This window comes from Sporobolomyces koalae, assembly GCF_050403365.1.
Source record: "Sporobolomyces koalae JCM15063 DNA, S_koalae_JCM15063T_v1_ctg42, whole genome shotgun sequence".
Classification (NCBI taxonomy): Eukaryota; Fungi; Basidiomycota; class Microbotryomycetes; order Sporidiobolales; family Sporidiobolaceae; genus Sporobolomyces; species Sporobolomyces koalae.
The window spans coordinates 1-122,174 of NW_027481729.1; the positions used below are offsets into that span (position 1 = coordinate 1).

At 54.3% G+C, this 122,174-nt stretch overlaps 36 protein-coding genes across 36 annotated transcripts; 19 read left to right on the plus strand and 17 right to left on the minus strand.

The window, feature by feature from the left end:
• Window positions 1-636: 636 nt before the first annotated feature.
• JCM15063_002631 (uncharacterized protein) lies at window positions 637-3,381 on the plus strand (the record flags this gene model as incomplete). Its single annotated transcript, XM_076680630.1, has 10 exons — window positions 637-758; window positions 856-920; window positions 987-1,680; window positions 1,756-1,784; window positions 1,870-1,993; window positions 2,063-2,146; window positions 2,213-2,321; window positions 2,381-2,917; window positions 2,977-3,120; window positions 3,190-3,381. The coding sequence occupies 10 exons, from the start codon at window positions 637-639 to the stop codon at window positions 3,379-3,381; spliced, it is 2,100 nt and encodes a 699-aa protein (XP_076532206.1).
• An 87-nt stretch (window positions 3,382-3,468) lies between these two features.
• JCM15063_002632 (synaptobrevin family protein) lies at window positions 3,469-9,132 on the minus strand (the record flags this gene model as incomplete). The annotated part of the gene is made up of 8 exons (XM_076680631.1): window positions 3,469-4,250; window positions 5,007-5,308; window positions 5,383-6,053; window positions 6,125-6,204; window positions 8,075-8,568; window positions 8,632-8,741; window positions 8,967-9,004; window positions 9,096-9,132. The coding sequence occupies 8 exons, from the start codon at window positions 9,130-9,132 to the stop codon at window positions 3,469-3,471; spliced, it is 2,514 nt and encodes an 837-aa protein (XP_076532207.1).
• Window positions 9,133-9,359: 227 nt separating this feature from the next.
• Window positions 9,360-11,889, minus strand: FOL1 (trifunctional dihydropteroate synthetase/dihydrohydroxymethylpterin pyrophosphokinase/dihydroneopterin aldolase FOL1; the record flags this gene model as incomplete). The annotated part of the gene is made up of 4 exons (XM_076680632.1): window positions 9,360-10,383; window positions 10,446-10,681; window positions 10,742-11,179; window positions 11,242-11,889. The coding sequence occupies 4 exons, from the start codon at window positions 11,887-11,889 to the stop codon at window positions 9,360-9,362; spliced, it is 2,346 nt and encodes a 781-aa protein (XP_076532208.1).
• Window positions 11,890-12,151: 262 nt separating this feature from the next.
• Window positions 12,152-13,679, plus strand: CWC25 (U2-type spliceosomal complex subunit CWC25; the record flags this gene model as incomplete). The annotated part of the gene is made up of 4 exons (XM_076680633.1): window positions 12,152-12,182; window positions 12,267-12,295; window positions 12,361-12,621; window positions 12,690-13,679. 4 exons carry the CDS (start codon window positions 12,152-12,154, stop codon window positions 13,677-13,679), a joined length of 1,311 nt encoding a protein of 436 aa, XP_076532209.1.
• A 276-nt stretch (window positions 13,680-13,955) lies between these two features.
• On the minus strand, window positions 13,956-14,505 carry LTO1 (ribosome biosynthesis protein LTO1; the record flags this gene model as incomplete). The annotated part of the gene is made up of 2 exons (XM_076680634.1): window positions 13,956-14,211; window positions 14,279-14,505. The coding sequence occupies 2 exons, from the start codon at window positions 14,503-14,505 to the stop codon at window positions 13,956-13,958; spliced, it is 483 nt and encodes a 160-aa protein (XP_076532210.1).
• Window positions 14,506-17,129: 2,624 nt separating this feature from the next.
• On the plus strand, window positions 17,130-19,286 carry JCM15063_002636 (uncharacterized protein; the record flags this gene model as incomplete). Its single annotated transcript, XM_076680635.1, has 2 exons — window positions 17,130-17,423; window positions 17,478-19,286. The coding sequence occupies 2 exons, from the start codon at window positions 17,130-17,132 to the stop codon at window positions 19,284-19,286; spliced, it is 2,103 nt and encodes a 700-aa protein (XP_076532211.1).
• A 130-nt stretch (window positions 19,287-19,416) lies between these two features.
• On the minus strand, window positions 19,417-24,343 carry JCM15063_002637 (uncharacterized protein; the record flags this gene model as incomplete). The annotated part of the gene is made up of 11 exons (XM_076680636.1): window positions 19,417-19,496; window positions 19,557-19,692; window positions 19,757-19,876; window positions 19,947-20,188; window positions 20,248-20,343; window positions 20,401-20,493; window positions 20,571-20,677; window positions 20,751-21,289; window positions 21,351-21,864; window positions 23,477-23,931; window positions 24,008-24,343. 11 exons carry the CDS (start codon window positions 24,341-24,343, stop codon window positions 19,417-19,419), a joined length of 2,718 nt encoding a protein of 905 aa, XP_076532212.1.
• Window positions 24,344-24,903: 560 nt separating this feature from the next.
• On the plus strand, window positions 24,904-29,620 carry RPB2 (DNA-directed RNA polymerase II core subunit RPB2; the record flags this gene model as incomplete). The annotated part of the gene is made up of 13 exons (XM_076680637.1): window positions 24,904-25,049; window positions 25,123-25,401; window positions 25,493-25,643; window positions 25,711-25,998; window positions 26,068-26,259; window positions 26,424-26,741; window positions 26,813-27,784; window positions 27,867-28,301; window positions 28,370-29,052; window positions 29,125-29,211; window positions 29,282-29,355; window positions 29,423-29,452; window positions 29,520-29,620. The coding sequence occupies 13 exons, from the start codon at window positions 24,904-24,906 to the stop codon at window positions 29,618-29,620; spliced, it is 3,756 nt and encodes a 1,251-aa protein (XP_076532213.1).
• A 480-nt stretch (window positions 29,621-30,100) lies between these two features.
• On the plus strand, window positions 30,101-33,471 carry JCM15063_002639 (uncharacterized protein; the record flags this gene model as incomplete). Its single annotated transcript, XM_076680638.1, has 12 exons — window positions 30,101-30,144; window positions 30,386-30,446; window positions 30,578-30,805; window positions 30,874-31,293; window positions 31,362-31,637; window positions 31,705-31,865; window positions 31,939-32,479; window positions 32,555-32,617; window positions 32,682-32,840; window positions 32,907-32,992; window positions 33,056-33,324; window positions 33,398-33,471. The coding sequence occupies 12 exons, from the start codon at window positions 30,101-30,103 to the stop codon at window positions 33,469-33,471; spliced, it is 2,382 nt and encodes a 793-aa protein (XP_076532214.1).
• Window positions 33,472-35,485: 2,014 nt separating this feature from the next.
• JCM15063_002640 (uncharacterized protein) lies at window positions 35,486-38,028 on the plus strand (the record flags this gene model as incomplete). Its single annotated transcript, XM_076680639.1, has 6 exons — window positions 35,486-35,570; window positions 35,639-36,840; window positions 36,925-37,004; window positions 37,062-37,167; window positions 37,225-37,536; window positions 37,600-38,028. The coding sequence occupies 6 exons, from the start codon at window positions 35,486-35,488 to the stop codon at window positions 38,026-38,028; spliced, it is 2,214 nt and encodes a 737-aa protein (XP_076532215.1).
• A 194-nt stretch (window positions 38,029-38,222) lies between these two features.
• Window positions 38,223-40,019, minus strand: JCM15063_002641 (uncharacterized protein; the record flags this gene model as incomplete). Its single annotated transcript, XM_076680640.1, has 4 exons — window positions 38,223-38,842; window positions 38,900-39,205; window positions 39,276-39,804; window positions 39,876-40,019. The coding sequence occupies 4 exons, from the start codon at window positions 40,017-40,019 to the stop codon at window positions 38,223-38,225; spliced, it is 1,599 nt and encodes a 532-aa protein (XP_076532216.1).
• Window positions 40,020-40,545: 526 nt separating this feature from the next.
• On the plus strand, window positions 40,546-44,974 carry JCM15063_002642 (hybrid sensor histidine kinase/response regulator; the record flags this gene model as incomplete). The annotated part of the gene is made up of 11 exons (XM_076680641.1): window positions 40,546-41,099; window positions 41,164-41,201; window positions 41,279-41,656; window positions 41,728-42,473; window positions 42,539-42,703; window positions 42,759-42,932; window positions 42,992-43,378; window positions 43,445-43,680; window positions 43,757-44,492; window positions 44,561-44,668; window positions 44,738-44,974. 11 exons carry the CDS (start codon window positions 40,546-40,548, stop codon window positions 44,972-44,974), a joined length of 3,759 nt encoding a protein of 1,252 aa, XP_076532217.1.
• A 153-nt stretch (window positions 44,975-45,127) lies between these two features.
• Window positions 45,128-47,333, minus strand: JCM15063_002643 (uncharacterized protein; the record flags this gene model as incomplete). Its single annotated transcript, XM_076680642.1, has 12 exons — window positions 45,128-45,405; window positions 45,480-45,543; window positions 45,600-45,706; window positions 45,770-45,890; window positions 45,958-46,025; window positions 46,090-46,167; window positions 46,227-46,302; window positions 46,359-46,624; window positions 46,686-46,716; window positions 46,797-46,902; window positions 46,967-47,087; window positions 47,153-47,333. 12 exons carry the CDS (start codon window positions 47,331-47,333, stop codon window positions 45,128-45,130), a joined length of 1,497 nt encoding a protein of 498 aa, XP_076532218.1.
• Window positions 47,334-47,884: 551 nt separating this feature from the next.
• Window positions 47,885-49,504, plus strand: JCM15063_002644 (uncharacterized protein; the record flags this gene model as incomplete). Its single annotated transcript, XM_076680643.1, has 9 exons — window positions 47,885-48,051; window positions 48,117-48,172; window positions 48,234-48,366; window positions 48,424-48,601; window positions 48,659-48,700; window positions 48,780-48,895; window positions 48,958-49,027; window positions 49,099-49,200; window positions 49,265-49,504. 9 exons carry the CDS (start codon window positions 47,885-47,887, stop codon window positions 49,502-49,504), a joined length of 1,104 nt encoding a protein of 367 aa, XP_076532219.1.
• A 47-nt stretch (window positions 49,505-49,551) lies between these two features.
• On the minus strand, window positions 49,552-50,685 carry JCM15063_002645 (uncharacterized protein; the record flags this gene model as incomplete). The annotated part of the gene is made up of 1 exon (XM_076680644.1): window positions 49,552-50,685. One exon carries the CDS (start codon window positions 50,683-50,685, stop codon window positions 49,552-49,554), a length of 1,134 nt encoding a protein of 377 aa, XP_076532220.1.
• Window positions 50,686-51,251: 566 nt separating this feature from the next.
• Window positions 51,252-52,077, plus strand: JCM15063_002646 (nuclear transport factor 2 family protein; the record flags this gene model as incomplete). Its single annotated transcript, XM_076680645.1, has 6 exons — window positions 51,252-51,342; window positions 51,403-51,477; window positions 51,570-51,676; window positions 51,748-51,852; window positions 51,933-51,941; window positions 52,018-52,077. The coding sequence occupies 6 exons, from the start codon at window positions 51,252-51,254 to the stop codon at window positions 52,075-52,077; spliced, it is 447 nt and encodes a 148-aa protein (XP_076532221.1).
• Window positions 52,078-52,364: 287 nt separating this feature from the next.
• On the plus strand, window positions 52,365-54,476 carry JCM15063_002647 (uncharacterized protein; the record flags this gene model as incomplete). The annotated part of the gene is made up of 3 exons (XM_076680646.1): window positions 52,365-52,747; window positions 52,829-53,437; window positions 53,549-54,476. The coding sequence occupies 3 exons, from the start codon at window positions 52,365-52,367 to the stop codon at window positions 54,474-54,476; spliced, it is 1,920 nt and encodes a 639-aa protein (XP_076532222.1).
• Window positions 54,477-54,703: 227 nt separating this feature from the next.
• Window positions 54,704-56,917, minus strand: JCM15063_002648 (uncharacterized protein; the record flags this gene model as incomplete). The annotated part of the gene is made up of 5 exons (XM_076680647.1): window positions 54,704-55,033; window positions 55,093-56,467; window positions 56,530-56,546; window positions 56,612-56,655; window positions 56,719-56,917. 5 exons carry the CDS (start codon window positions 56,915-56,917, stop codon window positions 54,704-54,706), a joined length of 1,965 nt encoding a protein of 654 aa, XP_076532223.1.
• A 587-nt stretch (window positions 56,918-57,504) lies between these two features.
• On the minus strand, window positions 57,505-59,556 carry DEG1 (pseudouridine synthase DEG1; the record flags this gene model as incomplete). The annotated part of the gene is made up of 3 exons (XM_076680648.1): window positions 57,505-58,296; window positions 58,361-59,210; window positions 59,300-59,556. 3 exons carry the CDS (start codon window positions 59,554-59,556, stop codon window positions 57,505-57,507), a joined length of 1,899 nt encoding a protein of 632 aa, XP_076532224.1.
• A 1,185-nt stretch (window positions 59,557-60,741) lies between these two features.
• On the plus strand, window positions 60,742-61,254 carry JCM15063_002650 (uncharacterized protein; the record flags this gene model as incomplete). Its single annotated transcript, XM_076680649.1, has 4 exons — window positions 60,742-60,780; window positions 60,861-60,954; window positions 61,022-61,157; window positions 61,230-61,254. 4 exons carry the CDS (start codon window positions 60,742-60,744, stop codon window positions 61,252-61,254), a joined length of 294 nt encoding a protein of 97 aa, XP_076532225.1.
• Window positions 61,255-61,654: 400 nt separating this feature from the next.
• JCM15063_002651 (uncharacterized protein) lies at window positions 61,655-63,596 on the plus strand (the record flags this gene model as incomplete). The annotated part of the gene is made up of 9 exons (XM_076680650.1): window positions 61,655-61,731; window positions 61,791-61,885; window positions 61,949-62,029; window positions 62,097-62,201; window positions 62,255-62,310; window positions 62,372-63,072; window positions 63,134-63,184; window positions 63,247-63,308; window positions 63,376-63,596. The coding sequence occupies 9 exons, from the start codon at window positions 61,655-61,657 to the stop codon at window positions 63,594-63,596; spliced, it is 1,449 nt and encodes a 482-aa protein (XP_076532226.1).
• Window positions 63,597-63,733: 137 nt separating this feature from the next.
• On the minus strand, window positions 63,734-67,984 carry RAT1 (ssRNA exonuclease RAT1; the record flags this gene model as incomplete). Its single annotated transcript, XM_076680651.1, has 12 exons — window positions 63,734-63,984; window positions 64,059-64,611; window positions 64,691-64,994; window positions 65,078-65,281; window positions 65,346-65,426; window positions 65,494-66,265; window positions 66,339-66,728; window positions 66,804-67,074; window positions 67,143-67,511; window positions 67,608-67,709; window positions 67,776-67,878; window positions 67,962-67,984. 12 exons carry the CDS (start codon window positions 67,982-67,984, stop codon window positions 63,734-63,736), a joined length of 3,423 nt encoding a protein of 1,140 aa, XP_076532227.1.
• A 2,308-nt stretch (window positions 67,985-70,292) lies between these two features.
• On the plus strand, window positions 70,293-70,989 carry JCM15063_002653 (uncharacterized protein; the record flags this gene model as incomplete). Its single annotated transcript, XM_076680652.1, has 3 exons — window positions 70,293-70,463; window positions 70,530-70,670; window positions 70,735-70,989. The coding sequence occupies 3 exons, from the start codon at window positions 70,293-70,295 to the stop codon at window positions 70,987-70,989; spliced, it is 567 nt and encodes a 188-aa protein (XP_076532228.1).
• Window positions 70,990-71,434: 445 nt separating this feature from the next.
• ESF2 (RNA-binding ATPase activator ESF2) lies at window positions 71,435-72,585 on the plus strand (the record flags this gene model as incomplete). The annotated part of the gene is made up of 3 exons (XM_076680653.1): window positions 71,435-71,834; window positions 71,906-72,127; window positions 72,206-72,585. 3 exons carry the CDS (start codon window positions 71,435-71,437, stop codon window positions 72,583-72,585), a joined length of 1,002 nt encoding a protein of 333 aa, XP_076532229.1.
• Window positions 72,586-72,773: 188 nt separating this feature from the next.
• Window positions 72,774-75,381, plus strand: JCM15063_002655 (FGGY-family carbohydrate kinase; the record flags this gene model as incomplete). Its single annotated transcript, XM_076680654.1, has 11 exons — window positions 72,774-72,811; window positions 72,895-73,022; window positions 73,104-73,368; window positions 73,429-73,483; window positions 73,561-73,770; window positions 73,841-73,995; window positions 74,067-74,251; window positions 74,330-74,548; window positions 74,617-74,806; window positions 74,891-75,113; window positions 75,229-75,381. 11 exons carry the CDS (start codon window positions 72,774-72,776, stop codon window positions 75,379-75,381), a joined length of 1,821 nt encoding a protein of 606 aa, XP_076532230.1.
• Window positions 75,382-77,907: 2,526 nt separating this feature from the next.
• JCM15063_002656 (uncharacterized protein) lies at window positions 77,908-78,874 on the minus strand (the record flags this gene model as incomplete). The annotated part of the gene is made up of 4 exons (XM_076680655.1): window positions 77,908-77,971; window positions 78,045-78,209; window positions 78,272-78,321; window positions 78,395-78,874. 4 exons carry the CDS (start codon window positions 78,872-78,874, stop codon window positions 77,908-77,910), a joined length of 759 nt encoding a protein of 252 aa, XP_076532231.1.
• A 431-nt stretch (window positions 78,875-79,305) lies between these two features.
• SEC8 (exocyst subunit SEC8) lies at window positions 79,306-86,652 on the plus strand (the record flags this gene model as incomplete). Its single annotated transcript, XM_076680656.1, has 21 exons — window positions 79,306-79,829; window positions 79,895-79,975; window positions 80,037-80,280; window positions 80,414-80,473; window positions 80,550-80,635; window positions 80,726-80,927; window positions 81,251-82,476; window positions 82,563-82,731; window positions 82,800-82,902; window positions 82,958-83,796; window positions 83,860-83,952; window positions 84,020-84,139; window positions 84,202-84,693; window positions 84,752-84,890; window positions 84,954-85,102; window positions 85,177-85,323; window positions 85,389-85,618; window positions 85,684-85,917; window positions 86,014-86,224; window positions 86,320-86,526; window positions 86,611-86,652. The coding sequence occupies 21 exons, from the start codon at window positions 79,306-79,308 to the stop codon at window positions 86,650-86,652; spliced, it is 5,598 nt and encodes a 1,865-aa protein (XP_076532232.1).
• A 491-nt stretch (window positions 86,653-87,143) lies between these two features.
• JCM15063_002658 (uncharacterized protein) lies at window positions 87,144-88,604 on the minus strand (the record flags this gene model as incomplete). The annotated part of the gene is made up of 6 exons (XM_076680657.1): window positions 87,144-87,537; window positions 87,616-87,740; window positions 87,806-87,877; window positions 87,950-88,070; window positions 88,126-88,295; window positions 88,359-88,604. The coding sequence occupies 6 exons, from the start codon at window positions 88,602-88,604 to the stop codon at window positions 87,144-87,146; spliced, it is 1,128 nt and encodes a 375-aa protein (XP_076532233.1).
• Window positions 88,605-89,911: 1,307 nt separating this feature from the next.
• JCM15063_002659 (uncharacterized protein) lies at window positions 89,912-93,986 on the plus strand (the record flags this gene model as incomplete). Its single annotated transcript, XM_076680658.1, has 13 exons — window positions 89,912-90,010; window positions 90,130-90,210; window positions 90,276-90,402; window positions 90,468-90,574; window positions 90,649-91,147; window positions 91,213-91,980; window positions 92,056-92,225; window positions 92,951-92,987; window positions 93,050-93,421; window positions 93,490-93,553; window positions 93,635-93,693; window positions 93,758-93,849; window positions 93,918-93,986. 13 exons carry the CDS (start codon window positions 89,912-89,914, stop codon window positions 93,984-93,986), a joined length of 2,544 nt encoding a protein of 847 aa, XP_076532234.1.
• Window positions 93,987-94,130: 144 nt separating this feature from the next.
• Window positions 94,131-95,282, minus strand: JCM15063_002660 (uncharacterized protein; the record flags this gene model as incomplete). Its single annotated transcript, XM_076680659.1, has 3 exons — window positions 94,131-94,413; window positions 94,495-94,982; window positions 95,082-95,282. 3 exons carry the CDS (start codon window positions 95,280-95,282, stop codon window positions 94,131-94,133), a joined length of 972 nt encoding a protein of 323 aa, XP_076532235.1.
• A 294-nt stretch (window positions 95,283-95,576) lies between these two features.
• JCM15063_002661 (uncharacterized protein) lies at window positions 95,577-96,446 on the minus strand (the record flags this gene model as incomplete). Its single annotated transcript, XM_076680660.1, has 2 exons — window positions 95,577-96,290; window positions 96,375-96,446. 2 exons carry the CDS (start codon window positions 96,444-96,446, stop codon window positions 95,577-95,579), a joined length of 786 nt encoding a protein of 261 aa, XP_076532236.1.
• Window positions 96,447-97,180: 734 nt separating this feature from the next.
• CDC14 (phosphoprotein phosphatase CDC14) lies at window positions 97,181-100,181 on the plus strand (the record flags this gene model as incomplete). Its single annotated transcript, XM_076680661.1, has 7 exons — window positions 97,181-97,440; window positions 97,727-97,853; window positions 97,927-97,986; window positions 98,053-98,440; window positions 98,497-98,580; window positions 98,653-98,748; window positions 98,818-100,181. The coding sequence occupies 7 exons, from the start codon at window positions 97,181-97,183 to the stop codon at window positions 100,179-100,181; spliced, it is 2,379 nt and encodes a 792-aa protein (XP_076532237.1).
• A 387-nt stretch (window positions 100,182-100,568) lies between these two features.
• JCM15063_002663 (uncharacterized protein) lies at window positions 100,569-102,647 on the minus strand (the record flags this gene model as incomplete). Its single annotated transcript, XM_076680662.1, has 7 exons — window positions 100,569-101,891; window positions 101,971-102,043; window positions 102,110-102,173; window positions 102,246-102,259; window positions 102,332-102,388; window positions 102,465-102,497; window positions 102,571-102,647. 7 exons carry the CDS (start codon window positions 102,645-102,647, stop codon window positions 100,569-100,571), a joined length of 1,641 nt encoding a protein of 546 aa, XP_076532238.1.
• Window positions 102,648-102,809: 162 nt separating this feature from the next.
• On the minus strand, window positions 102,810-105,920 carry IPI1 (Ipi1p; the record flags this gene model as incomplete). Its single annotated transcript, XM_076680663.1, has 7 exons — window positions 102,810-103,079; window positions 103,172-103,234; window positions 103,322-103,471; window positions 103,542-104,705; window positions 104,779-105,380; window positions 105,447-105,519; window positions 105,873-105,920. 7 exons carry the CDS (start codon window positions 105,918-105,920, stop codon window positions 102,810-102,812), a joined length of 2,370 nt encoding a protein of 789 aa, XP_076532239.1.
• Window positions 105,921-106,569: 649 nt separating this feature from the next.
• Window positions 106,570-112,068, plus strand: RRP5 (Rrp5p; the record flags this gene model as incomplete). The annotated part of the gene is made up of 13 exons (XM_076680664.1): window positions 106,570-106,908; window positions 106,979-107,119; window positions 107,183-107,611; window positions 107,665-107,889; window positions 107,953-108,378; window positions 108,450-108,641; window positions 108,715-108,861; window positions 108,929-109,134; window positions 109,201-110,710; window positions 110,773-111,324; window positions 111,400-111,553; window positions 111,637-111,843; window positions 111,932-112,068. 13 exons carry the CDS (start codon window positions 106,570-106,572, stop codon window positions 112,066-112,068), a joined length of 4,665 nt encoding a protein of 1,554 aa, XP_076532240.1.
• A 449-nt stretch (window positions 112,069-112,517) lies between these two features.
• On the minus strand, window positions 112,518-118,013 carry JCM15063_002666 (uncharacterized protein; the record flags this gene model as incomplete). The annotated part of the gene is made up of 10 exons (XM_076680665.1): window positions 112,518-112,707; window positions 112,778-112,843; window positions 112,915-113,010; window positions 113,080-113,390; window positions 113,458-115,029; window positions 115,146-116,488; window positions 116,562-116,773; window positions 116,845-116,953; window positions 117,026-117,217; window positions 117,302-118,013. 10 exons carry the CDS (start codon window positions 118,011-118,013, stop codon window positions 112,518-112,520), a joined length of 4,803 nt encoding a protein of 1,600 aa, XP_076532241.1.
• Window positions 118,014-122,174: the final 4,161 nt, after the last annotated feature.

The following is a 122,174-nucleotide window of genomic DNA, read 5'->3' on the forward strand; positions in this document are numbered from 1 at the left end:
AAAAAGAAACCGCGAAATCGACCGCGCGGGCAAAAAAATGCACTCGCCGGGAATTGAACCCGGGGCCAGGCAAGACTGAATGGCAATGCCCGATTTTACCACTAAACCACAAGTGCTTCATATGAGAGCGTTTTACATTTTGCAGCCATAATCTAAATCATTTTCAATCAGAGCCCTTCGGAAAATTGTTCCTGTCAACCGCAGCTAGCAACAAGCAGCGAAGCCGCGGTACATTTGCCCAAATAAGCTCGGTTCGGCAGAATATGATCCGCGCTGAGCGGACCTGTTTGAGGGGCGCGGACTGCCTCAGACCACCTCGTTCGAGGTCGATGCTAGCTAGCTGCAGTTTTTGCCACGCCTGAGCTTACACTGGCAAGATGGCCATTGAAGCAGCCAAGACGCGTGCCGCGCGCAGTACTGCATTCGAGCTGTCATAATAATGAGAAGCACAGCCGCGTTAGGTTAACCTTACCTCGCGCGTGTCTTGCGCTACCAGGCCTTCCGACTACACTCAGTCAACGCGACTCGCCAGTCGAAAGCGATCTGGCCAACTGACCTCCGGCAGACACGATCGCCCAGCCTTGAAACTCACGTACCTCCAGTCAAAGGGCGCGCCAACACAGCCGATACGCATTCATGCGACGATTCTGGCTCTCGCTTCTAGCGGCTGCTGCAGTTGCGACAGCTGCAGCGCCGATCGAGCTAGCTGGAGAGGGACTAGATGAGTCTTCTTGGGGGATGACGAGCAAGGGTATCTGGTTCGTCCGATTTCCGTCCTTGAGCCAGAAGCCGTAATCTGCTATGGGTGGTAGTGGTAGCATGACACAACAGCTCACATGATTGCTGGCGCTTCAGGTTGGTTGAGCATTACTCGCCTTACTGCTCACATTGCAGAGCTTTCGCACCCAAGTGGAAAGAATGTGAGCGTTTTGACGAGCGTTCCGTCGTATTGAGCTCATGACACCCAAATCGTCGCTGCATAACAGTGGTCGAGATGTACTCCCTAGCTGCTCCGCTCCACGATTTCAATTTCGCTCAGGTCGACTGTGCCTCGAACGGCGATCTCTGTCACCAGCACGAGGTCAAATACTATCCATCGATCTTTCTCTACGAGGACGGGAAGTTCAAGGAGGAGTTTGTCGACAAAAGGAGTGTCGACGAGCTGGCACAGTACGTAGAGAGGAACTGGAGGGCGGAGCCGCAGACAGATTCGGCCAAGGAGGTTTCGGAAGACCCGCAAGTCGAATCGGACTCGCCAAGCAAGAGCAGACTCAGACCTGCGAAAGGAGCCGAGAAGGTCAGATTGCCTGGGCTGCACATCGTTGATACCGGAGAAAGCGAAGAAGATAGGCCTGGCAGCCTAAACGAAGTGCCTACAGAAAACACCTTGCTGCAAGAGACGCCGAACGCAGCGGCACCGGCCAAATTCGGAGCGATCTCGCCACAAGAAGCATCGTCCCGCCACCCTTCATCCTCATCAGGGCTACCACTTCCATCCCCGATGCTTCTCACGCAACAGCCCGAGTTCAAGCGGTCAGCAGGAGAAGACGAGTCGATTTCTGTCTGGGACAAGAGTCGAGGCATCCCCGATGGAACAGTCAAGCAACTCACGCCCGAGGACGCTGATCGTTTAATGGATTCCGATGCGGGACCAAGTTTCGTCAAGTTTTTTGCCCCCTGGTATGTCTCGTTCAACGTTCTCGAATAGCTCGTCATATCCAGCCATGGACTCATAATTCGATTTGCCTTGCCTAGGTGTGGACACTGCCAGAAACTCGCTCCCCGTAAGATCGCCACTGCCTTAGCAACGCTCTCTGGCACTAGTTGGACACTGACCGGCTCCATCTTGGCAAATACGTATTTAACCAGATTGGAAATCGCTCGCAACCTCACTCGAATCGAAAGTCCATGTCTACGAGATGGACTGTGATGTTCCAGAGAATAAAGGAGTATGTCGCAAAGCCCGAGTACAAGCATATCCTACCTTGATGTTGTACGTAGCCCAATCGTCTCGTTCAGGAAGCCATGAACACCACTCACGCTTTGATGGCAACATGTGCAGCTACAATCGTGGAGCTGCAGTCGAGTACCACGGCAAGCGGGAAAAGACAGCTATGCACGACTGGGCGCTCAAGACTATCGCTTCGCAAGTCTGCAATGGCGCCTCTCTTGCTGGTTTTAGCTGAGCTAATAATTTCCTAAACACACGCAGTACGACGATCAAGCCTATCCATAGTCCGTTCCAGCTTGAGAATGCTGTCAAGGAAGATGCCGTCATTGTCCTGCTGCTTTTCCGCGAAGGTAGTGACCAAGAAGATCTTGTGAGCAGAGTCAGCGGTCATATCATCTTCTCCTCACTAACGCCGGAATTCGATGCCAGGCACTCGCTCGAGAAGCGGCCAAATCGCAGATGGGCTCGACACCATTCTATGCCTCGAGTTCCCACGAGCTCGCTTCTCTCCTATCTTTCGACAATGCGTCCCCTCCCACGTTCTTCGTCTTCAAGTCTTCGTCGGTTACCCCCGACGCAAGCTTTGCACTCCCCTCCAAGCCGCTCACGAAGCGTATGCGGGCCGAGAAGACGCGGAATTGGCTGCGAGGAGCGAAACTGCCTATCGTGTCGGAACTGGACGGTAGCAACTACGGCACTCTCTTTCCTGAAGATAGCTATCCTTCAGCGCCTCTGGTCGTACTCGGCTTCTTGTCGAAGAAAGGGCTGCAAGGAAGCTTCGACGCGACTTTAGCGCAGTTCCAGGCTCTGTCGAAAGGGTGGAATGCGCTTGGACAGCGCGCTGCCTCCAGGCAGGTTGTTTGGGCATGGGTAGATGGAGATCGATGGGCACCATGGTCGAGGAGCAGCTATGACGTCAAGATGGGAGCTTTTGACGGCCCGGTGCTACTCGTGTCTGATCCCTATGTGAGCGTCTCCATGTTCACCTCCCTGGCTCTGCTTCCCGCTGAATGTCGATGATTCAGGAACGGGTTTACTGGAAGAATGACCTGGCTGGCGCGCCCTTACGGTTGACCGACTCTTCTGTTTATGACCTGATCAGAGAAGGGATCCAGACTGGTTCGCTTCCCGGAGTTTCCTCGGACGGATTCATCGCGAGGAGATCCAAGGTAAGCTTGCGCGAACGGCTCAGCACCAGTAGCACCGTGGCTAGGCCTAATATTCCATTACTGCTACAGGCCCTTGTCAGGTCGACTGCGGCGCTCTTCTCGACCGCTCTCGCGCATCCGTTCATTACGTTCTTTCTCGTACTAACGAGCTGGATCGGCCTCGCCTTACTGCTGCAGAAAGTGTTCGCGAGCACTCCCGATGCAGCCGGATCTAGCGGGATCACCGGCTTCAAGTCAAACGATTTTGCCAAGAAAGACTAGGCTTATCTGTCGTAATGGAGCTTTTCCAACGTTGTACCTACTCTCGATTGAGCTGTCTTCCAGGCTTGTCGGCAGTTATTTTCACAGTTACACGATGTGTCGTGTTAAATCCTCGTAATGACTGTCTAGCACCTCCCTTGGGATGCCGAGAGCCAAGTTCTCCAAGAATGCCTGATCCCGCTTCTTCAACCCTCTGAGATCGCCTTCGTATGCCGAAGACAGCGATTCGAACGAGAGGTCTTCGGTCGCAGACGAGCGTCCTGACGTCCTCGATGTGCGACGCTGCGCCAATATGGTCGAGGAAAGACCTGTGTCGTCCACCAGCGGCAGTGTAATTTGCGATTGTCGTGCTTTTGTCGGACTCGCGTCACTTCCCGTCGGGGAAACACATCCGAAATGGCTCTGCTGCATCAGGGGAGATTCTCCAAAAGATTTTTCGAATTGATCGAAAACCCCTGTCGAGGACGAGCTAGAATGATCCGAAATTTTGCGTTGCTTCCGTTTGTTTGTGGAGACTTCCCGATCCTTCCGTTTGCTCGGAGAGACTTCAAGATCGGATGCAATGGTTGAAGGTTCCATGTGGGCGACTGTGAGCGTTGGTGAGCCTGGCGGGCTCAGCTGTACGGCCACAGCCTCCGTCACGCAGCGCGTTTGTCGAAGCGTGTCTGCCATGATCGAGTTCTCCACTTCGAGCTTGGCGATAGCTTCTTTTGAGATTTGCAGTTCTGCGAGGGCCTCCTGCGCTTGCGTCTGCCAAGCCAACAGACCAGCAGCAAGACCGCCGGCCGCACTTTGCTCTTCGCCTTGCGCAAAGCCGAGATGCTGCTCATCTCCCAGATTAGCCGCTTGTCCGGTTCCGAGCGAGTGTTCTGATAAAGATCGTTCTCACTTGTGTGCCATCTACCGCAGGGTAGCGGTACTCCCTCAGCGCTGCCTCAAAGGCATCTCTTTGACGCCTTACGTCTGATAATGTTTGTCGAGTCTCGCACAGCGCCTCGAACAATGCATCGCGTTCGAGCTCAGCCTTCTGAAGCTCAGCCTTCACGTCCGTATATCTGTGCCGGTAACGTCAGCCTCTTGACGAAGGCATCTATTGCAAGGTAAGACTTACTTGAAATATATCTCGAGCTTCTCCATTCTACGAATCTCGGACGGCTCGGGACCCAATGTACTTGACGAGGTGATCTCGCTCCCTTCTTCCTCTGCTGTCGTAGATTCGAAAGCACTGCTTGTGCGGTATGTCTCCAGTCGATCTGTATTTTGTGTCCGACCAGGTGTGGTCGGAAACCACGTCTCGGGCGATACGTCCGCCTGTCGAGCACGTCGACTCGCGCTAAGAAACGGCCGAATACTTGCGTGGCTCGGAGAGGTCTCGCCAGTAGTTTTTCCGAGACGATGTCCACTCTTTGCCCTGATCTGTCCTTGTGCAAGTGCACGATCTCCGAGAGGCTTGCTCTCGGCAGCGCGAATACTGTTGGGATGTTCGAGGGAAGGAACAGGCCGCGCATTCGCTGCGAATGATCTTGCCTTCATTTGCTCGCTTTGCTGCCCGCAATCAAGGTAGGAATCGTCGGTCGAGGTCCTGGAGCGTACACGAGACGGGAGAACCAAGCGACGAGGACTACTCAGGCGACCTAACGCGGCAGGTCGAGTTTGGGCAAGCCGAGTCATGTCGCCTGATGCGTTGTCAATGGGGCCGACCGAAGGGGGCGCAACGTGCTTCGCAAGCGGCGATGGCGATTCCCGACTCAATGCATGCCGCTTGGGACTGCGATGGATCTGTTCGGCCACGCGCTCTGCGTCGTCTGGATCGGCATCACTGATGACGGGATTCGAGCCAGGCTGATGTAGCAATGGCTGCAGCGAGACCGATCGTGGTGGTAGGACTATCGGGAACAGGGAAGGGCAGTCGCTTTCAGGATGAACGCTGACCGATACTCAGAGTCATTCACGAGTCAGTCCGCACTCTATTGCAACCGAAGCTGGCCGAATGCAACTCACCTGTGATCGAGAAAGACATCGTTTACCCTCGTGCTCCGCAGTACCTCGACATTCGGGATCCCCACTCCAATGCCCTTGAGGGCTGGCGTATCAGGCTTTTCAAGGGGGTCCCGCTCAGAAGTTGCTTCCTTGTAGCCGTCGAAGCCGCTCGAATCCGAAGCCTTTGAAGCATTCGACATCCCCAATATTTGCTTCATACGGTTGTAAGCGTCTTCTACCTCGACGATACTCCATTTTCTCGAAGATTGTGGCGTTATAAGCTTCGCAGACGACGGCGAATCTGCTTCGCAGGTAGTGCGAGCGAAGGTGGAAAAAGTACGGGAGATCACTGGAGAGACCGTGGATGTTTCGGAGTAGCCTTCATCGCCGACGAGCGAAGGCGGCGTTCCAGCCAGCCTTCGCTCGTTCTCCATTTTGGCGATTTCTCGCTCCATTCGTGCAATTGCGAGACTGTCGCCGTGGATGACTGATGGGTCTGCGACGGGTTCACTAGAGTTGTTGCCTATCATCGCTTGCAGAGGGGCTTCTTCGAAATCGACAGCGCGCTCGTGAGAGATCTCTGTCAATGGCCAATAGTCGAGATACGTCGAAAGTCGGAAAGGATGCTCAGCACCAGGCGAATTTGTTGAAAGAGTGGGTGAAGCATGTTCGGGTGTGAAGGTGAGGCGCGACTGGCGTGTGCAACCGGGGTCAGCTACATCTTCGGCTCGTACCGTCGGAGTGGCGACAGGCTCCTACTTACGGGTGTTCTGAGCGCCACCAGTTCGGCGAGCCTCGCTGCATAGCCACCAGCGCGTGTCGCCTCTTCGACCAGCCCGCCGCCTAAACCGAATGTAGAGGTTTGAATTTGGGTCACTTCTTGCGAATCGGACGCACTCCGCAGTGTCGACCTTCCGCTGTTGCTTCGGCACATGCATAGACCGTGGTGGTCGATGAACATACTGCCGTGCGAAACCTTGCATACCGGATTCTCTAGATCGCTCGAGATCGAGCGTGAACGAGGGAATTCGTGCTCGTCCTCCGTACGGTCTGGCGTAACATCAGCCAAAGCCGAACCAGGGATCGGAAGATCTGGTGAAACCGAATGCCTCCGCCGAAAGGGTTGATCTTGGCCGCCAGCGAGGAGATTCGGAAGGTCTTCCGGAACACGCATCAAAGATGGATGGGTTGATTTATTCGAGCTCACGAAACGGGAAGAGCTCTTCGGATCGGACAATTGTCCGAGACAGGCCGCAGCGGAACGACTTCGCACTAGGAGGCCGGCCGGACTTTCGACGAAGGCAAGCGGGGCGGTGGGGAGGAATTCCGAATTGCGAAGAGCCTTCGACATCCGGTTCCCGCGGATTTGGGGAGACCGGAGGCTGGACAATGGCGGAGCCTCCTTTGGTCGAGTGAAGTCGGAAGAGATCCGATTGAAGACAGGGAGCGGCTGCGACATGGGCGAAATATTCTCAGAAGTCTGCGGACGTCGTAGCGATAACGCGAGAGTCGACATTCGAGACTTGGAGCCAGCGGGACTTCCGCGCGGAGGTGAGGTCGACGTGGCGTTTGCGAGAAGGGTGTCAACAGAGAGATGCGCTTGCAACGCCGGAAGAGGCGGGTGATACGCCTCATCCTGGCTGATGAGTGCACCTATTGCTGGCATGCTGACGCTTTTGACCATGCCGCCCTGTCCCCTTCGACCACTTTTCCATCCTCTCGCCACGTTCTCCCGACCTTGAGTCATAGACCCGGTAGTTGCTGTCTCTGCGCTTCCATCCGGCACATGCGCACGTTCGATCGGTTCTGTGGCTCTGTCCCAACGAAGCGCAATCTTCTTCCCGCCAGATGCGAACGCCTGTATTCTGTCCCGAAGCGCCCTGATCGACGGCAGTCGACGACGACGTTTGACGAGCTCTGGCGCACTATCCATGTAGTCGAGCGAGTGGCGGCGAGCAGAAGCAGCTGGCGAATGGCTACCTGGCATGGTCGGTGAAGCGGACCGGGCGCCGGGATTGGAGACTGATCGGCTCGGAAGCGGCTTGATTCGACGCCGTAGCGAGTGCTGCGTCATTCGAGGGCCCCACAGATCGCACGTTCAGAGAGAGCGCTGCACCAGCTGCAGGGCGAGCGATTCAAATCAATCAACAACGCGGCGCGTCTCGGACAAGTATGAGGGAAAGGTGCTTACACACCGTCGCTAGTCGCAGGTCGTACCCTTTCAGGGCTACGACGTGCGCGAGACGCGCTTTGATCCGGATGAGAATGAGCGTGAAGTTGAACTGCGGCGCAAGGTTGAATGATCGGGATTCGGCGCGGCCTTGCGGATGAGCGCTCACAGCTGCGCGACTTGCGGCAGAGGAAGACGGATGACGATGACGCTACTGTTGGTTCTGCTGTCTGTTGAAGGTGGGAGTCTGGTACGCCCGTAACTTCGGATTGACGCTCGACATTTGCGCCAACTTTGCGCATCAATGCATGCATGTGCGGGATTCATATTCCACGGTATCGGCAATGGATTTGAGCTTTGCGACTAGAGCAGGCGCAAGTCGCTCGAAGGGTATAAAGACTATTTCACAGTGGTTATCGACGACAGAGGCACACAACAACTAGCCGCGAGAATCGCGCAAGCGACAATTACCCTGTTAGAGCGCTCGAACGACATCTGAGCCTTGACCACAGCATCCCGAGACGGAAGTGATGTGAGACTTACAGAAGCGGTAATACACGAACACAAAGAAGAGGAGACCGGCGATGCCGACTGGAGCCCATTTTCTGATCAAAGCGTCCGTATTGATCTTCTTCGCCGCCTTTCTGTACTTGAGACTCTCATCCCGGAGACTCGAGCTCATCGTGCTCATCCGATCGAGGCTGTCTCCTCTCCACAGAAGGTCTTCCATGTTCTTCGTCATGATGCGCGTCACATCCTGCAGATCCTCGTTCAGCTGCTCGAGCCCGCTCGCGACTCCGGTTCCCTTTCCCGACGCTTCAGCTCCCCGCGGATCGAGGTACAGCCGCTTAGTGCGTTGTATAAACGTGTCAAACTTGACGAAGGCGTATGGTCGCAATCCAGCCTTGAGCGACATCTCGGGAGGATAGGAGCGCGTGAATTCGTTCGAAAGTTCCGAAAGATATGAAAAGGCGAGCTTGCGGGGATACGACCGATCAGCGATCGTCAAGTAAACGATCGAATCCGAGATCAAGTAGCTGACAAGAGGCGAGAAGCGATCAGTCGCGATACAGCGGGGTCTCGCAGGAAGATGAACTCACTGTAGGGTACACGCGCCGCTCTCGATCGAGCAGCGCGGCTCCGACTGCGGTGTCAGGCGTCGAAAAATAAGCTTGGCTTGCTGTTTGTATTCGGGCAGTTTGCTCTGGTCCTGCGAAGATTCAAAGACGACGAATAGTAGGTCAGCATTGTCCTGGGCGAGCTTCGGCGATATGATATCATTTGGCACGGAGACCGATAGCCTTGTCGCCTTGCTTCATCAGCCAAGGATGGCCGCAGGGCCTATAAGAGCGCAATCTTCACCAGCAAAATAGCCATATCTTGACGATTGTTTGCGTCTCTTCAGAACACATAGGTTTACCGGGATGCAACTCACTTGTTCGTCGTCATCATTCGAGGCTGCAAGAGGGAGACCTGTAGTGGAGAGAGCATTTCAGAGATGAGCCGATGATTCGTGGCGCGTCCCGTCGAAACGGGAGTCCAGGGGCCGACTGTCCGGCCTTACCATCGGTAGCGCGCGCGATGATTGTACTCCGTACCATGGTCGCAGCGGTGTTGAGGGTTGCGAAGGAGACGTGGACGAGGAACGGGACTTGCCCGGAAACCGCGAATATTGCGCGCGCTGCGCGCCGCGGCCTTAGCCGCCTTACACAATGCGCGACCCGGGCTCTGGTGACACCTCACTCGGCACAGACACAGACGAGTTCCGACAGTGGATATTCGGTAATATTACCAATTTTCGAGCTATCTAGACCAAACCTGCGCTTGCTCAACAAGCTCCCGACTCTTTCTCCGTGCACTGCTCTTGCGCCGGCGTCCGATAGATTGCATCCGCTACGCTAATCGCTTGCCGGATATCTTCGGTGTCGTGCACCCGAGCGATCTCACATCTCCCGCTTGCAATGCTGGCCGTCACTCCCGCTGCAGTTGCGTAGACTCTGCTGGTTGCATCGAGTGTCGGGCCCAGGAACTTCTTCCTCGACAATCCGACGAGCACCGGAAACTCACGTAGAAGGGTCGATTCGGAGAAGAGTTGGTCGAGGTGCCGTAGGAGTGTAAAGTTCTGCTGTGCTGCTTTGGCGAAACCGATGCCCGGGTCGAGGATGATGTTCCAACGCGAGATTCCGGCTTGCAGGGCACGCAGAACCATGGCTTCCATCTCCTGTCGCACCCCTGCCACGACCCCAGCAGTACCGTAGTCTGTTAATTGGGTCATCGTCTGTGAGTCGCCTCTCGAGTGCATCAAGACAACGGGTACGCCGAGATCTTTCATCGTTTGCAGCATCCCGTCTTCTCGCCCGCCGTGCACGTCGTTGATCAACGTCGCTCCCGCTTCAATCGCTGCGCGCGCGACGACCGGTCTGAACGTGTCGACGGATATCGGCTCCTGCCGCCTGTGCTTTGCCCGCAGCGTTTCAATGAGCGGGATCACACGAGAGAGTTCCTCCTCGGGCGTGACATCGGCAGCTCCAGGCCGTGTGGACATGCCTCCGATGTCGAGGATGTCGGCGCCGCGAGACAGGTGCGACAGGCAGGACGAGGCTGCGACAGGCAGAGTAGCGTTCGCGCCTCCGTCCGAGAACGAATCGGGTGTCGTATTCACGATGGACATGAGGAGGGTGCGATCGGCAGAAGCAGCACAGGGAACCGCAGATGGGCGAGTGTAGGGAAACACCGCCCGAGGCGAGAGAGGTAGAACCCGATGCACAGTTGAGCGAGTCGTGCGCAGCAGAGAAGCGAGGTGAGAGGAGAGAGTGTGTGACGTCGACGGATGTCGATGAGTCGGAGCAATGCTAAAACGTGCCGAGCATGTCAGCCTCGACTAGTCTCGTAGCTGGTCACAGTGTGCACGCACTCAACCAGTGGCCTCAGCACGAATTCTCTTTCCTGAATCGATTGGTGCGGAATCTTGAGCCATCTGTCGCTTTCGCCTTGACTCGCGTGCGACTCGAAAGTCGAGTCATTGTACAAGAGTAGGTCGAGATCGATGATGCGAGGACCATTACGGAAAGTTGTGAAATCCCTTCCCAGGCTTGCCTCGACTTGTTTCAAGATCTCGAGAAGCGCGAGGGGCTCAAGTGATGTCTCTACCTGCACGCGAATACGTATCAGCCAGAGGTTCACGCGTGCAAGTAAGCGAGAGCGACTCGCCTTGATTGCTGCGTTGAGGAATCGATCCTGGTCTTCGTGGTACATGGCATCGCTCTCGTACAGAAAGCTGGTATCCACTACATTGACCTGGCCTCGACCAAGCTCATGCAGTCGCTGAAGGGCATCGGAGAAATTCTTGACTCGATTGCCAATGTTGGTCCCGATTCCGATAAAGGCGACGTGGGTCAACGCAGGCTTGGCGAGGGTCGAATGAGAGCGTGTGCGACTGCACGCGGGGTAGAAGTCTGAACGCGAGCGGGTCACTTGCACCGAGGGATGTTGGGCAAACATGAGTGCGACAGGTTTCGCGACTCGAACGGTCGCTCGCGGTACGTCCCAGGTGGGTGGCGATGCAGATGCGGGAGGAGGTGCCGTGATCATGCGAGCGAGTGCTGTCGTGATGAGTTCGATGGTGAGTGGTGCAGATGTTGACAGGTGCTAAACGGGGACGGCGCAAGCTCAGCAAGGGGGTACCGGGTCAGAGCGCAAGCGTCACTCACGTGCTCGAGCTGCTTGACCATACTTCTCCAGCCTGCCCATCCGGCGCGAGCACCGTTCGAGAGGCGCATGTTGTGCTCGTCGGCGAAGAATTCGAGATCGACTACGACTTGTTGCTCGTCGACGCGCTCGCACGGGTTGAGGCCGATGATGATGTACCGTCTCAGGCCTCGTACGAAGAAGATGTCTCGAGCGAGAGAGTCGCAGTCGTCGAGGAGGACGTGTTGCTCGAGCTGCGGGACCGCGCGCGGGCAGTGCGAGTAGTGGGTGCGGTCGCGATAGATCGAGACTCCGATAGAGTCTGCTGTGAGGAGTGCACGCGGTCGTCGCAGCTCAAGCTGCACGTTCGGGGCGTTCGCCTGGAAGAGGACGACCTTGGCGAGCTCCTCGGCGAGTACTTCGAGCGCAAGGGCGGGTGCGGTCTCGGGCCGAGCTCGTAGCGCTTCGACGTGAGCCTCGATCGCCTTGGTGACGGTGCCGTAGTTGAGCGAGTCTTGGAGCAAGTTGTCCTGTTGGGCTTCAGAATCGACGTCGGTTCGGATCTCGAGCGTGCAGACGAGGGGTTGTTCCTTGAACGAGCGCTGCCAGTGGTCGACGTCGAGAACTGAAGTACGTAGCTCGAGGTCAGTGACTGTGATCAGATCTCTCATGCAGCGATGTGTCGACTCGAGGCGATCGGATGGTGTCGACAAGTGATGATGTGACTCGTCCCGAGTGAAACTCACCCGACTGTCCTCCTTCTTACCACAGCGACTCTTGTGCTCGACAGCAAGCTCCAAGCTCCGAAACAAGAAACAACCGAACAGCGTCCGACGTATTCCTCGATCGTTGAACGGCCTCCGCTGCTCCACCTTGTCGCCGTCCGCTCCTTTCCCCCTTCACTCACGCAGGCCATAGCCTCAAACAGTCAACATGGGTGGTGGAGATCTCAACATGAAGAAGTGTGAGTCGTCAGGCCGCTCGCGGGCTCTCTTGCACATATCGAATTCCCTGCTAACTCTCGCGGGTCACCGTATCCTGAATGTAGCCTGGCACACGGGCACGTTTCACAATCAAGTGAGCTTGTCCATCAGCAAGAGAACCCAGTACATCGGGCTGACAGCATTGTCCCACTTTACCAGGAACGTGTTTGGAAGAAGGAGCAAGAAGCCCTCGCCGAACGCAAGAAGGTGCAGCAGTTGCAGAAAGAACTCGAACAGGAGCGTGCCGTGCAGGAACTACAGCGGCTTCAAGCCGAAGCAGGCGGCGGCAAACGCGAAGAGAGGGTCGAGTGGCTGTACGCTGCACCTGCCGAAGGCAACGGTCCGAACGCAGAGGAGCTCGAAGCCTACTTGCTCGGCAAGAAACGCGTCGACAAGCTGCTCAAAGGGAACGAAGAAAAGGTAAGCGATCATCAGGATCAGGCAGTACCTCTCATTAGAGCTGACATGACTCTTTATTCGCGAACCAGCTCATGGCCGACAGCAACACTGCGAACGCGCCTGGTGGCACTTTCACCGCGTCCACCACCGCCAACACGGCGAGAGACACTGCCGCCAAAATCCGCGAAGACCCGCTGCTCGCGATCAAACGTCAGGAACAGCTGCAGTACGAAAAGATGCTCAAAGACCCGAAGCGTTTGAAAGAGTTGCGCGCAGCGAAAGCAGGTCAGACATCGAGTAGCTCGAGGGACGGCGAAACCAAAGAGGAGCGAAGGGCACGGCGCGAAGCGAGGCGAGCAGACCGGGAAGATCGACACCGCGACCGCGACCGAGCGAAACACGGCTCGAGGCGGTCACGAGAAGACAGTTATGACCGAGATCGGCATCACCGAAGCAGCAGGAAGACGTCGCCCGATTACCGCTCGCGGTCGAGGTCGCGTTCACCGAGACGATCGGATGGAGGAAGCTACCGCACGAACGGCTCTGCATCACGATATGGTGATCGCGAGGCGTCCTCTCGCGACGAGACCCACAATTCACGATATCATGATCGTCTGTCGCATCGGGCCTCGCCACCGCCTCGACCAAACAACGGTTTCTCAGACCGTCGACGCTCTCCCCCGCCTCACGACGCTCGTCGATCCTCCAGCTTCAGCAACGACAGGAACAACGGCTATCGGAATTCGACTCGTGCTCCACCACCGCCACCGCCTGCGGGACCCACACGAGAAGAAGAGGAAGCTCGCCAAGCAGCTGTCGAAGCGCGTCTCGCGGCCATGCAATCTTCGGCGGCAAGCCTCTCGACCTCGCGGGCTGCACGGTTGACCGCGATGGAGGCGTTCGACGCAGCCGAGAAGGAGAAAGAGGACAAGATGCTGCGGGAGCGAGGCCGAGCTGGAGATGGCACGGGCCCTCGATTCATGCGCGATGTCGAGAAGGGCGTCTTCTCCGGACAGGGAGGAGTCGGCGAGAGGATCAAGCGTAGCGGCAAGGTAGGAATGGTCGGCGATAGGGAATAACGCTTCTGATTGACAGACTATGCAATCGAGCTATGCTCATTCCAGATCATTCCGTTCTTGCTTCCGCATCTACGCAGAGCCGGATTTCGGATTTGACATCGGTCACCTTGTGCGACGACGAATGGTGCTGAAGCCGAAGGGCTTGCCAGAATCGAAAGAAATAATAGGGCTTCAGTGGGTTGCTTGTTGAGAACAGTGTCATCGCGAGAGCTAACCTGGTGGTGGCGTGAGCCTTGTGGTCGAGGTAAAGCGCATCGAGCGCTGATAGAACTTGATCTAGAGGCTCATACCCATTTGCTTGAGATCGTTACCTTCGGCGCTCGACGAGGTCGTTCCCGAGCCAGAGCTAACCGCCATCCGCGATCGGACTCCGAGAGTCGCGCAGACTGTCTTGTACTTGGCTCTCAGTGTTGTCAGCTGCGCCGTGATGTCGAGTTGGTCGGAATCCGATGCAGATTCGAGCAGGGAGGAATCGTTCGAGGCGGGGAATGCTGCAGCGAGCGCAAGGATTTGATCCAGCGCTTGCATGGATCTGGCAGCGGATATACATCGTCAGCATATGAGCCCGCCGGCCTGGCCCAGGGTACAAGTGAGCTCACCTGGTTGAACCTTTCCCTTGTTTCGTGAGAATCACCTTCCACAGCCTCGCCATGCCCTCGTAGTAGCCAATCTCTTCCCACAGCTCCCAGCTCTTCTCCCTGCCGAGCTCCCGACCCTCAAAGAGCCCGTGCAGCTTGCCGTGAGGGAGCCCAGAGTCGTAGCCAGCTGCATAGAATTGCGACTCGAGGTCGAGAAGAGAGTCAAAGTCGCTCGTGTGATTGCTCATGTCGTAGCTTGCTGCGAGCTCCTGTATGCGTTCTGCGGGTTCACGAGGCGGGATGAGACGGAGCGAGCCTGTGCGCGGAAATTATGCGTTAATCATCTTGCGCGCCGGCGGCTGAGGTCTCATCTTTGACATTGCTTCACTCTGTTCCGTTGCTTCGACGGGTGCCCTCTCTACAAACCAGATGGTTCCGTTCAACCCTCGCAAGCGTGTTCTCGATGCATCTGAAATCTCCCACCCTGACTCGCGCGTGTCTGCGGTGATCGCTCCTTCAAGCAAACGGCACAACTCAGCTTACGATAGCTCAGAATTGCCAAGTTACGCGCCGAACGAGTGTGCGCGGCTCGTCACGAACGATGTCCTCCATGGCAAGCGAGGTCAGTTCTCCTGCGGTGCGGAGCGCGCATGGTTAGTCGACCGCCGACGCGTCCGGATCCAGCTCTGATCCTGCAGAATGACTGTGCGTTCGTGATCGGACGGTCCCGCGACAATGACTTCTGCATCGACGATCGTTCGGTCTCCGAGACGCACGCGAGGCTCTACTCGGTTGTGTGATCCCGCTGGGCTGCAGATCCTATGCAAATTGCTGATCGCGACATCCTGCTCAGCTCGTGATTGATACAGGCGAGACACTCGTCTGCCTCGAAGACGTCTCTTCGAACGGCACCTTGCACAACGACCGGATTCTCACAAAGACCTCGGTCATCCTCTGTGACGGAGACCGAATCGAGTACAGCTCCCGTGTCTCTATCTTAAAGGTCCCAGAGGCCCTCTAGCCAAGCTTTTGACCTTGTTGTGCTTGTGCGCACGTGTTCGCATCGTAGGATCGGCCGTCACCTCTTTCGATTCTTTCAGCGCCGAGGCAAGACCGCTCTCGCTGGATCGAAGACCGATGTTGTCCCAGGAAAAGTCTCGACCCAAGTCGGAAGCTACTTGGTGCTGTCGCAATCACTAGGCTCCGGCGCATTTGCAATCGTGTCCTTGGCCTTCCAGCTCAAGGTTAGCCGCCTGCGCACGTTGCGCGTTTCGGTCGAGCTAACACACGTAGTGGTCTCGACGCTATTACACAGTCGTTCACGCAAGTTGCATGCAAAAGGATACTCACGAACGCAGTCGAGAGTCAGCGGTTGGATTGCGTACGACGAGAAGTCGGAATCTTGAAGAGAGCCTCACACGTGCCCAGCTCAGATGTCTCTCCCAACCCGTGATTCATGCACTGACGCTTGAGCGCATGTGTGCAACCTCTCCCTGCAGCCAAACATCAACAAAGTCAAAGACGTTGTCTTTGAGGAAGATGCGATGCCAGCCGGTAGACATACTACCCTTGCCAAGGGAGCGATCACTGATCTTGTTCGTTCCCTGACCACAGCTATATCTTCCTCGAGTTGTGAGCTACAACAGCACATGGTTGGGAGCTGGCTGATGCCTCCAGGAGAACAGGCTGTCCGGCGGCGATCTCTTCTCCTACCTCGTCGCGCGGGGCCGGCTCGACGCTCCTCAAGGTGGGATCACCCGATGTCCGCCTATCTGACGAGAAATAATCGACTGACTTGCTGGCCCGGACCTTAGCGAAATGGATCAGCTTTCAAGTACTTCAAGCTTTGGTCTACCTGCATGAAGAGATGGGGATTGCTCACAGAGACGTCAAAGCAAGTTTCGTCTTCACCGAGACCCGCAATCGAAGGAGTCTGATCCCTCTTGCTGCTTCGTCCAGCTCGAGAACGTGATCGTTTCGAGCTCCCAGCCATTTCCAAAGATTCAACTGGCAGATTTCGGCCAAGCGACTCTTGCCGACCGTGACTTTCGTTCTCTCAGAGGTACCCTCAGCTACATGGCACCGGAACAACTGTTGCGCCGTTCTCGATACCAGGGTAGATCACTTCTGCAAGACTCGCGGCGTCCCCCTTGGCTGAGCAGCTTCTATGGACATTACAGGCTACGATGGCAAGCTTGCGGACGTCTGGTCTACGGTGCGCGCACTTTCCACCAGGGACAGACTTTCAACCGAAGCTGAGAGCGACTTGTGTGATGGATTCTTGCACCGTCATGGCGACAGGGCGTCTTGCTTTCGTTTCTTCTGACCGGGAGACACCCTTTCGAGCCGACCCAGCAGATGGCTCAACCTGGGAGTAACGATTTGTTCGGAATGTCTGTCGCTGGCGAAATGGAAGCGGACTCGCACGAGCACAGACTGTGTGTGGGAATCGTTGAGGGAGAAGTTGGATTGCCTCGCTTGAGCTTTGGAAGCTACGATATCGAAGGTACGAACCGCCTCGGAACGATGTATACAGTCGTCTTATTCACCTTGTTCGATTACAAACAGTGCGTACCCTCTTGAGCTGCATGATGAACCCGGACCCGACTACAAGGCTCACGGCGAGAAAAGCCATCCGTGTGCGCTGGTTCAGAGCTAGCGCATACGAATTGACCGAGTTGTACAAGCGGGTTGTCGGAGTCGACCCTGCGTTCTGATTGCAACGTGGAACCTGAATCGCTTTGCTTTGCGAGAGTTCGCACTTTTACGGTATTGGCATCTTAGATTCTTCGCGATCAGGCCGGCGAAATTGCGAAGGCCCCGCGACGCGCCGCCGAATTCTGTTCGAGCATTATCTCTCGAGGCACCCACCATGCATCGAGGTCCTCCACCCTCACCCGACAAGCTCTCGTTCACACCGACGCGATCGCTGCTCCAACCAAAGTTCGAGAGCTACAAGTTGGAGCTGCCGAGTGGTTCATCTCCCTCGAGATCTTACAAGCTCGATACGCCGTTCCAGACGCAGAGCTTGCCCAACAGTGTTCTGTTAGGACCCACACAAGCGCAGCATAGGGCCAAACACAATCACCTGTCTCTGGGCATAGAAGGGGAAATAGTTTGGATTGAAAGCAATGGCAGTGTCAAGGCAGCAAGGATTGATCCCAAGGTACGGAGGTCATTGCATACCCGACTATATCAGAGCTGATACGGGCTTGTACAGACTGCGCAACCTTCCTTCTTCGACGTTGTCACGCTCCCATCATGCTCGCCTGACTCGCATTTAGCCCCAGAGTACCCACGGGCGGTAGCTTTCACATCGTCTCTATGGCTCATCTCCGACGGCATGTATACGCTACATTTCGTCTCCGTTGAGCCAGCCATCTTGAAAGGCGTGATTAGGGCGAGTCTGTCGATCGGTTCATCCTCGACTCTCGCCCGGCGGCCTCTACACCTTCATCGCGCCGATCTGGTGGGTTCAGACAGCTCTGAAGTTGCCGCCTTGCTGAGCGTCACGACCAAGGATCCAAGGCCTGCAGAAGGTGCAGACCTGCAATACACGGACCAGCCAAAGTTAGGCGCTGCCAGCTCGAGACTAAGGATCTCGACGTCAACCAATTTCGAATATTTCACCATACACTTTCCAGCAGACCTGCAGGGTCGAAGCGAGTTCGAGCCCCGATGGACCGCTCAGGGGGCAGACCTGCCAGCTCTCGTTCAATTCGACTCAGCACGCGGGAGATACCTAGTCGCTTCGTCCTCGCCGCTTGCAACAAAGCAAACAACAAAACACGATACTCAATCTGCCGAGCCCATGGTGCTGCACAGTCCCAAGTCGATGGCAGATGGCGATCCTTCCGCTTCCTCCAGCTCCCCACTGGCGCCGAAACCTCCCCCATTCTCATGGTCACAAGACAAGGACTCTCTGACCGTCGCTTTCCCTATTCCCACTGCGACTCCGACTTCGTCGATTCGAATAACGTTTTCTCGCCTGTATCTCACTCTCCACATCGCTTCTCCCGCGGCTGCTTTATTGAATCAAATCGACACATTCACCCTCCCTCATGTTAGTCACAAGAAGTGGTGGGCCGAGATCGATCCCCACACTTCCGTGTGGACATTCGACCGAGAAGCTGAGGGCAGAGACTCGAACTTCGGAATTTTGACGCTGCACCTGGAAAAGCAACATGCTGGAACCAAGTGGACCGACGTATTCGCTACGACGCAGACCGCAGACAGGGCAAGCGAGCATGCCAAGATCGAAGAGCTGAACCCAGAGTGGGATTACGAAGAAGTGCCCGAAACGGTCGATCCTTCGGAGTTGGCCAAGATCTCGGAAGACATGGAGAAGTGGACAAGGGGAATCATGGAAGGCGGAACATCGCATTCGGCCGAGGGGCTGGGGCACGGTGTACCAACGAGCCTGATGGGCGATGAGATGGACGTCGAAGTTGACGCCGACACAGGGAGACCGATTGTACTGAGCTGGATCGAGCCAGCAGCGAACGGAGGATCCGCACACGAGACACCCAGAATCGTCACGCCGCACCCAACTCTGCCGTATTCGCTGCTCACCAGTTCGCTTCCTATCGCCTCGCCATCAAATTTCTCGCAGTCGATGACCATCAAGCACGACGTCGATGGACTTCTCTTCGAGCCTCCATCAGACAAATCCCCTGAGTCATACCAGTGGACCCACAGATCGACGTTCCCCGCGCTCGCCTTCGTGCTCGCGACGAAAAGAGATACGCGTTTTGCATATCATCACCGGGACGAGTTCGCTCTCGCCATCGATGCGCCGGCCATCCTGTCGACATCTTCGTCCGATTCAAAACCGCGGACTGGCAGCGGGAATATGTTTGTCTACTTTGCACCTGCCGACAAGCAGACGAAAGGCAAGCAGATGGTGCTGAAGGTGGGCGATGCCGGTAGTGGTGCAGTCATGGGTCTTGCTGGAGTCGAACTTGAGGGCCGGGAAGTCGCGATCGTCGCTCTGTGTGAGACAGAACTCGTCATACTGAGACTACAGTAGAGGAACCTTCATCGAGCTCGGAAGATATCAGAAAAAAAAAAGAAAAAACTGCTTTACGCGTAGAATGCATAGTTATGGCAAAAGACATCTGGAGAGCGACAGAGAGAATACAGAAGATAGGCATTTAAGCTCAAGTCGGCCGATTGAAGAAGAACTCGTTGTCTGGATCTGGCAGGTTGAACATGACACCACGGCACAGCTCCTTCCTGCCTGATCAATGTTACATCTTATCAGCTGTGCTGTCGACGTTGACTGTTGTGCGAAGCTTACAATAACACCGGAAGGTTTTGGGCATTTCTTCGCGAAGCTTGTCCGCACATTTCCGCCAGTCCTCGCGCTTTAGCCCATGGTCTTGCGGTCTCGGCTCGGACTCTGAGAAGTACGAGATGTTGATTTCCTCGCCTGGCTATTGATCCAATCACTTCCTGAGTGCTTCCCGGCGAGATGAAGCGCAAAGACAGGACACGTACCGGAATATCGCGCAGAGCTACGTAGACCCACAGGGGTCGCGTGATGTCCGCGTCATCGATGTAGATCGATCGAGGCACGACGTTGAAATCTTGACAGACATGATTCGCGAAGCGCGTCCACTGTAGAGCGCCCGATAATGAGCCTCCGGCCGACTCAATTCGAGGCGAGCAGAATATGGAGGGGCCTCACATTGCCGTAAGAGAAAGCGTCGACGCTGAATACTGCCGAGTAGCCATCATCCTCGGCAGTTTCCCCAAACGCTGTTGTTTGCGATCCGATCGACTCGGCTTTCATGCGCTGAAGCTTTCTAGCCGCAGACTTTTTCGCGCATGAGGTCGCCGTTGTCGTTTTATGAGCGCTCCGCAGGGCAGAAGCGACCTTGAGATGGCTCGGCTCGACCTTCTGTACGAGAGCCCTGTAATCCTCTCCAACTACGGTTGAAACAATCAGTCAGACGCGCGCTTGTGTCGAGCGCCCGCTGAAGACTGACCTGTCCAGGGATCGAGTGCATAGGTGTAGCAGCGCTGAGTCTTGCGATAGACGAGTTTATCGCGTTCGTCTGCTTCTTGGCTCAGGAGTAGCTCGCCTGAGGTAGATGCGCATGAGAACTTGTTCAAGTACCTGCGTGAGCATAACGACTCACCAGCATAGACTCCGAGAGGTTCGCCCTTTCTGATTGTCCGCTCTTGATACGTTCCAAGGAGCGAGTCATGAAAGGAGAGAGGGTTTCTGATGCCTGGAATCACACGCACAGACGAAGTCAGCGAAAAGGTCGCTACGAGTAGTATGTGATCGATGCGGCTGCCTTCTTACCCCAACCTTTATCTCCAGTATGAAAAATGTCGATCGATGTCGCCTTCTGACTGCCTATCACGCGATTGATGCAAGTCTCGCCGCAACCACACTGAGAGTTGCATTCGCTGTGTAGGACGATGTGTCAGCAACCGGATTTGAAAACCTATCTCGATAACAGGTCCCAGACCAGCGACTCACATAATGGGATCGTTGTGCGCAAAGAGCGAGTCATTGAGCAAACCTTCAGCGTTGTAGGCGAAGTCCGAGTGGTTCGAACGATCCGAACCACCTCGTCGAGTTCTTGATGCGGCGATCTGCCTCTTCCTGCATCCACAGCCTTCGCGATTCCGAGGATCTCCACAGTTCCCGATGCAGTCACAGCCGGGGGCTTGCTTGGGCACTATACCATCGGCATAAACAATTCGATTGGTGTAACAGATTTCGAAGAAAGGTGATGACCAGTCGGTGGCGAGTGCGTCTTCAGGTGGACAAACTCGGATCTTCGGTTGAAGTCGGGGTGGAAACTCTTTCGAGTTGGCATCGTAGATCATCTGCTCGAAGAGTAGCTTGTATCCATCCCGAAGCGGAGCTTCGCCCTCAGGGTGCGCTTTCTTCCACTGTCGCTCTCGTCGATAAACGCTCGTTTGGATAGTTTGGGGGAATTCGAGACTGATGTCGTAGCTAGGTCCCGCAATCTGTCTCTTATATGACGGCAGTTCTTTCTGTTGTCGCTTGAACTGTTATGGTGTAAGTCTTGCTATCGGAAAGTATCGATAGAGTTGCATTTTCTGCGCTTACAGTGTCTTCATCGACTGCAAGGTGTGTGGCCTTCACGAAGGGCGGCATGGCTTCTGCGGTCGTGGGCGCGTTCTTCGAAGTCGCAATCTCAAGCCTGGTGCTGGCTTCCCCTTCGACCAACGATGCCGTTTCAGGGGGCGGATCCCTCTTACGACGTCTTCTACGGCGTCTTGTCTTCTTTGGCCCAGCCTCTTCGCTGTCCTCAGTTGCCCGGCGCTTATTGGCAAGGCTGGTCTGACCGATAGCATCTGCGGGCGAATCAAGAGTTGCCGCATGGGAACCGTCGTTCATGTCTGGCGAGAGTGCCTCTGAAGCTGCCCGCTTGCGGGAGCCGTCGGTGGAACCACTCTGTAACGCCGCAGCAGCATGCGAAAGGGGAAAATCGGTAAATTGAAATGGGCGGCCTCGATTGGACTTGCGCGCTGTCGCCTTCAGGCGCGGTGGCTTCTCCGAATCGACATGGCTTTTGTTGGGAGCTTGGCTGAAATGGGTTGAATCGACTGGGGAGAGGAATCTGCCAAATGAAGTGCTTTTGATAGCTGTCTGCTTTGTCCGCTTGCCAGCTGCTAAGGGCTGTCCCCCTGACATCGGAGAGTGTTGTATGTAGGAAGTGCTTTTTCTAGCTGTCTGCTTTGTCCGCTTGCCAGCTGCTAAGGACTGTCCGGCTGGCATTTGAGAGTATTGTGTGTAGGAAGTTCTCTTTCTAGCTGTCTGCTTTGTCCGCTTGCCAGCTGCTAAGGGCTGTCCCGCTGGCATTTGAGAGTATTGTATGTAGCTGGAGGAAACAGAAGGTGGTGACGATTGCCGGTTTGCCGCCGGACTTGTGCCGTACTGGTCGCTCGGAGTCGAAGGAATAACGGCCGGAGAGAGTCGAGGGTTGCCAATAGCCTGATCTTCTTCCTGACTGTCCTGGACGATGTCGCGCTCGAGGTCGAGGTGGCGTTCGAGTATCGGCTTAAAGGCTTCCGGTAACATTCCGTGAGGCCGAAAGGTCGTCGTTCGCTGCTCCAGGTCTGCGCACAAAGCGCCAGACTCCTCCAGACTCATCGCGATAGAACTTTGCGACTCGTCTCTCTCTTCCTGATTAGCTCGGGAAGCTGGCGAGAGTATCTGCAAACAGCCGGCGTTTTCAAGGCGCGGCGATAGCAGAACGGTCGAACGCGCTGTAGAGATAAAAGTCGTTATTCACCGCGGACGCAGGTCAGACTGGCTCGACAAACTCACCTGAATGGCTGCGAGACCCTAGACTATCCCTCTCTTCGTTCGACTCCCCGTGTCTGCGCTTGTCTGCTTTGGGCTTCATTTCTCGCTTTTCCCGTCTTTTGGAGGAGAACCAGTCGGACGCTTGGAAGAAGACCAAGAGCCGAGCTTTTGCTCTAACGACCTGGAGCCGAAGCTCAGCCGCCTCTGTAACCTGTCCTCGGGACGACAACCCGAAAATCTCGTCCCATTTGTGCCGAACCTCTTCTCGGAGACTGCTTCGGAATCCAGCAATCTCCTCGTTCAACAAATCCACTTCATCCCGCCGGTTGAGATTTGTCCGGGTCTGAGCGGAGCTGCTATCTTGCTGCGCGTGTTGTGTTTCTTCCAGCCCTGTCTTCTGCTTTCGAACCAGACGACTTTTGTTCTCGGACACTTTCGTAGAGACTCCGTTGGTGGTGGGACCGTCTTGAAGCTGAGAGCAGCGAGAGTCGCTAGCCAAGAGGGGTCGTGTTGGTGAGGCATCGTTGGATACGGATGACCCTACATGGTGGTCGCCCGCAGGAGGAGGTGGTGACTCGATTTGCGGAGAAAGAAATTCTCTCGCGGAGAGAGCGGAAGTCGCGCGTGGTGCAGAAAAAGGGTCTGAAGGAGGGTCTCTCTGCCTCGCGGTGACGGGTGAAGCGATCGGTGAACGAGTTGTCCCGCGAGACGCTGGCGATCGAGTCGAGGTTGAATCTGGCGTCTGCGAGAGACGGTCAGAGGGCGCTTGTCGAGTACTGTTCTCTCTGATTGGAGATCTAGAACGAGTGCTGCGCGTTCCGTCTCGTAAAAATTGTCGCTTTTGCACCTGGGTACCCTCATGGTGCAGTTTGCTTTGTCGGAGTAGCTCTTCTGTGACCGCATCGTTATGCTGTTCCCCGGACGTGATGCCAACAGTATTCGTGACCTCTGAGGTGACAGTTCCGTCGTCTTTTCCGTTCGAACGACCGCCGAGGTTGAAAGGTTGCGACGCGGACGAAGCGGTTGCGGATGCCGGTGATCCGTTACGATCCGGTATTGTGCTTGGAGAAGCTGGATCAAGCTTGGTTCCGACTCTAGACGCCGCCTTGCTCGCCATATGCAGACGCTGCGAATCAGGCGGTCTTGCGCTTTGTTGGCCGACCGCGTGAGCTAATGCCCCTTCGAGATAGGCCTGACTAAGTCTCGCTATAGCTCTCGACCGTTCGAGAAGCTGCTGAGAGGTAGGGAATTGCGTTTCCCTCGATTGCGATTGCGACTGAGGTTGGTGCGAAGATTCTGGCTCAGAGCTGGACGAAAGGGTGATGTCGGGCTGGGAGTGGCGCTTTCCTGAACCGTGCGTCAATCCATGTCGAAACCGCTGTGTTTGGGAGGACTGCAAGTATATAACATTTCAGCGTGTATTGGCAACGTAGCGGAGGCCCGGACATGCTTACCGGATGAAGAGCCGGACGAGGTTGCTCTTCCTTGTGCGGAGGGTCTTCGTCGTCACTGCTGAGAATGATGCTCTCGATCTCCCTGCCTTTGCCCTTGTTTGCGGATGGGATGCGAGAGTCCGAGGTACCTGCGACGGGAGTGTGCGCTACTCTACGGTCTAATGAGTTTGAGCTTCCTCCTCCGAATGCGAGCAGGTTTGCGGGTAGGTTGCGTGCACCAGTCGAGGCTTGGGTCCGGGTGTCTGATGAAGTGGGGTTGATACCGTGCGAACGCAACGGTGGAGATGACCGATCCAGCTCATCCTCGCTCGAGAGTGTCAAGTCGAGGAAGTCCATCGCAATGTATGCATACGTGCTCCGCCACGGGGACCCAGATCGAGCTGAGGGTGAGGTCGATGAGAGAGAGAGAGAGAGAGATCGATTCCAACTGCGGCCTTAAGGCCAAACTACCCAACCAAAGCGGGCAGCCCCGCTGGACCACTATAGCCTTACGGCTATATACGACACATCTTACTCGATGAGAGTGTCCGAGGCAACAAGCAGCAATTGCGATAATCACTAATCGAATGTAATCGAATTTCGCGTTCGCTTACACGCTTGGCATCTACCCGCACCAGTCTCTCTGCTCTCACGGCCGAGCGAGAGGGTCCAGGTACTGCATCGGCTTCTCTCGACGCGCTTGAGGTCTCTCCTGCACCAGCACCCGCCCTCCGGTCCCGCGCAGAGAGCGAGTTGTCAGCAGATCGCCTTCGACCGGTTCCACCACCCGCACGCGTTCATAGTCGGTGCACGACCGTCCAAGCAGCCCTAGAGATCTTCGGCATCTTCCAACGCGTCCCGGACCGATCCGCACCTGCGTATCCGCCACCTGTTTCCGCTCGACAATCCGAACCCCGATGTCGTACGACCCAGCAGCGTACGCCTACAACGGGATGGAGGAGGAGGCACCGTACGGAGCTGCTGCTGGTGCAGGCGCAGCAGCTCCCGAGGACGAGTTCTACGAGGACGAGATGGACGAGAATGTGATCACGCAGGAAGACTGGTGCGCCGACTCGCTCGTCTCGATGACTTGCCTCTGGCGGAATGCAACTAACGTTCGATGGACATATCCTCAGCTGGGCTGTCATCGCGTCGTACTTTGCGACCAAAACCCTCGTGTCGCAACAGATCGACTCGTTCAACGAATTCGTCAACTCGACCATGCAGGAACTCGTCGACGAAGGAGGCGCCCTCATCTTGGATCAAAACATGCAACACTCGGGCAAAGCAGGCGACGTGACGAAGCGATACGAGCTGAATTTCGGTCAAATCTATCTGTCGAAGCCAACCATGACTGAAGCAGATGGAACGGTCGCGCCCATGTTCCCGAACGAGGCTCGCTTGCGGAATCTGACGTGAGCTCTTCCGCCGTGCTATTCTCAACTGCCATCGTGCTCCTCCCGCCGTGCCGAATCGATATTCTGACTAGTTCTGTGCCCTTTTTAGGTATTCGGCCCCTCTGTATATCGACATGAAGAAACGCGTCCTCGTGCAAGATTCTGAAGAACCAGATCCGGAAACAGGCGAGCTGTCGTGGGTGGAGGAGAAGGGCGTTGACGAGGATTCTGGCGAAGAGGAGAAAATCTACATTGGAAAAGTACGTTCTTTCTGAGCCCCTAATCGTCCCTCCCGCAAGCTGCTGATCCGGAGGCCGTGCATTACAGGTTCCGATCATGCTTCAGTCTCAGTTCTGCATCCTCGACAATCTATCTGAGAAGGACATGTTCGAGCTGAACGAGTGCCCATACGACAAGGGAGGTTACTTTGTCATTAACGGATCCGAAAAGGTCTTGATCGCGCAAGAGCGAATGGCGACCAATCGAGTCTACGTCTTTGCCAAATCTCAACCGTCGCCCGTGTCCTACCTGGCCGAAATCCGGAGTGCAGTTGAGAAGGGAGGCAAGACTATCTCTAGTATGCAGATCAAAATGATGCGACGGACAGAGCGTCAGGTCAGCCCGAGTTCCGGCTACTCGTGCCTGGAGGTTGTCTGGAGGCGCTAACGCATTCGCATTCTGCAGTCGGGCCAAACGATCAAGTCGACCATTCCTTACATTCGAGCCGACATCCCCATCGTGGTCGTGTTTCGAGCGCTGGACATCATCCCCGACCGCGACATTCTCGATCACATCTGCTACGACAAGAACGATTCGGAATTGTTCGAAATGATGAAGCCGTGTCTGGAGGACGCGTTCCCGATTCAGAACCGTGACGTGAGTATGCGTTCCCATCATTCGCCCTTCCAAAGTGATGGAAGGGCTTTGAATACAGAACTTATGCTGAACGCCACGAGCTCTCCCTTGCCATGGTCTTTCAATCACTCTCGCTCTTCACCTGTCTGCGATTCATCCCCATATCTGTCGATTCGGAATTTCAGGTCGCGCTGGACTTTATTGGTCGACGAGGAACGGTTACTGCCTTGTCTCGAGACCGACGTATCAACTACGCCTCGGAGATCCTTCAAAAGGAGATGTTGCCTCACGTCTCTATGGCTCAAGGTCAAAACACGAAGAAGGCCTTCTTCTTCGGATACATGGTGCACCGCCTGTTGCTCGCGGCGCTCGGACGGAGAGAGCTGGACGATCGAGATCACTTTGGTGCCAAGCGACTGGATCTCGCAGGACCCTTGCTAGCCGCTTTGTTCAGGATGCTCTTCAGGAAGTTGACGAAAGATGTCTATCGACATCTTCAAAAGGCGAGCTCCCTTTATCTGCAGTGCCTGTGATGCTGAAAGCAGATGCTGATCTACGCTATACACGCCTACAGTGCGTTGAGACTCAGAAACCGTTCAACATCAACTCGGCCGTCAAGTCGACAACGATCACAAACGGACTCAAGTACTCGCTCGCTACCGGAAATTGGGGAGATCAGAAGAAGGCAATGTCGGCGAAAGCGGGAGTGTCGCAGGTGCTCAATCGTTACACCTTCGCTTCGACGCTATCCCATCTTCGTCGTTGCAACACTCCGATCGGTCGAGACGGCAAAATCGCGAAACCGCGTCAACTGCACAACACGCATTGGGGAATGGTGTGTCCGGCCGAGACGCCCGAAGGACAGGCTTGCGGTCTCGTCAAGAACTTGGCGCTCATGGCGTACATTTCCGTTGGAGGTCCCTCGGCACCGATCGTCGAGTTCCTCGAGGAATGGGGTTTGGAGAACTTGGAGGAATACTCGTCGGACATGGCCAAGGCGACCAAGGTCTTTGTGAACGGAGTGTGGCAGGGAGTTCACCGAGACCCTGCAGAGCTGGTACAGACGATCAAGGCGCTTCGTCGCAAGGGAGACATCAAAGAGGAGGTGTCGATCGTGCGAGACGTCCGAGAACGGGAGTTGCGGTTGTTCACCGATGCAGGTCGCGTCTGCCGACCGCTCTTCGTTGTGGAGGACCAACGCCTGGCTCTGCGACGAGAACATGTCGAGGCGCTTCAGCGTGAGGACCCGATCGAGGACGATGATCCGCCGAAACTCAAGTGGTCGGATCTCGTCGAGAACGGTATCGTCGAGTATCTCGATGCAGAGGAGGAAGAGACCGTCATGATTTGCATGACTCCTGAAGACCTCGAAACGAGTCGACAGTTCGCCGAAACCGGTACCATTGCTCAAGAGTCGATCGCAGCCACGGCGACTGTCAAGGCTAGTGGCGGAGTCAACACTCACACATGGACTCATTGTGAGATCCACCCGAGTATGATCCTCGGTATCTGCGCTTCCATCATTCCGTTCCCAGATCACAACCAAGTAAGTCGCGTCCTTTTCCAGCTCTCACGCGTTCCGAGCGGGACTGACTGTCGTTCGCTTGCTGCCAACCATCGATTGCCAGTCTCCTCGAAACACGTACCAGTCGGCCATGGGTAAACAAGCCATGGGAGTGTACCTGACCAACTATCAAGTGCGCATGGACACGATGGCCAACATCCTCTTCTACCCTCAAAAACCCCTCGCGACCACGCGGTCGATGGAGTACTTGCACTTCCGAGAGCTGCCAGCCGGTCAGAATGCCGTCGTTGCCATTCTGTGTTACTCGGGCTACAACCAGGAAGATTCCGTCATCATGAACCAGTCGTCGATCGATCGAGGGCTGTTCCGCAGTCTGTACTACCGAAGTTACATGGACCAGGAGAAGAAGAGCGGGCAGATTCAACTCGAGGAGTTTGAGCGACCGACGCGGGAATCGACGCTGAGGTTGAAGCATGGCACGTACGAGAAGCTTGACGGAGACGGTCTCGTGGGACTCGGAGAGCGTGTGGCAGGCGAGGTACGTTCTTCCCCCTTCGTCGCGTTGCTCTCGGTATCTCATGTATTCGCCTCGACGTCGTCATGCAGGACATCATCATTGGAAAGACTGCTCCCATTCCAACAGACTCGGAAGAGCTAGGTCAGCGACTCAAGACGCACACGAAGCGAGATGTCTCGACGCCGCTCAAGTCAACTGAGAACGGTATCGTGGATCAAGTGCTCCTTACAACGAATTCGGAGGGACTCAAGTTTGTCAAGATCCGGGTGCGATCGACTCGAATTCCCGAAATCGGCGACAAGTTTGCCTCTCGTCACGGTCAGAAGGGAACGATTGGTATCACGTACCGACACGAGGACATGCCTTTCTCGGCCGAAGGTGTCACACCCGACATCATCATCAACCCGCACGCTATTCCTTCGCGAATGACGATCGGTCATTTGGTCGAGTGTCTGCTGTCCAAGGTGTCCACCATCACTGGTAACGAGGGAGACGCGACGCCGTTCTCGGAGGTCACGGTCGAAGCCATCTCGGACTTGCTCAAGAAGTACGGCTACCACTCTCGAGGACTCGAGGTCATGTACAATGGTCACACTGGTCGCAAGCTGCAAGCGCAAGTCTACCTCGGACCGACATACTACCAGCGCCTGAAGCACATGGTCGGAGACAAGATCCACGCCCGAGCACGCGGGCCGGTGCAGATCCTGACGCGTCAGCCCGTCGAAGGTCGTTCGCGAGACGGAGGCTTGCGTTTCGGAGAGATGGAGCGAGAGTGAGTTTTTTTCGTTTCGCGTTGCTTTGGTTTATCTGCAGACGCATTCGACTGACCATGCCCTCGATGCAGTTGTATGCTTGCGCACGGTATCGCCGGGTTCCTCAAAGAGCGGATGTTTGATGTCTCTGATGGATATCGAGTTCACGTTTGCGAGATGTACGTTTCCCTTGCGCGCCCCGCTTTGTCTCGAAACTAAGCTGACTCGCCGGTGTGCTCTCGTATGTAGTTGTGGTCTGACTGCGATCGCCAATCTCAAGAAGCAATCTTTCGAGTGTCGTGCGTGCCGCAACAAGACGGAGAGTGAGTCCAGTCTGCTTCGTCTACAAAGGAGGGCTTTGCACCTGACTGCCTCCGCCTCATCTCGCAGTTGTCCAAGTGCACATCCCATACGCAGCCAGTAAGATAGCCTGTCTCTTCTCTGAACGCCTTGCGAGATTGCTCACCATTTCTTCGCGTCGCCGCAGAACTGCTCTTCCAAGAGCTGCAAGCGATGAACATCGCGTGTCGATTCGGCTTCGAAGACCGCAACGTTGAGAACGTTGCTCGCCAGAACTCGGCCATGTAATACGAAAGCGAAAATAGGTCACTTTCAAGTTCTTCTTGAAGCTCAAAGTTGTTGCAACGTTGGTTCTCGTTGTTGCAGTGACTTTTATTCGTCAGGTTTGCCCGGCGTCTTTGCTCGGTCGGAAAAACCTAGATTTGGATCTGGCGCCCCAGCTTTCGGCATGGCTAGGGTCGAGGTCAAGAATAGTAACAACTTACGTGAACGAGCGTGCACTCGATCATCGCATGTGCAAGAGCATGCTGTGGGTGATTGAGAGCGACAGCACAAAATCCGAACGCGAGCCATTCTAGTCGGGATCGTGTTGTGGTCTGGGCAGCGAGTGTAGCGCGTCGAGCTTGGAGGCCTCGACGCGCGTAATTTGTAATGATTTCCTAAGCGAAAACTGGCGTCGGGGCGCTGCGCAAACTTGGCTCACAAATATCGTGGCGCGAGCCTCTCGCTTGGGTACCGACTGTTCAGACCGCCGATCCACCGCACAACATGTATCGTCAATCGGGAGATTCGGCGATTCCGCTGCAGAACTAGTAAGCTCACCTCTAATCCGGGGCGGGGTTCGAAGGGATCCCCGTTCGAACAACGCGTTCGCGTCGCCGACCGTTCAATCTCCGCCTCTCTCGTGTGCGCCGTACCGGACCGTGACTTTGTGTGTGCTACGAGTGCAGTACTGACACGCGTGTGCTCTGCTCATTTCCTCCCTCGCGCCTCGAAATCGCGTCGCGCCGTATCACCCGTTCCTCGCATTCCTGCTCGCCTCACTCCCCTCAGCAACCAGGTACCAGGCGGCCACCAGTACAACTCCGGCCCGATGGAGAAGGACTACGCTAGCGTGAGTCTCGAAGAACTCGCCTTGGGCTGTCCGATCGATCCGCGAGAGGAAATGTTCTTGGCTCGATCCTGCCGGCCAACGCATGCGGCACGCACCGCTAACGCAACGTTCTTCCCATGTGTATCTGACAGTCCCACAAACACCGCCAAGGCGGTCGAAAGAAGTGGCCCTGGGTTGTGGGCGCGCTCGTCCTGATTGCGGTCATCCTTGGCGCTGTCTTGGGAGGCGTGTTTGGCTCGCGAGCTGCAAACGACGACAAGAGCAAGAACGTCAGCGGCTCCAGCAACAACAACAACAATGGAGCCGCTTCAGCTGCGACTCGAACGAAAGGAAGCGGGAACGAGGCCGTGGTTCCGACCGTCAGTCCTCCTGAGACTATCGTAGCGCTTCCATGGTGGCTGATGTTTGTTGGCGTGCCCCTTCACAGGCGACTGATCAATATGGTAACCCGATGTACCCCACGACCACTGGTTCCGCCAAGATTGCCGCTCCTACCGTAGTCTCGAACGCGGCCCTGACTTGCGGATCCGACCCGGCCACGGGACTCTCGATGACCAACATCCGCGACCAGCACCCTCTGCTCGTTGCTCCTTCGTACAAGTGGGAGTGCCTGCCGAAACTGATCGCCGCCGACTCGTACATGTCCTACTGGAACGAAACCGTCTTCTCGAACGCCACTCGCTTCGCTGCCATGTCCCCGACGGTGTATGCGATTGACGGTGGTCTCTCTGGATCGGGTGTTCTCGACGTTGCTCGCGAGGTCCAGCTTCGCGTCAAGCACTGGGCCTACGCGTACCGCATGACGAACGACACCAAGTGGGTTGACCGCACTTGGCAAGAACTCCAAGTACGTCCCTTCGTCCGTCTATCGAGTTCAATTAAACTCTCGATGGCTGATGCATCACCATGTCGCAGGTCGCTTCTGGCAACACTTCGCAAACTTTCGGTCAAGACAACACGAACGGCGATGTCTGGAACGGACAGAACCACTTCCTCGATCTCGCCGAGTTCACGGAAGCGTTCGCGATCGCGTACGACTGGATGTACGATGCCTGGACTACCGAACAGCGACAAGCCATCATGTGGTCGATTCTGAACCTCGGATTGAGGTTCGGTGTCAACGTGTACACTGGCGCAAGCAGCGCGTCTGGATACTCCTGGTGGACCAAGGTTGACGGAAACTGGAACTGTGTAAAGAAATCCTTTCGAATCGCACGACCGCCCATGCGTGACATACTCACCCTGTCTTTGTCCGTAGGTATGCAACAAGGGTCTCACCATGGGAGCGCTCGCGATCGCGAACGAAGACCCTACAGACTACTCGAAGACCATTCTCGCCAACACTGTCCAGAACGCGCAGGCGCACTGCTCGTTTGCACCTTCGCCCGAAGGCACCTGGTCCGAGACCGCCAACTACTGGTGAGAATCAAAAGCTTGTCATATTTATCCTGCTCGGATATCCGATCTTGACGTGCGGTTTCCCCTTTGCCAGGTACTTTGGCACTTACTCCCACGCCGAGATGGCCGCGTCTCTGCTCTCTGCCACTGGATCGACCCAAGGTCTCCTCGACAGCAACCCGGGCTACAAACTTACGCCCGAGTACCACATGTATGTCACGGGTATGCAAGGGCTCTTCAACTACGGCGACTGTGGACCCAACAAGTACACCGCGACCGCGAACGGACTCATGTTCTACGGAAACCAGTACAACATTCCGGAATACACGCTCTTCCAGCGCGACCGAGGAGACGCTCCCGACCCCATGTCCATCCTCTACTACGACCCGCAGGTCTCCGGCCAGTTCTGGGACGGACTCGCCCTCGACCACCACTTTGACAACATCACGGATGGATGGTTCTCCGCTCGCAGTTCGTGGACCGACAACGACGGCTCCTACATTGCCATGAAAGCCGGCGCCCTCACCGGTCATCAGACTCACGGAGATCTCGACGCTGGTGACTTTGTGCTCGATGCCAACGGTCAGCGCTGGTTCGGAGAGCTCGGCAGCGGCGACTACCTTTCTGATGGCTACGTAAGCCCTTTGCTGCATACTATGGCGCTCACTTTGCGGTCCATGCTGATGGTGTTTTCCCCTCTCGATCATCAGTTCAGTAACGAGAACCAAGACTCCCTTCGATGGACATACTACCGTAAAGGAACTGAAGGCCAAGTGCGCATGCGTGTTCATGTCTCGCGCTCGGGTGCCTGATGACTGATGCTGTTTGCTCGATCAGAACACGCTCAACATCGGTGCCAACCAGAACGTTGCGGGTCAACCCACGACGACCTACGACTCCACTGGAGAGACTCAGAATGCCCTCGACTTTACTGTCTCGAACTCGTCGACCGCCTACATGACTGCAGACCTCAGCGAGATGTACAACTCGACGACCGTGAGCTGCCTACCTGTGTGTGCCTTTAGCTTCGCCCGGGAGAGCTGACATCTCTTGCCTGCCCAGTCTGCTCACCGAGGAATCCGCTTCCTCAACGGCCGTCGTCAAGTCTTACTCCGTGACGAGGTCACCGCCACTGCCGATGTTCAATGGTGAGATAATACGAGCTGAGTCGATATCGAGCGCCCTATCTGACGCTCCCGTTTGTAACATAGGCGAGCACACACGAACGCGACTGTTGCTGTCTCTTCTGACGGCAAGACGGCAACGCTCACTCTTGGTGGCGAAACCCTCCTCGCCGAGCTTCGTTCCCCCGCAGGCGCGACTTTCGGAACTGCTGCTGCCGAGCGTACTTCTTCTCTTCCTGCCCTCGCCAGCGGAAGTGTTGACCAACCCAACCCGGGTGTCACCGTCCTGACGATCGACGTCACCGCACCATCCTCTGGCGCGGTCATCGAGGTTCTCTTCAACCCCCAATGGCCTGGTGAGCAGATCTTGCGCTCTCCCAAAAACCGTTGTGCGATTGAGCAACTGACTGATACCTGTTTGTACCGCAGGATGGAGCGCAAACTCCTACGTCTCCCCGCCCGATGTCTCGATCGCGTCGTGGTCCCTCACCTCGCACGATTAAACACCCCGACATCATGCCATCTCCACTCTCAAATTTACGAACCCCTTCATGACCGATCCTGTCCTGTTCTCTCCTATATCTCATTTGTCGCCCCCTTCCTCCTTTTCATGACAGGGCATCTCTCTTCTCGTGCCTAATGGACATTTTCGCGTTTCGTTTCCTCAATGAACATTATGGACGCCGCTAGCGTCTGATTGACAAGCGAGTGACTCGGAACGATCTAGTCCGCCGAACGTGGGACTGACAGAATTGACGGTGGACCAAGACGAAGCGTGTCAAAGACTCGGTATGCATTTGGCTTCAGGGCACCTTCGATCAAGTTATCAAAGAGACATGAACAACACCATGACATTACGCGAAATGACTTCAAAGTCGATTGCTCGCTCTGGGATTTTAGAATTCGGTCCTTCAACGCACATCGCGGGGCTCGCGGATTCTGCCGACCTTGGTGACTGGTTGCCCCTGCCCCCTTGCTCGTATTGAATGGATGTCATACGTTTCGAGATCGCTGATCTATGGGCTGAAAACGCGAATTCCTGCTTCCTTCTATTGAAAAGGTATCGAGCTACGATTTTCTCTCGCCTCAGTCTCGTGACTTGAGTCCGAATCAAGTTTGGCACATTTTCAGGGTTTGCCTCTAGCTCGATATAGAGCTCACAAAGGTCCGGATTGCTCAACCTTGTGCTCCTTCCTATTATCTAGTTCTCTGTTTAAGCCAGCTGCACTATAGTCCAGTGAGTAATGAAAGTCGTGGTTGCTCGAGGAGGAAGAAGAGTTTTTCTCGAGCGCGCACGACGAGTTCTCTCTTGTCTAGAAACTTCTTCCAATCCGGCTCTCCATCTGTCACCGCCTATCGATGCATCTGAAGCTGGATGAGCACCGTTGTATACAAAGTCTGTGCCTGTTCGAAGCTATTGCAAGACGTTGTCTGATCAACGCCAGCGTCATGGTGGTCGTTGATTCTGGCGCTTGTATTGCGTGGTTGATCAGCTGTATTAGCTTCAAACCTCTGTAGGTCCTGGCTCTGGAGGGAGCTTCTTTGAGAGTCAGATTGTTGGAAGCTATCTTCATTTCGAAAACGGCTTACATGGAAGACGGAACGAAAAATAGACAAGGCGGCCGGGATCGGGGGTTCCTTCTCGGAGAGGGGGATTAGGTATGAGCTAGAGAAGAGGGACGAGTCGAAGCCGCGGGGATTTGGACGGGATAGGAGGTCATGACGAAAGAAGGTGTTGAAAAATGCTGAAAGCAAAGCACAGGCTTAGAAGCCATGTATGCAATTGCGATCCCTCTCTTTCCCAAGCCACCTGTAATATCGTACGAACAGCAGACTGGCATGGTGCTGACTGAGTCACCTTGCCTGATCACTACGACAGGACGTCGCTGAAATGGCCATGCGCTCGGGCCGCAAAAGTTGAACTACCTCCCAAAAAGGAGGCTTTTGACCCTGCCGTGATTCGAACACGGGTTTCCGCAGGATCGCAGAGAGGCTTATCGCCACAATGCGGTGCCCTAACCAACTAGACTACAGGATCGTTGTAGCCAAGTCATTTTTTGCGTAAATATACCTGAGTTACTGCTTATTTAGTAATTGTTGGTTTAGACATGCTGCCGAGCCGTTTTCTTCAGTTTGGCATCATCAATCGTGGATTACACAATCACATATTGCTAAAAGCAGTACAATTAATTTTCAAGGCGAGCTCCAGCGCAACTAGACTACAGGATCTGAGTTAATGCTCGAGCATTAATTTTTCTGCATATACTCACGTGTCATTGGCCGCGGCTGTCTCGCACTGCCGCCGAGGGACTGCGTGACTGTCGTAGATACGCGAACACTGTAGTTGCAGTCTTTGGGTCATTTTAATGAGTTTGTCCTGGTCCGCCGACAATCTCGTCAAGGTACCCCGCGTTTCGATTTTTTGACTTGGTCAATATTCGACAGATAAGAGCGACTTCAGCCGCGAGACGTCTTGCTGTACAAGTCAGGGCAGGCTTCCATTCTCGTTTCAGCCGTATGCCAGCCGAGCGCGTTACGGGTACTTCAGGCGGGAGAGGAAAGGACGCCAAACAAACGAGATCACGAGCAGGTTGCCTCACGTGTGAGTCAACTCATCATTCGCTCTGTGCGCTCCGCTACTAGCGCCGACATAACATCTCTCTCGCACAGGTCGACAGCGGCACAAAAAGTGTGACGAGACGCGACTGGCAGAAAACAATGGCGCGTGCAAGAGGTGTTTCTCTGGCTCGTGGGAGTGCACTTGGCCCCCTGCTCCGGGAGACCGTCCACTCAAGTCGTTCAAAGGCAGCAAGCATCGCGTGCGGACGGCAGACGGCAACAGCGCGACAGCATCGGTAGCCGGAAGTGGGGATGAAGATGATCAGGGTGTCGCAGAACAGTACCCACGAGGCGCGAATCGGACACGATCAATGCCCTCGAGTGATGCCTACGGATCCACACCAGTCGACTCGAGCGCGAGCCAGCCCCCCGTTCCGTATCCGGCACCCGCGCCCTATTCTCTCCCTTACCCGACTCCTAGTTCGTACTACTCCCAGCCCATCCCTACACTCCAGCCTTTGCCGCCGCCTGTTCCGCTCCCATCGCTCCCGAATCAGCCAAACACAGACCTCAACGACTTTTTCGCAAGTCTTGATGCCGAACTCGGATACTGGCAGACCTTGGGGCAGGAGACGCACGATAGTGGCGCGTCTGCCGAGTTTACCACGATGCCCATGCCGGGAGATCCTGATGCTGAATTACCCATGCAAGTCCCGCCAGCGTCCGCTCAAGCGTTTCCCCGACCACCTTCTCCAGCTCTTTCTGCGCCGCCTCCGCCGCCTCCGCCGCCTCCGCCAGATCCTCAACAGCATGTTCCCGAACCAGAAACAACCCAAATCCTGCAATCACAGCCAGCGCGAGAAGCGCCGCCAACCTCTCCGACAGCGCCCGTGGCCTCGGCTACGCATACGTCTCAGACTAGGGAAGAATCAGCGATGCGCGCGTCACACGAACCGGCTTCGAGTCCACCCGACGAGCCTGTCGTTGTCGATCCAATGTACAACAACTTCAACGAAGCCTTCTTCCGCTCTTTGCCGAAACCTGTACGGGACATTGTCGTCAAGCGATTATACGGCCTTGCAAACTCTCACGAGCTCAGTCGCAACGCCAGTATGGCAATGGTAATGTTGTACCGCCTACGGATGCAATCCTCGGCTGAAGAAAATGCAGAAGCTGTCGCTTCCTCGACGGATGCTCGAGCCCGATTACTGGCGCAATCGGATGTCTACTTTCAGCGAGCCATGGAGCATCTTCAAAAACCGATTCCATTCGAGGCAAAGCTTGTTGCGACTCTGGACATGCAGGCCTATCAGGTAGGCATCCTTTTTCCGCTTCTGGCGCTTGCCTGCTATCCGAGCTATAGTCTCCAGCAAGGATCTGACACAGTGATCTTCCAGTTTGATCAATTTGGTGCAGCCGCAGCCAACGCGATCCTGCTCCTAATGGAATACTTTATCCACGAGGCTCTTGGCGCTCAGTGAGTCTACTTGCCCGATCTCGAATGCTGCTGGAAGACTCACACGCCGCTTCACAGGCCTGCTCTCGACTTGTCGGCCCTTCGCAGTTCAGTCGACGTGCTGTATGCTGCATTCGCCTGGACCGATTGCATCCGCTGCATGTGCGATCCCAAGCGACGGACTGTATGTGTTGGATCTCCAAAAGTGACAGTCTGCCCACTCATGCTATGTCTCCATTAGATCTTTGCCCTCTCGAATCTGCCTGGAGATGCCTCCTCGTCATCACCCTCGACAGTCCTCGCAGATGTGAACCCTACAGAATCGCATTCAATCGAGACGCACCTCGGATTGCCTGTCGGTCTCCTGCTCTGTATCGCCGCGACTGCGAATCTCAGCGCCGAGATGGAAGCTCTCCCTGACGAGGTCGTCAAGTTCAAAGGAGAAGCGATCGAGAAGGCGATCAGGAATTGGCGTTCGGCACCGCAGGCCGCCGATAATAACGACAGTGCCGCGTACATAGAAAAGGTTGCAACTGCCGAGATGTGGAGATATGTGCGTACTCCTCCCCTTCGCGTACGAGTCGATACCGGTTTGCTAATGACCCCGAGAGACTAGGCTTGCATTCTGTTTCTCTATCAAACGGTGTTTCGACACGGAGCATTGTCCACCGTGGTCCGCACTGCACTCCAGCAGATTCTCCAGATCGGTGCAAGAGTTCTTGGCAACCACCCAATCCAGACGAGTTCGATCCGACTGCCCGAGGCTGCCAACGGGACTCGATCCGCGTCGGATCCATCGTACGAAGACTATTTCAACGCGTGCTCGACGCGAGCGGTCCCGTGGTTCTTGGCAGCGACAGTCGCTGTCCTGCCTGCCGATCGAGATCTCTGCAAGAAGGGGTTGAGCATCTGTGGAAAGCAGAAAGGCTACCAGGACAACCTGAACGCAGTCGAACGGATATGGGAAGTTGTCGATGCACAGGGGTGGGTCGTCGATTGGAGGGCTCTTTTGCAGAGCGAGAAGATATCTGTCGGATTCCTGTAGTTGGGCGGCATGTGTCGCTCGCGTCTTCACTGCTCCTGGCTCCCGATCCTCTTGAGAAGCATTGCAAGGCAGATGTCCTACATGACAAGCTACGACGCCAAGCGAGAGATTTCAACCTGGCTACCCACATAGCTGGAAAGGTGTAATTGTCAAAGCTTGAAGACACCAAACAGACCAATGATAGCAAAAGTCAATCAAGGGCTAGGTGTTGCAGTAATGTGCGAGCCGAGAGATGTAGAACGTCGGAGAGGGTCCTTGAATGGCTGGCGCAAATGATTGGACACGATTCGTTTAATCGGCGAAGTGGGTTCAGAGTCGAGAACGTGAACACGCGCAGGCAAGATGGAAACAACCGAAGGAGTTGGGGGAGTTGAAGGGAGATCGTCTACGGCTGAACCGTCATTGTCAGGAGAGACGTTCCAATGGGGCGATATATACTGTTTCGAGGATTCCTCGAGCGAAGTCGTCCGTCGGAGGCGTGACGAGCACGATTTTGACGTCAGAGGTGACAAGGTTGGCTTGAAGCGTTTTGTTGGCGGAGTGCAGGTCCCCTCCATGAGCAGGCCCGGATTGGCAGAGGCCCTTCCAGAAGGAACCAGTGGAGGAAGCGGCGGCAATAATGTATTGGAAGAGATCGAGCGCAGAGGCGGCCGTCCGCTCGCATCACGCTTCTTACTCGACGTCGCAGCGACGGCTGTTTTCGAGATGCTGAACGAGTCAAACAACGTGGATTGTCGTCCTACCCAGTCACGAGGTCGGATGCGCTTCCAAGTTGAGAGGACGAGGCTCGTAAACAGATCCGAATCGGACAATACTATCACAGAAGCGGTCAGATGGCTCCGAAACGGTCAATGCGCCGCCAAGGACATACCATTGTAGTCAAACACGTCTCGCCATTCTTGACCTTTAATCTCTTCTCGATTAACGAGAATCCTCAGTCCTCCCTTGGCTTTCACTGCTTTTGCAAATTCTTTGACCAGCTTTTTGAAACCAGGAATCTTCAGGCTCGTCCCCATTACGATGAGCAAATCTGGTCCTCCCCCGAGAGTGAGGTCGGATATAGAAAGTGAGCCAATCGAGAGCGCTGCTGGCGAGTTTTCTTCATAGAGCGTGATTGCGGGACGGAGGAACGATCGACTTGGCAGCGAGCGCTTGCGTTGAGCGGCTCGTAGAGCAGCTAGAATCGGTTCCGAGCAGATACAGTCAGCACGAATACAGGACTCGAGGTCAGGGTGTGCAGGACTGACCTCGATTCGAGCATTGCGGACATTCCGCGACCTCGCCACGCCGAAACACTTGCCCGACTCCTTCGGTTTGACCGATTTCCGCCTGGTCCGTCCATTCAGCTACATAGTCGCAAGCAGAGCATCTCACCCGAGAGATCGATCCGTGCAACTGTACGTAGTCACCCTCGAGTTTCGCTTTGCCTTTGCCCTTTGCGTTCTCCTGATCCCGCCCGCTGCACAATTTGACGCCCTCTAGCTCGACTGCTCGAAGCCCGGCCTTGCCTTCGAGCCCGTCAATGTTTTGTGTATACACCCGTCTGAGCTGCCCGCGATCTTTGAGAGTTTTCAGGAATCCGTGCGTCGCGGTAGGCGGATTTGCGGTGATCTCGTTGAGCGAGTCTTTAAAGTCTGACAGGAATTGAAGGTGTTGTGCGGTAGTCACTGGAGATGAGTAGACCGACGCAGTGAACATGGCGGGTCCTCTTAGCGTCGAGCTGGACGTTGACGCGGTCGGAGTGGCATACAATCCGGTCCCGGAAGAGCGAAAGTCCTGGAGGATCACTCGCGGCTGTCAATATCGCCGTGAACAGGCATCCTGACAAGAGACCATGCAGAACCTACGGGAATGCCCGCGTTGGTGGAAATGCCAGCACCGCAGCAGATCACAGCCTTTTTCGACTTGGCAATCCGCTCCGTGATCGACTCGAGAACTTGGCGAGGTTCGTTGAGATCTGCCAGCTGCTCTGTCAGTTCGACCAGCTGCATCTCGGCGTGTTGCGGGCGGGTTTGGCTCGTGCGCGAAGAGCAGTCGTCTCGTGCAAGAGCCAAGCCGTGCGAGTGCTCAGTGAATTCATGCAATTCGTAGAACGCGTGTCGACCTGCTCGCGTCCCGTCGCGACAATGAACTTGCCATGCGCATGACCTACAGCCTTTGTTACAAGCACAACGCGTAGACAGAAGACAGTTGGTGTCGTGTGGAAAATTTAGGGCACCGCTGTTCCGCGTGATCAAGTCCGCGGAATTACTTCCCCACCCCGCAGCATATTCAGGTTCCATATTGTCATCCCAGGTCGGCCTGGACCCCGGGAAATCAGTCTTTTTCTTGCAACTCATTCACCGTTCGTTGGTGGTCGCCGATCTCCAGATACTGCGATCCGCATCTCCGTAGTTACCGTACGGATACACAAGGCCTCTCGACAACTACAACTCCAGCTCGACGCACCGGCCCTGCACTCGACCTGCGGACTCTGGCTCGGTAGTACTCACAGCACCCGTGTCGCAGAGGCAACGGATGGAGGTATGGAGCGATACCTCGTCTGAAGGTGCTCAACAAGATGCGGCACAGGTGGGATCGAGCACTGGTCGGCTCCGGGAAGATGTCGGAGAGGAACCCTCGTTTGTCGAATGGCTCGAGATGTACAGCATCGGGAGAACTGGTAGTCCGGCACTGCCTCCAGCACCGCCTGCGGCCATCCAAGCGATTTTGGGGGACAGCACTCCTGCAAGTGCATCCACCAGCCGCAGCGACAAGTCATCTGGTCAAGTCTCGTTCAGCTTGACGCTCTCGCACGGGTCGGACCGGTCGTCGCTGGCTTCTTCGAACGACTCCGTCCCGTCCTCCGGGCCACTATGGAATCCTGCCGTCTCGGAGCAAACAGCTGCAGACCTACTCGAATATTTCCAAAAAAACCGTGTTTTCCCGGCACCTCCAGGACCTTGGGAGGAAGAGCGGTTACAGCTCGCAATGAAGTACGGCTTGGACAAACCGGTTCGACGGAAAGCAATCGACCGCATTTGCGCTATCGCCAAGAGGCATTTCAAGACGAAAATGGTGATCGTCAGCCTGTACGTCTTCCAGATTCGCTTTCACCTGCCACAACAACTTTTCCAGCTGAATGAGCCATTGCAGGACCCTCGATGACTATCAGCTCTTCGGCGCAGAGCGAGGCGAGTACTCGATCCGCGACGAACAACGTATCTACCGATATCTGACTACATTTCGATGGTCCAACTTGGCAAAGCAGGCATCTCTCCGGACGGCGAACCTCAATTAGACGATCCCCCGCGGCGCGTTCCCGTCGAACCGGCATTCTGCACGCACGCTATGGCGGCGAGCTATCGAGATCCGAAATCGGTGTTCATCGTCTCGAATGCCAATACGGACTGGCGTTTCAGGACGAATCCTAATTCGACAGGCATGGGTGGTGCAGTCTCATTCTATGCCGCAGCCACAGTGAACCTCCCAGTCGGGGAAGAAGCGCGCAAAACCGGACTTCCGAGCACGCTCGCGTCGGGTGCGCTTTGTCTGATGGACCCCGAACGGACTATGGGAGATCCGTCAGACTTCTCGGCCGAAGATCGGGTCGTCTTGACTGATTTGGCTGAAATGATTGCTCGAGAATGTAAGTCCCCTTGCCCTTCTTGCCGGGCCCTCCAATTCTGTACTGACCCATCATCTTGCCCTGCCTAAAAGTCAAGCTCGGCTTCGAGCAGCGTCGGCGAGAAGAAGAGATGAAACAAAGTACATTTCTCGGCGAGTTTCTGCAACAGGCTCTCGTGCAACCCGCCTTGCCAGGGAGCCTGAATTCGGCTCAGCTGGGATCCTCTGGAAGCCGAGCGTCACCTGTGGAACCCAAAGGGTCGAAGGTTCCTCCGACTCAAGCCCGTGCCCGCGCGCACTCCTCGACACTGCCTCGACAGGCCTCACATCTAGAGACCTCGACGCCTACGTTATTTGCGACCGCCGCTTCCAAACTCGTCGAGCTCACTCGTGCAAATTCGTGTGGTATACTCGACCTGCGCGGGTTCAAAGCCTCCATTATCGAACCGCTCTACCATCGTCGCGGCCTGAGTGTCGTGGCAACTCCGTCACACTCCCCGCCTCGGAGTTCGTCCCCCGGACCGACCTCCTCTCGAAATCTGAATGCGACCGTCGACCTATCGTCGCGACGACACCTTGAAAACTCCCGCAAGTCGAGAAAAGATAGCCAAGCCTTTGATGCGAGTGGCGGGAAAGAGAGGAGGGGAAAGATCGGACTCATGGCGAGTGAAGGAGACATCGACTGGCCGACCATTGTCAAGCGCAGTACCGCCTGGCAGAATCGCTACATAGAGGGTTCAGAACCTGCTGCCACGACTGACGACGACGGCGTCGGCGATGACCAAAGAGATGACCCATTAGTAGCCGCTGTTGAGGAAACTCTCCGAGCCAGTGCTGCTGTAAGTCTTCTACACGAGTGCCCAAGTCCACCAAAGTAGCTGATGACCCCTCGACTCGTCTGTAGGCTACGTCTGCCGGAGATCAGCGAGCTCAATCCGGATCAGCCTTCTCTGCGCATGCAATCTTTTCGGACGACACGGTCGACTCATGCTGCATACCGATCATTGATGTGGACGGAACGCCTGCACTCATGATTGTGCTTTCAAGCAGCGAAAAGTGGTTCAGATTCGTTAGTGATTTCTCCCACTCTACCAACACTGCCGCTGATAGGTGACGCTTGTCAGGAACATGCCGATGGTTCATTTGCGCGCTCGATCGGAGCTGTCTTGCTCGGCTCGCTTTTGAGAGAGCGGGCCAGAGAGAGCGATTTAGCCAAACTCGCCTTCATCTCGCAAGTGTCGCACGAGATCCGCACGCCTCTGTTCGGCGTGCACTCTCAGCTTGAGCTCATTCGAGAAGTTCGTCCTTTCCCTACCCGCATGTTGTGCCCGACTCACCCTCTTGCCCGTCCACGCAGTTCTCGTCGGCTACTGAGCTGAGGAAGCTTTCGCCTCTCTTGGACGTCGCCGATATTTGTGCCGAATCCCTCTCCGACGTCCTCAACGACGTGCTCGATTTCGCGAAGGTCAGCAACAGTGCAGAGCTAGAGGATACTGAACCGCAAGATCAGCGGCTGGCGAAAATCGATCTCTCTCATGCCATCGACTTATTGCTCAAGAGCGTTTGGATCCGCAAAAAACGGATCGACCTCGCATCAATCGATCTCGGAGAAGCTCATTCGCTGGAGAAGGAGACTGCATCAACCAAGCTTGACCTAATTCTAGAGATCGATGCGAAGGAGGACGGTTGGGAGGTCATGACTGATGTCGGCGGTCTGCAGCGGGTCTTGCTCAATATTGTCGGGGTAGGTTGATCTCGCTTCCCAGGACGAACCTATGCTGACTCGATGCTCGTGTGTATTGGTTTCAAGAACGCCCTCAAATTCACCAAGACTGGTCACGTCAAAGTCATGCTTCGCTATCTCGGCAGGACTGCCCCTCAATCGCCAAATGAGGCGCCTTCGGAAGACAAAGATTCGAGCGCGGCTCTCACGGGCTATCGCGGATACATTGCTTTCGTTGTAGAAGACACCGGCGTCGGAATGTCGCCAGAATTCCTACGCAAAGGCGCGCTTTTCACGCCTTTCAAGCAGGAGGACTCTTTCTCGTACGTTTCCTCAGCCAAAAGCGATCGTATCCGATTTCACAAAGGTGTTCATTAACTTCCTGATACGTTTCCACAGTACTGGGGCCGGTTTAGGTCTATCGATTTGTGAATCTATCGTCAGGCGGCTCGGGCCAGGTCGAATCGACGTCGCATCACAAGAAGGCATCGGGACCCGAATCACCGTGACCCTCCCGATTGACTTTGTCGGACATGAACATGGAGAAACGGGTCCAACGTCTGGCTGCGCCTGTCGCCCTTCAGCTTCCCGTAAAATCATCTCGGACGAGCTCGAAGCCCTTCTGCGTACATCGCCAAACCTGCCGGCCCCGACTATTCTCGTTGAGTCCGTTTCTGGCGCAACTGCCCAACCTTCCTCGTCTCGGTCGATGCAATCGCCCGCCTGCTCCGGACGTGACTCTCTTCGATCACCTGATATCAATTTCTCCGAGGCCGTAGCCGCTGTTCAGGCGTCTCTCTTGCCGACAAGCGCTTCCACGAATGGGTCTGCCAAGCCAACGCCCGATCAGGACGACCTCGCCGTCGAGACCGCCAAGCTGGCGATAAGCTCGACACAACCTATCGAATCTTCGATTATCCCGATGGCCTCGCCCCCGAAGATAGAAGAAGACGAGAGAGCACAACTTGACCTCAACTCTGGGCCGGTCTCCGTCCCCGCGGTTTCGAACGCCATCAAGACTGCGACTCCCGCTACCTCGGCGGCGAAGGCATCGGTCGCGCCCGATGTCCGGGTTCTCTTTGCCGACGACAACCCTCTCGCCCGCAACATCCTCACCAAGCTGCTGACCGGCAAGGTTCGTCCTTCTGTTCTTCTTCATCCTCAATTTGCTTGACTGCTCATTTGACGCGGAATGTATTGCAGGGAATCAATTTCGTCGCGGCCGAGGATGGCCAACAGGCAGTCGATCACTTCAAGGCTGCTCAGGGTGACATAGCGCTGTGTATCCTGGATGTACAGATGCCGATCAAGGCAAGTCTCTAGCACGGCCCATCGTCGCTTTTCAACTCCCGCTCACGTCTTTTCTGCGATCTATCACAGGACGGTATTGGCGCCGCTCACGATATTCGCGCCCTGGAGGAAGTAAATGGATGGAAGCGTTGCAAAATTATCGCCTTGACTGGACTCGCCAACGAGTCTGACATGGCCGAGGCGATCGTGACTGGGGGCATTGACAGTTGGCTGGTGAAAGGGGGCAAATCCCTCAGGATTATTATGGACGAAATCGTCAACATGCAGCAGGACATCGAACGAAGTGCCGTCGGGGAGCATCTGTAACATAAGGGTTTCAAGGGGTAAAATTGAGCTTTACTGGGGTCCAGAATCTATAGTCACACAATCCGTTTCCTATCATTCGTTCCATTATCATCTTGCGCAAATTCTCTAGGGCTAGTGACAGAAATTTACAGACATACACGTGGAACCCATCTCTCACTTGTCTAGCTTCTCCGTCGCGACAGTTTCTCCTTGTTGTGCTGCGTCGACGTCGCCTTCGATGAGCTGAGTCTGTGCGAGGACGTGTCGCTTGAGTAGCGGACTCCAGCTGAGGTCTCCTTCCATCAAGTACCAAGACACGCCAACCGTGAGGAACCCGATTGCGCAAAAGACGAGCGAAGCGATGATCGAATTGTGGTATCGCGGTGCGTAGTCCGTCCTAAACACTTGCGGACCGAGAATCCCCGAGAATTGTGAAACCGCGTTGAGCAGACCTGTCGACGTTGAAGGAAAAAAAGGGTCAGTCGGCCATCTTCACATGGTTCCAGACACGGAAGGAGCGACTTGCCGATCCCGAGCGCCGATGCTGATGCGCCCCGGAGTGACGCGACTCGGCGGGCCCAGAGACAAGCCTGTCGATAGGATTGTCAGCATGGCGATACAATAGGCAGACACGAGAAGGACGTACATAGGCCGAGGGAGCCGCGCCAACGATGACGCAAACCGCCGCAAAGCGAACACCAGCCTGAGACGCTTTGAGGAGCACGATAAAGGCGATGAAAGCTCCACCGACAACTAGCGAACACAAAGAGGTTAATGTTGTGTACATAACCGTCGAACACAAGCCAAATGACTTACGAAGCAGAGTTACTAGGAAAGCCGACACGTTCCGCTTTCGAATGAGGTAGGCAGAGATGATACAGAACGCGATACCGGTTGCCGCGGGCGGGATCTGCATGAGCTGAGTGCCAGCAGAGCTCTGCGACAGACAGACTTTGGATCAGAAAAGCAGCATGTTGAGGTGTCTGGCTTGGGCTCAAGCTGACCGTGATTCCAAGATCCAAGATTAGGAATGTCTGCATCGTTGTAACACCCCATGCCGAGACCGACCAACCTGCGATGTGAGGGGGATCGGTGAGCTCTGATGTAGAGAGACTGCGAAACAGTGAGGAACGTACACATCCAGAAAAGAGTGAACGAATAGAAAGTCGGGTCGAGAAGCATCCTCCTACATTCAGGCCAGTCGAAATTCTTGCCTGTGAATAGCCGACTAGTTTAGTGAACATTCTCGGGATGAGCACGCGAAGAAGCTTACTAGTAAGTTTTGGTGCATCACGGTGGAGATGTGCCACAATATATTCTTGTTCGAGGGGAGTGAGCCATTTGCTCGTCTGAACATCATGTGACGTTAGTCCCGGCGGAATGAGAGCGAGAGAGACGTGCTCACGGTCGGGAAGTTTGGCAGGAGGAAGAGCATTCCAATGCCCAAAACCACGGTAATCAGACCTTCCAAGATGAAGAGAATCTGCCATCCGTAAATCTTGGAGCTGTTGCCAAAGCTGACGGCATATGCAAAGATGCCCGAGAACCCTCCACTCGACGAATTGGCAACATAGAGCCACAAGATACGCGGTGCAAGTTCGGACGGGTGGTACCAGTAGCTCCAGCTGAGGATGACCGAGGTGAAGAAGCTGCCTTCGAACAAACCCAACACTGAGCAGCAAAGACATGAGTTAGTCGCGCATTCCTCACTTGTCCACAGTCGAGTACGCACAGACACGGCAGGCGATGAGACCGCCATAGTTCTGTCAGTCAAGCCGCGGTACCTGTTAGCTGGGCGCACTGGTGTACGGGGTGTAAGAAGGCAGGAGCAAGAAAGACCAACCTTGACAAGCGACATGAAGCACATGACCGCTCCCCACGAGACCATGATACGACAGAGCCAGCGTGAAGGGGTCACGGGTCGCAGCAAGAATGTACAGATAGGCTCACTGTGATGAGGGAGTGGCTCGTCAGCAGAGTGCGCAAGAAACAGTCAACGTTGACAATGCGTACGAAACCATGTAGGGGTAGTAGAAACATCCGACGACCCAGGCCCATTGTTTTGCGTCGAGGTGCAACACCTGTTTGATACTGTCACCCGTTTCTTTGTTCATGGTGCCCGCATTGTTGATGTCTGTAGGATCGCAGAAGGCGGCGGGTTAGAAGGCGGAACCCCTTCGAGCGAGAAGGCAGACTCACTGTTGAGATCAAGTCGAACTACCATGTAGCTGACGATGATGTACGGTAGTAGGTGCCAATCCACCTTGCGCAATAGCTTCTTGTGGTCGATGCCGGCGAAGCGGTCTAGCGATGTACTGCCATCCTGCGAGGCTTCGAGTACTGAAGGCGATTTGAAGCTTTCCGCTGTCGAGTCTGTCATTGTGGCGGATGATTGGACAGCAAGACCAGCAGAGAACGCGAAAGAGCAGGATAGGCGTCGCAAGACGGGCGTGCAAGCACAAAGAAGAGCAAGAGCAGGAGCGAGATCCGAAGCATGAGCAGAGTGTGCGGTCTGAGCACGCTTTCCACAGTCAGCAGCGCGTGACCGGAGTCATGTTCCGTCGAAGGGTCACTCGAGAGAGAGGAGAATAGATGAAACATGAGTGTACTGCGGCCGGCCGCGGCAAAGTCTCGCGCCTCGGCCGCACGGCGCTGATAACTACCCTCAGCCATGCCGAACTCGCTCGCCTCCCATCAACTCGCGCATCCTGCCCCGGCTGATACTGTTCCCTGAATGCTCGGCTTTGTGCTTGCTGAGCGTTTCGGCCGGGCGGTTCGAATGGCGTCAGAGCACGCCTTCCGCTTGCCCGGCACACGCGCTGCCGATCTTGCTCAGCGTTGGCGTGCTGAGGTTCAAAGATTCAAGGGCTCCACTTTGCTCAGGCTGGCTCGCACGTCCGACTTGGCTCCCGATCAGCCCGCTATCCTAGAATGCCTTCAGTCGCGGCAGCCGACGTTCCAGTCTGGCACAGGCCAGCCCCGACCCAGGAAAAGCTCGACTATGCAGACCTGGCCGTTGTCGATTTGTCGAAATGGCCCGAGAAGAAGCACGAACTCGTGCAAGATCTCCGAGTCGCCGTGTGTCAAGTCGGATTCTGGCGAGTTCTGAGTGCTCTGTGTGCTAGACAAACCGACTCTTGCTGAAGTGCGTCAAGCTGTTCAGGGTCGTCGAAAACACCGGGATCACCGACGATGAAGTCGTTCGTCAGATTTCGATCGGTTTGTTTCTTTCACGTGGCTCCGTCTCGTTCAGTCGCCAACTCTCAGGTCTGGTCGGCAGGAAACGCCTATCTTGACTTGCCCCTCGAAGAGAAACGGCCGCATGCCTGCGATTTCAAGAACGGCAACTTCTTCGGCTTCCGCGAAGGGTTCCGCTTGATGGGCGACACCACCATCAAGGACAACAGCGAGGCGTAGGCTTATCTTTACATGACGCGGTTTCTGACAGCTGACTCTGTTATCTCGTGCAGGATCTGCTTGCCAAAGATCACTTCTTGTCATGCCGATGACTTCCCACCCTCGGCGTTCCTTGAACCTTTCAAGCCCGAGATCGAAGCGTTCCAGCGAAAAGTACACCAAAGGGTGTTGATCCCACTGTTGAAGCTATTTGCGCTACTTCTGGAGCTCCCGGAAGACTATTTCTCTGCCGTGAGTTCCTAGCTTGCTTTCACCGCTTACTTGTCGACTGACACCGGTGCCAAAAAGCCACATGAATGGGACCGTCCAAGTGAAGATCACTTGAGAATCGTGCGCCTTTCTCTCTCTAGTTCCGCAATATGGCGATGATCAAAGCTAAAGCTCTGTTTTCCCTTCGTTCCGATCGCAGATGCGATACATCCCAAATCCGGCCGAGGTGGATGACCTTCTGCCCGACAAGCAGTATCTCAACGGTCACACGGATTTCGGTCTCGTCACGCTTCTGTTCGCACAAGTCGTGCAAGGGTACGATCATCCTTCTTCACCAATCGATGATCCGCAACGTGGCTCATGTCGTTACAATGTAGGTTGCAGTTGAGAACCCAAGATGGTAGCTGGAAGCATGTCCGCTACATCCCCGATACAATCGTTGTCAATGCAAGTGCCAGCTTCACAAGGTTTGATCGGTGAATCAATCAATCATCACTCACCATGTTGCCTCGGAATAGACCGCCGACATCCTCTCCTTCGCGAGTGGTGGGTACCTCAAATCGACCATTCATCGTGTGATTCGTCCCCCTGAAGACCAAGCGCACGTTCCGCGAGTGGGCGTGAGTTTCAGCTCTTCCGCATGATCAGCGAGCTCATCCTGAAAGCTACCTTGCCTCGTTACAGCTCTTCTACTTTTCACGCGCTGCATGGGACTATCCCGCAAACAAGATCGCACCTTCACCTGTGCTCGAGCGCCTCGGGATCTACAAACCGGATGTTACGTCGACAGACGATGTCATCTCTGGATTCGAGTTCACGCGGGCTCGTGTCAAGCATTCGTGGGATCGACCGAGGTACGGTGATTCAGAGTTCAGAACCGGCTTCAAGCACAAAGGGCTGCAGGTGCGCACGGATTACGAATGAAACAGGAAATCTCGGTCCGTAGGGTATCTCAGTAAATAGTATAACAGTTACAATTCGTCGCCGCTATGCTTTGCTCCCTGGGCTGCGGCTTCTTCTGCAGCTAGAATCTCCCGCTCGAGACGTTTGATCGCGACCAACCCAGTCTCTGGCTGAAAAGCCACGAGGGCGAACCTGTGAGCGCTGAGAAACCTCTCTGAACATCGCGTCAGGGTCCAATCGAGCTTCTTGACAAAGTGCGGAAAGTCCGCAGGTGATGCGAGCAGCATGGAGGGAGATATCAAAGCACGACCAGCGTCGGTCGCGCTGTCGGGAGGTGCAGGTATGCGGTACAGAATTGACAACACCCGCTGCACCAACCTCCTCGCACGAAGGTCGATTTGCACTGATCGTTGGAAAAAATTCAGGTAATCATCCGAGACAGATCTTGAAATCTTGGGCAGAATCTGAACATCGAGAGGGTCTTCAGGTGGGAGAAGGTTCGACGACGAGGATGTCGAGAGCGAGTCGATTCGGGCTCGCAACTGGTCTCGAAGCAAGTGTATCGTCATGAGGGGAATACGTCCCGGTTTGTAGTCGGGTGAAGCGAGTATGTCGTCGATGTTTTGGTCAGGCTCGAGAGACCTGCCCATGCCGAGATCGAAATTATTCAGGGCGTCAAATTCGTTCTCGAGGCCACCAAGCACTCCTTTGCTGCCATACATGTCCTCCCAGCTAGTCCGTAGCAGCTGTCTGAACGTCGGTGATCGGGGATCCGCTGGGTTCGAAGGGTTGTCGAGGGTCGCTCTCGCTTCAGGCGGCATTGCCATCTGGTCCAAGAAGGCTTCAAACTTGACATCGAGCTTCGCTTCTTGTTCCATCTTGGCTTCGACATCGAGACGTTCGATCTCTTGAGCTTTTTCGGACAAGTCGAGGTCGTCTGCGAGCGTGTAGAGGTAGGTTGTGGGACGACCTGCTTGGATCCTTTCGAGTTCGTCTTGCACCGCTTCGAGGTACTCCTTCGAAGGATTCTCGAGAATCTGAACCCAAAGAGACACGGTCTCGTCGATGCCTTCCTCGACATCTCGTTTCAGCCGCGTTCCAGCTTGCTCCCACTCCTGCAGATCCTTCTCCGTCAGCTGGACAGGGCTATCCGGGGTTGACTCGAGCGGTTCAAAGCTGTTGCCCCACAAGGACGAAAGCATTTGCGGATAGACGGTCGTGCTCAGGTTCGCAAGTCGCGTTTGCAGGAGCGCAGGGTTCGACGGCTTTGTGGGGGAGGATGAGGCGAACCTGTAGGTCAAGAGGAAATGAGCTCTTCGGCGTTTGACGGGAATAGAGCAGTGTAGATCGATCAGTCCTACGAGTTGAGGCTGTCGCCGACAGAGTCGAACAGGATGGATTGAAGCAAGAAGACCGCCTGGAGCACGACGCCGACATGCTTAACGGCCCAAGCGATCCACCCGAAAGGAACCACGAGGACTGTATACAGCTCGTCAGTTCTGTTCAACCGGATCAAAAGCGGAATGCGTTGACTTGCGCAGCACGAGCGGCGACACGAGCGGAACCGCTCCAGAGAGGATCAAGAGCGGAATCGACAGGACCCGTTCATGCACCGACGCGATGGTCGTCGTTCCGAGTGCGATCCAGCTGGGCATGCTTACAGTAGCGAAGGGGCAGATCCTCGCAATGTCTTGGATTGATCAGCCTGGCAATTGCACCGCTTTTCGGTTCCGGTACATCACGCTTCTCGCCCACCCTCACGTCTACCATGGCGTACGCGTTCTCGCACCCGGCCAACATCCCTCAAGACAAGCTTGGCTTCATTTCGGCATTCTATCGCGTGTCGGATTCGAGAGACGGTGACCGCTTCTCCTCGGTTCGTGTCCTCGGTCTTGACTAATCATGCTCGTGTGGTACAGTTGATGCCTATCTCGATTTCCTCTCTTCGGATGTCGATTTTGTGATGGGGATCAATGCGGTCAAGGGTGAAGCAGGTGCGTCTTTGCGGAACCCCCACATAGCCCGCAAGTCGCTCTCAGGTTGGAGCAATGCCTCTCTGACGCCGTCATGTTGAGGGCACAACCAGCCGTCAGAAAGATTCGCGAAACCATGTGGGGTGGCGTCGAGACGCGACTGCACAAACCTGAAAAGGTGTACCTTGGCGACGACGGCGAAGTCATGCTGCACGGAACCGCAAGTTGACCCCATTCGGTCCAGGCAAGAGAGGTTGAATATCGCTCATACTGCGCGGGCTTGTCAGACAGGTCTCGTACGGGCTCAAGAATGGCGACCGCGTCGAGAATGTTGGATGGGCAGCCCGCATGGTTTTCGTCCAAGGCGGAACAGAAATCAAAATGTCGAGATACCAGGTGAGCTGTCCTTGAATCCAGATCGACCCAGAGCGCACTGACACGCTCGGAGCGAATCTCGAACGGCATTGGCCCGGCAGGTTTGGCTCGTAAGCGTTGTCCCTTTTCTTCTTCACATAGGGCCAGTTGCTCATGACTTCGTGTCAACTAACGGCACATGTATAGGACGGTGCGCCGCTTGCGAATGCCCTGAGAAAGCAAAGCGAGCAGTCCGAGCAATCTTAGTAATTCCGAGCCCGGTTCTATCGTCTATAAATAAGCTGCACTGCCTTCAGAGAGACTCAGCGCAGCTCTTCCTCGGGGATACCTCGCACAAACCGCCTTCACTTGCGAGCTCCTGAATGCAAGGACCGCGAGCGTTCTGCGAGGTCTGTGCTATGGAGATCCCCGCTTTGAGCTGCTCGCTCTTCGCTCTTCTCTCTTCCTCCGTTGCGCAAGCGCGACCCCACTGCCCTCTTGATCTTTCCAAGCACAACGGTATCTCGCTCGCTCGCTCGACAGGGTTACAGATAATGGCCTCGAACCCGTCAAACAGCCTCAGCTCCCAGTTCACGGCCCTCATTTCATATCTTTTGCTGGATATCCGGATCGGACTAGACGCCCTGTCGTGTGCAAACGACCTCAAAAAGGATTCACAGGCGTCTCCAGAAGTCTACCGCATCCTGAACAAACCAGAAGCAACCTGGTACGAACTGCGCACGGCCCTCCAGGTTCGCAAAATCGTCTCGCTCGGCTACACCCCGACCATCAAAGATGCCATCGCGTGTTGCCAAGTCTTTTCAGTAGAGGGCGGTCCCGAGTGGCTTGCATACGCCTGTACTGCAGGTGGTTGGCAGATTGTCGAGATTCTTACGTATCTGGGCAGGCTCAAACTCGGGCTCACAGCCGCCGACAGGTTCTTCCAAGCCCTCCCTTCTCAATGACTTCTGGATTACTCGAGACTGACGCTCTCGTACGGCATGCACGGAATTGATAGGGCAGCCGCGAAGATGACTCCGCAGGAGTCCGGAAGGGATCAGAGGCTAAATGGAGGAGCTCAATCTCCAGCCGCACCTCGATCTCGGCACTCAGCTGTTCCGATACCTCCTAGCCTCGATTACTCTCAAAGTCGTTACAACAACAACCCTGATCGTACCGACCAAGCTGTACGGCGTACCGCTTCGCCCAAACATGCATCACGTGGGGTGCCCGCAATCGATTTTCGGTCGCCCTCGCCTCCGCAAGTCGGCATGCGCGCAACGTATCTATCGGGAATGCAACTCGAGAACGTTCGTCCGACTGCTGATTCGGCGCAACACCAGTCGCGATCGAGAGTCAGCCCAACTCTGGTTCCTCATCGCTTGCACGCGCAGGCCCCTAGTGCAATCGCTCCGGAACCGTCGCGTTCGACACTGAGCGCTACCTACGCGGAAAATACGACCTCTCAAGCGAAGGAACCTACGGCCCGGATGGAGCAGATCAAGACATACTCGAACCGGCCCGGTCACCAGCATGAGCACAGAACGCTTCCGTCCATCTCAAACCTCATCGGTGGTAGACCTCTTCGCCAGTCAGACCAATCCTCCTATGGACGGCCTCGAGCTTTGTCAGTTCCCCCGATCTCGTCCGGTAGACCCACAATGTATGATTACGAGGCGGATCTCCCTCGATATACACCGAAGCCATACTGACTCGACCTGGCTCGATTACAACACAGCCTGAAAGGCGCTTCGACGGGCCTCAAGCCGACCGGCCCCTCGATCCGACCGTTCGCTTTGCAGTCCCGCCCTTTTCAGCAAGGTCAAGCTTCAGAGACCTCGCAGAACCGCAAAGTCTTCGCTCTTCCCAAATCGGAGCCGATGAAACACTATAGTTTGTCCACGACGCGCACGGTCACACCGTGTGTTCGTCATCCGTGGCCTCTTGCGCCTTCGCCATCTCGAATCTCAGCTCCCACTCTCGCGTCAGGCTCAAAAGTGACAGCCATCAAGCCTCGCGCTTCGCCCAATGCTGAAAACAAGGAAAAGGATGTACCGACTAGCGTTTCGGCTACAGCTTTGCCCTCGAAAGCATCTGTGATCGGACCAGGATTGGCGAAGCCGAAATTCGCACTTCCAGTCCCTCTTCCCGAAACTTTCGAGTCTTCACGAGTCATGGGAGGCAAGGCAGCAAGTTTCGCTGCTCGGATGCGGATCCTTGCACAGGAGCCAAACTCAAAGGCCTCAACCGCTCCATCTTCACCAATGATGGAAAAGACGATTCCGAACCAGAAAAAGAGGATGCGGTCCTCAAACGCGGAGGATGTCAAGATGGAGAAGAGGAGAAAGGAAAACTGCCCTGCGCCGGAAGCCAGCCACGTTCAGGAGAAAGCACACATCGAGACGCTTCAAGATCTTTGGAGTCTTTCGTCGTCTCTTCTTAACGAGGAAGGGGTCAAGAGTCCCCCAAAGTCTCTTCTTCACGAGTCTACGACCGGTAACAAGCTAGGAGCGATTTCTGCAGTTGGTTTCGCACCGCCTCGACCGCCGACCGATTCATCATCGAGTCTCCCCAAGGGAATGCTGGCACTCGAGACTTCGTTCGTGGGATTTGATGCGCCGCTGCCTCTGATCAAGAACCGCAAGACCTTCCGCGACTCGTCATGATCCTGTGTTGGCGAACAAGAGGAGGGTATACAAGGTCGCAGGAAAAATTATCTCTTTGAAAGTCTTGAATATAGTAAGCGGAATGAGCTCTAAAGAAACCAGCGACGGGGCCGACAATGACCGCGCTTGACGGACTCTTGCAATGCAAAGACAGCGGCGACGATGTGTCCCGAGGAGAGAAAGATCGCATTTCTCAAAGCGAGGTCAGGGACAAGAAGTTCAGGCGACTATTGCACGAGCCGGACTTCTCCAGCTTCGTCCCATTGACCTTCCCACACTCCTGTCTGACCCTCTATCCCTTCTTGTTCGCCCTGTTGTTGCTGAAGCGCATCTTGACCGAATTTGAGCTTCTTCTTCAAGCGATCGTTGTCCTCTTCGTCCTCTTGTTCATGGTAACCGTCGGCTTCATAGTCGTAATCGTCAAACTCCTCGTCGGGAGAAGGAACGAGAGACGGGTGAAGTTCGATCCTGAGAGAGTGTTCGGCAGTTGGAGCGAGGAGTTTTCCATACTTCAAAGCCAAAGTTGGGTTGAATGTCGTCGGATCCAGTTCGAGAACCTTTGCAAGCCGACCGAGCGTCAGCTTGTCGCCCGAGCAGATCACGCCGAAAGACTGACCTTGATGGCGAGTCTCATACCCTGCCTGCTCTCTGACGATCCATGCACTGTCTTGAACGATCCCCATCTCTCCTCGACTTGCTCTGTCTCGAGCCAATCTTGCCAACCTATTTGCTCCTCTCCCTCGTTCTCCCTAGTTTCCGTTGCTGCTTCAACATTCCAGCCGATCCAATCCTTGCTTGTGCCTCTAGTCCGGTTTCCAATCCCGGGTTCCCAGCCCTTCTTTTCGACATTGACACTCGTGACGACCATCCATGGCGGCAGATCCGTGCGCTTGTTCGGATACGGGAATCTCGCCACAGCTTTCGCAGGTGCAGTCGTAATCTCCGTCCTGTTGGATGGTTCGGGACGAGTCGAGCTCGAATCATGGCTAGTCATCGCGACGAGAGGTGAAAATTTGGGGGATGCAGGTTCGTAAGACGGACTCGCTCGAGTGGCCGATGGTCTCGATTTCTTCTGTTTCTTCTTCTTTGTCGAAATTGCCTCGAGTCGTGGAGTGTCGGGCTCGGGTCGTAACGGAGCACGCCCAGGGATGGAGCTTTGTGGTTGAGTATAGAAGATTCCATCTATCGGATCCGCGGCTCGAGCGGAAGGTTTTTGAGGGTTCCCACGACCAGGACCGACCTGTGAAACGCCTGGTTCAGATCCATTCTTGAGCGTCGTTCTTTGGCTCGGTTGCTTGTAATCGCCGTATGGATCCCGCGTCCCGTTGGGCTTGGTCGACAGCTCAAGGTTCTGTCGAGTAGCCGAGGGCCCCTCTGAATCGACCTGCATTTGCTCTCCTTCCGTTTCAACGGTTGGCTCCTTCGGAACATCAGCGGTTCCTGCAATTTCTTTCTTCTCTTGAGCCCGGGCGCGCTTCAAGATCTTTTTCCGCAGGTTGCGCTTGTGTGTACTCTTCTTGCCTGATCCCGGCGGTACCAATGCCTTCGGCTGTGGATTTTCGGGACCAGATTCGGACGTCGCGGTAGCGGGCACCGACTGCGGTTGAGGAGCCGACGGTTCGGAAGAGGATGCAGAAGAGGAAGACGACGATGAAGAAGAAGAAGAGGACGACGAGGAGGAGGAAGACGCTGACGAGGAGGAAGAGGAAGTCGAAGCAGAGGACGAGGAAGACACACTAGACTGCCGCTTAAGTCGTTTCGCGGGTCTCGGTGGTTTCTGTTTCGTCGCTACTTTCGAGAGAGGTCGTTTCGATGGGAGTGTTTCCGGTCCTTCATCCTCTCGATCAGATGAAGTCGAGGAAGAAGAAGCAGTTGAGGCGGAGGAGGATGAGCTCGAAGGGGGTAGCGGTACGGCGGTAGGATGTGCTGGCGTAGGTTTGGATGCTTTGCTCGATTGCAAGACAACCTGCTCGTGGTCGACAATTTTCACGCTGCCTCAGGACAAGATCAGTTTGGGTCACTTGTCACACTGACCGTATAGAGGCAAGCTCACTCGAGAATGTCGTTCGTCTGAACCCGGCAATATGAACGCTAGTCAGCTGAAAGCGTCTATCCCGCATACGAAATCGGCTCACAGGATCAAGAATGCTCAGCGGAGACTCTGGGAACAGTCCAAAGCCTGTTGACGGACAGAGAGAATGTCAATTAGCGGAGCAAGCACGGCAAATTCGCAAACCCTCACCTTGTAACTCGATCTCGAGCGGCTGCTGCGTGTGAAGCATGACACAGAGGGTCTGTAACAGGTCCGACACGGTCGCTGGCGAGTTGAGCGCTCCTGAGCAGGTCGGCAGCGGTAGCCAAGCGCGCAGCGAGGCGAGAGGTGGATGCGACACCACCCGAATCCTCGCAGGAGGCGCAGGTGTCGTCGAATAGACTGACATGGCTGCTTCCTGTCCGGGCGGCAAGGATGAAAGAGCAGGCGAACCTTGAACCAAGTCGCAACATGAATATCGAATCAATTGTCTCTTTCAGCCTCTTCCGATGCTATGCCTGCTCGTCGAATGTGCGACTGTGCTATTTCGATGACGAACATTCGACTGAACCGTCCCGTACTCGACATTGATGCTCAGCTGCTGACCTGCATTCGCCTCGCTCATCGCTGCTCGCTGGACGCTCGGAGCCATGCGAGGCCAAACGACCGCATGGCATTGAATCTGGAAGGGGCTACATACAGCCGAGCTACTCCGGCTCTGCCTCTGCAGATACCTGCGTCTCTCTCCCAGATCAGATGCACCGCCTCGCTACCCCCAATTATCTCGATCGATTGTTGCAATGAATTTCGAACAGAACACAGCAAATGACGTCTAGGCAGAAGCGACCGAGTAGGGCTGCACGCGCTGGAATTGCCTTTCGTGTAATAGAACGGCACGTGCAGCGTAAAGACTCGACCTCCTCGTATTCGACCCATGGAAATGCTCACGCTGAACGTATCGATATGAAATGATCTATTGCCATCATGGCGCGTTGTCTATGACGCTGGAGATTCTCCTAGCGCCTCACGTTCTTTTTCCCGCTTCGTTCGGTCTGCCTCTGCGAACGCCTCGGCCCGGATCTTGAGATTGATCTCCCGCAACCGGTTCGCTTCGTCCTGGTTCTCGATCCTCCTCTGCATCCTCTGCTGCCCTCTTCCCGCCGCCCATCGCGCGTTGAGCGTTTCGGGTTTCTCGCCAAACTTGCGATTCAGGAGAGGGATGTACGTTGTCGTCTTGGCCGTCGAGCCTGCACCCAAGGGCGTGAACACCGTGCGGGACCCTGGTAAAGCTGGTCGTCGAGCACTCGAACCCTGATCCGCCGCAGCCGATTCGAGGTTCGGCGTGTTGAACGAGAGTGCAGCGAGATGGTGCTTGAGAATGACCGATTTAAGGCGGTACTGCGTGTACGTCTCGAGCATTTCCAAGTAACTCCGTCTGAACGTTTCTTCAGGATCGAGCATGCTCTTGATCCGACCATTGTGATCAATGAATTTGTCGACCGAATCGCCCGATGCAATCAGATCTCCTGGTCGAGGCGCATTGTCGGTTCTCCATGACAGTTCAGTCGAGTTGAACCCGCACTGCCACAGGATAAGCGGTAGATCGTCTGCTATCTGATAGCTCGGTTTGCGATCCATGTCGATGTAAGGCGACGGGGGCTCATTCTGCGCAATGGTCGTTTCGGTCCGGTCTGAAGTCCACAGCAGTCGATCGACGATACTCGGCGGCTCGAGTCCTGCTCCCACAAGAAACAGGATCGCAACGATGTGTCGAACTTGATTGTACAGCTATGGGTCAAGGCGCAGTCAGCCGCCGATTTCCCAAGCTGTCTTAGAATATCAGAGAGCTTACAAAGGCGCCGCCTCTCAGATTGAGCACCCACGAATCGGCATCTTCACCTTCGAGCTGATCAATGGTTGCGCTGTTGACGGTCCTGCGATGCGAAGCAAGTTGTTTCGGAGGGTCGACCTTGCAAAAGTTGCGGAAGTCGTGTTCCCCGACTAATCGTTTCACAGCGTCCCTCATCAAATCCACATCGATTTTGAGAGACCCCCAGTCTATCCGATTGACCCTCTCCTGCCATCCACGAGCGGCGTCGGGGAACCCAGCTGCGGCGTACGCGGCGCCAAAATCGAATTTCTGGGCAGTCCCCGCGAGAGGAGCTCGAGGGTCGGTCGAGAAGAAGTATTTGTAATGCCTCCAGATGCACGAGAACCGCGAGGAGAATGTCGCAGACACCGGGGACCAAGCGTGCATGCGGATCGAGGGCGGCAAGTGTCGATTGAGGATGGTGACGTAAGGGATTTCAACTTGCGAGGGCGCTTTCCGGGGGACTCGAGCTTCAGACGTTGAAGAGGAACAGGAGGAAGAGCGAGAGCGGGAAGATGAGTTGGAGGAAGTCGACGAGCGCCTCGATCGTGCTGTCCGGATCGTTTCTGAAGTCGTCTCTTTGCCTTTGTCGCCCATAGGATCTTCAAGGTCGCTCCTGACCCAAAGGTTGATTACTTGCGCCGAAGAGCTCACGCCCGCGTCGGTCCGTCCGCATCGTTCGAACCCGCAGCCGAAGCCTTCGGCCTCGACAATCGGCTCGATCAAGCGGGCCTTTTCAAGCGCACTGACAATACAGGCCTCGACTGTCGGAAGAGGAGTGTACACGCCTTTCGGCTGATACGCGAGGCCAGAGTGCGCCCATCCTTCATACCTGAGGAACGGCACGTCAGCGAAATCCTCCGGTAGCAGTCCAGAGGGAGAGTCTGGGGTATCTCGGACGTTGCAGTTCAGATAGCTTACGAGAACAAGAGGGCGATATGCCGCTTGGGAGCGTTCGCGAGTGAAGCAGGCAATGGTCCGATCTCGTCCGTCTGACCCTTCTTGCCTGCTCTACCCTTAGCCTCTGACCCAGATATAATCTTCGTAGGTTCGACTTTGGGCGGCTCGAGAATGCTTTGAGGGACGTCGGTTTGATCTAGTTTGGCAAGTTCTTTCTGGAGTTGAGCAATCTTGCACACAAGCTTGAGGCGTTCCGGGTTATGCTGAAGAGTGCTCATGTTTGGTTGAAGCAGGCGGCGGAGGTATCGCAGGACCATGCAACCGACCGCAGAGGAGTCCCGTAATGATCAAGATTTCTTGATCAACATGCTCTCCGCCCTTGTTGCAGTATATAGCGTTAATATCTGGTTCGGTTCATATGAAGCACTTGTGGTTTAGTGGTAAAATCGGGCATTGCCATTCAGTCTTGCCTGGCCCCGGGTTCAATTCCCGGCGAGTGCATTTTTGCCGTGTCCGCGGTTGCAATTTTTGCGCCGGATTTTTGCGCCGGTAGGCAGTTCTAGTAGGGCCAAAGAGAACGGCCGTTCTCTGTAGGTTTTTCTTGGAGGTAGTCTATTGCCGATTGTCTGTTCTGTGGCAACGGCGCCCGAGTCAGGGTAAAGTGCGACCACGATGTTGTGCTCGTGAGACCGATCACGCGATCACGGGTGAGCTGTCCCTGTACATATGCGTATCACCAATTCATTGCTGTCCATGAGGTCACAGCCAGGCAGGATAGAGCCCTTTGACGCAAGCACCCGCTCGAGGCTTCATGTTGGGACGCGAAATGCTTGTTTCGACCTTTTTTCGAAAAACAGTTGGACCGACAACATGATAAGTGCTTGTTCGTATTAGGTCTCCATAGCCTCGATCCAACGACACGATAGGCGCGCGTCAGCTATATAGCACAGCGCACACAAGCCGCCCCGATGCGATCTGCCGTCTATCAGACGATAACATGGGGCAGGGGCCCGAGCGGTTCGGACAGTTTCGGGCCCGACCATCTTTCGTCCACGATGGCACGGGCCACTATGCGCATTCTCTGCACAGCAACGCCTTCGGCAATTTGTATGGATGGGTTATCAGCTGCTACGCTGTCGCGGCAGACTCGAGGCAATCACTCGCGAAGCTGAGAGAGGATTGCTCAAAGAGGCAACTCCGCAATATTTGAGCTCAGCCTCCGATTTCGATCGCGGACTCTTCGATTCTCGCCTGCCGTCGCTTACGTCGAACCTTCTCTTTCGCACGATCGCCAGGAGGGCACAAGGGGCAGGCTTTGTTTTGACGTGTGTCTAGTTTAGATCGCTGTCGACGTAATGCGCTCGCGCGAAACTGCTTCCCCACTCTGAAGGCCGCAATTCCTCTCTTCTCTTCTCACCACTGCACCTCTCAATACATTCCCACCAAACACACTAACTTCAATCATGTCCAACTCTGACAAATTCGACCAAGACGACGCCATTGTGCGTTGCCTCTTGTCGCCTGCGTTCTCTATCGCGTCATCGTCCACGATCTAATCGTTGCATGTTGCGCTCGTGTGCAGGTCAACGACAACAACGTCGACGAAGTTGCCAACCAGGGTGTTCTCGGTGGATCGGACGAGCCTATCGAGGGAGAGGACTCCAAGATCTCGCAAGGTGAGCTTCTCTCGACGGATAGTCATGCTCGACGCTGAAGAGGCTAACCAAATCTTTCGAAAACCAGACGAGTTCAAGAACGACGAGTTCGATGGCGTGAGCAAAGACAACATCGTCGAGGGCGAGCGATCGACCCGCGCTCAAAACTTCGGCAAGGCCGATGAGGAGGCTGACAAGCTCGTTGAGCAAGCTGTCGACGCCAAGTGAGCCCTAATCCTAAGTGTACTTACTATCCATGCCGCAAGCCTGACCGCAAGTATCTTCTCCGACTGTAGCAACGGCCAATCCCAGATCGCTTAAGCGAATTGAGCTTTCGGTCGTGATGTATATCTCTTGTTCTTACTTTTACCCTTATTGTACGCGGTAATACAAACCATAAGTATCAATTCATCCTTACAAGATGTCGGCTGCCATAGTGCATAGAGAGTGGCAGAATCCGTCCAAGCCGGGTTTCAAGTGCACGTGACGTATTCGACGGGTGAGCGACTTGCTCAGGTCGTGGGATGATGAATCCCGTCTCCCATATGTCAAATGCACACGAAGCAAATACGATAGACTTCCCCTTTTTGCGACTATCGTGACATAAACGCGAACGAGTTGTCGGAGGCACCTCCACTTTCAGCATGAGCGCGCGACGCTGATGATCAATCAATCCTGAAACCGGCTTGATCTTTCTCATCCGCAATCGCTCGCGTTCAAGATGTCTAGGCGGCGAGAGGTCGTGCTGATAGCAGCGACCGTGGTTTCGCTCAGCTGCGGTCTCAACTATCTCTTCTCGTACATGCATAGCTCGCTCGGCTTTGTCGGCTTCAGCTGATCGATAGCCTCCGGTACAGCGCCTATGCTCCCCAGTTGGCGGCTCGATTGAGACTCACGAGCACTCAGACCAACATCGTAGGAGCTGCAGGCAATCTTGGCGTGTATCTGAGTTGTCAGTGTCTTCATTGCAACGGGAAACCGCATTCTCAGAGCTGATCATCGTTGTGTCATCTAGCTCCATTCATCGGCAGGATTGTCGATCGCAGAGGTCCTAGATCGATGCTCATACTGGCGGCATCCGCTCTCACCGCTGGATGTGCGTTTCTAACCTCTATTTGGCCCTGATCAGTCGCGGGCCATCCTGATCTTTTTCATCTCGTCAGATCTCGTCATACGAGCATTCTATATTGGAGGACACTCTAGATCGTCGATCTTTTCAACGTTCGGCGTTCCGGGACTTGTTTTGGCAGAGCTCCTGACCGGTATCGGTAAGTGCATTGGTCTTTCGTGTCGTCTCGGAGGCTGACACGCACGTTTCCAGGATCGACCGCCGGCTTATCCGCAGCCGGGAATACAGTTGCAAAGGCGTATAAGAAGGTGAGGGCTCAGACGCGTGTCTTTGCTACCAAATGCTGATTCCCCTTGACGCTGTACCTAGCGACGGGCTGCAGCTTTGTCGATCGTTTTGAGCGGTTTCGGCCTTTCAGCCTTTTTCTACTCTACCCTATCTTCGATCGTTCTGCACGCTGGAGCCGATGCTCACGATTCGACTTCCGACTTTCTCCTCATGATCGCCATTGGATGCTTGCTGAGCATGGTGGTCGGCATCTTCCTCGTCCGCCCAGCTCATTCGGCCAGCGCTGAACCCGAGCCGCAGTCCTCGACCAGCCCGTCTGAACGCACCCCTCTCGTGAACCCGGGATCTGGTCCATCTTCCCCCGAAGAGCTCAACGTAAGCGGCTGGGCGCTGTTCCGCGAGCTTGATTTCTACCTGATCTTCCTGTTCAACGGGTTATGTTCGGGAGTCGGACTTTGTTATATCAACAATCTTGGTACCGTCCTCCGGTCCATCGCCGCGTCTCCCTCGTCATCGGTTTACTTGCACCTATCACCGCTCGACTTGTCGAGATCCCAATCTCACCTTGTATCGCTCCTGTCGATCTTCAACTTTCTGGGACGACTATGTTCCGGGTTCGGATCCGACTATCTCGTACATCACGAAAAGGAAGGAAGGAGAGTCGCAAGAGTATGGTGGATGGTGTTCACGGCGGCTGTCTTGACTACCAGCCAGGTTTTCGCATTGGGCGCGACAGAGGTCTATGGATGGCGAGGACTCGTCTTACCGACTGTATTGACAGGGTAAGACAAAGTACAACACTTCAGTCACTGTTGCTGAACTGACCAGACAGCTGATCGCTAGATTCGCGCATGGTTCATTATTCGGCGTATCGGGCATCATTGGACTCGAAAGGTGAATCCAGCTCCCGTCTCATGCCTGTCACTTGAGCTTGACAGGTCCTGCTTCTTGACCAGATTCGGCATGAAAAACTTCAGTGGTACAAACGGGATCCTCGCACTCGCTCCAGCATTATTTGGTGCGAAATGTTGCTCGATCCATGCAAATTACTTTCTCCTGACCCTGAATTGTTTGGCTTCATGTAGGTCAAGTGACGAACCTCATCTTTGGTCGAATCTACGATTCACGTTCGCGCAAGATATCGATGCCCAAATTGGAAACGCAGCGACCAGGCCCTATGTGTCTCGCCGGCCGGGATTGTTATGCTCCAGCATTCAGAATGACCCTTGGCATGGCCGCGACAGCCGTTCTCGTAGGAATCATCTTGGCCACGCTTCGACGCAAGATGAAGCGACGCGTGGCCTGAGAGGTGTACGACTCTTTTGTATTCGACTCATGATGCAAAGCGATTACATTTTTATACAGTGCTAGAATTGGACACGGTACTGTGAATAGCGATGTCAAACAATAAAGTCCAGAAGATCCGTAAGAGATTCTGGAGGACTAGTAACGTCGGTGTTGCCCTCCAGCTGCTCCACCGCCATATCCGCCATACCCCCCATAGCTTGGCGGTTGTTGAGCAGGGTATCGAGCTCCACCTGGTTGTTGTTGAGGTGGGACTGGTGGGCGGTATCCTCCTGGAGGCGGAGGGGGCATGTAGTTCGAGGGCAGAGTAGGAGGCCTGTACCCCGCTGCTGGAGGCGGAGGTGCGTAGCCTCCGTAAGCTGGTCTACCCTGAGGTGGCGGAGCAGAATCTGAACAGATTGCACGCGATGAGTCTCTTGCTCTCTTGACGAGATGGAGGGATTCTAGAAGGCTTCGAACTTACAGCCTCCGTAACCAGAGTAAGCTCCTCCTCCCTGACTTCTACTACTCGGATCGTAAGAGTATCCATTGTAAGGATCTCGCGATCCCTGCGGTTGCTGCTGCTGTTGATGTTGAGCACCGTATCCGTACCCTCCTCCATTTCCTCCCTGATACCCGCCGCCGCCGTATCCACCCTGGCCGTGTTGCTGAGGGTACTGCTGTTGTTGCTGCGGCGGAGGACCCCGATGGTTGTTCTTGGCGAATCCAGGTCCGCCCTGATCACGTTGACGCATGTGATGGAACCCGTTACTTTCGGGTCTCTCGCCTCCTCCCCTCCTGACCTGATCCTTGTCGTACGGAGTCAGAACCGCTCGAGCATGTTGAACTCCTGGGAGGAGGATCGATCGGTGAGGGGTCGTCTGGTCTGGGAACCTGAACGTGGCCGAGATCGCTTCGTCGTTGAGGATGTCGGGCAGTCCTTCAACCGGAGAATCGAATGTCGTGCCGGGAATCGATTCGTCAGGGAGGACAGATCCAGAGATTCCTTTGCTGCGTTTGGTGTCAACCTCGACCGGCTGTACCATTCGGCCAATACCATCGCAAGTCAGCTCGTAGAAAAGGCTACAAGCAAAGTGAGATAACTGTTTGACTTACCTCTTTCGCTTTGCGCTTGCCGTATAGACCCTCGAGATAATCAAAAAGGGGATGTTTGCTGCCAACAATGAGCGTGTCGTTGCCCATCGTGTTTCGGTGATTCTCAAAGTCCGTCAACTGCGGGTACTTGGTGTCCATCGCGGCGAGGAGTCGATCCTGGTCGATGAACGGTAGCAGCGCGACTCCTTGCCACAACATTTTCTTCCCGTTCATGTCGATGTGGAACTCTTTCGGGTAGAAATCAATGATGGGCGAGTCGGGCTCGGTCATGAGCAACTGGAACGGTTCCGGCAGATGAATTTTGCTGAGTGCGAGACATTCGACAAACAATTGCGTCAGCTCTATGCTTTTCTTGCGTAGAATCAGCGGACAAGAGGAGTGACTCACGAGGCTGCAGGGAATACACCCATGAGCTGCTCGTACGGCTTGAAAGGTTTGCCCTTCTCGAACTGGATGTCGAGCTTCTCCATTTCGAGGAAATCGCTCGCAAACGGCGAGAAGTGGTACGGGTAGTACCATTGCCAGGACGGCGTGCCCTGGTAGTAGTACTCGAGGACCCAGCACAATCCTTCGACGTAAGACTTGACGATCCTGGTGACAAGGGGCAAGTCGAGTCAGATACGATATGACGGCGAGGAAAGAGGCGCGAACTGACGATTTGCGGAATTCAATGTCGCTCAACTCGACGCCAAACTTCTGTCGGTAATACCTCTCCTTGTATCCTGGTTCCCACAACCTAGCAACAGAAAATATGGTCAGTCTCTGATCGGCATGGGAGTAGGCCAACTCCAAGGCAGACTGACTTGACGACGTCTTCTTGCTCGACGACGTTGTTGCCCATTGGTTTGAGCTCGGGAGGCACTTGCGCACCGAGTCCTGCGACCTTGGCCGGAGTCGGAGGAAGCAGAGAATCGGCAAGGAACGCGTTCACTTTGTCGTCCGATTCTTGTTCTCCAGGTTCTTCATCGACGGGAGTCTCGGTCGAGGACGACGTCGTAGCTGTGACAGGATCGGCAGAAGCTTTGCGTTTCGTGCCTCGCGGGCTTTCCTCCTCGGGAGCAGGCTTGACCTCGTCGTCAGATGTCGAGAGCATCGCAGCTTTGAGAGCTGCCGCGGCGGACGCGTTACTCTTGTGCGCCTGTTCGAGACCTTTCTCTTCCGCCTCCTTCTCGACTTGCATCTCCTTCTGATCGTCCTGAGTAGTACCGGTCGGTAAGGACAACGAGTGGTTCGTGTCTTTCGCCATCATGCCGGCCATCCTGATCGCTTTGCGATTCGCTACAATCGAAGCGTTGTCGTTCACGAGACGCGATACGTCCGATTTCTTCTCTTGCGGTTGCTGATCGACCGACCACGATGGCTTGTGCGGTAACCCACCAGGTCCAGTGGTTGTCGTGGAAGAAGTTTGAGCAAGAGGTTGCACTTGAACATAATCGATTCCACCAGAATGAGTGTTGCCAGCTCCGAGTTGGGAATGGTTCTGAGCCGACGACTTGATCGAGTTGGCTTGAGCGCTGTCTCGAGCGTCTCGATCAATCTTGCGACGTTTCTCTGCTCGGTCCTGTCTCTCCTCAGCTGCATTTCTTCCGCCAAGTCAGCAATTTGGTCGATTGCGGAAGATGAGAAAGAGATGATCTTCGTTCTGTACCTTCGCGACGTTTTCTGAAAATTTCGTCTTCTCTCATCGCGAGTTGTTCGAGGATGACCTGCGCACGTTCGAGTTTGACTTTGCCGTGTTCGGTCAAGTACCCTCCCATGCGATCGAGACTACTCTTCCAGATCCCCATCAACGTGTCGATCGCGCCTTCACGAATTTCGAGACTGGGCAAGTGGGGCAAGAAATCGTTGCCGACAAAGAAGATCAGGAACACCCAATCGTCGATCGCGCGTTCCAACGAGAACGGGAACCCGTGCGTAGGAGCTGACAACTCGATCGCGAGGTACTCTCGCAGGATCGACACGTCGAGGAAGATGAACGGTTTCAGCGCGGCGGGTGCACCTTTCGGAGTCAAGTCGGCTTCAGGTTTCTTAACCTCTCCTGATCGAAGGCAATACTTTGCATGTGAGTTGACGTGTAACTTAGTGGAAGTAAAAGGAAAGAGCGAGTTGTCACCTGTACAATCCTTCGAATGATGACCCGGTTGTCCACATCGGTGACATCCTCGACCCTTCTTTTTCTCGTCGGCAAAGACGTCTTCTCGCAAGACCTTGAAGTGAGGTTCGTGCGTCGCGAGCGAGAGCATGATCAGATCGGCGTCGAGTCCGTAGATGACGTGTTTCGTGTTGGGGTTGTGCGAAGGGTGTGCACGTTGACGACGGATGAAATCCATGATCTTGTGTTCTCCTTCTCCCGGAACCGATGCATCCGAGATGATGATTTCGAGCTGACCAGAGCGAATTTGAAGTGTGATGAGCGAGAGTTCACAGAAGGATTGGATGAAAATTGACGTACCCCTGCCCATCCCGGGTCCTCGTTCAGCTTTTTGCGTACCCAGTACCTCAAACTCTTGGCGAGTTTGTCCATGAATGGAGTTCCGGGAGTGATCGCGTTCGAATCCCATGCCTTTTCGCCCTTGAACTCTTCCGACAAGTCTTTGCCCAACGCTTCCCATTCCTTGATCGCGTTCTGTCGGTCCTGCTCCTTCTGTTCTGCTTCTTGAGCAGCTCGGAATCGACGTGAACGTTGTTGGTTCATCTTGGCTCGGGGTGCGACTCCGTCGATGGCCATGACGAGGAGTTTGCGCGGCCTGACCATGTTGACGACTCGATCCGTGTAGGCAAAGATCTCTTTCATCATCTCGTCCTCGTTCTTCGGAGCCGGCTGCGATACAAACAAAGGAGCTCGAATCAGTACTCTGCTCGACGAGACAAGAAGAATAGGAGGGGGAAGGGAAGAGATCGATTGGTTGAAACTCACTTTGCCTTCTGGATGTGTACATGGATGTACGATTCCGTTCATATCGAGGTACAGATTGTCGAATTCTTCCCCATTTGGATTTGGTCCACTCATGTCGACAGGCTGATCCGAGATGGCAGAGAAGTTCAGGAACTGCGAGACGCGAGGACAAGAGGGAATAGGACTCGCCATTTCGTCATACTCGCCATCGACACCTGATGCTGATGGGACTCTGACGGGGAACTCTTCAACGACGGGCATGACAATCTTGCCGTACTTGCGCGAGAGCCATCTGACAAGATGCGTCAAGAGTCAGCAAAGTTGCTCGCTCGAGGAAGACAGCGAGAGAGCGAGAGCTGTCAATCGCTAGCGGACCTGAACAATGCTGGGACACCCATGGTCGAGGTCTAGGGCTGTTGAATGGAGTTGAAGTGGAGCAAAAGTCGGACGGGCGATGTCAGGGTTTGTTCCTTTTGCGATTCGGACGCGCGTGCGTGCGTGCTACAAAGATACTGTTACAGACAATGATCAAACCGGATGGTGGCGAGACCGGGGAGCGGGGCGGAGGACGCGGATCGACAAACATGTCAGCGCGGCACGGTGTATGCGATCTCGCAGCGGCAACGATGACTGACCTAAGGATCGCCAGCAGCGGGTGGTAGAGATTCGCAATAGGCTGATCCCGTGGGTACGGGAAGAGACCTGACAAGCGGGTCGAAGCCGAACCCGCGGGTTCAATATTCGAAAGTTTCATGTCGGAGGTTTCTTGAAAATTTTGTAATCATTATCAGACTCATTGTGAACTGCAAAGTAGCTTCAAAAGCGTTCCATCTTCGAAATACGTACTGCTACCGATAATCCGAAACTTGACTGATGACGGCGCTGTTCAAGTACGGACCCCAAACCTTGACCTTTTGACGTAGACTACTCTTTCCTTCCACGTCACGACTTGAGCGCCCGGATGCCTACCCAGCGCTTACCGAGAGCTCAGCTACAAGAATGCTGCGTTCCCGGCTGCTCTTTCAGGTGCCACAGGTATCAAGACCTAAAACGGCACCGAACGTTGAAGCATGGCACTCGTGAGTGCAACCTTTCCGTGAAGCGCAACGTTGCGATCTTGAGAGGTGACGATACGTCTTCAGGACTGCGTGATCGTCTCGGGATCTCTCAGGAGGCGAGGCGAGAGGCTTCGCCTGGACCGGAATTCGGACTCAGTGGGGATGACGTCGAGACGACCCCAGGTGCGCTCTGCTCGTCTCGAATCTTCCTCGCAAGATAACCGACCCTATTTCTACAGCTGAGCAATCGGGCGAGGGCTCCCAATCCTATCTGGGTGACGTGCTACATGAGGGCCAGTGCGTTCCGACTCTGTTCGCGGCTCCTTCGTTCGACCGCAATCTGCTCACGTTGTGTTCGGACCACGTAGCAGAAGACACAAGCCCGCGCGCGACGAACACGAAGATGTTGGAGGAGAAGGCAAGATGTCTCCGCAACCAGAATTGGCTCGAGTCGAAGAGGTAGATAATCCGCTCGTCGTCTGCACTGTCTCGGCGTTAATTCACGTTGGCCCACAGGAACGCGACAGAGAACGTGTTTCACGTCGAGACTTGAGCGCTCGGATGCCCAGAAATCGCTTGTCAAGCGATCGGCCCCTGAAATGCTGCGTTCCCGGCTGCTCTTTCAGGGCCAACAGGGACCAAGACATCAAAACGCACCGAAGGCTCAAGCATCGCACTGGTCAGTGCAACCTGTCCGTGGAGCGCGAAACCGAGATCTTGAGAGGTGATAATATCCCTTCAGGACCGCACGATCGTCTCGAGACGCTTCATGATCATCAGAAGGCATCGCGGGGACCGGTATTCGGACTTGGTGGGGATGACGTCGAGGTGACCCCAGGCCTAGGTGCGCTTTGCTCGTCTCGAATTTCCCTTAGTAGAATGACCGACCCTAATTTCTATAGCTGAGCCATTGGGCGAGGGCATCCGAACCTATCCGGTTGACGTGCAACATGAGGGCAAGTCTTCCAGCAACCGGACTCCTTTCGCCAACCTTTCGAAGACGATACCGAACGCGGCATCTCCTCAAAAGCATGGGAAGAATAGGGCAGCTCCCGTGCATGACGAACATGAAAATGTCGGAGGAGAAGGAGAAATGTCTCCGCAACCAGAAGATCCGCTCGTCTTGGTGGCTCGAGTCCAAGAGGTACATCACCCGCTCGTCGTCTGAACTGTCTCGGCGTTGACCTAGTCGGCTCACAGGACCGCGACAGAATACGTTCTGACCGAGAACGCTTGCAAGCAGAAAATCGGCGACTGCAGCGTATCGTGAGGGAAGCGGCGAAACGCCCTCGTCCCGAAAGCGAGGAGTCTAGACGGCCTGGGCTCACTCAGAGAAGGAAACGATGCCAAACTCGGGACGAGGCCGACGCGTCGTTCCAACATGCATGCCAACACTTTACCTATTTCCACGCTGCGCGCTTGCTTCCCGGCGGCAAGGAAGAACTTCTCGAAAAGCTCGGAAGTTCTACCAAACGACGAAAGGAAATCACCGAGGGCGCGATGTGGGTGTTCGGCGGAAACTTGGGGCAGGTAGATTTCTGGAAGGTACGTTGAATCTGCTCACTTTTGCCTACTCTTCTGTACTAAGCATATGCGATTGAGCATATAGCTCAATTCTCACATGCGTACAACTCGCGTGGAGGCTCGCATGCGTGTGGAAGAGATCGTTGCCGAGATCTTCGACGTCTCCTCTTCCGAGCTCAAAGATCCTCATTCTCAGATTCGAGCGGACGTTCTCAAATACGGCGGTGTCGGCTGGACGTTCCTGGACTTTCCAAAGTGTCGAGTTGGACTCTTCCAATCGCGACAACTTATTTCGGTACGTCGACTCGCTGATCGCGGCATGTTGCGGTTCACTCAAAATAAACGCGTCTCCTGCATAAAGGTCATGAGCGCTTTACTTTACGGTGGCGGTAGTCTTGCGGGCAAGAATGCGCGACAGCGAGCGTTGCGAGGTGGCGCGAAGGGGAATCATTGGCAACCGACAACAATCACTCGAGGTTTCCTCGCCTTCAGCTGCATGATTGTCAGTTGTAGGCGCGGTATGCACGATCTTGATCGTCAACTAATCGGCTCTCGTCTCGCTCCAGGTCCACGATGTTATTACAGGCAGCGATTTGCGGAAACGAGACCCCACGCCTCACTTCGGCACGTACGACGACGTGCTTGCCATCCTCGATTCACGACGCGACGACGAACCAAAAATCCTGGACTATCTCACCCGCGCCCTAATTCCTCCGCAAGAAGATCACGAAGCGAACGATGCTCCGGAGCCATATGCGGGTAAACTGATCGATAATCCAACGTTTGCAGCGTTCGTTCCCCCCGAAGAGGACCAAGAATGAGACGAAGACGGGGATGTATAGCGGGCCACCGTGAACGACAAGTCAGTTTCTGCGCGTCGTCGCCTGGATCCTGGCTTTTTACGGCACCTGTCCCGTTCTTTCGAGTACAATCCATCTTGGCGCAATGTGATTTTCTACAACATCTCATCGTCGCACAGTTTATATCTATAAGAGCGCGCTTGGAGAGGATTCTGCACCGACGGGCCCCTCCTCTCCTTCCGGATCGCGGTGTTAAGGTCGTTGATTTGCCGGAATGTAAGAAGATAGCGAAAGATTGTAAGAAATCCTGTAGCCTGAATGGATCTTTTCTGAAAATCCCCGAAATCGAGCAGTTATCGACCTCATTCAACCCCCCCTGAGGCATCCAAAGAATCTCTGAACATTAATATCTTCGCCTTGATCACTCTCCCGATCCGACAGCTCGTCGCTCCTCCTGATTGACCTCATGTCGGCAGCTGCATCCACTTCGAAAGCCACCACCCCGAAAGGTACCAAGCGCAAAGCGGCTGAATCCATTCAGGACGATCGCTTCGCTTCGTTCCTCTCGAACACCGACGACGCCGAACAGGACGAGGCGACTGGCAGTCCTGTCGACACGAACGAGCAGGACGGCGAAGCTCGAGATGATCTTGCATCGTTCCCACGACAACCTCTGCCTTCGCACCTGCTGCCGAAACATCTCGCCGGGTCTTCTTCCACCACGGGGAACAAGAAGCCCAAGCAGGCAGGATTGATCTACCTGTCGCGCATCCCTCCCGGTATGGGTCCGGGAAAGGTCAAGCACCTGTTGTCACAGTTTGGCGAAGTCGGTCGCATCTACCTCGCCCGGGCAGACGCCAACAAAGGTTCGTCTACCCTCTATCTCGCTCGGATTATCGTGTCACTTGTAATCCTGACCCAGAAACTATCAAATCAGAGGTCAGTCTCAAGAAAAAATACAAACAAAAGGAACGACACCAGAGTCACAACTTCAAGGAAGGTTGGATCGAGTTTCTCGACAAACGCGTCGCGAGGTCGGTCGCCGACATGCTCAACGCGCAAAACATTGGAGGCAAGAAATCAGACAAGTGGCACGACGACGTGTGGACGATGAAGTACCTACCTAGGTTCCGTTGGGATCAATTGTCGGAACAAGTTGGTCAGTCTCGCCAGTTCTCCTCAAAATTGAGACCTCTTCAGACTATTGACAGTCGCGCTTCTTTCGCGATATTAACAGCTCTCGAACGAGCGACTCAGACGAGTCTGTTGCGGTTCCACTTGCAACACTCGAAACAAGAACAAGAGTCGTACCTCAACCAAGTCGAGAAAGCTCGCATCTCGAACAAGATTCAGGAAAAATCCGATTCTCGGCAACAGAACAACAACAACCCCAAGAAGGCGGCTCAGTCAAAGGAAGGTTCTGGAGATGCAGGAGCAGGAACAGGAGCAGAGAAGGAGAGCAAGAACGCGAGAAAGAAGCGAGAGTTCCGACAGAGACAGCTGGTCCATCCGGGGGGAGCAGGAGGTGCAGGCGGATCGGACGCAGCAGAGGAAGGCAGAGGCGAAAGGCCTGGCAGCAAGCAGCAGCTCGACAGCGTCCTCACGCGCTTGTTCTAGACAATTTTTATTTTGGACATTTGCATTGCTCCGTCCATCTGCTTGGCGTATTCTACAAGTACATGAGAGACGTCTCGAGAGAGTGAGAAAATGCGCGAAATATCAGGTTGATGACGTAGCCAGGCGCCGAGCGGATCTTTCCTCACCCTTCCTCTCTTCCCAACCTCTAACCAAACACCCAGCTCACCATGACTGACAGCAAGACGTATTTCATTGGAGTCGACGTGTAAGTCGGACCTCAAGTCATCTCGGACTCGTCCAGCGTGACGAATGCCCGATACGAGAACCCACTCATGCGTCTGTGAGCAGTGGGACTGGATCTGCACGGGCAGCACTCGTCTCGAACGACGGAGATATCGTCGCTGAATCTACCTACAACACGACGACTTGGAGGGACGATCGTGACAAGGACATTTTCGAACAATCTTCGGGTCAAAGTGAGCCATCCCTCTCGCTGCTCCTTTTCTTCCTTCCCCTCAAAGAGCTGACAAAGCTTGTTTCCGACATTGTGAAAAAAGTCTGGAGCTGTATCTCTCAGGCATGTCAGGACGTGCTGAGAACTTCTCAAATCCCTCCGACTCTCGTCAAAGGTGTCGGGTTCGACGCTACTTGCTCTCTCGTAGTCGCAAACCTCGAGTCGGGAGAACCGGTATCTGTCACTCCCGGAACGTACACCGAGCAAGGTTTTCCCGAAGGCACAAAGGACGTCGAGAAGCGCGACATCATCCTCTGGGCTGACCACAGAGCTCACCAAGAAGCGAAAAAAATCAACTCGACCAAGTCGTACGGCTCTCACCTCTTTCAGTCAAACGTGACCGGCACGAGCTGAAATTGAGCCTACAGGAAATGGCTCAACTACGTTGGCAAAACGATCTCGCTCGAGATGGAAGTTCCCAAGGTGAGAGCGCGCATGACCCACTGTCTCGCAACAAGCGTCAGGAACCTAAGCGGTTTTCGTATTCGCCTATGTACTAGATGCTCTGGCTCAAGAACAACATGCCGGCAAGCCTGTTCTCGTCGTGCATGTTCTTCGACTTGCCCGACTGGTTGTCGTACCGCGCAACCTCGAACCTCGCTCGATCCAACTGCTCGTTGGCGTGCAAGTGCTCGTACGTGCCTCCCGGCGTCGAAGGCTCGAAAGGTTGGAACGACGAGTTCTTCACCGAGATTGGCCTCGAGGAGTTCGTGAGTGTGCCGAAATCCAGCTTCACCTCTCCTCTCAATTTCACTGACGATACTTCTGACCCCACGACAGGTCAAGAACGACTTCAAGCAAGTCGGAGGAATCCCTGGCAAGAACGGCTTGATTTTGACTGCTGGTCAACCGGTTGGACAAGGCTTGTCGGAAAAGGCTGCGAAAGAACTCGGACTCGAGCCCGGAACGGCGGTTGGTTCGGCCGTCATTGATGCGCAAGTAGTTTCCTCGCTTCTCTCGCTCTGAGCATATTGCTTACGAACCGTTTTTTTGGCCCGTCGTATAGTTACGCCGGATGGGTTGGAACGGTCGCCGCGCCGATGGAAGGCCAGACCACAACCGAGTTGTCCGACTCGAGGCATCGATTAGCCGCGATCGCAGGCACGAGTACTTGCCACATTGTCCAGTCTGAAGACCCCGTGTTTGTTCCCGGAGTATGGGGTCCTTACAAACATGCCATCTTCCCTGGATGTCAGTCCGCAACTCGCCGTTTACATAAGTTCTTCGTCTCGTGCTTGACAGCTGACCGCATTTCTGCTTGATTGACAGACTGGATGAATGAAGGAGGCCAATCCTCGACTGGACAATTGTTGGACTTTATGATCGACACTCACCCTGCGAGTGCCAAGCTGAAAGAGCTCGCTCAGTCGCAAGGAACCAACATCTTCAGCATGCTGACCGACATCCTCGATCAAATGGTCAAAGACAAGGGAGTTCCCTTCATGAGTTACCTGACGAAGGACTTTTACCTCTACCCAGACCTTCACGGTGAGTGATCGCCCACCTCTCTCTCGCGCCCTCAAGAATCTTCACAGCTGATAGCGTTTGCGAAAAAGGCAACCGATCTCCTTTGGCCGATCCGAGCATGAGGGGAATGCTGATTGGGATGGCGCTAGACAAGACGGTAGGAGATCTCGCGTTGAGGTACTATGCGACTGCCGAAGCGATCGCGTTGCAAACTCGACAAATCATCGACGAGATGAACGACAAGGGTCACCAAGTCAAGTCCATCTTCATGTCTGGAGGGTCAGCAGTTTCTCTCAATGATCTCTCCTTCGTCCTCACCACGATTCCTGACCCTTTTGCTGGTCGACGTGCCTGTGCAAACAGTCTTGTCAAGAATCGATTCTTGATGAGCTTGATCGCCGACATTTGCAACATCCCGATCCAACTGCCTCACTCGCACTCGGCTTCGGTAGTGCTCGGATCCGCCATGCTCGGTGCCGCAGCCGCCGAGGAAGCTCAACGTCTCGGAGTCAAGGTTGAACTCGACAGTCAGGACAAAGCTGAGAAGAGCTCGTTCGGCATGAAGGAAAACTTGTGGGGCAACATGGTGCGTTTTGTTTTCCTTCGTTCCGTTACCAAACCAGCACTGGCGCAACCGGGGACTCGTATGCTTGGTATGACCTGGAATTTTTCGCTGACGAGTGGATTCATTTTCTCGACAGATCCGCATGTCGAAACCTGGCACGACGATCAAGCCTTCGGCTTCAGAGAAGGAACTCAAACTGTTGAAAGTCAAGTACGACATTTTCAAAGAGTGCATCGAATTGCAACGCAAGTGGAGGAAGAACGTCTCGGAAGCCTTGGGAGAGCTGTAAAACCCCTCATCCAAGAGGAAAACAGAACAAAAGACAACCAATCAATCTTTCGCAGGTAGAAAGAAAGTTCCCTCCAATCCGTAGTTTATTTAGATATTTCTCTTTCAGTAGTCACAACCAGTTCAGTGCATCGTAAATATCAAAGCGCGTTCGGGTTCTTGCCGGCTGTCCGAGGACAGTCGTGATCGTGAAGGCATGGTTTTGCCTCTTCGTAGGTCTCAAAAGCAAAGTATGTCTAAGTCAAGTTGACATAACACTGGCCCGCACCTCAAGCTTCCAGCGACATGTTGTTCAGGTTTCAGTCGCCCACTATCCCGAGCCTATGAATCGCCTTACTCCTATACGTCCGTACCCAGAGGAGCGATGAGCGACTGCAAGGAGGTCCAGTGAACATTTGCGTTACTTCCAATGGGCTGGTGGCGGAAGTGGCGAACGCCTGCTCAAAGTATTTGTGATTTCTTCGTAGGTGGGTGGTAGGCATGTATTCTTGGGGACATTAAGTTGAGATTCCGACGAAGAGAAGGGAGGCTAGCGAATGACAAGACAGGTAGAGAGGCAGGCACTTGATAAGTTGAAAAGGAGAGTTGGCAGAAAGTAGCAATAGAAGACAGAAAGCAAAGCCAGGACTCCAGAGTCCATGTATTGACGTGATGTAATCATAACGGGCGCCATGAGAAGTCGCACAAGGGGACGCTATGTAGCAGCTACTTTGGAACGTCTCTTCGAGATTGAGCTCGGAATGGACTCTAATCGTGGAACGCGGAGAACCCCCAGGAGTTTCAGCTCACAGTGCTCCTCTCTGACTCTGTCAGACATGGCGTAGACAATTCACGGTACACACCTCTGACATGATCCGCTTCGACAAAGAATTTTCTCGTCGTGAACTTTCCGACCTGGACCTTGGTCGTTCCGACCTTGACCTCGATCGTTCCGACCTGACCTTGATCGTTCCGACCTTGACCTTGATCGTTCCGACCTTGACCTTGAGTTCCGAGCTTTGTCTGAGTCCAGTCAGGAGCTGTGTGTGCAACTCACGATCAGAAACCGATCAGCATACTCCTCTCCAGATGTTGCCGTGCTTGAGAACCTGCCCATTGCTTGACGAGGCGAAATGCAAACTTGTTGCGAGGTTCAAGCGTCTCAATTCTATCTTGATCCGGGGCGCCAAGTTCCAGCTTGGCTTGCCACTCCGCTTGTTCTCGGGCAAGATCCTTCGTGATGAAGGATACGGATGTTCCGTTATATCGATGCGCGCGGGAGACTGGTATGTTACGACTGCCTCGGGCTGCAGCAAGTTGGACTGGATCAAGCAAGTAATCGCCTCCATCGGGACTATCGTATAGTCCAGCGTCCAAGACTTCGACGAATAGTCTCAGAAGTCGTACTTGTTCGTTACGACGATTGCGGTGCTCCTCTCGCTACGAATTCTCAATGCCGTCGGAAAGTACCAGGTTTTGCTCGTAATGGATTCCTTGAAGGAATCGCATGAGCAGCAAATCGAGACGGGCGACCCTCCCACGGGTGATTTCGCTGTTTTCGTCTGGGAAATGACCGTCGAAGGCTTCGAACAAATTCCTTGGGTCGAGCGGACGCTTTGCGTCCACATGTAAACGATGAGCAATGACGGGCATCCTGGGGCAGAGATTGGAGTCGTTGCGTCAGTCGCGTTCAGAGGCCTGTGACGATCGAGAGATGCTCGAAAACTCCGTACCTGTATGGCTGGGACGCTTGAGGGACATAAAAAATGTCGGGATCACGAGGAAAAGGAGGTCTCCAGTCACGAACGTATGACCTTGCAAGGGGTTGATCGCACAGGAAAGCTGCGGCCCGCCGTAACGTCGCAGGCGTCGCTTGCGTCTCTACGTCTTGATAAAGGAGGACATCGAGCGTCTTAACGGCGAGAATGAGCACATGCCTACGGTCAATCATCCAGTATTGAAAAACGTACTGCCTGTGTGGTGGGTACGCGCAATTGACCTTCGGCGTCTATCATGTCAGACAAGAGCGGATCGAAACTGTATGCGTTGCAGTCAAACCACGACCAAAGAGCGACATGGCCTGTGCTTCTCCGGGATAGTAAGCAAGCTGGTACCGGGTATGCGCAGACTCCAACCGAGCCTGGGTCGCTCAACGTGCTTACCGAGCATTGTGGCTCTGATCGGATTCCCCTTGAGCGAATCGTTGGTGAAGTTGTTGAGCGCTTGAGAAAGCACCAACGCGGCTATTTCCTGATCTTCATCGGCCTCCAATGTCACATAGTCGATAGGAGTCGCCATCTGGGGTCGGCGGCAAAGTGAAAGTTTGTAGCAGAGATGTATAGGTAGGCAAGAAACTTCAAAAGGTCTGAACGGGAACGGAGCGAGCGCGAGCCTGAACCCTCCGGCTGCAACCGCGGATTGAAACGCTCAGGCGTTTGAACGTCACGACATGGATTACGCCTGTGAATGGATTAGGGCTACAAGATTAGGGTACACAGCAAGGGACAAGCTGCGGCAGGGTATCGGATTTGGATGATGAATAGATAGTTCACATGATGGAACACTGGGCGAGTTGAGGGCCCATGTGAGCGTCTTGGAACGGAGTCGTGTCCCTTGAAAGAAGAAGAAGAGGCGCAATCAGGTCAGCGCAGATTTCACGTCTTTGTGCAAAAGGTCTGAGCGTACAGGACAATGTCGGATTGGGCGAGTCTTCCTTCAAAGATTTTGACTACCGCCATGACGTGCGATTTGCGTTCTTCAATGTCTCTTCGGTGTTCACCTTTTTCGTGGTGATGGTGTGGTACAATGAAGACATCGTAAGTGATCCCGATTGCCGCAACCTGCATCGAACTACAAAATGCGGGCAGAGTCAGTCTTGCGGGAATCTGAGGACACAGAGGGGAGCGACGCACGCCGATCCATCGAGATCTATGACGTGAGATCTGAATCTGACTCGCATAGACTGCACAGGCACGGCTAAAGTTAGTCGCGTATGCACCACTTCAAGAGAGAGAGAGAGAGAAGAGAAGGCTGACCTCGATTTTTGATCTAAGCCTCTCGATCATTTGTTCGAGTTCTTTCAGCCCAAGTTCTCGCGTGTTGACTCGATGACTGTACGCGTCATGGAAGAGCTTTGGGAAGCATTCGTGTCTCAGTTGTTCGATCGAAGGTCCGGGTATGGTTAGTAGGGTCGAGATTGCGAGCTCTGCCAGTTGGAGTGGAGTTTCTGGTTCGGGCAGCGACTTTGTCGAAGAGTGTGAACTTATGGATGCGCCTCTTGAAACGGCATGATGCAAACGCGAGAGCGGCAAGCGCGACGAAATGGAAGACCGAGGGGACGGAACCTCTTCGGACGAGGACGAAGAGACATTCGTCGCTTGTGTGTTGATCCTCGGTGGTAGCTCATGAGTTTGCGCGAGTTCCGTCTCAGTTTGTGCAATGTCCGAAGGGTCCGAAGCCGAGACGGGCGATGTTGGCGCCGGCTCCGCGTGAGGCTTGATTCGACCGAAAGGCATTCGTGCACTTGACTAGAAGCCCCACTACAGGAGTAATCTTCACTTGTGGCAGTAGACGACGACGGTTCCGTTGCGAATGTAGCGAGGACGGCGTGCGACTTCGGCAGTCCAAAAGTCCCGTTGCCGTAAATTCGGTCATACTTTTGATTACACTCTCCCCACTTGATTCTCCGGCCTCAACCGCTCTCGACACCCTCTGAAGGAGACACGCCTCGAGTCTGGTCGTGGCTGTGATCGTGCCCGTCATTCCGCTGCTGCATCGGCTCGCGATCCGATTGCCGCTTTCGCTTCCCTTGATCTCTCGGCACCTCTCCTCGCACGCTCCAAACCGCCGAGCATTCACCTCGAGCGCCCTTCGGTCCCGACTCAAAGTATCGCTCTTGCCCCGTCCGACCTCGGCCGCGCTCTGCCTGCAGCCCGAGTCGGCGTCGATGAGTCCTTCGACGAAACGGTACTCGGGCCGTCCACCCACCTGTCCGCATTCGCTCGATGACCCACCACCGCAGTTGACAGAGGAGCAACTCAACGTACCGACGAGCGAGTTGTACTCGGTTGCGCTCGAACAGCTTTACCAACATCGAGCCGACAACGGCTCGACTGAGCTTGTTGCGAACGCGACCACTGAACGCGAGCGAGACGAAACAGACGAGGTGGAACAGTTCGAGCCCGATCCAAGTCGCGCGGATCGACCCACCCCTCGACATTATGGCCTGTATTCGAAAGAGCGCTCGCTCCTCGACTGGACGTACCATGTCGTGCCAACCAAGGCGAGACAGGCGTTACAAGACGACATCGTCAACCTCGTGCTGGGTACCCAGGTGAAAGAGTGTCAGGACGCGGGTGACGACGAGTGTTGTCGAATCAGTGGGACAGGTCAAGCCGAACTCGGATGTCAGCTTGGGGACTGCGATCACGATGTCGCGAATGAGAAACCCCTCGCGCTCTTCACTGCAGGGTAAATAATTTGTTTCGGATTGCGAGAGGAACCGAAACTCATACAAAGCTTTTCGTCTCGCGCAGAGGAATGGGTGCGGGCAAAGGTCATACTCTGAGAAACATGCTACGAACACGGAGGATTCGACTACCAGCCAACACCGTCTGGTATGTATGATTCTTCTTGCCTTCAAGTGCCATCAAGCTGACGCATTCAATCATAAAAAAGGATCGATCCGGATGCACTGTCCCGCCTGTTGCCTGAACGGCCCCAGTACCTCGCACATGCACCTGAAACTGCGTCTTCGCTGTTGCATCCCGAAGCGTCTCTGCTGCAGGAGATCTGCGCTGCCGTCGCGAGGGAACGGAAGCGGAGTTTGGTCATCGATGGAAGCTTGACGGATTGCGCCTGGTTCGCTGGGTTCATGAAGACGTTCAAAGAAAGTGGGTACGAGTGTGAGATTCTGTTTGTCGTAAGTTTCCCTCTTCGGCCATGTACGAATATTGCAGGTTCCCTCATTGCCGCTTGCTGATGTCGCCCTGAGCTCTTGTTGTGTTCGCTATCGACTGTGATTCGTTTTGGATCATGATCGATCTGTGCAACAGTCTGCACCGGAAGAGACGATGATCAAGCGAGCTGAGCGCCGAGCCAAGTCGACGGGACGAGTAAGCAGCAAGACCCGGTTCTTCGTCTCGAGAGTACCCCTCGCTGAACCAGCTTTCGATTTTTGGGATCTCTCAGGTGACCAACCCAGATGCGATCAAGCGATCTCGACAGAAATCCCCTGAGTGTGTCAGCCGACTCTCGAAACCAAGTCTCGTTCGAAGGTGCGAAATTTATTTTCGGAACTGTTTGATCGGAGAGTGATCTTGGTGGATATGTAAGGATTGACCATATTGTATTTGCCGTGGATGCAGAGTGCGGTTGATCGACAATTCGGACGACTCGTCAGGTTCCGACGCAAAAGGATCAGAAATATTGTACGACTCGTCACTCGATCCAGTCTGGCCTGCACCTGGACACGAACCCCTCGAACGAGTACGAGATGCCGACAAGGCAGGATGGGTCGACGTCAAAGGGTTCGTCGATGGCAGATTATTGCAAGGAGCGGACGGTAGAGTCAGGAATAAGAGAGGGAACGGTCACGAGAGACGAGGGAAGGAGACGGGTCGACTGTAGTAGCGTCACCTACTACGAGTGCTGGGCATTGTCCCCATGATATTATCATGGGTTGTTTTCATTGAACGCACGAGCTTCTCTCGCTGCATTTCCTGCTCGAACAGCCGTACACTGCTTCTATATGGCTTGCGAGCCTGCATGATCTCGGACCTTTTCTCAGTTCAGGGAAAAAGAGAGAAACTCGCAGCGAGGTCTCCCCCACTTGCAACGCGATCAGCGCTCGTTCACGGTAGTTCGTCGCGACACGCGGTATGTCGCGGCAGGTACCTCCACCAAGACCTGGCTACCCTGCCGTGAATGGCTACCCGACATCGCAACCGCGCCTGAACACGGCATCACCAGCGTTCAACTCGTCGTCGTCGGACACCTCGCTCATGCCAGCACCACCGCTTCGACCTGAACGTTCAATCCGGAGACCGGTGGGTGCGACTCCATCGCCTGCGACGATTGGTGGAAACGATTCGGGTCGGTTCGAAGGCGGTCGACTCTCGCCCGTTCCTCCACACATCGGCATTACGGGTTCAGATGGTCGCAGTGGTGAAGGCAAGAACCGACGCATGATGGATCAACTGAACGGGATCTCGCGCTACGACGATGCAAATGTCGGTCCCGACTCGCCGACCTTCTCTCCAAACCCGGCCTCTCCCTCCCCGAATCAGTTTGGTCGGTTGTCCCCAAACCCGAGTTCACGAACGTACACTCGTCAAGGTAGAAATCGAGGACCTGCCGACGAGAGTGACGTCGAATCGGACGTGTCGACTCACTCGAGGCCGCATTCGCCCTCTCACGACGATTCAACCGATTCTCCACCGCTCGTCGTCCCTTCGACTTTGCAGGATGCAATCTCGGCATTCTCGAACGCTGGGAAACGTGCGAACGGGAGACGGGGTGGACTCGCAGATCAAGGTATTCAAGGTGGAGATCAGAGTCGCAAGAACTCGACCGCTCCGAGTCGAGGTCAATCGATCCCATCCGCGCTCGACCCGGAAGATTACCCAGACACTCCCGCATTTCGAGAAGTTGAAGAAGTGTTGCGCAAGGTCGCGACCGAGTGGCCTACACTCGCTCGAGGGACGAGCGTCGCGAACGATGAACTTGGAACGGAAGACTTTGATCCAGTCTCGCTCGCGCTGCGTCTCCTCGATCCAGCTTCAGCACGCGAACATGATTCAAACGCCGGGAGGCAACAGTCGTTGTCCTCTTTCTTGCGCCTCAAAGCTGAACTCGATCATGCGATCCAGTCAACCTTGTCCCCCGTCACGAACCCTTCGAAAACGACTTCAGACGCGTACAGAGCGTACGAGACTTCAATCACGACCCACAACATGACTCTCGGTGCACTCGGAGCTGCACAGAAACAGATCAGTGGACTCAAGAATGGATTGACGGGAACCCGCGAGATGCTCGAAGGGAGAGGGAGGGAAGGTCTCGCGGGCATGTACGCGAGGATGGGAATGCTCGAAGAGATGAGTAGCGTCCTCGACGAAATGTACGTTCGACGTTTTTCGTTCTGCTTGCTTCAAAAAGGCTTTCCCGCTGATGTCTGGACCGGTTCAAACGCGATCATCCGATCAGTGATCACTTGCTCAGGTTGCCTCCTTCCCTCGAGGCGCTTCTCTCGGAGAAGAGGTTCCTGAGTGCAGTCGTGCTGCTTGTGAGGAGTATCAAGACGCTCAACAAGCCAGAGATGCAAGATATCGGCGCTCTTGCAGATTTGAGGGCCTGGGCTCAGGGTCAGGAAACGGTCAGCAGCTCAATCTTTTCCGCTACCTAGTATTCCTGAGCGTGACTCAAGTTTGAGCGCTCGTCCAGGTCATGCTCGAGATATTGATCGAAGAACTCCACAACCACTTGTACCTCAAAAGTTTCTATTGCGATGTACGGTGGAAGAGCTACACCCGCGGTCAAACTTCTCGCAAGTCCATCAACTCCCGCTAACAAGAAGCAACAAGCTCATGTCTATGTAACAGTCCCATTGGTCGACTTTGGGGATGACGCCGACGTCGCCTCGTCTGTCCCTTCGCACCTGTCGGCTTCCTTCCACAGTTCGGGTCGATCGACTGCACGATTGCCACGCATGTCAAAATTGCAACGGTTCCTGCAGTCACTCGCGTTGAAACCTTCCTCGAACCCGATGCTCGACGAAGCGATCGAGGAACTCATGCTCGTCGGCGAAGAGGCAGAAGACGATGCGTCCACATTGGCAATCCCGGGCAGTTTCAGTTTCGGTTCGGGAGAAACCCTCGGTTCGTTGTCGGCCGAAGGTTCGATCGGAGGATCGGGTGTAGGTGGAGCAGCGGCAGCAACTCGAAAAACTCCGAGACAACGAGGAGGGAGGAACCCCGAAGTCGACAGTTTCGCCTACATCGAAATGCTCATGGAAGCGCTCGCTGCGCTCGGCAAACTCGGATACGCTCTCGATGCAGTGGGTCAACGTGTCCAGGGGGAAATGTTTGCGTTGGTCGAGAGTACCGTCGAGGAAGTCGAAGAGCGGAACGACCCAAGTCGAGGCATGTTTGGCGGTTCTACCACCACAGGAGGAGGCGTGGGTTCCGCTACACTACGGCCATCGTCGACACTTGTGCCCTCTTTCCCCGACTTTGGCGCCTCATCATCAACAGCGACAGGTGCTGGTAGTTGGGCGACCGAGGGTGTCGCTTCTCTCCTGAGATTGTCGGCGAGCGAGACTTCGACTCTTGCCAGCAGTGTCGAGACATTGCGAGATTTGTTTTGGACTCTTTACTCGAAACTCGATGCGGTCTTGCAAGGGTTCAGGGTGGCTTACGAAGTTGCAGGGAGGATCGCAGAGGTGAGTTACACCGTACCTTCGGGAACAAACGAGGAGCTGTCCTTCTGATCATTCTTGTTACAGAGACGGGATTTCAAGGACGCATCCATCATCAGGACTTCGAGCGGCAATTTGTTGTTCTCGCTGCTGGATGTGTGGAAGCCGGTCCAACAAGAGGCAGGTCCACACCCCCTGTTGGAGCGACTAGCGCCGTAGCGATTACTGATCCGAAGTGCACACACAGGTTCGAGCGTTACTGCACGATTATCTGCAGGACGACGAGAGTGGAACCGTCTCTTCGAGGAACCCAATCGTGAGCGTCAATGAAGTTCTACGCTTCCCGAAACCGCGGGATGCGACAAAAGTGAGAGCTTCTACGACATGTCGCCAAAATCGCACCAGAGCTGACCTCTTTGGGGTCTTCAGCAAATCTTCAAATTCTCCGAATCCGATCTCGCAAAATCTTCGAAAGCGCTCAAGACTTACGAAGATTCGCTCAACCAGGCTCTCAAGGCGGCGGTACCGGGATTGATTACGGATGGAGTTCCTTCTGTCACGACCACATCCGCTTTGATCGTCGCTTCGACCGACTTTTCAAACGGTTCGAGAGGATCTGGGTTGAATGGCACGCACAAAGCCCTCGTTCCGGCGGATGCGTTCAATGTGTCGGTGTTGTTCGGACCGACATTATCTTTCCTCGAACGAGTCAAAGAGATCATGCCGGGAGGGCTTGTCAACGACGAAGAGACGAACGCTTCAACTTCGTTTGGAGGCTTCTTGGACGAATTTGTCCTGAGAACGTTCCTGCCACAATTGGAAGACAAGGTTGCGAGCGTGTTCCATCAGGCCGTTGGCGGCATCGACGCATTCCAGGAAGATCCGAATTGGAAAAGGGTGTCAAAAGTTCCGATCGTTCGAGTAAGTCATCATTCCATCCGGTCCCTCGAAATGCAGTCACTAACGAGATCTATCGTAGTCGGTATCGAATCTTATGCTCCTAATCGTATCTCTGACTTCGATGCTGCGAGGCACGCCTTTCCATCGTGACAACTATTCTCAACTGATCGTCAGCGTCATTCATCAATTCTATCAGAGGTGTCTTGAACGGTTTCGAGGTCAGCCAATTCGCCGCTCTCTGGGTTATTTCAGCATTATTGATCATGACAATGTCTACGCAGACCTCGTTTCTCGAGAACCGCAAGAGAATCATACGTCGGCGAATGGATCAAGCGCTACTCTCAATGCTCACGCTCCGCTCAAAACCGCGGCAGAGTGGGCAGGCACTGATGAGCTGTACTCCGTCCTGTCCGAGTTGCAAGAGACTCCCGTGCGTTATCGCTCGCGATGCAAATCTTGCGACGACTCTTGCTTGACTGACTGAATTCCTTGGTCGTTTTCCAGGGGACGGATTCTGCGCGAATTCGGGAACTCTTGTCCAAGGAGACGAAGATTGAGCTTGATCGCAAGCGCAATGGGATCATCGACGCCGAGGATCTCATCACGCCAAGTAAGAAGCTGCTAGCGATCGCAACGTTGTACTCGAGTCTGGTCAGTGTGGTTTCGTGATACTGCATCGAGTGTCCAATGATCTGAGAAGGCGGTTCGACACGCAGGACTGGTTCATCAATCGGATCGCAACGCTCAACACTGGGCACGATCATGCGCCGTCCACTACCCCCTTCCGACCAGAAGGGTTCGCAGGTCGAGCTCGCAGAACGAGGGAAAGTAGCGAATCGACCAACGATGGTACCTCGACTGCCGCTTCGCGAGGTGGTGACGATGTAGAAGACGATGATCGCGAACCGAACGGCAAAGGCTCGCCGCTTACGGGAGACATGGCTCGGTGCGTATTGTTCCTTTGTACGTACGCTGGCATACGATCTGACTGACGGGGATGCAAACGGGTAGGCCATTTGAAGCGCTGCTGAAAGGGTATTCTCGGCTGTCTTCTACGATCCTCTACACGCTTCGGCTCGAGATTCGGTTGCGGACGATGCACTATCTCGACAAAGCGACTCGTGACGGCGTCTATCAGCTTGCTGAAGATGTTCAAGAGCCAGATCCCTCCGTCGTTGACCTAAACGGCGATCTCGCTGAAGTCGATGAAGTCGCCGCTGGCACTCTCGGTCTCGAAGAACGCAGGTACGTCTTTCGATCTGTCTCTTTTTCTCGAGAACGAGACGGTTCGCTCGATGTGAGAGAGAGAGAGAGCTCATGAATCCTCGATTATCGCTACAGCTTCGTGTTTGCCGGATTGTCGCTCCTGATGGATCACCTCTTGATCACAAACGCGAGACAAATTCGACTCGCCAACTCGTACGGTTTGTCCAAAATGAATCGCAACATTCTTGCGTTGCAACAAAACCTCAAGAACATTGGCAACGAACCTCTCGAAGTCGAGTTCGATCGCTCGCGCAAGTTCTGGGACTTGTTCGGCAAGGGACCCAGAGTACGCCTTGTTTTCTTTTCTCTGTCTCTCGCCCTAGTCAATCTCGTGCTACGACTGGAGCTGACGCCTCTAACTGGGTTGTATCGGTGTGATAGGCCATGCTGGACGAGATCCAAGACGGCAATTTGACATACTCTTTCGACGATTACAAAACGCTCTTGCAATTGCAACTGCAAATTGATCAATCGGGCAAAGATACTGCAGTACCCTCGACCTCTGGAGGAATCACAGACTCGATGATTGGAGCGCCTGCAAACATTTCGAACGACAAGAACCGTCGAGCATACGGAGAATATATGATTGTGAGTCCGAGCGCGGTCGCGGGGTAATCAGGTGACTGACAATACGTTTCGGGACTTTTGCTTTGGGAATTTGCAACACAATAGGAACTGTTCAGCCTCGACAATGGCAACGACGGCGACGATTAGATGTGACCCAAAAATCGAAGTCGTCAACACAACACAAAATCGGTGTCACGTACCGGTGATACCCCCCAGCATTTCTTTTTGCCCTCTCCTCATCGACGTTTCTTTGAGAGTGTGAATACATTTCGATACCCCAACTTCTCCCCTGGCACGTCCTGGCCCTGGTACTCTTTGTAGAGAAAACTAATCTTTTTTCGCATTCGTCGTTGTTCGATGCGATGATTACGTTCAATTCCTATTCCGCGAGGGTATCAGGCCAGTGCACAAGCGAGAAGAACAAAAGAGAGAGAAAAAGAAAGGAGAAGAAAAGGAGAAAAGCTCGATGCGAAGAACAGGAGAAACTGCAAAGAAACGCGAGAGAGAGAAACAAAAGAGAGGAAGCGGTACGTATCCACAGCTGGCTACCAAACTTGACGACAAGAACGGAATTTGACAAAAGTGCAACTCGGGAGAATGGAGATTTTTTCTATTCTTCATTTTTTCTTATCTGTTCCTTAAACCTTGTCGGCGACACCGTTTGTCGACGGCTCATCACTCCGTGGTCCTTCGTGTGTCACTGCTGCAGTAGAACCTGAAGTAGGTTCAGGAGTTGCAGCAGGACTCGGTGGTACTCCGACAGTTGCAGCTGCAGCGACGGTAGGAGTGGTCGATGACGTAGGAGGTTTGCTCGCCATCCTGCGGTCGAGCGCTTCGAGTGCCATAGCTCTCCTCCTCTCGGCTTCAGCTCGAGCTCCTCCCGGTACCGAAGTGTACGTCTGTCCTCCAACCGTGTTGGTCGATGCGGATGAACCGGGACCGGATTCGAGGTCGATCGACGACCACGATTGGATCAGGTTGAATTTGACCGCGAGGGAGAACACAAAGTTGGACAAGATGGCAACGTATTTTCTGTAAGAGTTATCAACAAGTCAGGAAAACCAGTCAGGCTGGTAGCGAACCGGCAGGAGGAAGGGTGAGGATACGCACTGGATGAAAGGCGGGAACCAGTTGTGGAACGCGAACGTTTCCGAGCGGTCTCCTCTGAAGTCCGAGCCTTCCGATTTCTTGAGGAATCGTAGGTACAGCCACGAGACGAGCCATCCGAATTGAATCTGCAGAGGATAAAGATTGAGCGCGCGAAATATGGCCAATTCAGCCTCCAGGGCGATCCACGTACGAGAATATAAGGAGATTGGTAGCCAAGGAGACACGCGACGTTCGAAAAGGTGACGTAGGCCATGGGCAGACTCTGCATGCATGGGGAAAGTTGGATGAGCATCGGATGAGCAGCGTCTGTGGTTCGCAAAGGGCGCGCGCTCACCTTGACCCTCATCTTGAGGATGCCGCCAAACATCTGGACCTGATGCTCCGGAATCAATTGCGTGAACGCAACCAGGAAGCCGACCTGGAGCGCTTCGAGTCCATGGTAACTCGTGTCGTGGCTGTGTAAGAGGAAAATGAGCGCGATACGAGACTTGCAAATTAAGGCAGACTGACAGGAACAACTGCTGGTTTCCAAGGACGATGGACTCGATAACACTGACGACAACGGCGATGCCGTTGGACACGATGACGGTGAAGAGCACGAACTTGACGAGTTCGCTGGCGCCCCATACTCGCTCGAGGTACCGGCCCGAGAGCGGGAGCGTCAAGAGAGATACGAGGAACTGTGTCTCGACGACCATGGTGAGCTTCGAGGCTGATCAGGCAGTGAATGAGAGAGGACTGACTTCGATCATGTTTGTTTCGGTAAAGGCGGCGGTGACGAGCGTCCACGGCGCGTACAGAACGTTGGCCGGCACGAGGTTGAGCCACGGGACGGTCGTACCCGCATCGCCGGTTCGCGCGTTGTCAAGGCCTGTCCGTGCAGCTGACAGTCGCAGGAAGAAGTACACCGTCGAACTCGCGATCAGGCACAGCGTCAAGCCTCGCGTCGCTGGTGGCAGCGCAAGTGCCGAGTTCAATATCGTCGGCATGTTGTGCGCTCGAGTTAGAGTCTCCGCGAGGGAGCCCTTGGTGAGTGGAAGAACAAGGCGAAACCGCGCGTTCGTCGTCGCGCGCGCTTCGAATCGAACGGCTTGGCTTCTCCAACTTGACGCTATCCCTCGATCTGACTACCTTTCCAAGCCAGCGGCGGTAGGTGCGACAGTGGAGTACTCTCGATGAAGGCGAGGTTGGTAAGTTAGGGTTAGAATACAACGGCAAGGACCTCACCAACCTCGCCTTCATCGGGAGTACTCCACTGTCGCACCTACCGCCGCTGGCTTGGAAAGGTAGTCAGATCGAGGGATTCAAGTTCAATCAATCAAAAACTGCGCAGCCTGCTCACCGAGCTCGAGTAGTACGGAGATGCAGTCCAATCTCGTTGAGATGTCTATCCTCCCGTCACTGCGAGTCCAACTCGGGACAGCGGTAGATGCCTAGCTCTACGCTGAGCGCCGATTGCTTCTCGGGCGCAATCGACGTATCAAGGAGTATCGTACACAAAAGCTCGTCGCTCGGAATTTGCTCAGGTGTCGCGCGAACTCGACAGCATGGACCTCTTCGACGACGTCAGTTCACCCGGACTGCCACCCGACTCGGGCTTGTAACCGATGCCATTCAGCGTCGCAACAGCGCACTAGTATGCTCAATCCAAGCCGACGAGACGCCAGATGATTATGCCGGACGCCGCCAGATTGCAGTGCGGCGACTCTCGACAAGCTTTCAACATTTCCGGCTGTCGCCAATTCTCGCTTCTCTGGTCATTCAAGCGCTCGGGATTCGATAAGGCTGACTCCTTTCTGGCGGACTTTTCTCGATTTGACTTGCATCTTGGCTTTCAGCCATGCAATAGACGATGGCCCACGCTACGGCTATGGTCCGTCGTTGCCACTCTTGGGCTAGCTCGTGTTCTCCTTACTACTCGAGTAAAATGTCTCTTTCTGATCAACCTAATGGAGTTTCTGTACCGCGAAATACCCGCCAGTCAGTTTAGTCGGGTCTGTTCTGCCCGTGAAACACGGCTTGCTGTCGGACTTCTTCGGTGGAACTTGCCGACGCCCATTCACTCAAGCCCGGGTAGAGAGAAGCAATCCCGATAGCCATGGAACAGTAGGAGAACCACTTCTTACACGGTGTCGTTCACCCGTAAATTGTGAAACCTCGCGATAAGATCAACTGTTGATCAAAATGTTCTACCGCATTCTGCTCGTTTCCTCCTGTTGTTGTCATCACTCGCGGTTGTTGCGTCTCGACACCTACTGCACACCACGCTAGCTCGCATCGATCAGAGGCTGAGAAGATGCCCGAACCCATTCAGCTGTTTGTGTACGACCTCTCGAACGGGTTGGCGCAAAGTCTCGGTCCGATGCTCGTGGGACGGCCAGTCGAAGGGATCTGGGTACGTTCTTAGCTCAGCCGTCTCCTCGGGAACGGCCCTACGGCGCAAGAAGGAGAAAGAGTTTGAGGCGTCGTAAGTGGTTACGGAGAGCTGACTCTGCTTGTCAACTGCGCCGATAGCACACCTCGATTGTTCTGTACGGTATAGAGATCTGGTTCGGTCAGGGAATCCACGCGAAATCACCGCCGGGCACGACTCATGTAGGCCCCCTTCTCGGTTCTACTACAACGCTCTCCGATCTCGACTGAGTAACGTTTCGTCGCAGCATGGAGCACCTCGCAAGCGTATTGCCATGGGGGACACTCAACTTGATCGCGACACCTTCTTCGAGTACATTGAGGGCATGCGGGAAACGTACAAAGCCGAGCGTTATCACCTGCTCGAATTTAACTGTGAGGCGTTTATCTTCTTACTGGTTCTTGGCTATCCCAGTTTGACCACCCGAATGTCCTCATAGGCAATCACTTTACGAACGACGTGATCGGCTTCCTAAATGGTCGCTCGATCCCGACAGAGATTCTCGATCAGCCGAGAGAATTGATGGCGACTCCATTTGGACAACAAGTACGCACGCCTCACGCGCTCGATGTAGCTGTCACGACAGCGGTACGAACTCATCTTCCTTTCGCTTTCGCCAGATGAGGCCCATGATCGAACAGATGTTTGTGGGCTCGAACACTCGTTCCGCCGGGGACGCGGTCAACAACCTGCTACCATCCCTCGCCCAGGCCCAAAATTCTGCTACTCAATCACGGACTTCAAGTGACACTCCTTCAATGGGCTCCGTCGCTTCGAACCTACAAATCGTCACCTCCGCTGCTTCTCTGCGTACGACCCTGGCGCGATCGAAAGCGACAGCCCTCATGTTCACATCGTCGAATTGTCCTCCCTGTGCTGCGATCAAGCCGTACTTTGAGGAACTCGCTAGGACGCATCCCTCGATCACGTGTGCCCTTGTCGAAACCGGTTTGGGCGAAGGCAGTCAAATTGCGCAGATGACAGAATTTGGAGGACCGGTATCAGCGACTCCAACTTTTTGCTTCTTCGTCGGTACTAACAAAGTGGGAGAATGTCGAGGGGCAGATCGTAAAGAGCTCGAAACCAGGATCGGGATGCTCGCTCTCGAAGTCTTCCCTCGTACGTTCAGCGCCTTGGCTTCTCACTGGAAGAGAAGCGGGTTCTGACGAATGAGCTCGATACAGCGCATCCGCACGAGAAGCTGAACCTCCCAAAGCTCGCTAAATTATCCAAGTCTCTTGCGCCCATCACCTATACCTCATTCCCACCTCTCACAGCTCTCGCATCGAAACTGGCAAGCTCGACGACGTCGCTCCCGCCGAACACGTCGTCGATTCTCTCCAAAGTCGTCACCGAATATCTCTCGTCTCTTCCGATTCCTCCAGCTGCGGCGCCAACGACAGCCTTGCCGTCTACTCTGCTCGAGCCGTGGCTCGACGCCACCGCAACGGCTCTGTCCACCCTGTCCACCCCTGGCTCGAAATTCCCGGTCGTCGATCTCCTTCGACTAGCCCTTGCACGAGACGCCGCGCGACTATCAACTTCGCCCGAATTCCTCAAATTCCTGCCGAGCCTGATTTCAACTCTGGTCGAAGATCTCGACGTCCCTGAACCGGATCATCCATACCTCCTTACCGCGATCAAACTCGTTTCGAACCTCCTCATCTCGCCCATCCTTGTTGCCAGAGTTCTCTCGAAAGATTGTCTCCCCAACGTGACCAAATTGTTGATCCGGGCGTTGCTCGATGAGAAGGATGACAAGACGAGGACGCATGGAGCTGGACTCGCATGGTCGATCGTCACTCGGATCTTTGCGCGAAGGATCGGGAACCTCGAGAGAGGCAATGAGGAGACTGGAGAATTGGTGGATGGTGTCAGTGAAGAGTGGGAGACTGAGCTGGCAGGTGCAGTTCTAGAAGCTCTCGGTCGAGAAGAGAAGAGCCTCGAAGTTGGTCAGTCGTCTCATATCGCTCGGCCGCGTTACCTTCACAATCTGACTGCATTTATCTTTTGTTCCACTCTGACAGTGCATCGACTTGCCGCCACGCTGGGACTGCTCGTGTACCGCTCACCTTTTCACGAAGAGTCCAAGTCCCTGCTCGAAGTGCTCGAGGCGAAGCAGGTACTTGCAGCGAAGAAGCAGTTGGCGCATACCAGCAAAGAGCAAGGGAAAGACGTGATCGGAGTTCTCGAAGACGTTCAGAAACTCCTTGAATGAGCTGCTGGGCATAATCGCTTTCGATTTATGCCAACTTTCTTCCCCTTCTGAAGCATGAAGCAGAACTATTGTCGCAATTATTACCTTTTTCACGAATGCTCATCCGAGGCGATAGTCGGCTCCCGGCGTGAGTTGGCTCGACGGCGCAGGACAATTTCCTAGTCCGCGGTTCGCACGGGCCTTCTCCGCTTTTTTGGGGCCTTATGGGATTGTGCCCCATGTACTCCTTCGCTTCTCTTCCTACCCAACCATCTTTCACATATCGTAACGAATGCATGCAGGAGCGCAACCTCTTGTCAGCTCGACCTCGCAGTCCTTCAGTGACGCCCTCACTGCGAAAGTCGCACCATCACAATGATTACGAGGAAGACGACACTGCTTCAGACACATCTGAAAGTTCTCGCTCGGATGATGACCAGGATAGGGAAGATACTACTCAAGGGCCGCACTCGGTCAGTATGGTTTCAAGGGTCCAGTCTGTCAGGGTTCCCAGCAGTCTCAGCGATCTTGGGTAACAGTCAAGAGTCGTGATTGTCTCCCTTGTACTCCTACTTTGTATTGCGTCGGTCGCAGCATTTTACTTCTGGAACGAGCACCGGAAGTCAAGCTCGGAAACGGTGAGCGCTCCCGCTTTTGGGTACTCGGATCAAACCAGATGACCGACCAGGATGGTTGCCATTCCATGTTCACATCGTTCATTCTAGCCTTCAAGTCCTAGCTCGAGCCAAGCAAGCTCAAAAAGTAAGTCTTATATTTCTTCACAGTTAATTCCACGAAGAGCTCGGCGCGAAACTGAGCGCCAGCCTTCGGCTTCACGACCTCTCGAACCATTCTCTCCGACACGACCTCGACCACCCAAACCTCGACGCCCTCACAATCTTCTTCTTCTTCAGCTTCGAAACCACCTTTGACAGGCACTTCCTCTAGTTCTCCTACGAACGCAAGCCCAAGTTCAAAATCAAGCTCGACCCCAAACCCTACTTCGTCCATCGTCCCAAAAGACCTCGTCGACATCTTGCTCAAGACTCACAACGATTTCAGAGTTTTACACCAAGTCGAACCTCTCGATTGGAACGAAACTCTTGCCGAATCGAGTGATCGGTGGGTTGATCATTGTGTGTTTGAACATTCGGGAGGGAAACTCCTCGAGGGAGGTTATGGCGAGAATCTGTTCGGTAATAATCTGTTCGGTTTGCCTGAGTTCCTTTTTCAAGGTGACTGACGAGGAATGGGTCAAATTCAGCGAGTTCGGGGACAGGCAGTACAGAAGATACGCCCGTCGATGGCAAAGCAGGAGTGGATAGTTGGTGAGTATGAGCCCCAACAGTCTCTCACATGAGGAGGACTTTGAAAATGATCGTTGTTACTTTGGCGAGGATGAAAAACAGGAATGACGAGATCAAGATGTATACGTACTCACCGCCGACCGGGTTCACTCACGAGACAGGTGCAAAAAGTCACCTGGCTTTCCATGTCCGGATCTCACTCATTCGAAGTGTCTCTCCAAACAGGCCATGTCACTCAGACGCTCTGGAAAGGGACAAAGACAGTTGGATGTCAGTTCAAAAACTGCAAAGGGTTGTTCACCGTCGGACAATGGGGAGTACGCTCGATTTCCCCCCCTTGTCTCTACAAGACTGGCTCACAACTCATTCGTTTCTTGATCGTCAGAGCTATCTAGTATGCCAGTACTATCCACCAGGTGAGGACCTTCTACCAAATATCGGAGTTACAGTCTAATCTCAAAAGATTATATCCCGATTGATTAGGGAACTACGAGGGACAATACGAAGAGAATGTACTCCCTCCCAAGGGGTGAGAGAGCATTTATTGATAAGTGCCAAGAAGTCTACGGATAATCGATAGGGTTGTAAAGTTCTTGTATCATTTCTCCGGTCTGTTTGCTTCCCTCCATAGCTTCTCGATCGAGGTCCAGTACTTTTCCGGTTCGGTACGAGCATGTCCAACATGTGTCGTCTTGTCGAATTTGACCATTTCGACTTGAACTCCTTGTTCCTTCGCTGTTTGACCGTGTTCCTCGACGTCTCGATACGGGATCAATTCGTCGATCTTGGAATACAGGTACAATCTTGGTACGGGTGGCAAAGTCGAGGTCAAGTTGAGATAGTGATACAGTCGATCGAGAATCGAGGGTTTGCGCCGCACACTGCAGCCCACGAAAATATGTTGAGTTTTTCTCTGGCAGATTTCTCGAGGAAGAGGAAAAACGAAAAAGAGGGACACGTACAAGTTGTACAGAGAGATCAAGGTGTGAAAGATTGCGAGGAAACCCATGGCTGGGATTTTGAAAACCTTGTTGCGAATCGGAGCTGAGAACGCTCGCATCGTGACCAACAATGACGAACGACCGGGACACGAATCGAAGATGACTGCAGTAGCTGGTATCGGGACCGCCGGTTCGACCAGGGTTGAAGCTGAGGAAGAACGAACTGGATCTTGTTTCTCCGAGCTCTCACTCGAACGAGCGCGAGATCTTATGATCTCTTCGTTGAGCCATTTGAGACTCATGCATCCTCCATTCGAAAACACGTGCAACAGGATTCCACTCGATCGTTCCTGCTGCGTTTCTCGCACAACTTGTAGTGAACCTTCGAGTTGTTGTTGGCGAATGATCTCGATCGCGGGTGCAAACGCTTGTTTCGTCTCGGCTTGGTTCTTGGCTGAGTAGAACCCTTTCTGAGAAGATTGAAGCAAAAGGATTGGCGACGATGGGAACTAAAGACGGAGGCGCCGAACGCCGGATTGCGACATGTGGGGGAGTTCCATCAGTTGACTATACCCGATCGTCCGAGTTTGGGGCAGGCTTGGACTTACGAGTTTGCGGTACGATGTCAAGTACTTTTCGACATGCTTGAGCTGCGCGTCCATCCATCCAAACACGATCAAGAGTCGAGGAGCTTGTTCCAAAGTTGCCGATGAACCTGGGGACGAGGAGGACGAGGGCCCGGTAGTACAGGTTGGAGCTGGGAGGTAGTACACGGATCGGGACAGCGGTTTCAACAACGATTTCGACATGTCGGCTACGAGCGGTGCGAGTTGGAAACGTCGACAACTGAAGCTACTTTGCCGAGTAAGCCGAAAGCATCTATCTCTTTTTTCCATGGCAAGCTCAAATTTCGGTTGTACTACACTTTGTATCCCTGGTACGTCACGCAGCGGCATGATGTGAATCGAGAAATAATTCAGTGGATACCCTACGCGTACGCTCGCCGAAATTCTGTAGGTTATGCCTTGACTGCCTGCTCCAGCTGCGCTCGAAAACATCGCTTGCAAGGGTAAAAACGTATCGCGGAGAATCCCAAAGAATGTTCATTCCTCTTCAAACCCGATCCTCAATACTTCTTTCCAAGCGTTCTCGAGTACTTTCCCTCCAACCTCTTTGTCTTCGTCCCATTCAAGTTCTCTAACTTCGTCTCTCCCAAGAGGACCCAAGACCCATTTCGCCACGCCCTGACCTCTCACTTGTTCGTTCGGAGGTCTCCCAATCCCGATCCAGAAGCGCCAGAAATCCTTCTCGGTTCCTCCTCCTCCCAGTGTCGCTGTTTTAGGCATTGCCGAGATGAGAGATCGAATTCCATTGTGACCTTTTGGACCTCCAGCACGTTGTAACCGGGAAGCTGAAGGTGCGAGGTCGAGATCGTCAGACAGGACGAGCAGTTTGTAAATCGGTTTCAAAGCTGGACCCGATTTCTTCGAATTGGTCGAGGTCGAAAGAGATGATGGTGTCGCAGTAGGAGGAGGTGCAGGAGTAGGTAGAGTTGTTGGAGGCAAGAGGAACCCATGGGTCGCATCGACAATGGTTTTGCCACACACGTTCATCAACGCTTTCGGCAACACGAACAAGAGTTCGAGGTCTTGTTCGATCCCAGTGTTTGAATCGTTACGACTGATACAGATCCGAGTGGTCCAAGATTGAGATCGAGCGTTCGTTGGAGCTTTCGTCAGTTGTAAATGAGGAGACCCGGTTGCGCCTGGACAAGACGCGGCCCGGAGTGCGAGATTCTTGAGTAAAACTTGTCCTACCTGCAATCGAACACACGAAAACCCAGAAAGCGTAAGTTTTCCTTCTTCTTCTTTTAATATTGAATATTGGAGATGCTTTCTGACCGAATGCTTCGTCATGGGGTGTGTATAGTTGCCGAGTCCGACAATGACGAGTCTTCGAGGTCCTCCTGCCATATTCGATACTGAAGGCACTGCTCGATCAGAGCAAGCGATCGAATTTGGAGAGACAAAGATGGAAGTGTATCAGCATTATGTCAAACATTACGGTTCAGAGGGGAACCTTACTGTCGGGAGAAAGATCTCGATGGCGCGACAGACCCTCGAGTGCACAAGCGAGATGGGATTACGGAGCCGAGGCGCAGAAAAACAGACAACGGTAACTTGGAGTCGAGACGGAGCGCACAGAAAGGATAGAGGGCAAGGGCGACGCGGAATGACTACCGACAGATCCTTGAGCCGTTCCAAGTCCAGAGTGTTTGGAGAACGAGAATGAGGAAGCGAGAGAGTTCGAGATGACAAACAATGTCCGGCCAAGCGCTCAACCAGCGTGCGAGACGGGTCAGACGGATGAGATATGCACAAGCAGTACAAGCTAGAAACCTTGAGGCAGGTATTACGCCCGCACGAGGGACGTGGGACGAGATGTTGAACGACGCGGCGACATCGGTCAACACAGCGTCGAGAGCGTCGCTCGTCTCCCTCGTTGTCTCTCCTCGCTCAATCCGACTGTACTCTGTGAATCACCTTGCCACTTGGCATTCCGAACCTGCTCGTCGAGGATCTTCCGACGACCCGTTTCCTCCTCTCGTCCCGCCCCACCCGCAGTCGCGCATTTATTTGTCGAATCACCAAACTAGGTTCTCCTTCCCTCATCTGGCCGAACTTCGCTTTGCATGGTCCAGCCTACAATGTCTAAATCGATCGAACCTTCGGGCCCGATCTGCGCGTTTGGCAGTCGCCTCGCGTACACCTACTTCCCGACTCCCGCACCGCATCCCGACTTGCTCAACTCGCTCGCGTCGACCCCGTCTACGACCCCAAGTTCCAACAGCAGCGGCACCGATGCGGGCCAACTCGATGGGTCGAGCCATTGGTTCACGATCGACGACCAGCTCGTGTACCTCAGCTTCTTCCAGGACTATGGACCCCTCAACATTGGCTGTCTCTAGTGAGTACACGAACCTCTTGATACTGTCAGAAGCGGAACTGCGAGCTGGGCAGAGGGGAGCAAGCTGCCAACGGTCACAGACAGAAGACTCGATTCGGTGTCGGGCCGTGCGACTGCAGGACGGCTGTGGGAACCCAACCCTGATCCAGTAGACATACAACTGACCCTCCTTGGATCGTGTTTCCCCTCTTTCATTGCCCTGTTGCGCTCGCAAACGCGTGCTCGACCACCCGCCGCTCCCCACTTTCGGCTCGACTGGTCCTCCTCGTACCACTCCGTCTCTCAGTCGGTTTTGCCTACACCTTCACAATCTCTTGGAAGATCCGGCCCATCGCCATCAGCGCATCTTTTTGTACTCTTCCGACGAACCCGACAAGAAAGTCAACGCCGCCCTTCTCATGAGCCTCTACGCCGTACGCAGAAGCCAACAATTCTCGATCAGCGCTGTTGTTTTGCTCACCTGGGCGCTTTTTTGTTCTCTCGCAGATGGTGGTTATGAGATGGTCAGTCGCCGATGTCTTGCACCCAATCTCGTGCTTGGAATTGGTAAGCTCTCAAGCACTGTCAACCTTCCATCGATCCTGTTTTGACCCCACTTCTCTTGTTGCCCAGCAACCGTATCGAGATGCCGGTTACTCTCGATCCGACTACCACCTGCACCCCCAACAAATCCTGTACGGACTCTCACGCGCGCTCTCGCACCAATTGCTCGACCTGTCGACGTTTGATTTGGCCGCATACGAGAAGGCCGAAAAGGTTGAGGAAGGAGATTGGAACTGGATCACACCGGGATTCCTCGCGTTTGCGAGTCCAGTCGAAGCAGGTTGGAACCCGAACCAACCCACGTCAGCGGTCGCGACGAGCGCAGGCAGGCTCACGAGGAGTTTCAGGAACGTGCTCGAAGAGTTTGAGAACAAGGGAGTCAAAGTCGTCGTCAGGTTGAACAAAAAGTTGTACGATCGGAATCATTTCTTGGAACGAGGGATCGATCACGTCGAGAGTACGTAAACTTCGTATTTCGCTTATACCAGGTGCTGATGACCTTTTTACGGGCAGTGTACTTTGATGATGGAACGAACCCGACAATGGAGATGTGCAGGGAATTCATCGACTTGAGTGACAAGGTCATCTCTGCAGGAGGTTCGTCTTTGTCACTCGCTCTGTACAAACGATACCTCACGTGATGCTGACGTTCTCTCGATGACATTTCAGGTGCAGTCGCGGTCCATTGCAAAGCAGGACTGGGCCGAACCGGAACTCTGATTGGCGCCTACCTGATTTACAAACACGGATTTACTGCCGACGAAGGTTCGTATCGTCCTTCCCCCTTGACAGTCTGCAGGAGATTAATTCCTGACTCGAATTTTGTACCGTTAGCGATTGGATTCATGCGGCTCATGCGACCGGGCAGTTGCGTGGGACCCCAACAGCACTTTTTGTACGAGAACCAACTCGAGTGGGTCAAATGGTCCGCTCAAGACGAACTTCGAACCCAATTGGCGCTCTCGGACAACAACACGTCGAACTCGGTTCGTCGCAATCACGAAACAGATGTCGAAATTCGAGCGGTCGAACCTAGGATCCAAGTCGAGAGGGAATGTTCGCAACCGCCACCGATTGAAACTCCTCGACCGATCACTCCTCCGAACGAGACGGAACTTGCGAGACATCGTTCTACCACTCCTCACCATGCTCGAGCACCCATGACGCCGAGGAGACAGATCGTTCCGGGTCAACCGAGGAAAACTCCTGGACGAAGTCGACATGGAGTCGCTGCTCCCGAAGAAAAAGACTCTTCTCCCCAATTACAGCAGCCGACAGAGGAAGATGAGGGTATGGACGAAGTCGAGGCGGCAATCCGGAACGAGGAGGAAATGGAAGGAGTCATCCTGTCGTCCCCACGGAAACCGAAACGAGACAGTCTCGAGGGATCCGCGCCTTCGATTCGAAGGACGACGAGGAAGAGTTTGCAGTTGACCCAAGACGAGGAAGATCTTCATGAAGATTCAATCACGATGATGCCGAGCCCGAAAAAACTCGACCTTGAACCCTCGGTACCCATCTCGTCTGCCGCCGTAACAGCTCCACGAACGCTCAAACCGCCAACTGCTTCTTCGACGCGACCGACGAGAATAGCCAAATCGCAACCTTCAACTTCGAAACCTCTTGGACCGACGACCCTTGACAACCGTCTACGTACTAGAACTGCGTCTGCATCAAATTCGCAACCGTCACTGCCGACTGATACTAGCAGTATCGCTCGAAGCAAAGGGGCCAAGAACCTGAACAACGTATTCGAAGAGGTCGAAGGTACGACTCGATCTCGGTACCCGCTTCGAAACGTTTCGGGTAGAACTTCACCCACTGGGATCCCTCCACCTCCTCCTCCAGCTACTAGTACGACTTTGCCAACCACTCAGGTCGTCGTACCACCGAACTCGCCTACGAAATTACCGACAAGTCGCATGCCCACTCGAGTCCCTGCCAAACGAGGAGTACCCCCTTCTTCCCCGGTCCCGAAACCAAACTCGACTGGACCGAAAGGAGGAGGGAGTGGACACAGTAAAGACGCAACAGGACCTACGGTCGATCCGAAATCGACGAACGGTCCGGCGAAGGCGGCAGGAGGATTCACGAGTCTCGCGCACGGGTTGGCGAAACTACACGGGCAACAGAAAGGTCGAAACGTCAGACGAAGGAGGAGTTCGATGGGTTCTCAAGATTTCGTTCAGGCGGGTTGAACCGAGTCTCTCTCCCATCTCAACAAGATCCTTTTTATCTTTATCATCCGCTTTCGATACCCTTCTATTCGGTTTCTTCTATCTTTTTCTCCTATTATCCCTCTTGTATACACACACACCTCTATATAATTTGATGGTCTCTGCGAAACACCAACCCTTCTTGGTATCCGCGCTTTTTTCGAATTTCCGCGTTTTGCGTCTCCGCTTTGTTTCAATTTTGATCTTGTTCTCTTTCTCTCCCTGTACGTCCTTTGTGAATTGTAAACTTCTCTCTATTCACGTATCCAGGTTTCCTTGATATGGCGTCTGATATGAGTTTCTGGAACGATTGTTTGCCCAATGAGCGCCCAAGTTACATTCATTTCCGATCATAGCAAAACAACTTGTTCAAGACCCAATTCTCCTGCTAGTGCCACTTCTTCCTCCTCCTCCTGGTCGTGAATGATTCGAAACATATCTGACGATCCAATTCGTCGCGATCCCTCTGATATCGATCCCTCTCCATTTCCCAACGATGACCAAGAAGATCCCAACCACGATCAAATCTCCTACAAGAGATCTCAACCGTCTCAACAAGGCGACGAACAATTTCGGAATCAAAGTTCGTAATCGAGTCCTACTGTTGTTGTCGTACGAAGATCGAGTGGTTGTTGATGATCGAATTCGAACCAAGTTCAAGATTCGACTGATCGTTTGGTGAAACAAGGTTGAGATGGAATCGTTCATGCCGTGTCGATTCGTCGTTGGAGATTGTTCCAAGATCGAAAGTCTCTCGTGTAATGCCGTGAGAGAAGTTTGGATTCGATCTAGAGCGGCATCGAGTGCTGGAATCGCCGCGGGTCCACTTGGAGATGTCGTCGTCGTTGGTGCGACAAACGGTGTCGGGTTCAAAGACTGAATCATCGTACGTTGTTGAAGCAGATTCGACGAGGTGAGAGGCGCGATGATGGACGTTCCAGATGCAGGGTAAGCTACTTGTTGATGACCTGAATGGGTAGGGGCGTGATGGAGGGAGTGAGCAACCGAAGGAGCTCTCGAAGCTCCTGCTCTAATCGAGACCGTCGGGTACGGTCGATCCGAGATGGACGGTGGCGCTGGGTTGACCAGTCGTGGTTGAGAGGCAGCAGCAGCAACAGGAAGTGAAGGTGGTACAGGTTGAGGATGGGACAATGGGTTCTGTGCTCGGAGTGCAGCAGCGACTGAAGGAGGGGCGGTCGGAGGTGCAGAGGCGTACGCTGCATCTTCCTCGCTCGAGTAATCATCATCGATTCCTTCCTCGTGAATGTCTTCGTCTCTACCCTCGAGTCTTGACCGTCCCTCCTGGATGGGGGTCCGCAAGCTGTCTGTTCGAGTTCTCGGAGGTCCGTATCCTGGAAGAGACGGAGCGACGAGATCTGCTGGAGGGAGATTCGAGGATGGTGGTTGTACCCGATTGTGATCGTGTCGATGACTGCGCTTTGCCTGAGGAGTCAAGTTGTGTCCCGACCTCCTCGAGTCGTAACGAGGTTCGTGTCGGTCTCGCTGGTCATAAGATCCGGTTCTCGAAGAGGACGATCCCGAGGATGACGAAGAAGAAGACCGAGTGTGGGAATACGCGAGGTGGGAACCTACCCTCTGACGAGGTCGACTCGTGACCCGCTCGAGGGTGAAGTTTTCGAGCTCTTGGATGAGCTCTACTGCCTGAGTTCGATCGGAATATCCTCTCAAGATCTACTCATGAAGAGCGTAACATATGAGCTTGATGAAAGCGAAACAGTCTCGACAGCAGGACGACAAAAGAGGGACTTGCGCGCAGGAGGACATCAACGTATTTGCGCTTGCAATCTGCCTGCGAGAGCCCTTTGCGCTTGTTCCATGCATCCCTGAGACGAGTTTCAGCGTGTCAGTCAAAGAAGGTATATGGGGTCCGAGCGGTGGGAGAGTCGCACCACTTTGCTCGTCCTAGGACGTCAAACATGCCGGGTCTGCTCGTCTTGATGTCACCCTCGGTTGCTAACATCGTTCGAGCACTAGTCAGTGACCTGAAGGTATAAGTTTCGAGATGACGAGGGAGGCGGGGCTCACCCTGTTTGTACACCCTGCAAGTCGCGGGAGACCAATCGACGTTTTAGTCGACGAGAAGCTCAGAATGGACAGCGATGGAGACTGACGCGTAGAGTAGAAGTTTGTCGTCATAGTTGGTCTGGATTGGGCCACTCTTGGGCAAGCTGAGTGTGGTGGACAAGGACGAATCGGGATCAGGAATGAGCCGTGGGGGGAAGTCAGCCGACCTCCCTCGCTCACCTCTGGATCATGTCGACAGCTCGCTCGAACCGACTACTCGGCACACAACACGCGTGAGTATGACGCTGACCTGAGTGCAAGTGGAAATGAGAGACGATCGACTGACGCGTGAATCCATTCAGGATCGGCTGCCAATGGGTTGTGCACCCGCGCACGAGTACTGTACGATGAGATCGACGTCATCCTGACCTGACCTTGAAGCGAGACGCGGTTCAAGGTTGCGAGACGAACGGATCGGCACGCGCGCCGGCGCTCACGGCGGTCGGCTATCTCGCTGCTCTCGCCGGGTCTCAAAAATCCATTGTGTTTCAATATTTTCTCGGGGCAAAAGTCCTCGAGAATTCGCTACACAAGCCCTTGCCACCGTTGCTTGAGACTTTCATCGATTCCTGCACTCCGTACCGCGCGCTCGACGCTTTGTCTCAACCGGTCTCTCCCTTCCTTCTCCGCCTCTGAATCCCCTTCTCCAGTTCGGACGAGGTACGACGCGAGGTCGAGACATTTGGATTGAACTCGCATCGATCCAAACTTGGTGAACGGTCCAGGCATCGACCCTCGTGTCGGATGCGCCAAATGAAAGAACGGTACCAGGACGGGTGCCAACGTTGGCAAAGTCTAAAGGACCAAAATCAAAACGTCCGGTCAGTCTGTTCCACAAGATAGACAGAGTCGGGCAAGACCGAGAAGAAAGAAACATAGGCCCTCACCGAACAGGGGAGAACTCCTTTTTCTTCTTGCTGTGCAACTTTGAGCAAAAACTCGATCACAAGCTGATTCAGGAGTACAGAAAAATCCGGCATGAGCAAGTCATTCCGATCGTTCAAGAGGATCAAGGTGAACAAAGAAATCGCACGAACCTGAGTCGTGTCGGGTTGTTTCGTGCTCAGTTCCCACAACCATTTCGAGAGTCCCACAACCCAACTCGTTGTCTTGTCCAGCCCAACCCCTTGCCCTTTACCACTTGGATCGAGATCGAACCTGTCCGTAAAGGTCGGTTCCGATTGAATCTGCGATAACTCGTACATCGGTTCAGCGTTTTCGCGGTCCGGGGTGAAAAGAAATAAAAGAGACACGCACCAAGATGCCTCTCGCAATGAATTCGAATGCCCTGCGCCTGACCTCTGTCTCTTTGCCCATTTTGTTCCATCCATTCAAAATCGCTTCCCATACCCGATTCGATTGTGATTGATTCGGTTGGTTGAGCAAACTCCACAGAGTCGGTTCCAACGCGACGAACGCCTCGAGTGACAAGGGTGGTAACCCGAGCGGATGGTTCAGAGAAGTGAGCGTGCATGCCAACGCTCCGATGACCCAACTTTGAACGGTTGACAAGATCAACTCGATTTTCGCCGCATCAGTCCCTTGTTGTTGTTTCTTCTTGTTCTTGTTCTTGTTCGATAATGATGTCGACTCGACTTGATCGGTGTTGGAACTACTACTCGATCCCGAGAGAACGAGGAGTGAGACCAATTCGGCAAACGTCAAGTTGAGCTGCAACAATTGTTCTTCTTCGAACGTAGTCCTCGGATGCAGTTCGTCCCCTCCAAACGGGAAATAACTCGCAACGTGTCCCAACAACGTCGTCAACAGTTTCTTGGCCACCGCCGGTCCTCCTCGTTCACTTAGTTTCGATGATGATCGATCTCCTCCATCCTGAACGGTCGAACTAGAGTTGTTGTTATTGTTGCCTCCCAAATCTCGATAGAACAATTCTCTCGCGACTTTCAACACCGCTGCAATCACTTGCAGTTCTGCCGAACTCTGTTGACTCGTTTGTCCAAGGATTGGAGTGGGAGAGAACGCGGTAGGGGCGGCATCCAAAAACGAAGACAACAGGGTCGGATGTACGAGGGTCAAGAGCGTCTGAGGTGGAGCAGTTGCTGAGACGACGATGGGAGTAGATGTAGAAGAGGTTGAAGCGATGGAGGGTTCAGCTCGAGTCGAGTAGAGTCCGAACGATCCGAGAGCGAGATCAGTGGTCGGGTTCGAAGCGAGCGCGAGGAGAGTCGATTCCGGTTCGATCGGGAACGAGGTGGGACGGGCGTGCGATTCCGCCGGGACTGGGATCAATGGAGACGAAGATGCCGTCGAACCGAACGATCCAAGGAAGGTCGAGTACGCTCGCGGCGAGTCGAACGAGGGAGCGAGGTACCAGGGCGGGGGTGCGGTCGAGGTCGATGCAACCGGAGACAGAGACGTGCGCAGGAACGATGCGAGCGTAGTCAGCACGGCGAGACGTGCCTGTCGGAACAATCATCGAACTCTCAACAGTCAGCTCACAGAGTCATTAGCGACTGTGAAGAAGCGACCTCACCGAGGGAGACAAGTCACTGCTCGAGGCATTGGTGAAATTGCCCTGTGCGGCCTGTAGCGCGGGATTGCGGATCTTGAGCATCCCGAGCAAACCTTCAACGACTTTCGATCCCGTCTCCATCTCCTCTGCACTCTTGCCGAGCTGGGCGTGTACGTCGGCGTTGCCGTCCCAGCCGCGCACGATCTCGTGGGGAATCTTTTCGAGTAGGAGATCCAACACTTTGAGGGCATCAATCCTGATTGTCTCGTCAAGGTTCGACAAGGCAGAGAGCGTAAACAGGACGAGTCCTTGGCTGACGCTCACAAGCGATTGCGGCGGGAGGTTGTCGGCGATGTGGGCGAGCAAGTTGCGACTCGCGGTACGGACGGAAGGAGACGCGTCCGCAATCAGGTGGGCGATCGAGGTGGTCAACGCGAGGAGGTTCTGATTGAGCAGGTACGGGTGCGCGGTGACGAGTTGAAGGATCTCGGTGAGCGCTTCGCGTTTGACGGGCACGCTGTAGTGTCGCGACTGCACGAGCAGCTCTGACAACGTCAAGTTGCGGCGTGATGTCGGCACATCTTTCGGTGCTTCGTGCAGGGACTGATTTGGAAGAGCGATCGCTGAGGATAGAGAAGAAATCAGCTCGGAACGAATGAAGACCGGGGGATTGGAAGTGGAGTACGCACTTTTTGCCGTAAAAGAAGTGTTGGTCGCATTGTTGGCAATCTGTTTGCCTTTTCCGAGCTTGAGTTTTGCTTTCTGTAGAGGGTGTCGAGCGAGGGGCAGAAGCAGAAGGAGTAACAGAAAGAAGGACATGGTCAGCCTGACGCTTGAAGGCAAAGGGGTCGCTGCGATCCAGCGACAGCTGTTTGTATTGCCGACTACTGCATGCAAGACCATCAGCAGAAGCTCTGCGGCTGCTGATGACCCTCATGGTGCATGTTGACCGATTCACTCTCTTTTCTTCAATGCTCCCGCGTGGGACCCGCTGCTGCGAGCGTGAGCGTCCAATGAGGAGCCATACAGCGCTAGCAGAGTACCTCTGTGGGTCCACCGCCCGCCCTCGGCCGTGCCAGGATCCTTGTTGGCTGATGAAAAAGGTCTCGCCGTACTTTGAAGTCGGCTGCGCGCTCCTTCTTGTGTTTGGCTGATTTTGGCATCTGTGCCTAGGTACTCGTCTGTCGAGTCGAGCCGGAGTGTGCCGAGATTGCGATCGAGAGTAGTGCAAAAAAGGTTGCGACTTTCAATGTCAAATATCGCGCGTCTACCTTGCGTCTCCTGATCTACTGTAATCGTTTTCGCTCGCGACCTGCAATTTTCCTGGTTAACCAGGGGTTAAAAAAGAACGCTCATATCCGAAAGATGGTTAACAAGATCGTGGTCTCAACACTGCGAGAGCTCTGAAATTTGGGTATATTCTGATAAATCACGGCGCTACGTTCAATGCTGGTATCGAACCCGAGCGCATTGCGCAGATCAAAAAGACGGTCACTCGACGTCTCAGACCGCTACGCGACGGGGAGCAGCATTCTAGATCGGCTAAACAATGGATACATATAACCTGGCTCAAAGTCTAGCTTGTGAGCGGGACTTTCTCCGTCGACCGATAATAGGATGAAACAACGTCAGAGCGGGTCGGTTAGAAGAAACCATTTGATGAGAATTTGCAGGTGAGACAAGTTGGATGAGGGGCGAGATTTTTTTTAGCGACTCGGTTCCCAGCTCCCTTCTCGCTATCAAAACCCGCCTGCCAATCGAGCAGCAGGGGTTCAAGCACCACCTCCGAAACACTCATACACAGATCAGAACATGCCGGGCAAGACTCGCACTTCGTCCGCTCACGGGCCGACCGTGGCGAAGAAGGCGTTCAAACACAGTGCAACTTCGGCAGCGAAACCTCCAGCTCGTTCAGGATCGAAACCTGCAGCAAGTGCCGACAAGAGTTTCACATCGGATCGCAAGAGGAAGGCCGACGATGAAGCTGGAGGCGAACCGGAACAACCTCGAGTTCAGTCGAGTCTGTTGAATGCTCCAGAGGAGATCGATTTCCCACGAGGAGGCGGTACTGGACTCACGCAGGTCGAAGTGCGCGAGGCTCAGATCGAGGGAGAGAACGAGGCGATGGAACAGGGACTCGACGAGGAAGAGGTGCGGATATTCGTTTCTCTCAAACCTCCGGATGGCAGTGGGGCTGATCTCGATTGGAACACGTCAACAGGCAAAGAAGCGTGACACCGAAGTAATCAAGGACAAGGGCAAGGCGAAGCGACGGAAACTTGAACGGGCACTGCTTGGTCAAGTCAAAGAAAAGAACGTCTTGCCGAAAGACGCATTCCGAGTCGAGCACCTCAATTACAAGGTGTGCATACCTCTCACGCGTCACATACACGCGTACTGAGCTGACTCGTTTCAATATTCGCAGCGACTCGTGCCGGGAACAAAAGTATTCGCTCAGATCGTTCAAGTCCGACCTCTCGAATTGATTGTCTCGCTACCGAACCAATTGCTCGCCCACATCCCGATCACGAACCTGTCGACCGAATTCACGAAACGGTTGGAAGCGGCTGGGGAAGAATCGGAATCCGACTCGGACAGTGACGAGGAAGAATCGGAAGACGAGGACGATGAACCGAGTGCCAACTCGTCTCTGCCTGGACTCCCTTCGTTATTCAAACCGGGACAGTGGGTGTCAGCAGTCGTGACGGCATCGAAAGCGGCTGATTCGAAACAGAAACTGGGAGGAAGGGAAGGCGACGAGAACGTCCGAACCTCGCGAAGGGTCGAACTGAGTCTCGAACCGGAAAAGGTCAACGAGGGAGTTGCCAAGGGCGATCTCAAGCAACGCGGTTTCGTAAGTAGAGATGTACCTCCCGGCAAGATCCTCACTGATGATGCTATCTTCAGACTCTTTCGTGCGTGGTACACGACATCGAGCCCGACCGCGGCTACACCCTCTCATTCGGTCTCCCGAGTCTCCAATCCTTCATCTCGTTCGAAGACGCTAAGAAACAATCCGGGCTCAAGCGACTAGAGATTGGCCAGGTGTTGCTATGCCGCATCAAGAAGATGAACGAGAACGAGCGGACTTGTACGGTTTCGATCGATCAGAACGAGGTCGCCGCCTCGACCGTACGTCCGTTCACCTCTTTGAGTAGAAGCTTTCACTGACAGAGCTGTTCTCAATATTTATAGCTTGAGAACGTGTCGTCCATCACCTCGATCCTTCCTTCTCACCTTGTTTCGTGTCTCATCACCTCGGTCCTCGCCACTGGACTCAACGTCAAATTCTTCGGCTTCTACGATGCAACGATCGATCTCTTCCATCTCCCCTTGCCGCCTTCTGCCTCGCTCGAAGATTCGTACAAGGTCGGACAGAAGATCAAGGCGCGAGTCATGTGGGACGCAATTGCAACTTCTCCCAAGAAGTTCTCGCTCAGCGCTGCCGAATGGGTCGTCGCGATGGAACAAAAGACGATCGACGATGTCAAGGTCGAGGAACTGCTCCCGGTCGGAACAATCATCGACAAGTGCAAAGTGGTCAGGATGGACGACGAGTGGGGTTTGACGGTCGAGATTGTCAGGGATGGAGAAGAACACGGCGAAGCTGGTTTCGTTCACGTACGATCTCGCCCTGTTTTCTTCTGTTGTACCGAAAAAGTTTCTGACGCTCCTAACGTCACCCCAAACAGATCTCGCGCATCACTGACGACCACTTGAACACGATTCCCAAGAACGGACCTTGGAAAGCGGGTACGACGCACCGCGGTCGAGTCGTTGGATACTCCCCTGTCGATGGCCTCGTCCAGCTCAGTTTCCAACCGAGTGTCCTCGATATGCGATTCCTTCGTGTCAAGGATGCTCAAGTTGGTGAAGTGATCAAGGTGCGATTGCGTCTTTCCCGTGTTGATCAGAATCGTCCCGAGTATCTAACTATGTGTCACCGCCTCGTTGCAGGGTACCGTCAAGCGTCTGACGGATTCGGCCATCTTCCTCGATGTGAGCGGCAATGTCGACGGTGTCGTGTGGCCCATGCACTATGCCGATATTCGGCTCAAGCATCCCGAGAAGAAGTTCAAGCCTGGACAAGCTGTCAAGGCTCGAGTGCGTTTTTCGTTTTCGCGAGCTCTTGCCCAGATGAAGACATTCTCACGCTCAACATTGAAATCAGATCATGTCCGCCGACCCAGTACGCAACCGAGTCGTCCTCACCCTCAAGAAGCTTCTCATCTCTTCCGAGCTCCCTCTTGTCTCGACAATCGAAGATGCCAAAGTTGGACTCGTCACTCATGCAACTGTGACCAAGGTCAACGAGAAGAGCGTACTGGTCGACTTCTTTGGAGGATTGAGGGCTTTGATTCCTGCCGCCGAAGCTGCGTGAGTCTCTGATCATCAGCTATTTAGCGACGTTCTCGGTCTCTGAAGCTCTCTGATTGTTCGCAGGGAGGCTTTCTCTACGGATCTCACTCGCCTCTTCACCGTTGGCAAGGTGATCACCGTTCGCCTGATCAACGTGGACCGCACCAACTCGCGCATCATTGCCTCTGTGCGCCAAGTCGACAACCCTTCGACGGCGAACTCGAAGGTGCAAAACCCTTCGGCCGACATTGAGAGTCTCGACATTGGTAGCATCACGACTGGACAAATCTCGGCTGTGCACGACACCAACATCGTGCTTTCACTTGTTCCGTCGGGCGTCAAGGCGCTCATTTCGTTCTCGACTCTCGCTCGTCACCGTTCGCTCTCAGTCGATGACTTGCGTCTTACTCTTGAGAAAGGCCAAACTCTCGAGGATCTCGTGGTCGTCTCGAAGAACGCCGACAAGGGATTCGTCATTGTCGGTCTCGTTCCCTCGAAATCGAAAGCTGCTGCCTCGACCTCGGCTGCCCCTGCCGCTTCGTCGAACGTCACCCTTGCAAACCTCTCGACTTCCACCGTCTATGTCGGCAAGATTCACTCGAAGATCCCGACTGGACTTCTAGTGCAGATCTCCAAGACGGTTCGAGGCCGAGTCGCGCTCACCGAAATGGGCGACGATTTCGAACAAGTCTCGACCTCTCTCGCTGGCGATTTCGCCCCGGGTCGTCAAGTTCGATGCGTCGTTCTTTCGAAAGATGAGGAGAACCGCCGTATTGACCTCAGTCTCAGGGCTTCGCGCGTTGCTGCCATCGAGGGCAACGAGGTGTCCGAAGTTCGGGACAAGGCGATCGACAAGATTGACGATGTCCCGAAGGTCGGTTCGACTGTACGTGGATTCGTCAAGAACATTGCGACCCACGGTCTCTTCGTCGCGCTCGGTTCCGACGTTACCGCTCGAGTTCAGATCAAGGAACTCTTTGACGAGTTTGTCAAGGAATGGAAACCGAGATTCTCGGTTGGACAAGTCGTCGAGGGCAAAGTGCTCAATGTAGACAAGGTGACGAGCCAAGTCGAGATGACCCTGCGCAAGAGCGCCAGTGTCAAGGAGTCACAAGCTTCTTTGATCTCTCACGCCGACCTCAAGGAGAAGAAGGGTACGGTTGTCACGGGAGTCGTGCGCAAAATTGAAGCGTACGGTGTGTTTGTCAGGATCGATGGCTCGACGATTCAAGGTCTCTGCCACAAGACGAAAGTGACGGATAAAGAAGGCGCCGACTGGAAAGAGTGCGTTAAGGAGGGGCAGAAGGTCAAGGCGATCATCATGGAAGTCGACGTGGACAAGAAGAAGGTTTCGCTCGGCCTCAAGCGATCGTTGTTCCCTGCCGACTACGAAGGCTCCTCTGATGAAGAAGAATCCGATGACGATGAGGAGCTGGAGGAAGAGGAGCAAGAGGATGATGACGATGAAATGGCCGAACAGGACGGCGAGGACAGTGACGAGGACGACGAGGTCGACCATGCCGCGCTTCTGCAGTCGCAGGGAGGTGACAGCGATTCGGATGTCGAGATGGACGACGAGGACGAGGAGCCGTCCGTGCGTTACAACACTTTGCTGCAGACAAAACAGACCACTTACTTTTCACGATGTTCCTTCAGGCTCCTGTTGCGTCGACGAGCAAGCTCCCCGCAGCAAAGGCTGCGCCGCTTGCCGTATCGACCGGCTTCAACTGGAACGGCGACGAGGAGGAGAAAGCAGACGAGGACAACGCTTCGGATTCTGACGAGGAGGAGACTATTCCTGCCGCGACCTCCGTTGCCGCTGGCAAGAAGACTGCTACTGGTCTGTCTGCTCTAAACGACCGAACTGGAGACCTCGACTCGCAGGCCCCGACTTCAGTCGCCGATTTCGAGCGATTGCTCCTCGGATCTCCCAATTCTTCGTACCTCTGGATCCAGTACATCGCTTTCTTTGTCGGCCTCTCTCAGCTTGACAAGGCTCGCGAGATTGCCAAACGCGCGCTTACTTCGATCAGCTTCCGAGAGGAAGATGAGAAGCTCAATGTTTGGGTGGCACTGCTCAACTTGGAGAACACCTACGGCGACGATTCGACTCTCGAGGAGACGTTCAAGAACGCCGCACAATCGAATGATTCGAAAACGGTACACCTCAAGCTGGTTGACATTTACGAGCGAAGCGGCAAGTTCGAGGTGAGTGTCGTTTGCAGCTCATTCCAAAGACAACTCGTTTCAGGAACCTGATCGTTCTTGACATGAATCTCGCAGGCCGAGGAAGAATTGTTCAAGAAGACGGTCAAGAAGTTTTCGCAGAGCTCAAAAGTGTGGACGCTGTTTGGTCAATATTACCTCACGCACGGACGACCAAATGAAGCCCGCGAGCTGCTACCGAGGAGCTTGAAGAGTCTCGAGAAGCGAAAACGTAAGCCTATCTTTTCGTAGTATCGGTTCAAAGAGCTCGCCCAGAAGTTGATTAGGGATTTCGACCAAAAATTGTGAAAACAGACGTCAAGACGATTTCGAAGTTTGCCCAACTCGAGTTCAAGCTCGGAGACGCTGAACGTGGTCGGACAATCTACGAGGGTATCATGGACTCGTACCCGAAACGGCTCGATCTCTGGTTCATCTACATTGACATGGAGATCAAACAACGCAATATTGAAGGAGTCCGGGCTCTGTTTGAGCGTGTGTTGGCAGGTCGACTCTCGAGCAGTACGTTCCTTTTCTCCAATTCTCTCTCGTCTTGCAGCAAAGTTCCAGAGGACTGATCCGGGATCACTGGTCTGTTTTCGATAATCAGAGAAGGGCAAATCGGTGTTCAAAAAGTGGCTCACGTTTGAAAAGGAGTTTGGCGACGAGGCTGGAGTCGAAACCGTCAAGGAGCGAGCTATCGAGTTTGTTCAGAGTCGGGAAGACGGAGGCGAGAACGACGATTAGGTCACCGCTTGCAACTTGTCTGTATAAACATGGCATTGGTCATTTCTCTCCCGTTACTCGTCGGTCTCGTTTCGAGCGTGTCTTTTCGTGTTGTTGAGATTTGAAGCAGGTAGAGAAGACGACGGCCATCGCGAAAGACAACTCGAAAACAAGCTTTTCGCTAACTAGAAAGAAAGAAAGAGAAAGGGGGTATCATAGAGGTAAAAGGAGGGGCAAGGGACTGAGCGATGAAAGAGAGAGAGAGTCGGTGATACGCATGAATGAGGGCAAACGGATGAGCGCGAGCAGGTGAGAACGGGTTTCGTGAAAAGAATGAGAAATAACGTTTTATCCGGGGTTTGAGAGAGGTGTATTGGTAACAGACAAGACTCAGAGGGAAAAGACACGGGTCCGAAGAGGTGGAGGGGTATACGAGAAACGTAAAGCGCAGAGGGGAGAAAGGGGTGTCCTTAGTGACGTTGTTGGCCAGAGTAGTCAGACTCGCCATCAGAGATGCTACCAGCTCGTCCGTGCGCGGTTGTCGTCCAATCGTGATCGTTTTGATGCGAGGCGAATTGCTGAGGGGACTCGTGACCGTTCACTTCGTACGGTTCATTGACTCCCTCCATATGGTCCAGCAAGATGGCGATTTTAGATTCGCTGTGGATCGCTAACATGATTAAGTTTCACGTTGAGCTAGACAGTAATAAAGTTGTTGATGAGTGCTCACGCAGTGCGGCATCGCTCTTCAAGAGATGCATTTTCGCGCTTGAGCCATTCAGACTTGTTTTGCGCCCTGCAGAGTTAGCACGGTTCAACTGATCAGCAACGTTCGAGTGAAAAGGGAACCGCAGCATGAGGACGCACTGCTCGAGTTCAGCTTGAAGGCGGTTGACGTCTTCCGAGGCGGGATGCGAACCGAGACGAGGCGAGGTTGGATTTTTCAAGGCGGATTGCAATTCTCTGATGCGATCGAGTCAGTAGGTCAGAAGTAAACCCCAAAGAGTATAAGAATGTTTGCGTGAGCCTCACTTGTTGAGGGACGCGTTTACCGCGTGCGTTTCTTCAAGGTCAGCCTGAGCTTTTTCGAGTTCCTCGTCCAATTTCGACAGCTCGTCGTTGAGCTCTTTAATCTTGGCAGCAGCGTCTGACTGGTGATCGCGAAGGTTGCGCTCGAGTTCAGTCTGCACAGAGGAAGCGTTGCGCTGGTGTTCCTCGAGCTGCCGAGTGGCAGTCTCGTGGTTTGTGCGGTGCTCGTCTGCTTCTCTCCGAAGGTTTTCAAGTTCGGCTTGTCGTTCCGGAGACTCGAGTTCCTCGCATCGCTCCTTGTACCGCGTAAGCTCCTGGGAAAGACCCCGCGTATATCAGAAACTGACAAAGCTGGGCATTGAAGATCGAAAGGAAACTCACCTCTTTCATCCGCCTCAGCATTTTCTCGGTTCCCTTGACATACTGAACCGCCTTGAGATGGGTCGCTTCAAGTTGAGAGTGTCGCTGTTGTAGAGACTCGAGTTCGCCTTCGACTTGCACGAGTCGCTCTTTGTCCTCAGGGTCCGCCGTCGGGCCCTCTCGCATTCGTTGCAGTTCTTCGGCATGCTCGTCTCGTTGCTTCGTGAGCGTTTCGAGTTGTCGTTTGGCATCCTGATGCGTCGAGTCGAGGTCCGCATGGGCTTTCGTCTTCTGTTCAAGTTGACCCTCGAGTTCTTGCACGCGCTGGTACAGTTGCTCGGGGTTCTCGCTCCCGGTCATGGGTGGGTATCGAGCAGAGAGATCTTCGTCGTTCGCCGCTGCAAGTCCATGGTCTGCCATCAGGTTTCGAAGGATGCCAATCTTGACCTCGGACGCTTGTTTCGACCGATTCGCTTCTCTCGCTTCGAGTTCTCGCTCACCGACAGTCGAACGGTGCTGGGCAAGATCTTCGAGTGCAGTCGAATGTTGCGATTGGAGAGTTGAGAGTTCTTGACGAAGTTGCGTGATTTGAGTGTGCAGTTGCGCTTCGCGAGCTCGAGCACTGGCGAGATCGTTCGCGAGCGAGTCTGATTTTGATCGAGTATCGGCATGGAGTTGACGAATCGATCCAACTTCCTCTTCGAGGGCGCGTACCCGGTGCTCATGCACAGGGTCTTTCTCGAAGCTACCTTCATTGCCATCAACTTGTCCATCAATGCCGCGCGAAGCATTCTTGGGAGCCCGATCTCTGTGGGCGGCAAGAATCTCGGCAAGACCTCCAGTCGCAAGCACGTGCGTCGCATCGTGAGCGTCTTTGGTCGACTTGAGTAACCGCTCCAAGTCTTCCGCTTTCGCGTGTGCGGTCGAATTGTCAATCTTGGCCGCTTCGAGTTCTTGGGACAGTTGCGCAACTTTGATTTGTTGTTCAGTCAGTTCCGAAGTCGCTCGTTCCCAACTCGACATCAATTCATCGTTGCGTGCGTTTGCGGCGGCCAACGCGAGTTGAACTTCTTCGAGCGTGCGTACGTGTCGAGCGAGACTCGATTCGTGTTCGATCGATCTCGATTCGAATTGATCTCGTTCGGCCGAAAGGACTTTCGAACTACTCGTGAGGGTCGCGAGTTCGGCGAGGTGATCTGCGATCGTCGATTCGTGTCCATTTGAGCGTTCTTGCAACTCTGCCAGTTCGGCGAGTACCTTGGAATGAGATCCTTCTGCCGTTTCGGCTCGAGCGATCGCAGCCGAGTGTCGTTCCTCGGCGGAAGATCGCATGGTCGAATGGTGTTCGACTTCTTGTTCAAGTTTGCCAAGTTTGATTTCGAGCGTTTGACGGTCCGTGAGCGCTTTCGACAATTGTTGTTCAAGTTCGCTCGCACGTTCTCGTTCGACTTTGGCAATCTCGTTCGATGTTCCCGACTCGAGTGCGGCAAGTTTGGCTCGGTAGTACGCAGCTTCTTTGAGAGCGGCTTGACGAGCCCTGGCCGAAGTTTCAAGTTGATCCTCGGCACTCGCGGCTTGGTTCGCAACTTGCGACTAGAAACGCATGTGACAAACCCATATCGCGATGTCAGTGGAACGCACATCTCTTTAACCCTCGGTACAGGGTCTGCCAAGGAAAGACAGAGAAGCAGAAGAAGAAAAAGGCTCACCTTGGCCGAAGCAAGCTCGCCTTTGAGCGCGAGCAACAAACCCATGAGCTCTCGCTTCTCTTCATCCTGTTCCTGGCCTTCGATCTCCTCTAGTTTGTCTCCATCGAGAACATTGAACCCTCTCCTTTTCGCGTTTTGCAACGCGGCGATCATCCACCTTTGCTCCGAACGCAACCTCTCAATCTCTTCCTCCTTGTTCCGAAGTGCAGACGAGTCAACCGGAGTCGCTGTCGAGGACGCGTTCGGATCGAACCCGTTCATTTGCTGCTGTTGCAGAGGTGGCGATTGACCATTCAATGCCGAATACATCGAGGGTTGAGGTTGACTCGAATTCTGACCAGGAGGGGAAGGAGAAGTGTTGGAGCGAGATCCGTAATAGAACGCATCGGCAGGTGCTTGAACTGGAGGTGACGAAGTTGAAGGTAACGATCCTACCGCAGGTGCGAGTCCTGACAGTGCAGGTTCATCGACAAAAGTCTGATTCTGAACTGGCGATGCCTGTTGTTGTTGTTGGGTCGCAAACGCATTAAGGTTCGACATGGGTGGGGTTTGAATAGCCGTTTGATAACTGATCCCACCAGTTGGACTCGCCGCTCGATCTCGAGGTCCACCAGGTTTCCTCGCAGGATTCGCGACATTGGGTGCGCCGATCCGACTGCCACCCGTGCCCGTCAAAGGTTGCTCGACTTTTCGATCTCCACCAAATTCATCATCTCCAGGTCGTGCTGGGCGGACTGGAGGAGAATGACCAGTGGGAGCACCAGTCGTTCGCTTGGCGATCTTGCTACCTCCAAATCCAAACGACGAGTTGAACCCGTTCTGGTTCGGAGACTGAGGTGCCGTTGTACCGTTGTTTGTCGACGTCATGAGTTGTCCGATCGAATTCGCCGCTGCCGGTGTACCGTTCGCGAGTGAGCCCGTACTGCTCTTGAGTCCTCTCGAGATCGAACCGGTCGGACTCGCAGCTCGTTGTCGCAACAGTTCATCAGGAGTTGGAGCGGCAGCTTGCGAAACTGGGATTGAAGATTTGCGCGAGACAGGCAAACTCGATGCTCCGTTGGGAGAAGCTGGTTCGGGAGGTTGGGAAATGGGAGGGATCGAGGTGTTGTTGGCGGAAGTGGACGTTGGAGCCGTGTTGGACGTTGCAGGAGGTCTTGCGGAATCAGGAGGGTATTTGATTTTGGTCGTATCGAGCTGGTGTACGAGAGCAGGATCGTCGCTGCGTGAACTCGTGTAGCTTTCTCCACCGAGCACGAGCACCTTGTTCTGCCACGTTGCCATGGCATGACCTGACCTGCCACTTGGGGCAGGACCCATGTTTTGAAACATGAACCACCGTTGTGCTGAATCGAAAAAAAAAACATGATCAGCCAAAAAAAATCGAAGCCAAGAAATCAACAGAGAATCTCGTCTCACTTCCAATCTTGAACGCTGCGAGATCCTCGAGGTCCTTGCCGTCTACTCCTCGGCCACCAAAGACGTACATGACATCGTCGACGAGGGTCGCAGCATGACCCTCTCGAGGAACGGGGATGTACCCGATGCACGACAACTCGGTCCAAACTTGGGTGTTGAGATCATAGGACCACGTGTCGTTGTAGTGGTACTGTCCATCCGTTCCTCCAAAGCTATGATCCGAAGATTCTCCTCGTCAGATTGTCAAGAATTGGGATTGTAACGAAAGAGAAACGAGACTTGCATGTAGAGACAGTCTCCGAGCGTCACGCAAGTGTGGCCAGTGCGAGGGGGCGGCACGACTGCATTCGGAGCGTACTCGACAAATGACCATCGAGGTTGACCAAGTTTGACTATGAATGGTACGCGGAGTCAGCTCGCTTTTGTAAAGGAACTCGGAAGAACGGAAAGATCTCTAGATTCACGTTTTTGAAGGTCGAACCAGCAGAGGTCGTTCTTGAAGCCTCCGACGACAGCTTGAGGGTTTGTCGGATCCATCTGCTCGTCGGTCTGACCTCCAAAGACGAAGAATTTCGAGCCCACCATTGCAGCGGCATGTCCGTAACGACCTTCGGGAGCGGGGCCGAGGGTCTTGACCCTAGTCCACTCTCTTGTACCTGAAAAAGATCACCACTATCAGTCAGCACGAGTTGCAATGGTCGAGGGGAGAAGGAGGGGGGAAAGAACCGTCTGTGACCCACTCAGGTTTAATAGATACAGGCCATCATCCTGTCTCTCCTCGGGTCGACTCTTGGTGTCTCCACCCCACACGATCAACACGTTGCCGACTCCTACACTCGCATGGCCAACCCTAGGCCCTGGGACTTCTCCCCGAGTCTCGACCAAGCTGACTCCGAGGGTCGAACTCGTTCCAGCGGTCGAAACGGTACTCGTCGGATGTGCTGCAGGTGCACAACTCAGGAGGTGCAAGTCGTTCTTGACCGAGTTGGCGACGAGACCTCCAAAGATGAACAAGTCGCCATTAGGGGATGCGATCGGGTTGACCGAGTGACCGTACCGTGGGAACGGTGGAGGAGAGGTGGGACCGAAGATCGGTGCAGCTGGGGACGCGGTGGCGGATGCAGGGGGAGCGAGGAGCTGAGACGGCAGGAGGGAAATCCTGCGTTGCGACCACGGGTACAAGACGGTATGCGAAGGCGGTGCACTGGGAGCGCTGCTCGTCGTTCCTGGTTGTGACTGTGACTGCGGTTGTGGTTGCTGCTGAGAGTAGCCTTGCTGCGAGGCAGACAGGACAGGAATCCCACTCGAGGGACCGATGCTGCCTCCGAGCGGGCCGGTGCTGTGACCGCTGCGCTGAAACCCGGACGCGGGTCCGATCGGGGGAGACTGTCCCGAGTTGCTGCCCGAGCCTTCTCCCTTCTTGTGTTTGTTCTTGGACGAGAAGATGGCCATCGCGAACGAGTGTTTGGGCGAGCGACGCGTCGTCGAATGCGAATCGCGAGCGCGAGGTGAGCCCTGATCGAGCGCGTCCTTCAAGTGGTGTTGGGGTCACGAAGTGTCCAAGTGCGAGTACGAAGGGTGGACGCGCACGAGGTGGAGAGAGCGCACGGGGACGCTAGGCTCCAGGCGCGGGGTCGAACTTGAACGGCGAACGTCGAGTGAGAGTGGTTCTCACACTGCTCCGCACAGCGGTAGCGAGCGACTAGGTGACCGGAAAGGTGGCGGCGCGCAACTGTGCTCAGGAAGAGCGACGCGACTCGGCCTGCAGGGGACGCAGTGATCGAGGTGACGGGTGCGGCGTGCGTTTCGCGCTTCCTCGCTTTCTGCTTCTCTCTCTCTCTCTCCCTTCACCTTCCATTTCGATTCGAACCTCTCGTCCCCTGCAATGGCCGTACTCTATGCTTTGTCAACCGTCAAGGTTCTACATGCCGCTCGTTTTGCCATCCGCTCGTGGTCCGGCTCCTTTTTTTCCAACCCTGCTCCCCCTTCTCCCCTCATTCCCACCAGCCCTTTTTCTTTCCGACACCTTGCGGAGTAGCTGTCCCCGATCTATCGAATCCCGTTGGACCCCAACTCGTTCTCTCTCTCTCTCTTCATCTGCTTCTTTTCTCTGCAGGATCCGACCTCTCTTCGATCTGTCCCCGGGGCTACCTGAAAGCTCTCTTTCGAGTCGACTAGGGTAGTTCAGGGATCGAAAGGGGAGGGTCGGATTCTGTTTTAGAATCAAAGTTTTGGGATTGCGGGAAGGGCGGGCTAAGGGTTCGATGTGGATTTCGCGGTGGACTTCTCTCTCCACTTCCATACAAGGTGAAGGTCATTCAGGAGGGCGAGATTCTTCTTACCACTTTACCACTGCTATGCTCGTGCTTGTGCTTCTGGTCGGGACATGGACGTTTCGCTTCCAACCGGCTTTTACTTGCGTCCGAGTGACCTCCTGTAGTCGACCTCTCCAACTCCCGGGTACAGGCTTTGAATGCGCTTGTCTTTCACCAGCTAGGGTTTTCGTGCTGCTTTGTCGATCTATTACCTGTCGTCTCGTGCCCCTTTCCCATTCGCGTCTATCTGACTTCGCCCGAGCTCTCTCTTTGTCTTTTTGGTTCTTCTGCAACCAGAACAACAAACGAGAATCTACCTTGATTCAAAATTCACGAGCTTGTAATCTCAAAAAGAGATGGTGTATCACGATGCGTAGATTTTTTTCTTTTTTCTTTCTGATTCTCTAGCTCTCCTGAAGCTAAAAGTTCAAACCAATCTCGGACGGTCAATATCCAGCTTCGATTCGAGTTATTTCTTCTCATCTTCGACATTGCTCGGGACTAAGAACCGATGTTTCCGCTTCCCTCGTTAAAGTACAACACCCCCCGCGCCAACAGTATATACTCTCCCTATGGTCCTCTCGTTCCTCGTCCTCATCTCCACCGTTCGAACCCTTCTTCTTCGAAGCCCTTCTCCCTTCCCTTCGTTTCCATGCACTTTTCGCCAACTTGCACCCCCTGCACCTGATCCACCTTTGCCTTCTGCGCATCGTCAAACGAAACTCATACCGCCTTTTGACGCCGATCCGGGAACCTTGAACCCCCTGTTCCGACAAATTATCTGAGCAGAGATCGTGATCGCGAGCAGTTTTCTGGAAGTGTTCGTAGAGATTCGCGCTCGCAACTGTATTTGGGATCGTGAGGGCGAACTTGTATTCGTTCATATGGATAGTCTTCGACGAAACATCGGGGGCGATCGTCAACGAACTGCCCAGAACCAGTACGTACTAGGCGAACGGAACAGGGAAAAGGTTCCTGTCGGCGTACAAGGCGATATGAGATTCGTTTGCCGAAGCCAAGAAGGCAAAGGTGAAGGAGGTGCAGGTGGCGGAAGGTAGCGAAAAGTTTCGGTCAGCAAGGGAAGGGAAAGGGGAAGAAGAGGGTTGATCGAGACCTCGAAGGACAAAATCGGACAGCGAGAAGCGAACAATGCGGAAGGCGGGAGGAACAAAGGTGGAGAAGACCAAGGTGGAACTGGAGGAGATGAAGTGGACATCCCGGAGGAACCGGAGCCACGGAGGAATCGGAAAAATCGGAGGAATCGTCGAGTGTGTCAGAACGGCGATCGGGGAGGAGCGTGTGTTTTTTTGTTTCTTCTCCTTGCGTCTTCTACCCTTCTAGCGTTTTAACAGCTATGGATGGTATGACAGCCTACGTTTCGCCAGATCGCGTGCTGCGGCGCTCAGCGGTGCGTTTTCTTTCGTCTTTTGACCTTCTGCTTTACCCGCTGCAAGCTCCTCGCATTCTCGCCATTCCCCATTCGATCGACAGGCACGCTGTTGCTGCTCACGAAGACTGCTGACTTGCTTCTCGAGCTCGGAATAATGTTAGCTATTCGGGTTTTCAATCGCTACTGTACAACCTCCAATTTCTTTTTGATGATTGTCGACGTTCCCGCCATGCGCCTGAACCATTCCGTGCGTGAAACCGAAACAATCGCTACGGCTGATTTGTACAACGATGGCGTGACAGCAGACATGCAAGTTTTCAAGCTAAGCAAGCGTTGGCCCAGGAAGGCACCGAAGTCAAAGGCGTTCTAACCAACTGCGACGATGGTCAGTAGCATGCTCGATTCCCTCATTCGCTTGTTCAAGGTGTGCTCAACCTATTTCGCATCTCAAAATGGTCTCTTTGAGTGCGCAAGTTCAATCCTTTCGGATTCGCTCGGACCGGAAACGAGCAAGGACTTCGTACTTGATCTTGTATATGTGGCCGCCGCGGGTGATTAGCAGGTTGCGCTTGGATAGGAGTGTCAGTGATCGAATTTCAACGACGATCAGCGACATCTTCGTTTAAGCGTTGCCTCTTATTTCCCAGCGGCGATCACATGTTCGAGTTCGACCACGAAGTCTGGATACTGTCCAATACGTACGAATTTTGAGAGCTTCGGACAAATAATCAGGCGAATCTCACCAGTTTCAGGGCAGATCTGGGCAGATTTTCCTGAATCTCGCGGAATTCTGAAAATCAAAAATCGAAGACGAGACTACGATCGCTCGCTCGCTCTGATCCGCTTCTGTTCGCTTCAGAGAGAATCCGAACGATCTAAATGAATCTGATCGAATCGGGCGAAGACTGAACAACGTAGAGGAGCAACTCTTACAAGGATTTTGACCTCGAGGCGGTATTTGCCTGACAGCGGCTTGAATTTTTCAGTATGGGTCAGACTAAATACCGGAACGCGCGATAGCTTGTCACACTCTAAAACGTAAACCGGGCAGCAGAAAGCACAGACAAGCTGAAAAGAAATGATCAAGCGGAAGAAGAAACGACACGGTCGTTAGTAGCCGTGGTACCTGACGCTGCAATTCTCCTGCTGTCTGATCGGCCCGAGGTATCAGATGACGACTACCCCAGCTCTATCGGGAACCGGTGTTCAACATGCGACGAAACACGGTAAGATCTGTCTGTCTCTCAGGAATAATGGGTCTTATGGCGCTCGTAGGGCGAAATGATACCTTCTGATATCGATATAGTATATGTACACAAAGAATTCTACAACAACAAGACTATATGGAGGTGGTTCCTAGAGAGCGCGAGACCATGGGTGTGATGAAAGAATGCCTCGAAATGAAATATGGACAGCAAACAAAAGCATGCCTCGAATGAAAAAGGTGCAGTAGGGATCACGCAAATTTCGCAGTTGGGAACCATCTGTTGGTACACATGAGTAAAAAAGAGTCAGTCCACTTCGGTTTTTTCAGACCAAGACATCCAAGAACAAGACTGACCTCGTATCTAAACTCCTGACTCTCCCTTGCCTCGCTTTTTCTCCCATCAACAAACTCATGAGTCTTCCGACGTTGCTAGAACCCGTAATCACGAGGGCATCGGAACGAGTCGACAAAAGGGTGACGTCTCGGACAAACTTGCGACTCTCGACAATCCTCTGTTCGAGTGGCATTGAATTGAACGCAATCTCGTTCTGTTCAGCACAAGAAAAAACAGACGTCAGATTCTAAAATCAGGATGAGGAAGAGAGAGGGGGGGGGGGGGGGGGGGGAGTCAAAAAACCACCGGGTTTAACGGGCCGTTTTGTTTGGGCGGGGTTACAAATGTGGTGTATTTTAAAGGTTTT